Below are 140,074 nucleotides of genomic sequence, written 5' to 3'. Positions count from 1 at the left end.
AGCCCACGCCACCTGTTGTCCATTCAAGAGGGCCAGCCTCCAGTAGATTCCAGCCCCAGATTCAAGTTGCCCCCAGCCTCAGCACCTCCCCCACTGAATTGCAAAGAGCAGAGACAAGCCCTCCCTGGGACCTGCTTCAACTGTAGATCTGTGAGGAAAACACATGATATTTGAGGCTTCAAGCCTCTATGTTTGGGGGAGTTTGTTCATAGCAATGGACACCTGGAACAGAAAAGTCTGCAGGAAGGCTAAGGAGTCAAGTGGGGATGTCCATTCGAAAACTGAATACACAAATCTAGAGGTCATGGAGGGTGGTGCTGGAGATCCAGGTGTGGGAACTGGCTGTGTGGGAGCCTCAGGAAAGCAGGCAGGCAGGAAGAGAAGAGACCTTTTCAAAACACTGGCTTGAAAGGATGTGGAATTCATTCATTCAAAAGGTATTTCTGAGCACCTGTCATATTCCAGCACTGCTCTAGGCACTGGCAGGACTGCCGTGAATAAGACAAGAAGTTCTGCTCTAGGAAAGCTTAGATAGACTCCGGAGGAGAGAGGCAGGACGAGAAACAGAAAATAAATGATGATGTGATGGTAGATGGTGCCAAGTGCTTACAGGCAGCAGGACAGACCACGGAGGTGAGGGCGGCCGGGGAGCTGTTTCAGGTGGGGGAGTTGGGGGAAGCCTCTCTGGGTAGTCTGGTGAGCTGAAACCAGAAGGACAGAATGAGCCAGGCAAGCAGCTGCAGTGAGAGTGTCCTTAACAGGAAGAAGAGCCTCGGGTAAGGAGCCCCCGAGCAAGAGTGAGTCTGACGGGTCCAGGGAGGTGAGAGACCTCCGTGGACAAAGGCGTGTGTCCAGCAAGACAGGGAGGCAGTGATGGCTGAGGTCGGGGTGGGTGACACCTCAGATTTCTGCACGAGGACTGGGGTTTTCTCCAAGGGCAATGGGAAGACTCAGGAGAGCGCGAGCAGTGTATTAATATATGTGGTTTTTAAAAAATGACTCTGGCTGCCATGTGGAGAGTAGATTACAGAGGGGCAAGAAATGAGAAGTTCAGTGAGGAAGCAATTCCAAGTTCCAAGAAGAAGTGATGGTGACTTGAACAAGGTCAAGGTTGTGGTGGGGGTAGGGTTTGGGGGGGGGGAGACAGATTAGAGACATAACCTAGAAGCACGAAGCACAGCTGACAAGTTCTCACTGATAGATTGGCTTTGTGAGCTGGAGGGGGCCAGGGGGTGAAAGGAAAATAAAATCAAGGATAAGTCCTTGCACTTGAGGAACTAGATAAAGGATGATGCCCTTCACCGGGATGGAGAATGCCAGGTGTCAAGAGATGTCCGATCAGTTTGTGTTTGAGATGCCCGCTAGGTGATGCTCAAGCGGAAAGGTCAGGGGGCAACCGCAGATGCGACTCGGAGCTTAGGACGGGGGGGTCACAATGGGGCTGCTGTTTCTGCAGCGGTGTCTCAGGGCATGGAGCCAAATGCTTAACACACGAGAAGCCAGACAGGAGAAGGCTGGGCTCAGAGCCCGAGGGAGGAGAAGGGGCGTAAACCCCAAGGACGCTGCTTGTGCAGGGGCGGCTCCCTGCTTTCCTCTGCCTTTCTGATGCTTTGAACCTCAGAAGCAGCTGACTCACGTGGCCCCATGTCAGCTGGTGACGAGTATTTCTCCCTCTGCCCACCGACCCAGGAATTCCCCCTCCTGCACCCAGTGTCATAAGAGGGACCCCTTTATGTCTGTCTGTCTTGAAATCTTTTTTCAGACTTTTCACGTGTATTTTCAATACTTCCCAAGAACCCCCTTCTTAGCAATCAATGATTCTAATTTTAAAGTATCAGAAAATATTGATTTGAAACTATCTGATTTTACCTGAAGGAAAACTTTTTATTTCATATGTCTAATACAACTTCTTTGGTTTAAAATGAAAGCAAAAGCCAAACTTGCATAACCTGCTAGTGGGAGTACGAATTGATAGGATCTTTCTGGAGGAGAATTGACAAAATTTTCTACTTCCATTTAGGAAATAGAAAGTCACAGAGACTGTCATTCTGACCCCAGCAAAGAGAACAAGGAGGATAAATTAAGATAAAAGAGAGAGAGAGAGAGAAGAGTTTGAAACCCATCAAAGAACTCAGGATGCAAAGAAACTGAACTCCAGAAAGGACCAGCCACTCCTTGGACAGAAAGCACCCAGGACTCCTTTCCTCCTCGCAAAGTCTTGGGAAGAGAAGCAGATTCATTCTAGACCGGGGCATAGAGAACACCACCAATGTGAAGCATGTAGTAGCCATGTGGACCGATCCCTGGACTTGTATCACGAGAGCCTCAGGCACACAGCGAGTCTGCACCCATCCACATGGGCCTTCCCACAAGGCAGTGGCAGCACCTGAAGCTGGGAGCACGGCAGGGGGCTGTGAGCTATGCCCCAAGACGCGGGGGGTCTTCCCTAAGTGTCAGGCGCTGCTCACCACGGCTGAGCACAGGCCAGGGGCAAGCCCCTCGGAAGCCTATGGGGCCTTCCCCAAGTGCCCCTTGGCGGCCCGCTGCAGACTGGAGGCCGGGGGGCAAGGCTGAGGGGGACCCCCTGAGGTGCACAGAGCTGGGGGCTGAGCTGGAGGAACCCTCCTCCAATTGTGGCAGGAGCGTTGGAAGCAGAGAGCCCCCCAGGACACCAGGCTGGCAGCTGGACCAAAGCAGAGATGGCTGGAGTGTCTATGCTGCTCAGATCGCAGGGTCTGCTGAAGGGAAGGGTTTGAAACAAGCGGTCACCTGAATTTAACCACCACTGACACCAAGTCCAGACACGGCTCAACCAAGAAATAAACTGAGCCAGTCCACCTCATCAGAAGCCTGAGCGGAAGGGCATTCCTTTGGCTGGTGGTAACTATGATTTACTTCTGTCTCTACTTTTTTGGGGGGCTTCCCTGGTAGCTCAAACGGTAAAGCGTCTGCCTGCAATATGGAAGACCTGGGTTCAATCCCTGGGTCAGGAAGATCCCCTGGAGAAGGAAATGGCAACCCACTCCAGCACTTTTGCCTGGAAAATCCCATGGATGGAGGAGCCTGGTAGGCTACAGTCCATGGGGTCACAAAGAGTCGGACATGACTGAGCGACTTCACTTCCCTACTCTTTCCGGGGGCTTCCCTGATGGCTCAGTGGTAAAGAACCCGCCTGCTAATGCAGGAGACGTGGATTCAATCCCTGGGTGGGGAAGATCCCCTGAAGAAGGAAGTGGCAACCCACTCCAGTGTTCTTGCCTGGGAAATCCCATGGACAGAGGAGCCTGGCGGGCTACAGTCCGTGAGGTCGCAAAGAATTGGACATGACTGAGCATGTATACACTACTTTTTTTACACAGGTGTCTGTTGTTAAATCTTTTTTAAATTGTAAGACAAGTGAAATAAGAAAAGATGACCTGATGTGAAGCAAAACCAGTCATCAGAAGACCCACAGAGAGAACAGATGAGGAGATGATCGGGTATTTAAACTAAGAATGACAAATATGTTAAAGAGATTAAGGGAAAACTGACAACATGCTGAACATGCAGGGGATTTCAGCAGAGAAGCAGAAACTTTTTTTTAAAGCACATGAAAAAGCTAGAAATGAAAAATACAATATCAAAGTGGAGAGTTCATTTAATTTGCTTAACAGCAGACCGTCCACACAGCAGAAGAAAGGGCTCATGAGTATAGAGTCAGGTCGACAGAAACTATTCAAACTGAAACATAAAGCGAAAAACATCTTAAAAGGAAACAGGGTGTCCAGTATCTGCAGCTCACAGATTTACCCATGAATTGTGCTTATTTAATACGAGTTATGTAATTACGTATCTACACGTGTGTGTGCATGAGTGATGTGCAATCACTGGACAGCCAAACACTCGATGGCGACCAACTCTGGAGAGGAAAGGGGTGCTAGGGGACATTATATACATATGTAAATAGCTTTTATTTAAGTGCATTTATTTTAAATATATAACTTTTATTTAGAAAAGGAAAAATAATTCAGTACCTTTTAAAAACCTTCAATAAAAATAAAAGGCAAATGACAGATGAAAAAAGACACTAATGGCACATAAAGCATTCATATTTTTAACACAGAGCGCTCACACAAATAACTAAAAAGACCCACCCACAGTGGGTGAATGGGCAAAGGACATGAAGAGGCAGCTCGTCAAAGGAAGACAGGAACCTGATGAACTTGACAATCGAAGATAACCTCGCCATTAGGGAAATGCAGGTTAACATCACAACAGGATGTTGTTTTATGCATATCAAATGGACAAGAAGTCAAAGACAATATTCTGTGTTAGGATGCGCAGAAACAAGTAGTTTTAATTGTTATCTGTGGGGATGTGCAGCGACAAGCTTCCTAAAGGGGATTCCTAAAGGGGCGCCTTTACGAGTGTGAACGCCCCTTAATCCGGTAATCCTGCTTCACTCCATTCTTCTTCGTGCGGTCAGAAAGCTAGTTAATGAGGATACATCCGCAGAACACTGCGGGCGTGGAGCAGATTTGTTAGTGACGATAAATGTCTGTAGTGGAGACTGCCGGTCACCCCGACATCCATTCTCCCCTCCTGCCAGAGAACTGGCAGACACACGCCCATCAGAAATCGTCTGGGCTTCCTTCCAGCTCTCCGGCAGGTGCCTGTGGCCTCCCGCAGATGGCAGGTGAGCACAGGTGGCCAGCGTGACTTCTGACTGGATCGCCTTTCCTCAGGTCCGTCCTTTCATTGTGCTGCTCTGAGCCCTTCCGGTTCCTCGGGCTGTGGGTCCACGGCGCTTGGTACGCATGTCTGGTCCAGCCCTCGTCTCTCTTGGCTGGGACTCCTCATCTCCCCTTCAAGACCGTGGGCTCCTCCAGGGCAGACCCTCTACAGGACCTGCTCTTTATCCTCAGTCCCTAGGACAGTTCTTGTTACATATTAGGGCTCAGAAAATGTGTGCAAAGAAAGAGAGGGAGGAAGGAAGGAACAAATGAAAAGACGCATACTTTGGGGAAATTATAATGTCAAATTTTATTGCTTTAAAACTGGGTGATCCAAACAAGTTAGGATTTTAGGTCCACTCAAAAACCTGCATGCAAATGTTTATACCAACTTTATTTGTAATTGCCAAGGCATGACAGCAACCAAGATGTCCTTGAGGAGTGAATAAATGGTTAATTGCCAAGACATGAGAGCAACCAAGATGTCCTTGAGTAGTGAATAAATGGTTATACATCCATAAAAGAGAATATTATTCAGAGGAAAAAAAAGAAATGAACTGTCACATCATGAAAAGACATGAAGGAGCCTTAAGTGCCTATTGCTAAGTGAAAGAAGCCAATCTGAAAACGCTACAGACTGTATGATTCCAACTAAATGACATTCTGAAAAAGGCAAAACTACGGAGACAGTAGGAAGCCCAGTGGTTGCCTGCAATTAGGGGGAGGGAGGGATGAACAGGCAGAGCACGGAGGAGTTTTTGGGCAGTGAAACTATTCTGAGATGCGGGTAACAGTGGACACATGTCATCATACATTTGTCAGAACCCAGAGAATGTACAAAACAAAGAGTGTGAACTCTAGTAATGTATCAATAATGGTGTGTCAGTTGTAATGACTGTACCACACTACTGCAAATGCTGGTAATAAGGGAACCTGGGATGGGAGTGAAGAAGTGAACGGGAACTCTCTGCACAATAGCTCAGTTTCTCTGTAAACCTAAAATTACTCAGAGCGTCCCTGGTAGTACAGGGGTTAAGGCTTGGTCGGTGTTTTCACTGCCGTGGCCCAGGTTTAATCCCTGGGAGAGGAACTAAGATCTTGTGAGCTGCATGGCATAGCATAAAAAAAAAAAAAAAAGGCTACTCAAAAATTATAGTTTATTAACTAAGAAAAAACCTGAGTGAGGCAGTATACTAGATAATATAGTAGTTTAATTCCATGTATCCTGTAATGTCTGGGTTCAAATCCCAGCCACCTAAAAACTATGTAACTTTTGGGCAAGCGGCTTGATAAACCTGGGTCTCAGATTCCCCACACAGAAGACAGGTATAGTAACAGAATCTATTTCACAGTTTTATTGGACTGACAACATATCATGTGAGGCCTCTGGGCAGAGTCCAGCATGTACTGAACACACACAGTGATATCTACTATCAGTATCATTTGCTTAGGAATACTCACATGAAGAAGGTCTGAACATATTTTGGAAAACACTCCTTGAATACACCCTGCATGGTGAAGAGTGAGGTCTTGAATGTGTGAATTTCCGTGTGTAAGGACACATAATACGCCAATCCGGTACAACCGCCATTTTGCACATTAAATCCCTGTGAAATAAACGAAAACAGGTCACATGACCCGCAAGCGCACCCCACAATGTGGCCAACCTCCAGTCTACTCCTTTTCTGAAAGGGCAGCCGGGGACTGTAAAAATGCAGCTGGCCAGGACTGTGCCAATGTTTCAGAGACCCCCTCTAAAGTGAACACAAAGTTGTGGTTTTTAGACTCACTTTTATAGCAGACCCAATAATCTTCAAAGATGGGAAAACAAAGAGGCGTTTGGACAGGACACCTGCACCTCAACTACTAGTGACTCATTCTTGGCGGGCGGGGTGGTAGGGGTGGAACGTTTAGGTCCTCTGAGCTCATCCAACACACAGTCAGGAGCGTAGCTGGGGGAAACAGCACCAAAAATGGTAGTGTGAAGGCCTCTGAAAACTTCTCCAAACGAGTAATGAGAACACTGGCAAGAACTGTCAGAATCAGCTGTTTCGGAACTCTGGAAACTAACAAAGCTTGCAGCAATCTGGGGGGTGCTCACTTGTGAGAGAGCCAGAATCTGGGAATGAACCCCCATTTTATGGCATTTTGACTTCCCCTGTTCCCATCTCCCCTCATCCCCAAATCTGTAGTAGCCGTGAAACCAACACCCTGCCATCACAGGGAAAACCCAGCGGCCCGCCAAACCCTGGAAGGGGAAGAACAGTGTGGAAGTGCCTTCAAAGCCCCATTAGCAGAAACTTCATTCTATGACTTACCTGAGGGCTCCTTGAAAGAGCCCCACAAGCAAGGCTGTCTTTATTTGAACTGATTCAGAGCTTTCCCAGGGAGGACCAGCTATTGTCAAAAGGCATTTGATTGGAAAAAAAAAAAAATTCAGGGGCAATTGTTGCTTAAAATTCCAGCTGCCCGAGGCGGGTGGATAACAGATGGAACAAATAACAGACTAACCCAAATGGCTTAAATGGGAAAGCTGGGGAACAAGACGTCTGGAGGGGCTCTGAGAAGCTCCCACATATTCCTGGGGACTGAGAAGGCAGTGCGTGTGTCCGGGGCTGTGTGCTTGCCCAGGAAGAGCTGAGAAGGCCCTCAGCGCTGGCTGACTCGGGAGGCTCTGCACGAGCAGAAGGTGAAGGCTCCTATAAATCGCCTGCCTGAGTGTGGACAGAGTGCTCAACACACACCAGAGCCCTCAGCAAAGACTATCAGGCTGCTGTGTCCAGGCATTTAAAGAAAGTTCTGTCCCAGCTGCTGACCAGTGAGGGACACTTCGGTGGCCGTACATGACAAACGATACAGAACTTGCCAAGTTAGTTTAGAAGAGCCTCTAAACAAACAAACAGAAAGGAGGAGGGAGAAGATGATTTAGAATTGCCATGTTCTTAAAATGCCCAGTTTTCAACAAAAATTTTATGACACTTGCAACAACAAAAAAAAGTATGGCCTACACATACTTGTCTTCAGAAACCATGCAAACAAGAAAAGAGTGGAATGAAATATTTCAAGTGTCAAAAGGAAAAAAAAAAAAAAAGTCCACCAACATAGAATTCTGTATCCAGCAAAACATCCTTCAGATTTAAAGACAAAGACCTGATCATATAAACAAAAACTGAGGAAATGTCACCAGTAGACCTGCTTGTGAGAATTATTAAAATAAATGCTTCAGAAAGATGAAAAAGCTCACGTGCAGCAGAACTCAGACCTTGTCAGGAAGAGCACTAAAGAAAGGGTAAAGGAGGGTAAAATCAACACACGTGCAGAGCGATAACAGAGCTCCAATACACCCCAAGTAAAACCTGGTAAACTCAAAGGAGAGACAGACACTGCAACGGCGACTTCAATACTTCCAGCACGGACACAACTGGCCAGAAGATTAACAAGGAGACAGGACACCTGAACAGCAGCACTTTAAACCCACAGGACCTAACAGGCAACTGCAGGACGGCTCACCCGCAGCGACAGAGCACACGTCCGCCCCAGGCAGACGGGGGACGCTGCCCGGAACAGACACCACACGCCAGGCCACAACACAAGCCTCGGCAGATCCAAGAGGACTGAAACCATCAACGTGTGTTCTCCAATCACATGGGAATGAAATCAGAAGTAAGTAACAAAAAATTAGGTAATTCACAAATATGTGGAAATTACACAACACACCCTTAAATAACCAATAAGTCAAAGAAAAAAAAATCATGATAGAAATCAGCAAATACTTCCAGATAAGTGAAAATGAAGGCGCAACACACCAGAATAAAATGGGGGATCTGGAAACGAACCCTTAGATGTAGCATTAATTGATTTTTGACAAGGGCAACAGATCATTCGATGTAGAAAGAATAGTCTTTTCAACAAATGGTGCTGGAACAACTAGATATCCACAGCCGAAAGAATGAAACTGGACCTCCATTTCATACCATGTACAAAAATTAATGAAAAATCAACCAAAGACCTATATTTAAGTGCTGAAAATACAAAATTCTTAGGAGAAAACATAGGTGTAAATCTTTGTGACTTGGAATTATGTGATGATATCTTAGATATGCGGAGAAGGCAATGGCACCCCACTCCAGTACTCTTGCCTGGAAAATCCCATGGACGGAGGAGCCTGGTCAGCTGCAGTCCATGGGGTCGCTAAGAGTCAGACACGACTGAGCGACTTCACTTTCACTTTTCACTTTCACACATTGGAGAAGGAAATGGCAACCCACTCCAGTGTTTTTGCCTGGAGAATCCCAGGGACGGGGGAGCCTGGTGGGCTGCCGTCTATGGGGTCGCACAGAGTTGGACACGACTGAAATGACTTAGCAGCAGCAGCATCTTAGATATGACATGAAAAATGCAAGCAACCAAAGAAGAAATGCTAACTGGACTTCACTAAAATTAAAAATTTTTGTGCTTCAAAGGACACTATCAAGAAACTGAAAAGACAACCCAGAGAATGGAGTCAATTATCTGTCAATCATATATCCGATAAGAATTTAGTATGTAAAATATATCAAGAATTCTTTCAACTCAATAATAAAAAGGCAAATAACCCAGTTTAACAGTGGGCAAAGAATCTGAACAGACACTCCTCCCAAGAAGATACACAAGTATATGAAAAATGCTCAATATCACGAGTCATTAGGAAAATACAAGTCAGCACCACAAGAAGGCATCACTTAACACCCGCTGGGAGCTTCCCTGGGGGCTCAGTCAGTAAAGAATCCGCCTGCAAGGAGGGAGACCTGGGTTTGATCCCTGGGTTGGGAAGATCCCCTGGAGGAGGGCATGGCAACCCACTCCAGTATTCTTGCCTGGAGAATCCCCACGGACAGAGGAGCCTGGTGGGCTGCAGTCCATGGGGGTCACAACGAGTTGGACACAACTGAGCGATTAAGCACACAGCTCACACGGGATGGAATAATCAAAGAAACAAACAGTACCACGTACTGGTGAGGAGTTGAAAACCTAACGTCCACAGGAAAACTGCACACAAATGTTTATAGCAGTATGCCCACAGCAGCCAAAAAGTGGGAACGATCCAAAGGTCCATCAGCGAGTAAACAGATCAATGAAAAGTGGCCTCTTCATCCAGCGGACTATACAGAATCCTGGAGGAGGAAAGGGCGACCCACTCCAGTACTCTTGCCTGGAGAATCCCACGGACAGAGGAGCCTGGCGGGCTACAGACCATGGCGTCGCAAGAGTCGGACACGACTTAGCGACTAAACCACCACATACAAAATTCAGCCATAAAAGGGAATGAAATGCTGATTCATGCTACAACACAAATGAGCCTTGAAAATGTTACGCTGAGGCCAACCACATACTGTATAATCCAACTGGTACAAAACATGCAGAATGAATCAATCTATAGAAATGGAGAGCAGATTAGGTAGCTGCCAGGGTCTAAAGGAAGGGGGATAGGGAACAGCTGGTGAGTTGGGGTTTCTTTGGAGGTGACAAAGGTTAGACAGTGGTGACGGTCACACCATCAGGGAACACACTAAAAGCCACAGAATTATATGCTTTAAAAGGATTAATTTTATGGTATGCGAATTATATCAGAATAGGACAGAAAAAGGAGGGGAAGGAGGAGAGGGAGGGGAGGAGGTGGAGGAAAACAGTAGGAGACAAAGAGAGCAGCTGCTGCCCTGGGCACCTTTGACACCGGGGATGTCCTGTTTATCTGGGGCACTGTGGGGAAGCGCCCACCCAGGCTCACGGCCCACAGTTAGGGCAAAACTGGCTGTGCTCCCTACACCCGCCAGCAGAAGGCACTAGCCCTCACTGGTCACCATGCTATTACATGCATTGAGGAATTTGCAACTCATAGACTCTGCCAGTCTGTGGCTTATTGGCATTTCAGAAGTCAGGGCAAATTTTTGAGTCATGCCTTTCTGGCCACTCTCGGCATAAGAGTAAGAGACAAAACTCTCCCTTGCCTCAAGTGAAGCAAGAGGCCTAAGTTCAAGCGCTACAAGGAAGTTTTACAGCCATCACCTGTCTGAGGCTCCGAACTTGTCTATCCTTTTCAGAAAAAAAAAAAAAAAAAGGTTTTCTCAGGCTTCCCTGGTGGCTCAGTGGTAAAGAATCCGCCTGCCAATGCAGGAGACACGGCTTTGATCCTTGATCCGGGAGCTGGGGCTTCCCTGGTGGCTCAGTGGTAAAGAATCTGCCTGCCTGGAGGAGGAAATGGCAACCCACTCCAGTATTCTTGCCTGGAAAGTTCCATGGGCAAAGGAGCCTGGTGGACTACAATCCACGCGGCCGCCAAGAGTTGGACATGACTGAGCGACTGGGCACATTTTGAAAGCTTTGTCAGAAGGACCTGGATGTGTGAATTTCTGCTTTCAGCCCGTGATGTCCGGGAAGATCATTAACCACCAGTAAACAGCTAAGTGCTAAAAAAAAAAAAAAAAAAAGAATCTGCCTGCCAAAGCAGAAGCGAGTTTGATCCCTGGTCCAGGAAGATCCTACACGTGGTGGAGCAACTATGCCCCTGTGCCACCACTACTGAGCCTGTGCCTTAGAGCCTGGGAGCCGCAACTACTGAGCCCATGGGCAGCAACTATTGAAGCCCTCTCGCCGTAGAGCCGGGGCTCAGCAACAAGAGAAGCCACTGCAATGAGAAGCCTGTGCACCCCAACAAGAGGGTAGCCCCTGCTGCCTGCAACTAGAGAAAACCTCCCATAGCAATGAAGATCCAGCACAGCCAAAAAAGCAAACAGTTTTCCCTACTGGGCTTCACACTGAATCATAAGTGCATAATTAATAATAGTCAAACCAAGGTGGATGTGCACGGCACTATTTGAGTACAGAGAATCAGGCTAGGCAGCACCTCCAAAGCACTGGATCTGAAGAATCTCAAGCTTACAGGGTTGAAGAAATGGATCGGAACTTCCTCACGTACAGGAAATACACATCGGCCAGCGCTTGGCTTCCCTCTCTTCAGGCAGCCCTGACTGCCCCGCACGGCGTCAGTCTGCACCTGTCCTATCTGCCACCAACCATCGGCAGGTCCTTGCAGGCCGGGACCACCCCAGGGCTAACGCTGGGTGAGGCTGAGAGCTTCCGTCACTCTCCCACATATCTCCTTCTTCCACCAGACTCACTGAACTGAACTGAAACCTAGAACCACAGCTCTGGTAAACTTCCAGAAGAACATGGCTCGGTACACGCTCAGTCAAAAGGTGTTTATTACGCTCCTTCTAGACCGAAGCCTGGGGGTGGGGGGGAGGGTCAGTGAACAAAACTGGCAAAATCATGGCCCTCAGGGACCTTAGATTCTAGTAATGGAAGACATACAACAAATAAAATAAGTAAATTAAACAGGTGGTGCTAGTGGTAAAGAACCTGCCTGCCAATGCCAGAGACTTAAGAAATGCAGGTTCCATCCCTGGGTCGGGAAGATCTCCTGGAGAAGGGGATCCACTCCAGTCTCCTTGCCTGGAGAATTCCATGGACGGAGGAGCCTGGGGGGCTGTGGTCCATGGGATTGAAGAGAGTCGGGACACGACTGAAGCGACTTAGCACTAGCACTATACACATGCGTAACTGCTGTGGGGACAAAAGGAGCAGAGGGGGAAACAGGTGTCACTGAGCAAAGGTCTGCAGGAAACCAGACCGGAACAAAGCCAGCGGGAGGGCCAAGGGGCAGCGGGCAGCAGATGGAGGAAAAGCACCCGGGCCCCGTGAGCCTTAGGCTATGCAGACGCTGAGCGGCTGGAGGCTTAGACACAGGATTACGCTCTGGCCTCTGTATTTAAAGGATCCCTCTGGTTGCATGTCGAGAATAGATCAACAGAGGCAGAGGAAGAAACAGGAAGACCAGTCACAAGTCTCCTGCCATCGTCCATGCAAGAGAAGCTGTGGCGGGGAGCAGGGTCCTTCTGGGGAAAGTAATTGAGGAATGATCAGACTCCAGGCACATACTGGAAGAGCCAGTGTACTTCCTTACACATCTGATCTGGTGTGCAAGAGAAAGGCTGGATCGAGTGTATGAACTGAGATGGGAAAGACAGCAGGTAGACCGTGTCTGGAGGGGAAGATCAGGAATTCCTTCTGGACAGGTTACATCTGAGATGCTTACTAGATAGCCCGGTGGAGATACTGAAATAGGCGGCTGGATGCATGAGGTTTGATAAAGACAGAAGTTTGGGGATTGTCAGCATACAATGCACGTAAAGGCATGCTATCGGACCAGCACACCAGGAAAGGGGGTGTAAGAAAGAAGAGCCGCCAGGGCCAAGCCTTGGGGTACACGGACTTTCAGAGCTCAGGGACATGAGGAGGAATTGGCAAAGGAGGCTGAGGAAGAGCAACCAGTTGGGAGAAGAGAAAAACCAGGGGACCGGAGTGTCCAGGGACCCAAGTGAACAAAGTGTGTCAAGGAGGAGGGGGTGATGCTGTGTGTCAAAGTTCCAGGGATAATCACGTAAGATGAGGGCCAAGAACGGCCCCAGGACTAAGCCAGGCAGGAGCCACTGGTAGTCCGAACAGTAGCCACGCTGGTGGAACTGGGTGGTTGGCAGGAAGCTTGTCTGAGTCCAGATGAACTCAGAGAAGACTCAGTGGCAGCAGACAGACACCTGCTTCCAGGAACTTGGCTGTAAAGCAGCAGCGGGGGGTGGGGGGCGGGGGGCGGGCACCAGAGGAGAGACGGGCCTCCACAGAGAACCGTCTTTATCACAGGAGAACCGGCAGTGGGCCTGAATACTCGTGATTGCGACCAGCCCTGTGGGCCAAGAGGGATGACGCAGGAGAGAAGGGAGGAAACGGGTGGTTCCCATGGGTTTGCCAGTGGAGACAGGATCTCCTGGGGTGCAGAGATGGCTCCTGACAACCAGCACGGCAGAGCGTGTGGGCAGACAGAGCGCAAGGCACGCGGCAGCCCCCTCCTGCCAGCTCTCTCTTCTCAGGGAAGGGAAGTCGGGTCAGCAGCAGCACATGAGGATGGGCACAGGCGTCTCAGGACTGAGGGGGAGGAAGAGCGGGCTGGACGGGAAGGCGAGCAGGAGGGCGGGAGGAGCAGCACGCACGCCTGGCAGGGGGCTGAGAGAGCCCGCCCGAGGCCCGTGGACAGGAGCCTGAGGGCCAGGGCAGGCGGGGGCGGCCTTTCTCCAGCCACGGTCAGCTGCAGCACGGGGTGGCCACCGAGCTGGGTGTCATCTGGGTCCGTGTTGTGGACAGCGGACTCCCCTGGTTGCTCAGACGGCAAAGCGTCTGCCCACGATGCGGGAGACCCGGGTCTGATCCCTGGGGGGGGAAGATCTCCTGGAGAAGGAAATGGCAACCCACTCCAGTACTCTTGCCTGGAGAATCCCATGGACGGAGGAGCCTGGGGGTCGTGAAGAGTCGGACATGACTGAGCGACTCCCCTTTCTTTCTTTTCTTTTTGGATAGCACATGTGGAGCGGCAAGAGGAGGGCGTGGCCTCAGGAAGGAACACCGAGGGTGGCGGGGACGATCACACACATGAGAGCCAAACCCGGACCGCTGTGAGCGCGGAGCCTGGCTGGGTGTCCCACCTAAGCATCCTTGGTGGAAGCACAGGCTGGAGAAGAGACACGGAAGCTCCAGCTTATGAAGAATTTTAAGGGGGAAAAAAAAAATTATTCTAATCCTATTAGCATTTAATAGGGATTCCTTTGAGCCGGGAAATGAGCTTAAGATTTATGAAAAAAAAAAACCTCATCATTTAACCCTTCCCAGCCCAACCACCTACGGCTCTTCCCATTTCATAGGTGAGGACACAGGAGCACAGAGCGGGAAGCGATTGACCCAGGCACACAATGCAAAGCCCGGAGCTGGTGCCTGAGACGGGCCCCTCCCAGGTATCAAGTCAACAGCCAAGGCTTTCCTGCTGCTTTTTTGCAAAATAAACAACAAGCCCCTTGAAGGCAGTGGGGCACCTCTGCCTGCCCCCCACCACCACCTGCACGGTTAAGGTACTGGGCTCCTGCCTGCCCTGCGCTCCAAGCACAGGGGTGGGGGGGATCAGTCGTGACTGCACTCCTCGTTGTGGTTATCACTGATGCAAACAGCCACTTTCTTTATTTTGTCCATAAATTCCCTTCCTAATAACAATAAGGCATGCCAGGGCTCTGGCCTCATGCCTTATTACACCACCTGAGGAGTGAGATAATCACCCAGAAATGGACTGCCTGTTGTGCATTTTATTACTTGAATGCAAAGTGATTCAATTCAAGAAACACTTAGTTGAAGACAGAATGAGAAACAAAAAAAATAGTAATCATATGAAAAGTAATTCCTCCTAATGCTGCTGAGTGCACTGCAGGGAATAAGCCTTTTCCCATGGGAGAATGGTCTGGATGACCTGTTGAGTCTTCTCCAATCCTCATTTCTACCGACTGCAGGACCGTGAAAGCTAGTGAGACTTCAATTATGGCATGAATATTCCAGAGGGCCAAATCTGGACCACTCTGAACACGGAGCCTCCCGTCTGGGTGTCCCACCTAAACATCCTTGGTGGAAGCACTTGCCAACCAACTCTGCTCTCGACCATTCATTCTCCAGCCAGTGCTGCAGGCGCGAGGGGAGGACCAGAGAGAAGAGTATGACCCACCCGGCGCCCCCAGGAGCTCGAGACCTAACTCAGGATTTGAAGAAAATGGCACGTGTTTTCAAAGAGCAGGAATGAGGTACTTCCGTAGCACGTTCGATTACCCTGACGGCGCATGTAGAGACGCAGTGATGCCTGTCTTCCTGACCTGCATCTCCCCGGCTCAGGGGCTGGCTTCAAGACTTTGCCCAAGAGATGTCCTCAGGGTCCATCTCAACAGGACTGGAGCTATTTTTCCATTTCTAGATTCCTCAAGCAGACAGAACATGGTTTTCCGTTGTTACTGATACTATTATTTTCTCTGTGCATTTCTTTTCCATCAAAAAAAAAAAAAATTAGTTTTAAAAGGCTATTGAAGGAGATATAAAGCTTTCAAACAGTGGTTCTTCAAATGTGGTCCGTGAACAGCCATATCGACATCACCTAGGGCTTTTTCAGAAACGCAAATTCTCAGGCTCCACCCAGACCGACCAACCTGAAACTCTGGGGTCGGGGGGACCCAGCCATCTGTGTTTTAATAACAAGCTGGGACCACTGCTTCACAAGAATCTGAAGCTTATTTACAAGGATGAGTCTATAGTTTTTAAGGAGGCTCATGAGTCAAGTTCCTGGCTTGACATCAAAATGGAGTTAAAAGACCAGCACATGCTGTACTTAGGGGATTCAGCCACCATCACCTCGCAAGAGCCCATTTTTCTGGCCACTGGTTAATCATCAACCTTGTGAGTTAGATTCCGCTATCCACATTTTTAGCTTCCCCAGTGGCTCAGATGACAAAGCATCTGCCTGCAATGCAGGAGACCCAGATTCAATCCCTGGGTCGGGAAGATCCTCTGGAGAAGGGAATGGCAACCCACCCCAGTATTCTTGCCTGGAAAATCCCATGGACGGAGGAGCCTGGCAGGCTACAGTCCATGGGGTCACAAAGAGCTGGACACAACTGAGCAACAAATGTTTCATTTCATTTTTAATCAGTATTTTTAGAGGCAGAGAAATGAAACACTAGTAGGAAAAGCCAGATTTACTCATGAGGCCAAGACCCAGAGTCACCGAGCTTTTTGCCCAGCTGCGCCAGGGGTGTGGACTGGCCCAGGTGCCTGTGAGTGGTCTGCAGGCAAGCTCACACAAGCACGGGGATAAGAACCATGAAGTCTGTACATATCAGTAGAGCCATAAGAAGACCTATCGTCAAGAAAGGATACCCTGCATCTGCAAAACAGTCTAACAATTCTGCAGCCTACTCAAAAGAACATGCAGAAAATTAAAAGTGAGCCATCTACATAATGGAGAAGGCAATGGCAACCCATTCCTGTATTCTTGCCTGGAAAATCCCATGGACAGAGCAGCCTGGCGGGCTACAGTCCCTGGGATCGCAAAAGAATCTGACACAACTTAGCGAATAAGGAGCAACAACATCTACATAAACAGCAGCCAACCCTTGAGATCCCGGGCTCAGGGCGCTAACGCTGAAGCCTGGCCTGCTTGCCTCATCTGGGTCCCATACTCCCTTAGGATCTCAGAGCTGGCTGGCAGCCCCTCACTGCTCTGAACACAGGCATGACAAGAAGGCAAGTTGATTTACAAACATATTTCAAATGATAGGGTATCATAAAAAACAATTTAGCCAGTCATCTGAATTCAATTTAGTGGAAAATCCCCTGGTTATAAACTGACCTCCTCCCCAGCCGGCAGCCTGGACAGTCTGAGTGTCTCAGCCTTCCTCCATCCAGCGTCCCCTCCCCTGCTAGACCAGGGTCTCCTCAGACCCCCACGTGGGCTTTCACCTTCCTCCCAAACCTCATTTTCACAAATACGCTCTCTTGCAGCGTAAATTTCATGCCTACCCGTATACACCACAAGACCCACCATTGCCAGCTCAGAAATTAACTCAAAATAAAACACAAGGGACGCCCCCGGTGGTCCAGCGGTTGAGAATCCGCCTTGCAATGTAGAGGACGTGGGTTCAATCCCTGGTCGGGGAACTAAGATCCCACAGTGCCTCAGCACAACTAAGCCTCAGCCGCCACGGAAGACCCCCCTCCCCACCGTGTGACATGATGGTCCCGTGGGCCGCAACTGAGACCCAACACAGCCAAATAAATCACAAATAAATATTTCAAAACTACATATAATACAAGGCTCGCAAAGTCTGAGCAGGTGATTATTTACCACTATTATAAATAATATATAACACGTGGGAATGGAAAAACATGTTTAGGACAAGTACCTTAAGAGGAAAAGGTACACTACACACACACGGTATAAAAATGTTATTTCCAAGGGTGGACAGGGTCTATTTTGTTGACAAAAATAGCTATGTTGGGATGATGCCAACATCAGTCTTTAAACATTCTCTAATAAACATGCATCGAATTAACAGACATGAGTTTGAGCAAGCCCCAGGAGACAGTGAAGGACAGGGAAGCCACAGACAGGCGCGCCACAGTCCACGGGGTCGCGGGGGGTCGGACACGGCTTAGTGAACAGAACCACAACAAGCGTACGTCAGACACACGACACAGCGGGCCTGCTGGGGCCCACCGGGCGGCACAGGGCCCGGCGCCCGCCTCTGTCACCGTCCCCACCTGCTTCCCGTGGCCCCACGGGGCCCTCTGCCCAGATCCACCCCTCACTGCGCCAACTCCTCTCTCCTCCAGATCCCAGCGTGCCCACCACCTCCTTGGAGACGTCCCCTGCTCGCCTCGTCCACATTCTCCTGGTAGAGTCGCTCATCACAGCCTGTCCTTCCCCTGAGCTGCACGCATCTCAGTAGGTAATTATGCTTTCACTTTGGAAGTTATACACTTCATTATAGACTGCATGAAATAAAACAGTGGTTCGATGCTACGGTACCCGCTGCCCCAGTGTACCCAGCACACCTCTGCGGCTCCAAAAGTGTTTGTCAATGAGGGAGGATTTTCACAGCCCGGGCATCCAAACAGCATTCACCTCCCAAAATGCACACACACGCACACACACACAGACACACACACTCTCTCACGCCCCACCACTCCTGGATTTTGTTCCAGATCTTCACTCTCTCCCGTCAGCGGAGGTCCAAATCTTGACACCACCTGTGATTTCTCACACTCATGCCCTATGCTGAGAACCAGTGACCTGGGAGAAAGGTTTTCTTAATTCACACTCATGACCCTTACGATCGTTTGATGCCTATGTTACCTATTAAGAACCCATCAATGCCACGGGAGCAGGAACCACATCTGCTGACAGCGTTCCAAAAATAATGCTCCCTGAGTTTAACTGAGTTGAGTGTTGTGGGTTCGGGATCATTTATATCATCATGAATGCCTTGCTGGCCCAAAACACAAAGCCTTAAAGAAAAAGAAAAAGCTTCTCACAATTTTGTTTCTAATTTGCTTTCTCTACCATGGACACAAACACCTAATCTCAGAAAGTGCCTCAGAAAGTCACTCTTACCTAACGAACATTTCCAGACTCACCACCACACCTAATGTGATGACAGATACAGCCACAGACGACAGAAAACAAGTTGTGTCGGAGGAACTGACAAACGGCTGTTCCCGGCTCAAACACAGTCTCCCTGGACAGCTTTTAAAATGTAATTGCTGGAACCACTGGGTCCTCCCCGCTCCTGTGAGCAGACCAGGAGTATTGATCGCGTCCTGTTTTTATCGCAGCCGGCTCAGCAAGTCCTCGGACGCTGGCAAAGGGGACAGGCGATGGATTCCTGGCTTGAGCTCTGTACTGGGAAGCCGGGCAGCTGCTGCCACCTACAGTAGACACATGGACCTGCGCCGTCCAGAGGGCTCTGCCGGCCGCGGGAAGGCATTTGCCGAGCTCACCGTGGCTGTCTAACGGCTGGGGTCACATGGAACGCCCAACGAAGGACCCCTGGCTTTAAAATGTATGGGCCGATGCTTGCTGATATGATATGTAAGTTTCCCAGACAATTCTGGCCCAAGAACCAGCATTTTGCGCACGCCTGCTGGGCAAACAACAAACCAGACAAAAGTGATCATGGTATCACCACCAACTTTCTGAGCCCGGCACCGTCCAGGGAACCCACTGCGCTCCTCCAACCCGTCAGCAGACAGACCTTCAGGCAAGAGCAGCGGCTCGCTGGCTTTGAGACTCCGTGCAGTACTGGGGACGGTGGAGGTGTTTGTTTTGGTGCTATTTTGTTTCATTTCCTTCAAGAAAAACTATTTCTGAATTGGTAAATTCTGGAAATTAAGAAAGCAGCGGGGTTAGGCAGATTTTCTTGTTTAGCTCACCAAACCACAGGGACAGAGCCCTCGGGTCTGCAGAGCAATCCAGCGGTTTTGCAGGTTACTGGAGAACTGCCCACCGCCCCAGGCAGGTCTTGTACATGAATTTCAGGGTAAATTTTGGGTTTCTCACATAGAGATATTTTATGCCATCACCATGAGCACCACTTCTCTTCCCATAACTCGAACTCACACACACTATACATACACACCACAAACATGTACCCACATACCACACACACAACACAAGCACACACACACCAAAACCATACACACACTCACACACACTATACATACACACCACAAACATGTACCCACATACCACACACACAACACAAGCACACATACACCAAAACCATACACACACTCACACACACTATACATACACACCACAAACATGCACCCACATGCCACACACACAGCACAAGCACACACACACCAAAACCATATACACACACTCACACACACTATATATACACACCACAAACATGTACCCACATACCACACACACAACACAAGCACACACACACCAAAACCATACACACACTCACACACACTATACATACACACCACAAACATGCACCCACATGCCACACACACAGCACAAGCACACACACACCAAAACCATATACACACACTCACACACACTATACACACACACCACAAACATGTACCCACATACCACACACACAACACAAGCACACACACACCAAAACCATATACACACACTCACACACACACAGACTACCACCACAGTTTAAAACGCTGATCTTTTGTTACTTCCTTGCTTTAAGAACTCCAATTGCTTGCTACTGCCCTTAGAAAACTGACCACGGTCCGTAATGACAGCTGAGGCCTGCTTCTTTCTCCACGACTGGGATCTGGCCCTCTTTCTAAGCGGCGGCAGGGACTGTCCGCGGTACCTGGAGAACATCTGTGACATCGGTCCCCCCGCCCTCTCCATCCCTCCCTTCACTACCCAAGCTCATCCTCATTCATGTGGATTCCAGAAACAGCCCCTTAGATCGCATCCAGGTCTCCAGGTCCCTTCTAATCCATCCTCCTCTGTGGCCAGGATCTCTCTTGCTAAAGCACACAGTTACGTTGGTCCCTGGCTTAAAAAACGTGCAAGGTAAAACTACACATGTGCTAAAATTTCACAGAACTATGCACCGAGAGAAAAAAGACTGAGTCCTGTCAAGACGGGTAAAATCTGAATAAAGTCTCTATTGGTTACTAGGACTGCAGCAGGGACAGCACCCTGGTTTTGCTAAGTGTATCATGGTTACTCTGTAAGATGGAACCATGGGGGAAGCTGGGGGCACATGGGAAATCTCTGTACTAATTCTGCAACTCTTCTGTGAATCTACATTTTTAGATTAAAAAAAAACCCCACAACATGCATTTGTATGACTACTCCAGGTATACAAACTGAAGTCAGACTCCTAATTGTGGGGTATAAGGTTATTCGCATCATTAATAACCTGGCCGCAGGAAACTTCCAGACACTGCAGCTTCATGCCCGCTGCATTTTACACAAAATCCAAATGAATATACCATGCAGTTCCTCACCTCTGTGTACTGGGTCACACTCCTGCTGGAATTTCCTTTTCTACCACACTTCATCTTTCTAGACTGAGGGTGGAGCCCCCACTTTCAGGAGGCCTTCCTATCTTCCTTAAAACTAATCATGCCTTATCTAATCCAGAAAAGAAGAAAACTCTTTAATTCAAAAAGATGTATATACCCCAATGATCATAGCAGCACAACCTAAGTGTCCGTTCACAGATGAATGGATAAAGAAGTTGTGAGATATGTATATTTTATACATATATATATAATATATATATAATACCCTATATTACTCAGCCATAAAAAGGAATGAAATAATGCCATTTGGGGCAACATGGGTGGAGCTAGAGACTGTCATACTAAGTGAAGAAAGTCAGAGAAAAAGCATCATATGATACCTTTTATACATGTAACCTTTAAAACAAATTATAGAAATTAACTCATTCACAAAACAGAAATAGACTCACAGACATAGAAAATAAACTTATGGTTAGTAGATGGGAAAGGGGGAGGGATGAATTAGGATTTGGGGATTAACAGATATACTCTACTATATAAAAAATAGGTAAACAACAAGGACCCACTGAATAGCAGAAGGAATGAACTATATTCAATATCTTGTACACATAAATGAGGGACTTCCATGGTGGTCTAGTGTATAAGACTTTGTGCTCCCAATGCAAGGTAGGGGAACTAGATCCCACACGTGACAACTAAGAGTTCATATGCCACAACTAAAGACCCGCGTGCCGCAACTACGATTTGGTACAGCCAAATAAATTTAAAAAAAAAACCTACAATGGAAAAGAATCTGAAGAAAGATAGGTAGGTGTATAATCGAATCACTTTGTTGTACACCTGAAACTAACACAACATTGGTTTCTGTCTGTCTGTTTTTAATTTTATTTTTGGCCATAATGAACAGCATACAGGATCTTAGTTCCCCAACCAGGGATCAAACCCATGCCTCCTGTGGTGGAAGCACAGAGTCTTAACCACTCAGCTACCAGGGAAGTACCAATTCAACATTGTTAATCAACTGTGTGTGTGTGTGTGTGTGTGTGTGTGTGTGTGTGTGTGTGTGTGTGTGTGTGTGTGTGTGTGTGTGTGTGTGTGTGTGTGTGTGTGTGTGTGTGTGTGTGTGTGTGTGTGTGTGTGTGTGTGTGTGTGTGTGTGTGTGTACCCAGTCACTTAGTCATGTCTGACTCTTTGCAACCCCATGGACTGTAGCCTGCCAGACTCCGCTGTCCATGACATTTCAAGAGTACTGGAGTGGGGTGCCATTTCCTCTAGCCCTACATCTACCTTCACTTTGGTTCTCTGCTTCCAGGCTTTCCTCTTGGCTGTTTGTCTGTGGCCCCTACTGGTCAGGGAGCCCCTCCCATGCAGAGAGTCAACCACACTCAACATCTTTACTCAGCACCTACCACAGGGCCGGGTATGCAGGAAGCACCCTGCTCATCTCTGTTCCTGATGGCCCACGGCTAGTAACAACTAACACTGCCAGGGTAAGGAGCTTGGCTACTTTTACCCTCGACCTTGAAAGCTAAACAGTGTTCTTAGCATGGGCGAGGCACTGTGATGAGTTCTTTAGGTCACCCCCGGCCTGACGTCATCCTCAGTTCAGGTTTTCTAAATAAAGAGAATTCTACGACATTCATGAATATGAGTCTATCAAAACATACAGTAAGGTCGAAATTAGCAAGGAAAATAAAACCAGTGCCCCCCAAGCAAGCACCGAGTCACAGACCATCAAATACACTTATTAACCACTGGCAGAACCACGACTAGAAGGCTATCCTACTGATGTATTTGTTTGTCAGATAAGCACGGATGTCCAGTTTTTAACAGATGCTATTTATATCAGAATCATAACAAAAGTGCCATCCATCTGCCTTGGCATCCAGAGAAAACATAATTCAACACGAGAGTAAGAAATGGGCACAGCCCAACAGAAATGGCATTAGAAGCAAAAACTGTTGGAACTGGAATCATGGGGGGAAATTATCACTTGACAAAACTGGGAAAAAGTTGCAAGCAGCACAAAGGATTTTGGCAGCTAAATCCAAATACTTGAGAAAAATCTTCTCCCTGTCTATTCTGATATCAAATGATGTTCTGTCGTATTCGGGGCATATTCAGTTTAAAGCTCCCTTCTGGACCTTCTACACACTCACTCCCGTATTTACTGAGCACCTACATGTTTGGACAGTGGGAAAAATTAAGGGTTTAGAGTCGAGAAGACGTGGAGTCAAAATCAGTTCCATTATCTGCCATGCAAACTTGCAAGTTAATTAACCTCCTCCTCACCCAGTTTTCTCATTTGCAAAATGGAGATAATATCTCTCTTTAAAGCAAGTATTCTTACCAGGTGGCTCAGTGGTAAAGAATCCACCTGCTAATCAAGACACAGGTTCGATCCCTGGGTCATGAAGATCCCCTGGAGAAGGAAATGGCAACCCACTCCAGTATTCTTGCCTGGAGATTCCCCATGGACAGAGGAGCCTGACGGGCTACAGTTCATGGCCTGGGGTCGCAAAGAGTTGGACATGGCTGAGTGACACCATGCATGCACATTCTTAACCTGGGATCTAGGGACAAGGTTCACGTGTGCGCACTTCTGGACTTTCAAACTCTCTGAGATTAAATTCAAAAGGGTGTGAGAGATGATTTTTCTAGAGGGAGGATACATGGCTTCCACCAGGTCCTCAAGGGGCAAGTGACCTGCGATGGTTCAGTGAAACCCTCTACAGGCTGACGCTAGGACTTCCCTGGTGGTCCAGTTGTTAAGACTTTGCCCTCCAATGCCGGGCGTGTGGGTTTGATCCCTGGTTGGAGAACTAAGATCCCACACGCCACGGGGCATGGCCAAAAGCAACCAAACAAACAAAAAAGGCTGTCACGGGACCCAGAAAACGTATCCAAAGAGACTGACGCGCAGTAGTCTGTGCTCACTCCTAGACGGCTGTCACAGACTTTAGGTCCTGGGAAGGCAGAGAAAGAAAAATCAGAGCCCAGGTGGAAGGCAGGGAGACCGTTATGGTGCAAGCTGCTGAGTATGGTCTTGGGTTTTACAGGAAGGACAACAAAGGGTGGCAAACCAAAGTCAGTCCAGGAAGGGTCCAGCAGGAGAAAACGGCAGGGTGGAGACCCCAGGCAAAGGAGGGTGGTGATCTGACCGTCTCTGCAGTGTCCTCACTGCCTAGACCGGGGCCTGGCATGTGACAGGTGCTCAACATGTAACTGTTAAACAAACAAACAAATGACTGGAACCAACCCCGGGAACCAGATAACACCACTTGCCGAAAAACAAAATTCAGAAGGTGTTCCCAAAAATTTCTATTTTGCTGGCTATTGTTTAATCTTATTTTGTTATGTATTTTGTAAATTTTAACTCTGATTTGTGCCTTGTACTACTCAAAAATTCTATACAAATGCAACAGTCTACATTTTCTTCCCTTAATGGCTAGGACACTGAGCCTACACCCTGGGCACTCTGTGTTAAACTGGATCATCTGGGGCTTGCTGACGAGCCCCAGGAAAAATTTCCTTTAGATGGAGGCATTAGAAACACTTTCCTTTTTGGAGAGAAATTAAAATGCCTTATTTGCCTGGACAAAATGAATTCAACTTCTTTCTTTTTTTGGTTGTTTTGTTTTTAATTTTCTTTTTCCTGAGTTCAGGAAGTTCATAGCTAATAAAACAAAAGAGAGGCAGACTCACAAATATAGAGAACAAACCAGTGGTTACCAGTGGAGAGAGAGAAGGGGGGACGGGCAAGATGGAGGTGACGAGGAAAACAGGGTTGTTATGGGATTATGTGAAATCATGTGTGTGAAAATTTTGAAAATTATAAACCACTATAAAATTTAAAGAATCTTTCATTCGATTAAAAACAAACAAAAAAAGAAGCTCACAGCCACATTTGCAGCCCGACTATATTAACCATTACGAATTATCTGAGTATTCTCTTCTTGAAGTTACTTTCCTATTTACCATATTGTACTCCTCCGTCCATGGGATTCTCCAGGCAAGAATACTGGAGTGGGCTGCCATTTCCTCCTCCATGTATTGTTACAAGTCCCCTCAAAGCCCAGTGGGATGTGCAGAGCACACACATCTCTGAGAGCGAGAGGGGACTGTCTGAGAAAGCAGGCCCTGTCACCAGGCAGTCCTGGAGCAGAGGTCACATGCCACCACCTAGCTTCTCTGCATCCTTGCTACCTCATCTGTAAAATGGGAATAATAACTGTACTGTTTCATAGGCAAGAAGCACTAAATTTAAAAAAAGTAATGAGAGGTTCCAAACTGTGCCTGGAACACAGTGAGTGCTTAGTATTAGCCAGGAGGAGCAATGGTAATAGAAATAGTCAAACTGCAGAAAAACAGGTGAAAGGATAACGGTGGCGTCTGAAACAAATTAAACAATATAGCAGTAAAAGATTGAAACCAAGAGAAAAGAGTAAAAAACGAAGCTCTTTCATACTGGAAGTGTATCATGTTCATATGTTATCTCCATTCACAGAGTTTCCCCAAACATTCCTTCCCTTTACATCTCCTCTTTTAAATGGCGTGGATGTCCTGGGCAGCACTGTGTGGAAAGTGAATCAACAGTTAACTAGTACAAGGATCCAATCTGTATAACTGCACAAACCTAGATTTGGGGTGGAACTCGCTCAGTCGTGTCCGACTCTTTGCAACCCCATGGACTATACAGTCCATGGAATTCTCCAGGCCAGAATACTGGAGTGGGTAGCCTTTCTCTTCCCCAGGAGATCTTCCCAACCCAGGGATCAAACCCAGGTCTCCTGCATTGCAGGTGGATTCTTTACCAGCTGAGCTAGAGGGGAAGCCAGATCTGGGGTAATTTTAGGTATATACACTTCACAAAAAGGTTAGCTCTCTTGTGATATTTAAAGGAATAAAGTGACTTTAGCTTCTTGCCTCATCACACTTTCTCATCTATATTAAACAGCTTATTTTCCAACCCTGGCAGGGGAAGGAATCATCCAAGAAAAACTTCAGTGACTCTCCTCATCTACTAACCTTAAACATTCACTTGATACCAGTCAAGAGGCTTTACGAAAACAACTGTCTTGTTAACAGCCAGTGGGCTCCCAGTGGATTCCTGCTCCAGGCGGGCCCCAGACTCCTGAGCATCCTGCTAGAGCTGGTTCTGTCTCCATGTGCCAGTCAGCTGGAGGGGTCACAGCAAGGGCGATGCAGAGATCTCTGCACAGGAGAGGTGGACAGCTGCAAAAGGGTAGGGACACGGAAGACAAAGTGGACAGCAGATTTAATGTCTCAGGTAAGCAATTCTTGACAAATATCTACAAGCACAAGCACCTGCCATGAGCCAGGCCCTAAACTCACGGTGTTGTTCCCATGAGCACAGGTGACTGAAATAAGTCCTTGCCCTCCTGAAGCTTGCAGTAAGACTGAGTAGGAGACAAACATGTTCACAGATAATCAAAGGGCCCTTGCCTGATTCACTTTCAGTTCCCCAGACTTAGCCAAGTAAATACATCTGTTGAAGACAATGGATAAAAGAGAAGGAACAGCAGTATGTGAAAGTCGAAAAAAAATTTTTTTTTTACAGCATTTCTGTAGGTCCACTCATTTGGCGGCACACACAATTTAACAAATATTATTAAATTACTCCTCTTGAAAAGGAAATAAGAGTCTTTTTAACAGGGGCAAGGCATCCTGAAAGGCAAAGATTTTCAGGACAGAAGGAAAAGGAAGTATGGGGTAATTCAGCCAATGGTCTTAAATAACCTCTGAGCATTTCAGAGAGTGCTTCCAAACAGAGTTCTGAGGGAGGCAGGAATCATTCCTGCGGTTTGAGAAAGAGGAATGTTCCAGAAAGCCTGAAGATTCTGACATGAGACAAGAGTGCTCAGTTTGAATTCTGGCTCTGCAACATCTAGTGGTGTGATTCTCGGGGACAGCCCCCTTCACCCTGCGGGGTTCAAGCCACCATCTACAAGGTGGAACTTAAAATATTCGAAAGGCTGCTGTGGGAACAAATGGAAGAAGAAAACATGAGACATTTTGTAAGTCGGAGTGATGTGACCCTCAGAGAGACTGGGAGGCAGATTCACCACCTTCTACGTTGTTTATAGTCGGTCTTTATAGAAATATAAAAAGGATGGGTCTATTCACTGCAGGAGAATATTCACTCTGGGAGACAGTGAAGGACAGGAAAGACTGGCCAGCCGCAGTCCATGGGGTCGCAGAGTCAGATGTGACTGAGCGACTGAAAAACAACAACGAATTCACTGCAGGAGCCCCCAGACCCGACAACGGCTCCTGGCACAGGCAGGCGCGCCACATACACACGTGCGTGAAACGAGTAAACGGGTCACTACCGCCCCCTGGTCACAGACAAGGACGGGATGCGACGTGTCCCGGGGCTGTGGCACCCCAGAGCTATCCTCCCGGGCCCTCCTCAGCGCCCCCCACACTCCCCGCTCCGGGCTCGTGCGCTCTTGCCGAGGCCGCTCCGCCTTACCCCGGCCCCTTTCTCAATCCTCCGACTCATGGAGGCCAACTCGGCGCGCGGACCCCAGGGAACTCTGGCCACAGAGGCTCAGCCCACGCGGTGTCTCTAGGACGCTGTTGCCCGAGCGACGACGGCGCTCGCTGACTGGAGAACATGTTTCCCCACCCGGCAAGAAACGGAGCTCCGATTGGCCAAGACGGCTAGGAAGTTGGCGCGCAGGGGCGTGGCCATGCCTGCCCGGTGGCTCCGCCCCCCGCCCCGCGGGAGGAGCTTCCGCCGGAGGTCTTGTACTCCCGGCGTGGGTACCCCAGCCAGAGTCAGGGTGGCTGGTGTCGTGGGAGCGCGTTTCTGTTAACCTGGCCGTCGCGCGAGCTGTCGGACGGGTCGCAGAGTACCGCTTCGAGCCGCGTGGCCGGGGGAGGTTAGTCTCATCCTGCGAAGCAGACTCCTCACCTGTTTAAAAAACCAAGCGTACCCACCCAGAGCCTGGGGTCAGGATGACGAAAGTCTAAGTGAAAGTCGTTCAGTCGTGTCTGACTCTTTGCAACCCCATGGACTATGCAGTCCATGGAGTTTTCAAACCAGAATACTGGAGCGGGTAGCCTTTCCCTTCGCCAGGGCATCTTCCCAACCCAGGGACCGAACCCAAGTCTGCCCGCCACTGTAGGCGGATTCTTTACCAGCTGAGCCACAAGGGAAGGCCTCAGGCTGAAGGCAGGTGTCTAAGCCCCGACCACGTCTGCGCCCTTCCTGCATGTTAGCACTTAGCGATTCCGATTGTTGCCCGCTGTGTCTAGTTCTGTCCTGCTGGCCTCCTCCCGGTGATCTGGGGAAAAGGCAGGACAAGGTTGCTTTGCCCAGCCTGGTATCCTCAGCACTCACATCCCGGTCTTCCTCCAACTCCAGTAGATAGGTAAATAAAGAGTCATCCGATGAGCCAGTTTTTTACGATGCTCACAGGCTGAGTAGAAACTTATTAAGTCATGTGGATAGTGGTGTGGTGTGGTTTAGTCGCTCCCGTCCGACTCTTAGGACCCCATGGACTGTAGCCCAGCAGCCCCTCTGTCCATGGGATTTCCCATTGGAAATACTGGAGTGGGTTGCATTCCCTCTTCCAGGGGATCTTCCTGGACCCAGGGATCAAACCTAGGTCTTCTGCATTTCAGGCAGATTCTTGACTGCCTGACACACCAGAAAAGCCCAGTAATAGTAGCAATAATGTGGCTGACTCTTTGGAGCACTGCCCTTGCGAGGCACCCATCTAAATACTTTATGTGCAATTCCTCTTCATTTATCTTCATAACAACCCTAGGACGTAGATACTAGGAGTAATTATTCCCGTTTTACAGATAGGACACTAAGGTACAGAGAGGCACAGTGAGTCAGTGGCAAAAGCAGGATTAGAACCCAGGCAGGCTAAGCCCCGAGCTTCCCTGGCGGCTCAGCGGTAAAGAATCTGCCTGCAATGCAAGAGACCCAGCTTTGATCCCTGGGTTGGGAAGTTCCCCTGGAAGAGGGCATGGAAACTCACTCTAGTATTCTTACCTGGAGAAATCCCAAGGACAGAGGAGCCCGGCAGGCTATAGTCCATAGGGTTGCACAAAGTCAGACACAATTAAAGCGACTACGCAGCAGCAGGCTGAGTCCCAGGTCCTGCTATGCATCACCTTGTTCCTCACTGTGTTAACTCACAGGTGAGAGAGAAGCAACGGCCCCGGAGGTGCAGCCTTACTGAGGAATCCCAGCCATGTGGTTCTATCAGTTGGTAAGTTACAGGGTGACCTGCCGAGAGCCCCAGAGAAGGATGTTTTATGATTCCTCTTGTCAATATGACTATCCATCACTGGTTAGCTAGGTTTCCTACTCACTGAGAGTCAATTCATGTCTTCTCTCTGCTCAGACCTCCCACACCCTTTAACCCATTACCCTGAGTGAGTGACCTCACCTCAGGTCCCACTGAGAAAACCAGTCCATAAGAAGGGAACGTACGTTTGCCTTACCATCACTGTGGCCCCCATCCCTTCTGCTGTTGTTCCAAAAGAGGCTTTGGAACTTTGGAACCAAAAGGGTGCTTTCCACAGAGGCCACTTCTGCCCCTAGTGTCCTAACCCCCATCGCCATTCACCAGCTCTTGGACTGAACTGTTCAGGTCAGCAGTTCTCCAAGGGTGGTCTGGGGACCCCTGAGTGTCCTGAGACCCCCTTCAGAGAGTCCATAATTGTCAAAACTATCTTTGTAGTAAGATGTTGTTTGTGTGTTCACTCTCACTTTCTCATAAGTGTACAGTAGGGTTTTCCAGACACTACATGATGTATGACTTTGCGACAGAATGAGAACAAAAATAGGAGAATCCAGCTGTCTTCTGTTAAGGCAGATATTAAAGAATTCATAAAAATATAAAATGGCCTTTCTTCACTCGTTCTTTTTGTTTTGGAAAATACAATTGTTTCATAAAATGTTACTATATGACGGGTTTATTGTTATTTTAAATGAATTGGTAAACAAATGTTTAAACTTTTGATCACTTTTACTGTCTAGTATGATAAATAGTGACAGATAGAACTCACAAAAAACAAAAGCTTTGGGGGATCCTCAGTACTTTTCAAGAGTGTAGGACTTCCCTGGCCATCCAGTGGTTAAGACTCCACGCTCTGGGCTTTCCTGGTGGCTCAGGGGTAAAGCACCCGCCTGCCAGTGCAGGGGACACAAGCTCCATCCCTGGTCTGAGACGATCCCACTGGCCGTGGAAAAAACTAAGCTCCTGCCCCACAACTATTAAGCCTGTGCTCTAGAGCCCGAGAACCGGAACTGCTGAGCCCAAGGGCCATAACTACTGAAGCTCCAACACCCCAGAGCCTAAACTCTGAAACAAGAGAAGCCACATGAGAGGCCCAAGCACCACAACCAGAGGGAAGCCCGCGCAGCAGTGATGACCCAGCACAGCCAAAAATAAATAAAATTTTAAAACGCCAGGTGGTGCTAGTGGTAAAGAACCTGCCTGCCAGTGCAGGAGAGGTGAGAGCCTTGGGTTCAATCCCTGGGTCGGGAAGATCCCCTGGAGGAGGGCATGGAAACCCACCCCAGTATTCTTGCCTGGGAAATCCCATGGACAGAGGAGCCTGGTGGGCTACAGTCGATGGGGTCGCAAAAGAGTTGGGGCACGACTGAAACAATCCAGCCCAGACACACGCAGGTTTGATCCCTGGTCAGGGAAGATCCCAAATGCCACGTGGCATAGCCGAAATGAAAAAAAGATACCTTTCAGTACCACTGAAACCACTTACATTCCCTGCTCAAGAAATTGCTACAGCCTCTAACTACGCAACCATTGTAAGACTTTGCCTCTGGAAACCTTTGATGAAATCTGGAGACGCAAACCATGGAAAGGTGAGGGAGGTATGTTTACACCTGTGGTAATCCAGCAGCTGGCTCATCTCTCAGTGATCCAGAAGAAACTCGGGGTGCTGGAGAGCTACGTGTGCCCTCCAGGTGCCGAATACTCACAGCTACATTTTCACCACACTTCAGTACCTCTAGGAGACCAGGCTGTGAGATCAAGGCTGTAATCATCTCATGGTTAATCAACAGCGATGTTATAAATGGAAGTTATGCTTTCATGTAGAGTAATAAGTAGCAGGAACCGATTAACCCCTCAGAAGTTAAGTGCTGTTTTCCACCTCGTCTATTAATAAAGGATGGACGAGCTGGCACGTGCCACGAATGCATGGTCCATCGAAAGGGAAGCGGGGGACGTCCCTGGGAAGCCTACTTGAGATTTCTCTGGCGGTTGTGCTTTTGGTGGCCTCGCAGGATGGAGACCAGACTCTCCTAAGCTGTCCTTAGGCGAAAATAAAATTAAATGAAAAGAAATGAGGTACAGACATCTCTTTTGGAAGAACCACCGTGGTTATTTTTTTCTTTGCTAAAATAGGTGCTTCCTCTCTGGGCGGGATATGTACCTTGACAGATGACGCAGCTGCTCATTTTAGTTCAATCAGCCAGAAACTAAATTGCACATTTTAAACATTGTCGCTACAAATAATTGATTATCGTCTGTAAACAGGGGACCATTTTAGGATCGTCTGTGGAGAGACAGGTAGCAGCTCCTGGGTTTCTTTCCCTTTTCGTGCGCCAGTAGACGGGGACGCCTTTCATTTCCCTTAACAGTTACTGCCTGTCTCTGCTCGTGAAGACAGGAATCAAAATCCACTTATCTTACCCCTGAACAAGATTCCATGGTGAAGAATACCAGTGTTTAGAATTTTAATGAATTCTGCCCTCCGAATGTCTTATTGCAGCAATCTGAGAGGAACGGCCCACCCTCCGGAACAAAGAGGCAGTTAGAAAATAACAATTTCATGTTTCCTACACCTGGGCAACTAGCAAACCCCTGACAATCACAAGCAATTCTCTCTGCTGAGAGCCAGGATCTCGCGACAGCTTGTAATTAGTGCTGTTTAGCATTTAATTTGCCTTTAGTTAGGTAACAAGCATTTATTGATTACCTGATAGGAATGGAGCGCTGTGCTAAACACAGGCTGGGGACAGAGTGATGAATGAGGCACAGTCTCTACTTATAGTCTACTTGGGGCTGAAAACACATCCTTAGGAAAGGAAACTTGAAAACAGGAACAAAATGTTTTCTTAACAAATGTAAACCAATATCCCATTATAGAGAGTTATTAACCTTAGAGAATTCAAGGCACACTCCTGGCACACTCCATTCTAAGGAGAAAAGTACTTGCTGCCATGGCTTGTCTCATGGTGAGAGTGGGGACACCCGAGTCACTCCTGCTCTGGACTAAGGAAGGTTCTGGCCTTTTCTGCTGCAGAGTCCCAAGTGTGATAGGGACCCAGGAGAGAGAGAGAACCACCAGCCCCTGACAATCTGTCTGCCACAATCTGCAACCCCTCTGACATCTTTGGTAAAAATGGAAGCCTGGGTACCCACAGGACGGCAGCGTCAGAGAGCTAAGTTAATTCATGATGACCTCCTGGAGACCGTTTTTTGAGGCCAGCTTGCGGCAGGTGGTGGACATAAATTGGCAACACTTAGAAATAGCAGCGAAGAAACAATGGCAACCCACTCCAGTGTTCTTGCCTGGAGAATCCCAGGGATGGGGGAGCCTGGTGGGCTGCCGTCTATGGGGTCGCACAGAGTCGGACACGACTGAAGCGACTTAGCAGTAGCAGCAGAAATAGCAGGGAGGGCTTTTCAAAAGGGCAAAATGGTCCAGCCGAGTTGAGGAAGAGCTTGTGAGGGGTGTAAGAGTGAGCTGTGAGGCCAGACCAGAGAGGGCCCAGGCGGTGAGTCACAGATGACATGCTTGCAAAGTCCGAGGCTGTTGAGACGACCAGGGTAGGTTGAATTCAGTGGCCAGTAGGGACGCTCCAGACATCAACATGTCTTTTCTGAGCTCTTCTCAGCACCAAGGAGAGTGAGACATGGTTGACTCTCAAGAAGCAGATGGTTGCTGGGTTCGGGGTCTGTTAGGAGGGGTGTGGCAGTGGTCCCCACCCCTTGGAGGAGGTGCAGTGGGAGAGTCCAGGGGTTTCTCGGAGTAGACCATGCCCGAGCTGAGCTTCAAGCTTAAGTCAGTGTCGTCTGGGTGGAGTCCAGGCAGAGGGGACAGGCTGAGTTGGGCAGAGGGGACCAAACAGCCAGGGGTTCTTGGGCAGACTGAGATGGGTGCCAAGGTACCAGCTGCATTTGAGTTAAAAAAAAAAAGTTTTTTCTAGAAATCACATGTACTGTGGACGCTAAAGGGGAGAAATAAGAGACAAGAAAAATAGGGTGGGGGGAGATTTTTAACCAAATCACTTAAGTTTTTTTGAGGATGCAAAAGACTGGAGAAGAGTCTTATTGGCTTTGGGAGTTTTTCCTTCTGCAGAGATGGCCTTGCTCACGATATTTTAAGACTTCTGTTCCCAGCTGGTGCCCGACACCACAGATACATGTAAAGATGACAACTCTCAAGAGGGGAAAATGCATTTTCTGGTTGATTTCTTTTTTCATATTTTAAACACATTTCGCATTCTCTGGTTTTTAAAGAAGGCTTTTAATAGAGCACAGATGCCTTCCGTCAATGGTGAGGGGGACAGATTTAAAGACTGCAGCTCAGACATCCAGTGCCAACTAGCTTACAGGGATCCAAGTGTGAGAATCAGACTGTCATTTGATGTGTAGACTTGGCAAAGGCTCAGCACGCCTTGGAGAAGGCGGTGGTAGGCCCAAGCTGTGTGCCGGGTGCTCCCGTAACCAATTCTCTCTGCCCTCTCCGGCAAAGTCCATCCCCGGCTAAAAACGTCATGATCTCCCCCATGGATCAGCTCCTCTGGGGTTGGATGGATAGGCGGTTTGACCACTTAAGAATCACAGCATGCGTGGACAGGGTAGGATTTCAAAACACCTGATATGAGACCTCCTCGTTATGAGATGAAAAGGGGCTGTCCCCTCGGTCCCACCAGTGGAGGCAGAGTGGGTTAGAATCGAATGCCTGACTCTAGTGCGTCCTATTTCTTCCCACCTGGCATGCCCATCTCTGGCGCCTGCCCGACTCACATACCACCTGTTTACAGACCCACTCTCGCCCTGTCTCTTCCATCCAGCCGTCTTCCTGCTGTCACTGAAGTCGCCTCTCTTGCTCGCCATCGTCGGAGGGCTGGCTCTCTGCACCGCTCCTTCTGTTCCTGACTGCGGAGGAGGCAGGGCACCAGCCTAGGTCTTACTTGGGAAGTTATGGCCCCCGAGGGCAGGACCAGGAGCAGTGCGTAGAAGGGGCAGGGCAGATGGTGTTCAGAAAAAATGAAACCCACTCCAATAGTGCAAGATGCCCCTCAGCAAATATTAGGTGCTAATTATATGCCATATTCTGACCTAGGAAAATACAGCCCAGTCCTGTTTTCAGGGTGTTGCTGTCCACACGGGAAGACCAGTGCAGAGCAGTAGGCGGGGGTGGGATGGGAGGAAGGCAGGGAACACCTGGGAGCGGAGGGGCGACATTCACCAGGTTGGGCAGGGCTGGGCATCTCAGGCAGGCCAGAGAGGAGGGAGGCCGAGAGGCGGGAGAGGACCACCAGCAATGGAATGACCGTCCCAGCCTGTGGGGACTGGACGTCCAGGGATGTCAGAGGGCATTCCTCGCTGGGGGAGGCTGGACCGCCTGGCCAACGTGCCACTCCAGTCTGAAAGCACTTGTTCAACAGCGAGGGATGGAAGGTGATGCCTTGTGGGCAGGGCTGGGACCAGGCTCTGCGGGAGGACCGGATCCACAGGGCGGAGTTCTCCGGGACACACAAGGACCCCCTCCACCATTGCAAACAGCAGCCACCCCACTCAGAAAGGCAACAAAGCTGTGCCACACGTGGGGCCTCCCACGTGTAGGCGGGGACAGGGACTGCGCACCCACCTGCATCCACAGGCCTGCAGGGCCTCGCTGTGGACTGAGGAAGTCAGCTGGCACCTGTGACTTGGCCACTAGGGGGCGCTCACCTGCAAGGCCAGGCACAGACCAGCGATTCTGTGACCATCCCAGGAAGTTAGCGTGATGCAGTTGTATATAAATTGTGACACTGGATTGGAGAAGTTAAGTGGCTCACCTTCTTGGGCCTTTCAGATGAAGGGACTGGGTGCATGGTGGGTGGGGGATGGATGAGCCCTGGATGGCCGTGTCAGAGCCTGGAGGGCACCGGGATGGGTCCAGCTGGTGGGGCGCTGTGGCTGAATTCAGCTGCTTGCGAGTTAAAGCCTATGCAGGTCCCCCAAGTGCCTTTTGGAATCTTTTTAGTTTGCAAAGTCAAAAGGCCAAGCAACCCGGGACTTCCCTGGAGACGGGGACGTGCAGGAACCCCGTGGTGGGATCCGTAAGGTCAGCCCACTGCCCAGGCCTCTCTGGCCCTGTCCGTCTGACCAGATGTTCCTCGCCTCGGTCCCTCAAGCCCCACCCACCCCCAGAGACTACTACCCACAGAGGCCACTACCCCTGGGTCACTCTGCTGTCCAACCTGGCTTCACTCGTAGGGTCCACGGCACCTTTGGCCTTGAGTCATTTTGCCCTTGACTTGGCTCCAAATGCCAGAGGCAGCGACGGCTCCCAGCACACACGCCGCCCCCTGAGGGCTCTCAGAGCCAGGGCCTGGGGCGGAGGGTACCTCGGGGATGTTCAAACACAGCCGGCCACCCCCTCGTTCTGTGGACCCGGTGAACCATGAGGCCGGTGCTGGCCCCTCACCCTCTCTACCCGCAGCAGGGTTGAGGGTGAGGGGCACGCCCAGGCAGCATTGCTTCAGTTAAGCCTTCTTGAGCCTTCATTTCTTCTTACAAAATCCAACTCTCGTGATCCCTGAGACTTTCTGGGAGCTGGGCTCCTGGCCGCGCCGGCCACCAGCCTCTGAGCACTGCCCAGCACACGCCCCCTCCCCCAGGCGGCGCCCAGCCCCGGGCCCCTCACCTCCCCCTGGTCTCCGCTCAGGGGGCCACTCCTTGTCGAACTCCCTGGTCCTTCAGGAGCGCACGGGTCCCCAATAGCCCACTTGGGCCTGAACACACCGTGGGTTTTATGACATCACTGCCCCACCAGAGCTGGCAGGCCACACAGGCCGGAGACCCCAGTGCCGCCAGCAGCGCCCGCGGCCGTCAGACATGTGTCCTGAGTGGATCCAGGGACTGTGGTAAAAGATCCACAGGGCAGAGCTCCGTGAAGGCGCGCCCCGCCCTGCCTCTCGATTCAGCGGCTCCACCTTTATTATAATCTGCCTGATTTTAGGTGATCTGTAGGTGATTTAGGAGCAGACCCCCCACCCCAGAACATTGCAGACTGGATGTGGGCCCAAGGGGGGGTCTAGGTCATCCCAAACACCAAAATAAATTCTGGGACTTCACCTGAGACCTAAAGGAACTAGTTCATTTGAAAATCAGCATGACTTTTCAAAGAGCCCAGGCTTTTTATCCAATAAAAGAATGTCTTGGACTTCCTTCCCACACGGCATCAGTTAGATGGGCTCTGGAATTCACGGGGGCAAAGGACAGTCAGCAGGTCGGTCTCGACACCACCGTCTGCCTTGTTGAAAGGGACCTTCCCAGACTGAGGCAGAAAGCCCTGGACCCCACGTGCGGCAAAACCTCTTCCCACTTCTCTCCTTCTCCCCCACCCTCCCTCTCACTTCAGCTGCAAAGAGATACCAAAAGGTGATGGGACCAACAGCCAGGGAGAGTCAGCCCTTGGAATGTTGAGTCCTGGTGACCCAGCCCACCTGACTTGGGCCGAGATCCTCACCCCAGGGGCAGCGGACACCTCAGTGGGCTCTCTCTTACCGCCCTGAAATCCACAGGGGACCACAGCGGGGTGCGGGGGGCCCCCAACTCCCCCTACCCCCGTCAGCACAGGCAGGACACGAGGCATGGGATATGTCTTTATTAAAGATGCAAGCAAGCACAGAGAAGTCTCACGTGTGGTGCTCAGTAACACCCATACAGTACTAAAAATAGAAAAATAGAAAACAAATTTCACAGAAAGCAGCCGCCCTCGCAGATACACAGAAAGAAGGTGCTGCCAAGCCCACCGCGCAGTGCCGCGGACCCCTGCCCTGGCCAAGCTGCTCTTCTCGCCAAAACGACTGAAGCACGCACACCCGCCCGTTTCCGGATGGCGCACGGCACAGACCCTCCCGCAGAGGAGGCGACTCCTCTGGCCCCACCACCCCGGGCACATCCCAGCCACGGACAGCGGGACAGCCCGGTGCACAGGGGCCGCGACACACGTGCACGTCGGTGGCCGGCCCTGCGGCTCTCCCGCCGCCTCTTGTCGGTCCTCCGGCCAGGCGTGGGCCGGCTAACGAAGGGGAGGCGGGGCAGGGCGGCCCCCGCCTCCGGTTCCTGGAGCAGCACCGAGGTGACCCTGCCAGCCTATGCGGGCCAAGACAGGGCGCCACACGCACTCAGCGGGTCTCCAGAGCTGAGAGCCGCAGGCCCAGACGCAACAATGAACGGTAGGTATAGACCCAGGAGTTCTAGAAAGTACTATCAAGCCATCTATTTGCCAACATAAGCAGGTATCTGCTTCGGGGAATCAAAGACCCTAGAACGAAAAGTCAGGTTGTGAGCAGGTTCTGTCTCTGCTGGGGAGGGGCGGGGGGGGGGGGCAGTTCTTGGGTCGCTGCGTTGCATGCCCGTCCCGCCGGGTCCTCTGTGTCGGCCTTGGGGTGCTGGCCCGAAGGCAGCCTCTGAAACCCCACCCCGCGAACAGCTCCTGCTGCAACTCAGGGCAGCTGCTGACAACTGAGCGCCACCGGGGAAACTCGGGCCCCCCACCCCAGCCTCACCCCAGACCTCACCAGGGGAGGACAGAATGGCTGTGCGTGTGAACGACAAAAAAAAAAAAGTCAACCCTGAGCACTTCCTACCACCTGGGTGTGGCTCTCCTGAGCCCCTCGGAAATGAACTTTTATTTGGTTTACTAACATTTATTTAGGTTTCCAGTGAAAAGCTCTATAAAATACAATACGTAGTGTGGGTTGTAATAAAGGTAGACACTCTAGTTGCATATGTTAACGGACGTGACACGTGTGGTCCACCAGAACCGCCATCTTTGTGGGCAGACGTTTAGACTTCAAAGGCGAGACAGCTGCTCTGGATCAGAACTCAAACCCGCTTTATCCAACTTCTCGGCCATGTCCCCTCCCTCCCCCGGGGTCTCACTTCCAGAGTCTGTCCAGCAAGAAACAAATGAGCAAACGGGACTCTGAGCTATAGTGTCTGGTACTGTGAGCATGCAAGTGTGCGGTTGCTGATATTACAAATAAAAGTCGAAAGTGAGGTCGCACTTCCCCATCTTCTGCTTGTACACCAGGTCGAACTTCTCGTTCATGGAGACGGTGAAGATGTCTTTCCACAGCCCGACCCTTCCTGCAACACAGACAAGGGCGGGGCGTGCTGAGTTCACTCGCGGTCAGGCCAGCTGCCAAACCACAAGGAGCTGGGGAGAGGGACCTGGAAGGTTCCAGACCTATTCCCGGAGCCCTCTGAACCTGTCCCGTGGGGATCACGACAGCCATGTGAACTACCGGCTAGCTGAGCCCGCTTCCCTGAGTCTGGCCATCCCAGTGTGCTTTCCACTCAGGACCACAGACGTGCAGAGCTGAGGCCCTGGGGAGGGTCGTGGCCGTCCACTGCTGGCCCCCAGCAGCAGGCAGAGTGGGCACCAAGTCCCAGCACCCCCGAGGACAGTGTCCGTGGAGCGGGTCTGCGGTTCAGGTGCCACGCGGGATCTGTGTGCTCCGTGACACCACTACTCACGCAGTTCAACAGCTCCACCAAGGCAGCTGCTGCTGCTGGAAAATTTTAAAAGGGAAATAGAAAGTCATCCCCGAAAAGGCAGAGCGTGTTAGGGTGGGCAGGGAGCTGCCAGGGCCAGGTCAAGGGTGGAGATTTCGAGAAGCCTGCCCATGTGACGTCAGGGGAGAAGTGACAGGGAATAAAACCATCAGAGCTCCCAACTCCACACCAAAACCAGTCCCACCCAGGCCCCCGTGGATGCTCCATCACAGCAACAGGCCTGTGAGGCTTGGTCAGACCCCCTCTACCCGCCCCCTGCAGGACATGAGGGGCCTGGAGCCAACAGATTGATGGGCCGGCACGGGCCTTCCCCTTCTTCGTGAAGGGAGAGAGCTCAAAATGACAAAAACTGCTGAACCCACTTTCCTTAACTACAAGATCTTCGGTTCTGGTCACTATGAATATGTGAAGGAGTCAGGAGCAGGTCCCTGTCCTCCTGTCTGCAGTAAGTGCATCACCCCGAGCACCAAGGCCGCGCTTTTTACACACTGGCCTCGGGGCACTGAGATGCTCGTCTAGAATTCTGTTCACCGTCGGCATCTCTGACAGCAGAGCTCTGACTGTCCCAGCAAGCATCTCTCATTAAGCTGCGCTATTAACAGTCACCCGTCCTGGCAGGACCTGATGTATGAAACTGCAATCCTGCAAACGCTGAGCTAACAAATCCAAAGTGACATGGATTTTCTCTTCGGTGATGAAAAATTATGTCAGTGATGGAGAGGAAAAAATGCAAGAGACTGTTCTTGCTACCCTCTAAGGACAGCTTGGGTCAGAATTAGCAAGCTCTAGACCCACACCACCATATTTTTTTTTCCACGATTATTTTTCTCAGCTGAGGCAGCCAAGAGCTCGTCAGAGGAGTCACCCACCTGGTTTATGATTTGGACTCAAGACAGTGCAATTTATGCTGTGACATGAACCAAATCTAAGCAATGCAGCTGGCTACAAGCCCCTGCATTCTCACCAACGCAAGGAGGTCTTCTGAGCAAAGAGGCAATGTGCTAAAAGAAAACAAAACCAAAGAACTGAAATAAAGTAAAACCAAGGTAAACGATGATAAAAGCAAACACAGCGGAAGGAGCATATGTGCATGCAGTATGTTCTTGACACTTCTTAACCACACGAGTGAACCGAAAGGGGGGCTTCTGGAGAAGGTCACACCCAAGGGTAACAAAACACAGCAAAAGCAAAACTAAAAAAGAGCAAATAAATTTTAAATTATAAACATTCATGAAGATGCAGCCAGGAAATAAACGGCAGGGTGATGTGGCTCGTTAACTAACGTCTTCCCGGAGAGTAGCCCGTCTGCCTTGACAGGAAGGTGCCCAACCGCCTGACCTTCAGGACAACCTGGGAGCCACACGGGTTGGCAACCCGACTGGCCCTCCATACGGGGAGGACGAAGGGCCAGAGCAGCCTGGCCAGGCTACCTCGGGGCTCCTGTCTCCCCTCTGGGCGGCTGCCCGTGGAGTCCGGCGTCATTACCGAGCCCTCCCATCCAACCCGGGAGCTGGGAACGAGCCTCGGCCACGGATGTGAGGTGCCACGGACGTGAACGCCTGAGCCCTTTACCATGAAGCAGCTGCAAACAGCACGAGCCCTGGGGGCACAAACAGCGGCCCCCCGCAGACCGGGGGAGGGCTCCTGCAGGAACGCCTGCCCCGCCTCAGATGGCTCCACCCCAGCACCCCGCTCTCAGGCCAGGAGGACACCCTGGCCTCCGTGACAGCTGCCCGGCCAGCCCTGGAGAGGTCTGCACTTCCTGCTTGCTGTCACTCTCTCACATGCACACACACACACAGACCGTGCGCACACACACACCCCTCACACATACACACAGCACATACACCACAGACCCACAGACCCACACACACACCCCTTCCCCGGGATGCACTGTACCTCACCTATGTGGCTACCTCCCCCGCTCACACGGACCCCCTCGAGCCAGCTGGAGCTCGAGGACGTCGTGTGCACGCTCCGTGCTCCTCAACTCCACAGCCCCAAACCCATCGCCAGGGTGGGGGTCGTCTGAGGAGGCATCTGCCTGAAAACCTCTTGCCCACAGAGCCTGAGACATCCCTCCCCCCGCCCGTGAACTCCGCACCCTCTGCAGGGTCACAGGCCGACTCCAGCGGGGGATCCTCAGTGGCCCTTTTTGGGTTACCTTCTTGCCCCCCACCCCAGGGAGCGGAAGGCTCTGGAGATGTGAGGCTGAACCCTGACTCGGGGCCGGGGGGGAGGACAGGGGTCTGGGAAGCGTGAGGACGCCGGCAGGGCGGGGGCGGGGCCCAGGGCCAGGCGGCGCGTACCCCGGCCCACGGGCAGGGCCTCGGCGTTGCAGCCCTGGTCCACCAGCTGGTGGCAGTGCTCGATCAGCGACTCCAGCTGGGCCTTGTCGCAGGGCACCCCCAGGAACCTGGCCAGCTGCTCCACCATGGTCACCAGGTCCTGGAAGACAAGAGCGGAGACGCGGGAGCCTGTCAGAGGCGGCGCCTTTGCGGAACACCACTCTGGGGACCTCTTATCCGCGGCCTGACTCGAGACAAGTCCTCGAGACAAGCCGGACGCCGGTATCTTCAGGAAATAACGATCCGGGTTAAGTAACTGCCCGAGGGCGCTCAGCTCCCGAGGGGCAGACCTGGTTTCCAGCCCCGGTCCTCCGGGAATCTGGACGCAGACGTGAGGCCCTGACGTAGCGGCGGCCCTGTCCAACAGCAACAAGCGGTAACAAAAAGTGCTGGGGCGCTCTGCCAGGGCAGGACCAGCTCGCTCTCCCCTTCCTTCCACATCATCAGCTGGAACCCAGATGGCACTTAGGAGAGCCTTGAGGAGGTCCCGGGGGACCCCAGACAGGCCCCAGGGCCAGCCCACCTCGCGGGGCAGGAACCTGGCTCACTGAAGATTCGGTGATGCTCGGCACACTGACGGGAAGCCGGCTCTGGGCCCCGGAGCCCCAGCAGTCCCGACGGCACAGCTGCCGCCACCTCACCGTCTCCGAGGGGCCCTGCCCACCTGCTCGCCACACAGCCCCGCCCCTGCAGCCACGTCCTGCCCCGGGAAACACCAAAGCCCCTCACCGTCTCCACCCCAGCAATGCCAAGCCAAGCGTCCTGCCCAGAGCCTGGGCTGTCAGCAGGCCAAACGCGGGCAGTGGCTTGGTCACTTGAGGAGAATGCTAGAGGCTGTCTCCTCCCCCACAGGCCTGCAAGGCAGACGCAGCCTCCCAGCGGGTCTGGAGAAGCAGGGCACAGGGCTGTGCTTCAGCTCTGACATTTCCTGTAAGCTTCGTGCCCTGCTCCCTCGGGATGAAATACTAAGTGACTCAGAAAAGCGAGGCGCTGGGAGGAACCTGCCAGCCAGCACCGGGCCTTGCAGGTGCGTCCACAGCTGGACGGAAGGGCTCCTCCTCACCCCGCCCAGCACAGGGGTGGAGGGAAAAAAGATGAAAAGACAACTCGTGTCTTCTGAGACATGGGAACACCCACAGCACTCTGCTCACAGTCACCCAGAACTGCAACAGCCCAAATGCCCGAAGCCCTGAGTGGATGGACAAATGTGCGATGGTGGACACACTGCCCAGAACATGCTCCAGGGAGCAAGGGAGCTCACCAACGGGAGCAGAGGCCAGACACCAGCACACACCCGCTGGGTGGTCAGCAGCCTGCAAACCACGCCCGCGCCCCCCCCTCCAAGACAGACAGACAGACAGACAGCCTGGACGAGAAACGCATACTCCGCCGCCTCGGCCTTTGCCCTGAGCTGGTCCCCTCACTTCTGACAGGGTGCTGGGTGGTGCTCCACCACCGTCGAAGCAGAAAAATAAACAGGCCTTTCAGAAGCACTGCAGGCCACCCCTAACTCGGGAGCTGCGCACAGCCCGGGCCAGGGCAGGGACCTGGGGGCCTGCACAGGCTGGAGGCGAAGCCCTGTCAGGGGCTCTGGGCCCACCTGGAACCCCGGGGTCCCAGCCGCACCCAACACCCAGGCTCCGCCCTCCCTGAGGGCTCTGCTGTGGGACCGAGGGTGTGGACTCTGGAGCCTTCACCTCACTCCTGCCCCTTAGCACTCACCTGGAGGCACCCACCCCTCAGGACACGCCCCCGAGGCACCCACCCCTCAGGACACGCCCCCGAGGCACCCATCCCTAAGGACACGCCCCCGAGGCACTCACCCCCTCAGGACACTCCCCCGAGGCACTCATCCCCTCAGGACATGCCCCCGAGGCACTCACCCCCTCAGGACACGCCCCCGAGGCACCCACCCCTCAGGACACGCCCCCGAGGCACGGACACGCCCCCGAGGCACTACCCCCTCAGGACACGCCCCCGAGGCACCCATCCCTAAGGACACGCCCCCGAGGCACTCACCCCCTCAGGACACCCCCGAGGCACTCATCCCCTCAGGACACGCCCCCGAGGCACCCACCCCCTCAGGACACGCCCCGAGGCACCCACCCCAGGACACGCCCCCAGGCACTCACCCCCTAAGGACACGCCCCGAGCACTCACCCCTCAGGACACGCCCCCGAAGCACTCACCCCCTCAGGACACTCCCGAGGCACTCACCCCCTCAGGACACGCCCCCCGAGGCACTCACCCTCAGGGAACTCCCGAGGCACTTCATCCCCTCAGGACACGCCCCCGAGGCACCCACCCCCTCAGGACACGCCCCCGAGGCACCCACCCCCTCAGGACACGCCCCCAAGGCACTCACCCCTAAGGACACGCCCCCGAAGCACTCACCCCCTCAGGACACGCCCCCGAGGCACTCACCCCCTCAGGACACTCCCCCGAGGCACTCATCCCCTCAGGACACTCCCCCGAGCACTCATCCCCTCAGGACACGCCCCCGGAGGCACCCACCCCCTCAGGGACACAGCCCCCGAGGCACCCCACCCCCCAGGACACGCCCCCAAGGCACTCACCCCTAAGGACACGCCCCCGAAGCACTCACCCCCTCAGGACACGCCCCCGAGGCACTCACCCCCAGGACACTCCCCCGAGGCCACTCACCCCCCCTCAGGACACGGCCCCCGAGGCACTCACCCCCTCAGGACTCACCCCCTCAGGACCCGCCCCCGAGGCACTCACCCCCTCCGGACACGCCCCCGAGGCACTCACCCCCTCCGGACACGCCCCCAGGCACTCACCCCCTCGGGACACGCCCCTGAGGCACTCACCCCCTCGGGACACGCCCCTGAGGCACTCACCCCCCTCAGGACACAACCCCAACCCTCAGGACACACCCCCGAGGCACTCACCCCTCAGGACACGCCCCCGAGGCGCTCACCCCTCAGGACACGCCCCCGATGCACCCACCCCCAGGCACTCACCCGGTGCATGTCTTCGTACTTGAGGAAAAGCACGTTCGAATCCATGTGGTGCTCCCAGAACTCCTGCACGTGCTCAAACCAGGAGCCATAGCCCACTGTGGACACAAGGGGACAGGAGAGGTCGCAGGGAGGGACGGGGCGGTGGATGGCGGCTCTCTCCTCTGCCCAGCAGCTGTGACGCAGCTCCGGCTCCTCGGACAGCCGCACGTCCCCTGGCCGCCTGCGCCACCGCTCCCTCCCGCCGGCCTCCGCCCCACCTCCCAGACGCCCAAGGCGGGGCCCCACCCGGTGGGGCCTCGGGAAGCAGGACCCTGAGCAGGAAGGCCTCCGTTCCCCGGATGCACAGGCGCAGACTCCAGGAGCTTCTCTGACATGCGGTGACCACAAGAGAGGGCCGACCAGAGGGGCTGGGGCCCAGGGCCAGTCAGCCTGCAGTGGGGGAGGATGGAGCTCGGGGCGGGGGGAGGGGGGCGTGGCTCCAGACAGAGCTGACACGGGGCATCGGGGCATCGCAGACACAGGGAGACCAGCAGCCGCGGCGGGAAGAGGGGCAGCAGGCCGTCCTGACACGCGAGCTCACACCCACACCTCAGCTGGCGCGCCCCACAACCCTCCGGGCTGTGGCCTGGGGCTGGGGTTCCACGGCCACAGGGGACCCATGTACCAGTGTGGCCAGGCCGCTTCACAGCGTTCTTCATAGAAACTACGGATTCTCACCGCCGGTTCACACTGAGACCCCTCACTGTGAGGGCATCTTCCAAGGGGGCTTCCAAGGGATCAGAGGGAGGTCTTGGTCAGAGAACATGGGCCCCCTGAGCCAGTGGGGCCTCGGGGAGCAGGTCTGGCTGGATAATAGGAGCCAGCCAGGAGGGATGGCCACACTGCCGGGGCCCTCACTCAGCTGAGCGCCCATCCGCCTCCCGAACCCCAGGACACGAAGGCCCAAGGCCAGAGGAGCTCCCGGCCTGATGGCAAACAGCAAGGACACTGGTGATGGCCACATGGGAGTGACCAGCACTGGGAGGGAGCCCCAAGGCCTGGGGCGGGTGCCTCCCACGCCGGGCAAGCTTGGAGCAATCCGTGAGGACTGGGCGGGCAGTGCACAGAGGCGGGGGCTGCAAAGGGGCCTCAGAGAAGTGGGGGGGGGCGCGGGTAGAGGGGATCAGAGGCAGACGGCACCATCAGATGGTGGCCAGGCAGGAGGGCAGAGGACGAGGACTTGGATCAGAGGCAGCCGGCCTCTCACACCCTCACTGGCCGTGAGACGGAGCAGGCCCTGAACCTGTCTGCGCCTCCTCCTCCATGAACGGGTTGACAACAGAACCTGCACCCCTCCACCTCCCTACCACTGGGTTGTGGCCCCGAGAGAAGCAGGTACAGGTCTTGGGCACCAGCGGGGGCATTGCTGTGCGTCCTCTCTGGTGGGGGGCACTGGGGGGTCCCACGTGCACCTGCTGAAACCCACCAAGTGGCAGAGCCATGTGTACACACATGACCAAGGCTGGGCAACGGGGACCCCCGACACCAGCCAGCCCGAGCCATCGGCAGTCTGCCATCCTGGCGGCAGGGCGCAGTGCAGCAGCAGCCTAGGCCCGCAGGCCGAGGGGCGTCCTGGGAGTGGAGGTATTGGTTAGGGGGGCGGTGAGCAGAGTAGAAGGCCCTCTTCAGGCCATTTATGGATAAGGAAGGGGGCGCTCTGGAAGGGGAGGTGGGGTGAGTGGGCAGAAATGAATCAACACAGCACAGGCTGCAACCAAAGGCCTTGCTGGGCCCACTGCTGGGTGAACCCTGGCCCCTGCGGGTTTCTGACTCCAGATCTCGCACCCTCCCACCGGCCCAGCACATCCCTGCTCCTCCCACACCTGGAGGAGACCCACACACAGAGGGCCAGGCCAGCCTTCCCGATCTTCAGCATGGGGGGTGAGTCCAGAGAAGGAAGGGACCTGACCAACTCACTGGCAGGCTGGTGACCCTGGGGGCCCTGAGCAGACCCTCCCAAGTCCAGGCCCACAGCTGGCACGCAGATTGGCACCCTGGGACTGAGTGGTCCAGTGGGCATGGACTTGGAGACCAGAACACCCGCACTCTCCCAGAGAACATTTGCAGACAGATAACCAGGGCCTGAGGATAGGGCGGTGGGGGGTGGGGGAGACTTGGGGACAGGGAGGCCGAGAGGACAGGGGACACAGGTACTCCTCCACCCTGCTCCTGTCCCCTGGCACTTGGGCCCAGGCCCCCCCCCACCCCCGCCCTGCAGTGTGTGTGTCACGACCCCTGACACAGGCCTCGGGGCACTGCGCCCCGGCTGGCAGCGGGCAGTGAGTTTCACTGCCTCTTCTGCACGGCACTCAAGCTCTTCAGCACCTTGGACAGAGAAGGCAATAAGGCAGGGAATAAGCGGGACCAGGTGCTCGGGTGCAGGGGCTTTGGGGGAACACAGCAAGCGTGCGCAGCCTTGAACATCAGTGCTGGGCAGCGCCGTGACCTTCAGGAGATGGAGGAGCCTGCAGTGGACGACTTATAACTGCTCCAGCCTGAGCAGGGAGCTCTAAGGCCTGCACCGCGGGGCAGTGTGAACACGGTGGACACCCACTGTTTCCAATGGTGGTGCTCCCGTGCCGGCGGCTGCTTTAAAGGCAGGAATGCAAACCAGGACTTAAGACACAGCTTTGGGAACCAAATGCCTGACAGACCAGGAGGGGCCTGAGCCAGCTGATGGGCTGGGGGGACGGGAGGCTGAACAGAGGCCTTCAGCAGGTTCCCAGGGCCTTAAGGCACAACTGCTGGGGCCACCTACACTTGTCCCTTCCCATCCGGGGTCCCTCCTCCCCAGGCCGGGCTGAAGCAGAGACGCAAGGGCAGGGACAAGAGGGCCTCAGGCACTGTGGGGAGCTCACTCAGGAGGTCTGGTCTTTACCCAGGCTCCAGTTCAGCCGCCCCAGGTCCCATGTAAATTTGGGGCGCTGAGCTCTTGGACTGCCTCTATGCGCTTTATCATGCTCCTGCCACATTATCTCACTGCAGAACCCCTGCCCTGCCTGGGCTGGACAAATGGACAAGCAGGCTGAGGGTTCCCCAAGGGGAATAAGACAGGAAGTGTATTTGCAGGAGTCTCCGGACAGACTTAGTTACTCTCCTGGGCACAAAGGCTGAGGCAGCAGGGTGTGCAGAGAAGCCAGGGTTGGCAGGTGGGGGAACAGAACCAACTCCATGGCCAAGGGGACAGCTCCCGCCCTGGTCCACTCCTCCCTAGGGCGGGCAGACACGGATGGAGGGGCCCTGGCATGCTCCGCCCGGGCCCAGGCCTCTCCCCAGGAACATGCTTCCTGCCCAGAGCACTGTCCCGCCCCTCCCTCGGAGTGAACCCCACCTGCCACACCGGCCTGGGGCTGGTGGCCACGCCTGACCCTCAAGTCCAGCTGAAGGCTAGGGGCCCTCACACGAAGTCCCGGCCTCGGGTACCAGTAACAGAGGAATCTAGGCCACTATTCCCACAGCTTGGAATCCAGGCAAGGATACAGATGCTTTAACCAGGGGACTTCTCAGAACCCCAAGGGTGTGGGGAGAGAGATGGGCTTTGGCGTCAGAGGCCCGGTCGGCCTGGCACAAGCTTCCTGAGCCCCCTCAGCCCGAGCTCCATGGCCCACCAGCAGGGAAGCAGGCCGGCCCCATGGTTATCACAGTACTAGGGTGATGGGAAGCACCCCCGCAGGAGCATCACACACAGACACTCACACTTGTCATTCATGAACCTCCGGCAGAACTCCTGGAACGTGCCTCGGTAGCTCATGGTCCGCAGAGAGCGGTGGAACTGGTAATAGGACACCACCAGATCCTTGGGGTTCCGGGCCATATATATGACCTGCAGTGGCGGGACGGGGGGTGGCAGTTAGGGGGAGGAAGGATGGACAGGGGGACAGACAGACAAGGTTAGTCTGCGATCCTCCATTCCAGGCAGGCCACCCAGAGCAGGTTCCACTGACCTACAAACTACTCTTCTACCCCATTACCCAGTGAGGTCAGCCCTTCACACACCAGGACCAAACACCTTCTCACTGTTGATCTGTTTCAGCAGAGATGTACTCCTGTCCACAGGACAGCATCAGCTAGGACAATTACTTGCCTGTTTGATCACATTTCTCTCCTCTAGCACTAGTTTTTTTTTTAATTAAACTATAGTTGACACTTTAGAGAAGACTCTTGAGAGTCCCTTGAACTGCAAGGAGATCAAACCAGTCAATCATTAAGGAAATCAGTTCTGAATATTCATTGGAAGGACTGATGCTGAAGCTGAAGCTCCAATACCTTGGCCACCTGATGCAAAGAACTGACTCATGGGAAAAGACCCTGATGCTGGGAAAGACTGAAGGCAGGAGGAGAAGGGGACGACAGGGGATGAGATGGTTGGATGGCATCATCACCGACTCAATGGACGTGAGTTTGAGCAGGCTCTGGGAGTTGGTGATGGACAGGGAGGCCTGGCGTGCTGCAGTCATGGGGTCATAAAGAGTCGGACACAACCGAGTGACTGAACTGAGAGTTGATATACAGTATTATACATGTCACATGTATAAAATACAGTGACTCAAAATTCGTAGAGTATACTCCTTTCACATAAAGTATTTGCTATGTTCCTCATGTTGTACAATATACTCTTGTAGCTCATTTTATACACGGTGTTGCTGTTGCTCACTTGCTCAGCGGTGTCCGACTCTGCGACACCACGGACGGCAGCAGGCCAGGCCTCCCTGTCCATCACCATCTCCTGGAGTCTGCCCAAGTTCGTGTCCATTTTATGCAATAGTCTGTATCTCTTAATCCCCATTCCTATTTTGCCCTGCCCTCTTCCCTCTCCCCACTGGTAACCACTGGTTTTCTTTTTATCTGTGAGTCTGGTTGTTTTTATTACATTCACTGGTTTGTTGCAGTTTTTCAGATTCCACTGAAAAAATATAAAGTGATACCAAACAGTATTTGTCCTTCTCTGTCTGACTTAGCATAACGTCTCCCAAGTCCAGCCCCACTGTTGCAAATGGCAGAATCCCCTTCTCTTTTTACGGCTGAATGGTTTTCCACTGTATGTATCTACCAAACCCTCCATATCCATTCATCTGATGACGGGCACTGAGGGTGCTTCCGCAGCTTGGCTATTGGACACTGGGCTGCTATGAATGCTGCAGTGTCTCTAGGACTACTTTAAAATCAGCAGAAGACAGAAAAATTATGGTCCTGACCCTCCTGGTGATGAGAACTACAGACCTCAAACATCTCATGCAGTTGAGAGAACAGAAAAAAGCAGAGGCAATGAAAGCAGTCTTGAGTCCTTAGGTCTTAAACAGGCAGAGGCTGAGCCCTGGCTGGTCAAGTTCAACTGTGAGGAAGAACCTAGATAAGCAACATGGATATAAAACACTAATGACAAGGCTCAAGGACATCTCTCCGGGGGTCCCACCCCACCAAGGTTCTCTGGGAACTCATGCCTGTGACAGACCACCATTTGGACTGGCACACAGGCCCCTGGTTCCAGGAGTGGGGAGCCGCTGGGAGCAGCGGGGAGCCAGGGGTTACCTTGGAATCGCCGTTGTGGAGGTCGGAGGGCAGGAAGCGGTAGGGGAGGTGGCTTTTGATGAGGCGGGGAGATGTCAGTTCCTGCGGCAGGCAGAGAGGGGAGGCGGTCAGAGGAGGACACCCAGACTTCCTGACTGGCCCGGGCCGGTGGGGCCTCGGATGAGTCAGGACCAGCACCCCCACCCAGAACCTTCTCCCTGAGATACGACCCCCAGCCCTGCCCAGGCTGGACCCTGGGGGACAGACACGAGTCAGACATGGGCACCCACAGCCTGAGTCTAAGTGTACCAGCAGGGGTCGGCTCAGGGGACTGCTCAGAGAGCGGGCTGCAGCCAAGAGCGGCCGCAGGACGGTCCATGACGGGCCACGGAGGAAACAGAAGCACAGGGCGGGGGGCCGCTGGGCTCTGCAGTGGTCTCAGTGCAGGGCTCCCCGCTGCTCCTGGCCGCGCCCGGCCCCTCCATCGGCAGCGCTCCACCCCAGGCCCTGACTCGGGGGTTCGCGCCAATAGGCCCCAGCCCGTCCACGTCACTCCTGTCTGGTGGAGCCGCCCTTCGACCCCTGGGACCCTCGGTTGTCCTCTCCTGTGGGCTCTAACTGCTGCGAGGGCTCTGACGTCACACGGTCAGCTCAGTTCTGGGCGGGACCCCAAGGCCAGGAGCAGGGCAGCAGCGGCACCCACCCAGCTCCACCGGGAGGGTCGGCAGGCGGCAACATGAACGCTGACCTGGGGAAGGGTGCTCTCAGAGCTTCAGAATGCCCATCTCACGGGAGAATGGAGCGGGGCTGGGGGGGGCACACGGGAAGTGAGGCCTGAACTGAGAGGTGGCGGAGGGGAGGGTACAGGGCAAAAAGCCCAGATAACATCTGAGGGGTAGACCGGACGGGACTCGGGGATGTTTGTTTCACTCTTGGTACCAAGTATTTATGATGCAGACACATCCTACCCAGTCCCCGCCAGGCAGGATGAACCACAGCAGGAGGCCCCTCCCACCCCCCCTCCCCCCGCCCCCCCTTACTGCCAGCAGCTGCCTCTTTTCCTCCTTGAAGTCACCCCCATCACCCACTGGTTCAGGTCCAGGGTCACCTGGCAGGTCAGGCCAGCAGTCTCTCCCCGCCGGCCACCGGGGTCCCAGGAGCTCGCTGCTCTCCTTCCAACCACAGGGGCCTCAGGAACCCCTCGGAAGCAACCACAGGAAGGCCCCACGGGGGTCACATGGGCTGTGACGCCTGCCCCGAGCCCACCTTGATGATGTCCAGGCCTGGCTGAGGGTACTCCAGGACCGGGAGCTGCTCATCGATGTTCATCAAGCCGATCTCGTCAGGGTCAGCCCCCTGGCTCACCAAGTAGACCACTTCCTGCAGCAAGCTGGTGCCTGGAGGGAGAGAAGCTGGTGAGGGGGTGCTTAGAAGGAAGCCCGCGGGCCAGCCCTGCTCTCGGGGGAGCACCGACCACCCCAGAAAAGGGCTGAAGGGCTGCAGGTTTTGCAGGGAGGTCTCGGCAGTGTCTTGAGTCAAGTGCGGGAACACTGGCCTCAGCACAAGACCCTGGCCTTAATGAGACCTCTCGGGGTGACTGGCTGAGCTGGCCTTTCTGGGCTCCTGTCTTCTCAGCACCAAGTGCAGACAGGAGATTTCGCAAGGCCACCATGACGGGTGAACAGGACGCACGGTGCCTGCCTCCCCCAGGGACTCGAGGACTGTGATGAGTGCGTGATTTCAGTCCTGGGCTTCCAGAAGCTGAATTTCCATTTACCCAGGAGTGATGAGGGTCCAGGGGAATGACTGGCCCATCAATTACTATTTACAGTGAAAACCACGTCTCCGGGTATCTACTAAAGTGTAACACGTGTCTGACCTATAACTAGAGAGATGTACCAGGACAACTCCGAGAGACAAGGGCCAGAAGAGCCCCGCAGAGTTATTCAGAAGAGCAAAACATGGAAGCAGTGACAGATTTCCTCTTCTTGGGCTCCAAAATCACCACGGATGGTGACTGCAGCCATGAAATCAGAAGACATTTGCTTCTCGGCAGGGAAACTACGACAAACCTAGACAGTGTGCTGAAAAAACAAGAGATATTACTCTGCCGACAAAGATCCCTAGTCGAAGCGATGGTCTTCCCAGTGGTCACATACGATTATGAGAGATGGACTGTAAAGAAGGCAGAGCACTGAAGTATTGATGCCTTCGAACTATGGTGCTGGAGAAGACTCTTGAGAGTCCCTTGGACAGCAAGAAGATGAAACCAGTTAATCTTAAGGGAAATCAACCCTGGATACTCATTGGAAGGACTGATGCTGAAGTTGAAACTCCAGTATTTTGGCCACCTGATGTGAACAGCTGGCTCACTGGAAAAGTTCCGGATGCTGGGAAAGATTGAGGGCAGAAGAAGAGGGCATCAGAGGATGAAATGGCATCACCGACACGATGGACATGAACTTGGGCAACCTCTGGCAGATGGTGAGGGACAGAGAGGCTTGGCATGCTGCAGTCCATGGGGTTGCAAAGAGTCGGACACGGCTGAGCGACTGAAGAACAACCACCAGGACCACGCTGAAAGACACGGCCCAGGACAGCCCTGCAGGTTCCTCAGAAGAGCAGACCTTGGGGACGACGGACACGCCGGTGAGCAGCAGGGGGAGCGAACCGGCCCTGAGACTCGGACAATGGGAACCAGGCAGCAGGGGGAGCCGCAAAGGGCCGCAGTGCCCGGCAGGGCTGGGTCCAGACACGACGCTGAGCACAGCGAGTGAGATGCCAAGGGGAGTCTGCTCTGCGGCTGTGGTCGCCCACCAACCTGAGACGTGGGGACCATCACCCCCATTTAGAGGTGAGGTTCCTGAGGCCTAACGGTGCCCAAGGTGGCAGTGCCGGTGTATGGCTCCCATCTGCCCGCTCCTCCTGGCGAGGCCCATCCATCCAGCAGCTCAGGGCAGCTACACTTGGGTGGGGGTGGGGGCAAGGGAGGGAGAGGTGGGAACCTTAGAAATCAGACCGTGGGCAGTTTTCTACTAACATAGGCCTCCCCCAGGGAGGTCTTCAGGCTTCCCTGGTGGTTTAATGGTAAAGAATCTGACTACAGTGCAGGAGACGTGAGTTTGATCGCTGGGTTGGGAATATTCCCTGGAGGAAGAAATGGCAACCCACTCCAGTATTCGTGCCTGGGAAATCTCATGGACAGAGGAGTCTGGCGGGCTACAGTCCGAGACTGAGTGACTACACTACCACCACCAAGGAGTTCTTCAGGATCTACGTTTAGTGCTGCCAACCCCCACCCCTGTAGCCCCCACAGGCAATGACCCAGACAGCCATTCCTGCACATTAGTACATCTAACATCAATATCGACACAGCAATTTCACAAGCTCCATCTGTGCCTCCATTAAGGATCTGCGCCAAAAAGCCAGCCTCATTAGAGCCTGCAGGAAGGTCTCTGTGGCCTGGCCCTCGCAGCCCCCTCTCCAGGGGAGCCCTGTAAGTCCACTTCCTGGTGGAGCACCACTTGGCCCTCCGGCCTCCAGCACAGGAGGGTGCACCATGCCCCTGCCGGGCACCAGGGAGGACGGAGAGTGGGGGACCTGGGACCAACTCGGGCAACGGGCCCTGGTGTCCCCAGGCCAGCCGGATGTGACCAAACCACCACAGAAAAGAAAGACCGGGGATGAGGACTCTACCAGGCAGTCACTACCCGGCTCCAGACAAAGCCCCTCAACCGAAGTCCAAACGCACGCCCTGCAGGCAGACTGCCCTGGCTCGGCAAGCTCTCCACCAGGCGCCGCCCCCTGCCCACTGGCGCCTCCAAGTCCCGCCGCCAAGGTGTCCCCCCGCCGCTTAGCAAGGGCCCTGCCCAGCCCATCCACCCACTCTCCTGACTACTGTGGCCTGGGCCCTGCCTGCCGTTCTCACATCCAGGGACGCAGTCCTGCTCAGCCTGCGGCCTCCTCTCCCCTGCTCCGGCCCTCTGCGCCATGGCCAGCCTTCTCCACCACCCCCTGCACCCAGCACCCAGGGCCCAGGCCTGCCACGGGCTGCCCTTCTGCCTGGTCACCTTGGACTTGCACTTTGGGCCACCACTCAGAGGCCTCCCTGGACCCTCCCAAGTCTCCCCAGCCCCGGGGGCACTGGGCGCCCTGGGCTTCCTGTCCACCTGCACGCAGCGCTCCGGGCGCCGCTGGGGCGCTGACGGGGGGTAGCTCATGTGCGCGGGGGGCAAGGCTGGGGCGTGTTACTAGTTTCTGCAGGGGCTGTGACGAATTACCACCAACTCAGTGGCCCAGAACAACGCAGGTACTACTCATCATTCCGGGGGTCCAGGAGGCCAGCACAGGTCCCACGGCGCTAACATCAAGTGGTCGGCGAGGCTGCACCCTGTTCTGGGCTCCAGAAAGAAGCTGGTCCCCTGCCTCCTGCTGCCCCAGGTCACATTCCCTAACACCTGCGGGCACCACTCACCCGGATCACTCACATCGGAAACACACCCCAGCCCCTCACACCCCAACCCCCTCACACCCCAAGCCAGGCCACCTTCCCTCAAAGATGGGCTGACAGGTGACGCCTGGGGCAGGGCCCGACACGGCCAAGGCAGGGTTGACAAGCACCCCCATGGTGGATAAAGAAGCTCAGAGTTCAAGCTCCAGGCCAAGGTCACAGAGCTGAGGAGGGGAGAGTGACCCCTGGAGAGGTGGAGACCACATCCCTACATGGACGGCCTCCCCAGCACCCCTGGGGGAGCCGGGGGTGGGGGGCACAGCCAGCCACCGGGACAGGATGGACAAAAGCAGGTGGGGGTGAAGCCGGGCCTCAGCCCCCTCCCCACCACCCCTCTGCATCTGATCCTCCTGGGGAGAGGCGCCCAGGAGGCCAGCCTGCCGGCCAGCAAATTCAAGGGGAGGTGGAGGAGAGCCAGGCTTTCAACCCAGGAACACTAGGGACTGGCCAGGCGGGGGCCTCGCGGGAAGTAACACGAGCCACGCGCTTTCTGGCAGCTCGTTTTCAAGTCAACACATGCGATGGATGGCTCACAGGCGTGCTTCTGCTGACGGTAGGAAAACTGCTCCTGGGAGGCTCCAAAGCGGCAGTGATTCTGACACCTGGCCTCTGGGGCAGAGACCTGGCGGAGAATGCTGAGGTTTCAGGTGGAACTCCCTGGGGATGGCTGGGGTGGAGCCTGTCAAGATTCCCACCAGAACTCTTGGGGACAGGACAGAACAGCACATCACGGTCGGAACCAGTCGGACCTGGACCCCCAGCTGCCAGGATCCTGGGGCTGGGACACTTTGGAATTCTGTTCATTTCTAAACTTTACCAAAGATCACACGTGTATACCGGCTTAACAGTCAGGAAAGGATTTCCCTGGTGGTCCAGTGGTTAAGAATCCGCCTGCCGACGCAGGGGACACAGGTTCGATCTCTGGTCCGGGAAGATTCCACAAGCAGAGGAGCAACTAAGTCTATGAGCCACAAGGAAGAGGAGACCCCCACACTCGCCATACTCGAGAAAACCCGTATTCAAGAAAGCCCGCACACAGCAGGGGTGATCAGCACAGTCAAAAATAAATTAAAAAAAAAAAAGTCAAAAGCCTGAGGTAAAAAAATCTCACGCCCCTCCCCACCCGACTCCCGCGAACATAGCAAAGCCCTGCTGATTCTTCTCTTACCCTCCAGTTTCCGACGCGCTTACACCGTTATTTCACATCTGTCCCTTCTGATGGGTCCCTGACTGCTGACTGAGGCGCCTTCCCTCCTGCAGGCTTCTCTCCCCAACACGGTCTTGGCACAATTCTCGGTCTAATCCAAAGTACAGCGTGTAGTGATAACCCTTCCTTTCTCCTACGAGACTATTTCCTTTGCTTGCTTGCTCAGTATTTTATGTGCCTATTAATAATTCCTTGCCCGACTCTAGATAATAATTCCTTGCAAACCCTCCCCACACAGCCAAATGCAAGGGCTGTGCTCGAACCCCATGAATCTCTGAGGGTCATGCCCTGCCCCCTGGCACCCCATGAATGTCTCCCTGCATCTCCTTGGGGCTGGAGGGACCCAGTCTTCTAGCCATGTGCCCCTCGGTATACGCATGCACGGCGGCAGAGCCCACCCTCTGTGAGCTGGAGCCTGACGACAAGCGCCTGCTTCTACCACGCTCGGGACGGCTGGCTGAGCTGGGTGTGGGGTTCCAGGCTGGAGACCCTGAACCCACTGTTCCCATCCTCCAGCTGCCAGCGTTGTGCTAAGAACTCTGAGGTCCTGGTTCCCCATCCCTTGAACGTGGCCCATTCTTGTCTCTGGAAGCTTTGCGATCTTCTCTGAAATTTCAGTTAAGTGCTTCAGCAGGGTCTCTCATTCATGATGCCTGGAGGCACATTCAGGCAGGAGGGGGCCTTTAACTAAAGCCCCAGAGTTCTGGAAACCCTGATTTCCAGTAACTTTCTCTCTCCCTTTCTTGCTGTTCCCTCTTTCTGGAACTCTTGAGACCTTCTACTTTTCTTATCTCTTTGCTCCTACTTGTCATCAATTTGTAACAATTTTTGTCCCACTTTCCCCCGGACATTTCCTCTGCTTCACCATCCAAACCTCACAGCTGAGTTTTCAAAATTTCAACTACAATGTTTTTAATTCCAAGAGTTCTTTCAGGATCCTTACTTGCTCATTCCCGTTGTGACTGCTTTCTTCACCAAGAGCGCACCTGCCTTCACTCTCTCAGTGGAACAGAGTCCAGAGTGCCAGGGGTGGTTCTTTTTTCTAGGTTTTCTTCTGCTCTGCATTGTGTTGGATTCCGCTGAGTGCCTTTTGCTGCTTTTTGTCTTCTTTTGGCAGGTCTGTCCTTCCTGTTGGAGATGCTAAGAACTGGAGACCTTGAGTCCACCCACAGGTGAGAACAAGCCCCAGGACGCCGCTGTCCACGGTGGACACGCTGCTGACCGCAGGGCCCCCCATCTGTGAGTGCAGCCCAGCCGGGCACCCTCAAAACTATGACAGCAGATGCCCGCGGCGGAGCACTTCTAAGTCTTCACTTTGGGGCCAGTTTCTCCAGAGGAGACACCTCCACTCTCTGCCCTGGGGGACCACAGGCATCCCAGGAGCCGAGCAGGAGGGTGGGGCTAGGAACCTCCCTGTAGAGGGTGTGGTCTTCACCTGATCTCCATTTCCGACTCAGCACTGTATCCCAGCCTGTTGCTGTGTTTGACAGTCCCAACTCCACGGCCTCTCTGGACCCACGTGCCCCAAAGAAACCTGCCTGTCTTGGCAACAGCCTGCTGCCTTCAAACTCCTCCAAGGGGAGCAGTGTACGCCTCCTGCACCCTGCAGTGAACGGGTCCATGTACCTGCTGCCCTCCCCTCTTCTGGCATTAGGTTCTCTAGCTGCCAAGTCAGCTAACACTGAGACTCAGAAATCCACCGTCAGCGTGCTCCACCCCCCGGGGGCTCGGAGTGTTCTGCTTGCAATCATCACGTGGTGAGGTCTGAGGAGGATACCTGCACTCAGTCCTCCCGTGGGTGCTCTGCAAGCCCGGGACACAAAGGCGCCACAGCTGGGGTCAGGCCAGCTCCCCCAGGAGAACAGAAAACCTCCTGGAACCCTTCTCCTCTATGGCAAGAATGCGTTAAGCCACTGGAGGAGGGGCAGCAAAACCTGCTGCCCACCCCCACCCCGGGTGCCGGTGAAGACCCAACATGGCTGGAGACTGGGTGAAAGAAAAGAACCCTGGCCCTATGGGCAGGGCAGGAGCCCGTCCCTGGGATCTGAAGACCCCAAATGCAGAAAGAGGGATGTGAGTTTCCCACACAAAACCCACCATCAAGGCAGAGTTGGTAGCCACTAGGGGGCATCACTGAGAAAGTTCCATCAAGACCAAGAAACCCAAAGCCTACCTAAGGCTGCAGCTGGGCCAGGAAACGGAGGACCTCCCCCTCAAAACCCTCCTCCCTCAGCCAGTAACAGAGCATCAAGGACCAGCCGTCCACCCTTGAGGGAGGGGACAGGGTGTGGGGAGAAACCCTTCTTAAGATTCAGACCAAATGCTGAAGGTAGGGCCGGGAAAGACTGCAGGCAAAAGGAGATGGGGGCAGCAGAAGATGAGATGGTTAGAGAGCATCACTGACTCAATGGACATGAGTCTGAGTAAACTCCAGGAGCCAGTGGAGGAAGCCCAGTGTGCTACAGTCCGTAAGTCCAAACATAACTTAGCAACTGAATGACAACAGTAGGACAGGAACACTGAGGGAAGACGCTCTGAATACTCAGCAACCGCCCCCCGTCACGCGAAGCATAATGTGACGCAACAGGCATTAACACCAGGGGTCACTCAAGTGACCAGAGTGATAACAGGATTCAAACACAGCCCAGTTCCTACCAGACGGACCCACGGCCTACACTGATGGCCTGCCAAGAAGGGACAGGCTGACTTCAAAGCACCGATACAAATGATTCCAGTCTCTAATGCTGGCACAGTGTCCAGCATTCAATCAAAAAGTAGTACACATCAAAAAAAAAAAAGACCAAAAAAAAATCCCAGTCAGGAGACAAAACAATCAACAGAATCAGACTCAAGAGAATAAAGTATTCTGTCTTAAATGCTGAAGGATTTCATGGAGAAGATGGACAACAAGCATAAACAGATGAATGTTTCAGCAGAGAGACAGAAACCACAACGGAAATGCTAGAGAAAAAATAAAAACACAGTAAGGGAAATACAGAATGCTTTCAGCGGGCTCCTCAGTGTACCTGACACTGTGGGAGGATCAGTCGACCTGAAGATTGACCAGCAGAAGTTACCCAAACTGAGACACAAAGAGAAAAATAGGGTCAAAAAACATAATGTCCCAGAGCTATAGGACAGTATCAAACTGTCTAATACATATGTAATTGGCATCTGAAAAGAAGAAGAGCGAACAGACGGCAGAAATAATTGCAGTGATGACGGAGAATTCTTCTAAAATAAGGAAAGGTATCAAACCACAGCGATGAGAAGCTCAGAGAACCCCAAGCAGAATAAGCATCCTCCTCCACTAAAAAATATATATGTATCTGGACACCTAATATCCAAGCGCTGAAAATCAAAGATAAAGAGGACATCTTGAAGGCCACCAAAAGGGAAAAAAAAGATCCATTCCAAAAGGAACAAAGAATCACAGCTGACTTTTCAACAGAAGCAATGCAAACCAGCAGACAACGGCATGGCACCTCTGAAGTCCTGAAAGATGGGAGGCGGGAGGCACAGGAGGACGCTCAGTCCCTCAGTGAACAGACGAGATAGGTTCTGAAGGCCGATGTCCACATCAGGTAACCGGAGGGAAGGAAAAGGAGAGGAAGGGAAGGAGGGCAGGGCAGGAGCACACCACACAGAGGGAGCCAGGCTGAGGGGAGGGAGAGCCAGGCGTGCTCACAGCGCTGGGAGGAAGGGGCAGGACAGCTGAGAGCCGACCACAGGGCGACGGCTACGGGGCGGGCTTCACCGCCGCCCGAAGGCCATGGCGGAGTCGGGGAAGAGAGCGAACCCTCGGGGGCGTGCTCTTGTGTTCCTAAGAGGTCACTTTCACTGCAGAGTAAAAGGTGAACCCAGGGCGTAGGACGCACAACAGTCCAGGTGAGAGAGGAAGGCTGCCAAGGCTGCAGCAGGCCGAGAGGGGTGGGCCGGTCTGAGCACTTTCTGGGTGGAGGAGCCACAGAAGCAAAGCAGCGAGGTGCACGTGAGGGCGGGGGGTGGCAGAGCAGTCCTCACTGCCTCGGAGGAAGGCCAGGTGAGGAGCCCCATGAGACCCTGGCGCTCAGAGCGAGCTCGGGGCCTCCTCCTAATTCCTCGGGCGTCAGCAGATGCTCCTCCCGGGGGCCCTGCTCCCGTCTTCCTCCAGAACCTTGTGGGTTCCTCTGGAGGCCTTCTCTCCAGGTCTCATGCGGTGACAAGAAGCATGCTCCCCCGGCCAACCCCGGCTCTTGGGACCAGCCACTTCCTTCCCCAAAGCCAAGCCCTCTCGAGCACGGGCGAACAGCTGGAGTCAGAGCAAAGGGCAGGAAGAGGGAGGAGGCGAGGGAGAGGGAGGGGAAGGACAGAGGAAGGCGACAAGTCATCTGGAGCCAAACCTCCGGGGACATCTTCAGGTAGGCGGGTAAGCAGGTGCTAGTTGGGGAGCACTCATCACCCTGCAGCTGGAAGGCAGGGACGCTGTCTTTGATCTTGGCACAAACGTGAGCTCAGGGTGGGTGGCGAGCTCCTCCCCAAAACTTCCTAGCCCGCTTCCAGATCTGGATTTGAGGTCAGTCTCCTCCCCAGGCTGGGGGAACATGATAACCATCCCTGGAAACCTGGGAGCGTCCAGCCCAGAACCAAGGCCCGGCCACCACTGGTTTCCATCCCCGCTGTCCCTCTGTCCAGCTCTCCTGGGGCTGGCTCCTCCCTACCGTCTGCAAGTCAAACCTGCACCCTTGGGCGCTGACACCGCCCTTGCCCCTCACAGGGCCTGTTTCTATCCAAGAGAGGCAACCACGAAGAACCCAAGGCTGTTCCGAGGCTCAAACACGATGGACGGGGAGGCCCCACCAACTCTCATGGCCAGGTCCCGCCACCTCCTCCATGCAGCCCCCCTACGACCCTCCTCCTCGGAGCACCCCTTCCTGACCCCTGAGAATAAGCACTCTGGCCTGCTGGGCAGCCGTCAGCATTAGGAGCCCGGCTTCCCAGTGTCCGCATGAGCTCCTTGAGGCATGCGTTCACGACACTCCCTGCATCATCTCCCGGGCCTGGGGACACTCTCAGCCAAAGATCATCCAGCCTGGGGCCTATGGGCCTCCCCGCCCCACAGGGGTCTTAATGCTTAAGACTGATGTGAACCCATCAGGTCCAACCCTCTCATTTTTCAACAGCAAACTGACAGGGCTGGAGTTGGGCCAGGGTCTCCCCACCCCCCCGGCAGTGACTCACTGCCCCCCCATCAGTGACCAGAGAACGGGGGGAGGGGTACACTTCAAGATGGGTGGGAGCCAAAGGAAAGAAAAACCGGGAGCGGGGATGCTCAGGCCGAGCCAAGGAGCACATTGTAGAGACTACGTGGTCTCCACCGCCTCGGGGACAGACATTTCCCGGACACCATCGGATCTAACACCCAACACCCTGGGCTTCCCTCATGGCTCAGTCGGTAAAGAATCCGCCTGCAATGAAGCAAACCCCGGTTCAATCCCTGGGTTGGGGAGGATCTCCTGGAGAAGGAAATGGCAACCCACTCCAGTATTCTTGCTTGGAGAATCCCACACACAGAGGAGGAGCCTGTCGGGCTGCAGTCCATGGGGTCGCAAGAGTCGGACATGACTTAGCGACTAAAGAGAGAGAGAGAGACCCTGGGGCCAGAGGCTGTAAGAAAGAAGGACCGTCAACACTGGACAACGAGGAGGGTCAGGGTCCCTGGACACTGAAGGTACCACGGGCTCCCACCGTGGGGTCACAGCGTGAACTGGCGCCGTCCTGCAGGACCTCCGTGGCGATGGAAACAGCTGAAGCCCTGCGGTCCAGCGCAGTGACGACTAGCCATGTGCAGCTCCTGAGCTCACGGAGCGTGGCCAGTGCTACTGAGGAACCGAATCGCTGTAATTTTATTTCAATTCACTAAACTTCGATACCCCCCTGGGTACTAGAGGCTCCCGCATTAAGACAGTACAGTCCTAACCTGTCACCTGAGCTCAAATGTCGAAAACGCAGAAAGGTTCTAGAAGCACTGGAGTACCGTGGAGAAAAGCAGGATACGATTGCTACGACCTCTCCCAACAGACGCCCCCCACACTGTGAGCCTCCGTTCCCCACCAGAGGGGGTGGGGTGGCCAAGGGCCCTGGGGCACCTGCAAGTTCACTACGATGCCCTAGACTTGGGCGCTGGAAACCCTACGGGTCCCGTGGGTCCACGCTGGAGGGGTCTGTCCCCCAGCAGACTGAGCGCCCACTGAGGACGGGCACCCCACGGGACTTTTCTCTGAATGCCCAGCCCCGAGGCAAGGTCTGGGCGCCATGGGTGCTCAGGGAGTGAAAGCTGGCATCGAGACACCTTGCCCGCTGCTTCTGGCGCATCTGGTCCAGGCAGGAGCCCTGGCTCCTCATCCCACTCATCCTCACAGCCGCCCAGCAAGGCACCGAGGGGGCCTCTCCCACCCTCGAGGGCAGCGCAGCTCAGACGGGTGGTCTCAGCTGCCCAGGGCCCGCCAGCAGATGTGCAGCACAGCCACGCTCACACACAGGCCTTTCGGCTCCAAAGCCAGGCTCCCAATCTCCAAGCCAGAGCCTCCTGCAGACCCACTCCTGGCGGGAGGAGGAAGCAGGGAGGAGGGGACAGGAAGGGAATGGAATCGTGAAGTGGGCCGCCTGAAGTCCACGTGGCCCAGGACTCAGAACTCTGACAAAACCCCTAAAACCCCGAAGCGTCCTGAGACTTCCACCCCAGAGCACAGTGGAGAAGGTGGGATCCTCCCTCCTCCTTGGGGCCTGAGTCCAGCTCCCTCCTCCAGAGGGGCAGGGGCGAAACTGGCTGTGGACCAAAGGATGGACTAGACCTGACTGTCCCTCAGCTGCCGTGTGACTCTGAGCAAGTCCCTGCCTTCTCTGATCCTCTGGATTAATATGGCAGAGCGCCGGGCACACGGGACTCGCCAAGGGGCCACTTCACCACTCCGAGGGCCCACGGCAAACTACAAAACTACACTGGCCTGCATTCAAAGTAACAGCCCCTCCAAGGATCCCAGAGCAGAAGCCGCCTCTGTGACCGCACAGTTCACCATGTGGGTGTCACAGCAGCGGAATCGCCTGAGGGCAACTGCCCAGGGTGGGGGGGAGGGCGAGGGGAGACCCAGATCCTGCCCCCCAGGCAGCTCCTCCTGCCACACCAGCTGCCACTAGAGACGACCTCCAGGGCGCACCGTCTCTGGTTGAGTGAAAACCAGATTTTGGGGACTGATTCTTCAGTCCCCTCCGTGCTCATTTTGAGTAACGAACTTTACAGGCAGTGGGGGCTGGGAGGACATGGGACTTCCAGAAGCACCAGGCTCAGCAAGTACAGGTCATCCTTCCTGAGAAACCGCCTCACTGTTCCTGTCACCATCCCAAGAAATGGGCAAGAAGGATGGACTGGGTGAAGGTTGAGAATCAGGAAGAACAGAAAAAAGGAACAGCAGACACAGGCCTACACAAAACCATGACGCTCTGCTTCTCCTTCACTCCCGGGCTCGCCGTCAACTCAAACAAGCCTCGTACCAGGCACTGGAGCTTGGGTGAGTCACGTCACCTCCCAGAGTTTCTGTGCCGGACTTCTGAAATGGAAGACCACCTCTGGTCAGAGCTCCGCGGACGGTTTACTGCGATGATGGACACAGGCCTTTGTGAGTGACAAAGCACGGAGCATGGCAGGGAGTCAGCTGTGCGGGCGCGCTCAGTCGCTCCGTCGTGTCCAACTCTTTGCGACCGTGTGGACTGTAGCCCACCAGGCTCTCTGTCCATGGGATTCTCCAGGGAAGAATACTGGAGTGGGTTGCCATTTCCTTCTCCGGCGGGCGAGGGGGCGGTGTTCCCTACCCAGGGATCGAATCCGAGTCTCCTGCATTGACAGGTGGATTCTTTGCCATTGAGCCACCAGGGAAGCCCTTAAAATGGGTTTGTGTTGTTCAGTTGTGTCCGATTCTTTGCAACTCCATGAACTGTAGCCCGGTGGGCTCCTCTGTCCATGGGATTCTCCAGGCAAGAATACTGGAGGGGGCTGCCATGCCTTTCTCCAAAGGATCTTCCTGACCCAGGATCGAGTCCACATCTCTTATGTCTCCTGCATTGGCAGACAGGTTTTTTCTACCACTAGCACCATCTCAGCCTGCCGGGTCCACAGGCAAAAAGAGCCGGCAAGGGGCAGATGGAGAAACAGTAAGGGCCTGGAAAGACCATAAGGGCTGTGGGAAAAATAATTTTAAGCTTTGAAAAGGAGGCTCTCTTGGGCTGTGTGCAAACGGACCCCACACCAGGATCTCTGGCCAAGCTGGGTTCTCTGTCTCCGAAGGGAAGAGCCAATGTTTGCTCTCCTTCTGAAAAGCTCTAGGACGTGTGTTTGTCTTTGAAAGATGCAAGTTACAAACAAGATGTGAGATTTGGTTATCTAGAAAACTTCCTTAAACTAACACCTCATTCCCATCAAGGTGCCCAGCCAGGTTCTGCAAAACCCCAGCAGGCCCCCAGTGCTGGGCCCCTCTAAAGCCTCCCCCATAAGCGTCAAGGCCATGCTTTTCAAGCAAGCTCTACGCCCAGGCCTCCCCCAGCCTGCCAGCAACCCAACTTTTTAGCCACCATCTCCTGCTCACGAAATGGAGGGGGGTAACAGAGAACCACAACTGCCCATCTGCCACTCCGAAATCCTTAAGAATGCCCACATTTTTCACAATTCAGAGGTAGGCAGACCCTGCCCTAAACTGACAGGAGGCCATTTTCAGCCTTCAGTGATCCCACATAACAGGAGGGAAGTGAAGTGCTATCCCGCCCACACCCAGCTGGGGGTCATATATATATATGAATGATATCCCTGGCTCTAAAATCTGACCAATTTTGAATCCCCACACTTCCTTTCCTTCTTCCCAAGGACAGCCCAGCAGTGCCTCCAGACTTCCCTCCACCCCTCCACTCACAAGCCCACTCCTCGGCCTTCCCGGGAGGACCAGGCCTACCCACTAGGCATCTGGGACCCTGCACAGCAAGGGCAGCAAAGCCTACGGGCTCTCCCAGCAACCTGCCGGCCTGCTCCTCTGACCACGCGACCTCAAGGCCGCCACCCTGGACATCAGGCCAAAGACGCACTGCACTGCCTGGATTCAGAGCAGCCAATCCCTCTCTCTCCAGGACAGCAGCAACAACGGAAACCCGCAGGAATGTTCAAACAGGAAAGTTGCCCCTTTCCCCTACAAACCTCAGAAGAGGCACTACATCAAAAATCTCTTACATCAGGTCCTGGGCACATGCACACCCGCCAGGCCTTAAATCTCAGCTCCGCCTGCTCATCCGCTGTGTGACCTTGGGCAAGCAACCTCCCCTCTCTGAGTCTCGGTGCCCACCATACAGTGGAAGTGGGAACGATCACCTGGACTTCACACAGCGGTCATGAAAGTGACATCCTAATGCTAGGAAATGTGACTGCCCTGGGTCCCGGAAACCAGGATATACCAGGGTAAATGAGGCGGCCCTGAATCAAGGGGGACACATCGGACACTGCACTCTGGGCACGGGCCAGTCCCATCCCCCAGCCAGTGCCCACGCAGGAAATGAGGGACGCACACAGCCCTGACGCCCCGTTTCACCCCCTCCCCAAGATCATCACCAGGACTTGGCGCTCATCAAAGGGCTGAACCGGACCCAAGAACAGAGAGGTTGAGTGACTGTCCAAGGTCACACAGCCAGCTGGACATCGGGAGGGGAGGCAGGGAAGGCTGGCGGGCCTGGGCCTATCGCCTGGCAGCTGCCGCCGCCAAACAAGGCTCCATCCCCACAGGACGCCACCTGGCCACGGACACCGGGGGCTCAACCTCCAAACACCTGGTTTCCCGCAAACCCCCGGCCGACCACCCCCACCCCGCCCTATCGGGCTCCAGGCATCGTGCCCCGGGCCCCGGCCCCCGTCCCCCCAGTCAGCCCCCCGCCTCCCCGGGCGCGGGCCGCAGCGTCCACGCCGGCGCGCCGCAGAGCCGGCCGGGGCGGGGTCCGCGCAGGGCTCACCGGACTTGGGGTAGGTGACGATCCATACGTCGCTGGGCCGCACCGGGAAGTTGGCGATCTCCTCCATCTTCCCGCGGCAGAAGGGCGGCAGCCGCACGCCGTGGAACTCGAAGTACTTGCTCTCGAACTCGCCCGGCGTGCTGGGGGTCTCCGCCTCGCTCTCCGCCATGCCGCTGCCCGGCCCCGCAGCCCCGCAGCCCCGCAGCCCCGCCGCCGCCGCTGCCGCCCCGCGCCCTAGCCCGCCTCCCCGCAGCCGCCGCGCGGCGCTCCTCCGCAGGCGTGACGTCACGGCGCTCCTCCGCAGGCGTGACGTCACGGCGCCGCCCGGCCCGTGCCCCGCCCCAGCCAGGGCGGGAGGGCGCGGGGAGGGGGTGGAAAAACGCTCCGTGTCGTGACGTCACGACGCCGGCGTGGCCGCGGGCATGACGTCATGGCCCGAGCCCCGCCCCGCCACCCCTCGCCCACCCTCCCTGAGGGCAGTCCAAGATCCCTCCCCCACCCTCCTCCTGGCCCACAATCCGCATCACCTTCATCACGCACATGTTAACCAACCCAGGGATTCCAGCTTTTCTGCCCTTCAGCAAAGCTTCAACACAAACTCAAGAAACACTGCAACTAGCAGTGACCCGAAAGATTCATTCATCATTCATTCAACAAATATTTAGGGAGCATCTGATCTGTACCCGCCACGGGTCGAGGGTCCAGACCAGTGATACTGGCAAGAGCCCAGCCCTCTCGGAGCTTACATTTGTGAATAACCAAGACAATTTCAGATCAGAATAGGACCTGTGAATAACACGCTTACAATATCCTGAGAGCAGGAAAGGGTTAAATCTGTTAATTGAAAATTTCCAGGGCCCACCCCAGAACTCAGGATACCCAAGACCCTTGGGGTAGTGCTCCACAAGTCTGTATTTAAAACGTACTTCCTAGGCAGACTACAATTCGAGAACAACAGAATTCTATAGAGGTTTTAGTACAACCCCTCATCCATTCACTCAAGAAACACACACAGGCAAAGCTCATTTTATTGTGCTTTGCAGATGCTGTGTTGTTTACAAATTGAACATTTGTGACAACCCTGCATTGTCAAATGATGGTTAGCAATTTTTGGCAATAAAACATTTGTTAATTAAGTCATGTACGTTCGTGACTTTTTTTTTAAAGAAACAGTGCTATTGCACAGGTTCAGTGTCCCTGACTGTGAAAAGGGAATGATACTCTCTACTTCTAGGTACTGTAGTTGAGAGGACAGAGATAATTACACCAGCAAGAATTCAGAGTGGTGGGACTTTCCTGGTGGTCCAGTGGCTGAGACTCTGCACTCAATGCAGGAGACCCAGGTTCGATCCCTGGCCAGGGAACTAGATCTTCCATGCCATACAAAGACCAAAGATCCCGCAAGCTACAACTAAGACCCAGCATAGCCAAATTAATTAATTAATTAATTAAAAAAAGAATCCAGAGCAGTGCAGGTGGATAAGACCTACCTTCTCTCTCTCTCCTTCTTCCACAGAATTGAGACACTCACAGTCTGGCAAGGGGGACATTGGCCACATGTACATGGTGGATGGAAAGTGCAAAGAGAGCATTAACTCTAATTCAGGGGGCTTGAGGATGTCTTTACAAAAATGCAAGAGAAGATTCCAAATACCAAGACATCATTAAGAATGATTAGGTAATGTCACAAAGACAGGTAGTCAAAGACTGGAGGAACTGAGCGAATAAATGAGCTGGTGTTTCAGATGAGGGTCTCACTATGGAAGAGCAAGGAAAAACCCTGTCCTTTTAGATTAGACTCTAAGGTATTTCATGAATTTATTATTTATTTTAAAAATCTATTTCTTATCTTTGCTGAAAAGGCCTTTAAGCACTGTATTCCAGCAAACCTAGGCATAGCCAGTGCCCAGATCTTGGTTTCTAAATACTTCCCCACCAAAAGGAACCAGAGTTTCTCAGAGAAAAGGCCACTTCCAGGGCTGGGCAAAGAAAGTACAAGATGAGCCTAAAATATTTGGGGGGCAGAAGAATAAACCACTAAAAATGATGGGGCTAGGTCAAAAGAACACAGGAGCTAGCTTGAAATTAGGAACAAATTAACACTTTGTACCTGTTAGACAAGAATTAGAAACAACTCAAATGTCCATCAACATTAGACTGGATAAATTGTGATATATTCATACAATGGAATTCTTATTAAACAGTGATTAAAAAAAGAATGATTGGTGTAGGCAATAGGTGAATTTCACAGTCAAAATGATGAACAAAAGAAGCTAAACAAAAGGCAGTATGTTGGGTGATTCTATTCATATACAATTCAAGGACAAAAAAAAACTAATCTATGGTCAGAGTTAAGAAAAGTGTTTAATTTGAGGCAGCAGAGGGTTGGCTGGGCAAAGACACAAAAGTACCCTCTAGAGTATTAGAAACATTCTGTTAATGTCTTTCTTTCAGTGATGGTCACACAATGATATAAGCATAAATACAGATGAATACAGATGTGGATATAAATTTAGATGCGGACTCCATACCACAGTTAAAGATCCCAAATCACTTACATGGTTTTCCCACCAAAAATTCATATCCTGGATCTAATAAATGGGGACAGAATACAAAACCTAAGGAAAGGAACCAATTGTGTAACAACTGACCTGTACTCTTCAAAAATGCCAATGTCATGAAAGACAAAAAAAAAAAGTTGAAAGAACTTGTTCTAGATAAAAGGAGACTAAAGATAATTGACAAGGACATTCTTGGGGCAATTTGCAACATATGAATATGGACTCTTTATGAGCTGGTAATATTGTATTATTGTAATATAATATTGACAGAATTTCCTGGTGGCTCAGCAGTGCGTGTGTGCATACTCAGTCACTTTAGTTGTGTCCAACTCTTTGCCAACCCATGGACTGTAACCCACCAGGCTCCTCTGTCCATTGGATTCTCCCATGGACAAGAATACTGGAGTGGGTTGCCATGCCCCCCTCCTCCAGGGGATCTTCCTGACCCAGGGATCGAACTGACGTCTCCTGCATCGAAGGTGGATTCTTTACCACTGAGCCACCAGGGAAGCCCTCACCTGCAGTGCAAGAGACGTGAATTTGATCCCTGGGTTGGGAAGATGCGCTGGGGAAGGAAATGGCAACCCACTCCAGTATTCTTGTCTAAGAAATCCCATGGACAGAGGAGCCTGGCGGGTTACAGTCCGTGGGGTCACAAAAGAGTCAGACATAGCCTGGCAACTAGACAACAGCAACATTGTATTAATTTTAAATTTCATGAACTTTAAAACTGTACTGTGGATATGTAAGAGAATGTTCTTTTTCTTAGCGGGGAGATGCTGAAATATTTGGGAGTGTAGAATTCTGTCTGCAACTTATTTTCAAATAGTTCTACAAAACAACACAATTATAACACTAACGTGTATACATACATTGAAAGAGAAGAAAATGTGGCAAATGCTACAGTTGGTGAATGTAGGTGAAGATGTATATTCAGTGTTGTATTCTTTTTCTATCACCGCTATAGTGAATTACCACAAACTCGGAGGCTTTAAGACAACACATATTTATTATCTTACGGTTCTGTAGGTCATACGTCTAATGTGCGTGTCGCTACGCTAAAATCAAGGTGTTGGCAAAACTCTATTCCTTTCTGGAGGTTAAGGACGAAGCCAGTGTTCTGCCTTTTCCAGCCACTAGAGGCCACCCGCACTCCTTGGCTCGTGGTCCCTTCCTCCCTCTTCAAAGTCAACAATGCCGGGCTTACTATTTCTCATATCTTATTACTCTGATATTGACTCTTCTTCTATCTCCCTCTTCAACTTTTAAGATCCCTTATAATTACATTAGATCATCCCAATAAATAATCCAGGGTGATCTATTTTAAGGTCAGCCGATTAGCAAGCTTAATTCCATCGGCAACCTTAATTACCTTTGACAGATAACATAGTCACAGGTTCTGGGAAGACATGGACATTTTGTGAGGGGGTGGGGAGGTGTTATTCTTGCCTACCACAGTTGTATTACTTCTTGCAACTTTCCTCTTGACTTAATTTTTAGAATAGAAATCTAAAGAAAAATCTCTGTTAATATAAAAGAGCCTGAGTAACCCACCAAAAAAGCTACTAGACTGAATAAATGAGTTTAGCAAGCTCATAAGACACAGGACCAGCAAACAAAAATCAAATACTAGCAATAAACAACTAAAAATTGAAATTTGAAAAATACCCTTTGCAGTATCATCAAAAAACATTAAATGCTTGGGAATAAATCTAAGAAAACATATGCAAGATTCATATAACAAAAGCTACAAAACATTGATAAGATAAATTTGTAAAATTAAAGAAATGGTGACACATACCCTGGTCATCAATTGGAAGACTCAACATTGTTGAGACACCTGTTCCTTTCAAAATTCATCTATAGAGCCTATGCAATCCCAAGTGAAGTCCCAATGGGCCCTTTTGTAGAAATTAACAAGCTGGCTCTAAAACCTATATAGAAAAGCAAGGTCACTAGACTAGTCAAAACTATTTTGAAAAAGAATAGCAAAGCTGGAATGCTCACACTACTTGATTTCAAGACTTACTATAAATCTATTTACCTTAAAGCTACAAATCAAAAGTGTGGGATTGGTGTAAGCAGAGACATATAGATAAATGGAACAGGACAGAGTCTAGAAACAGACACACATATGATTGATTCATTTTTGACAAAGGTATCTCTAAAGAGCAGGAAACAGAAGATTCTTAGGAGTCGAAACTACCCACTAAGTCCTGGTCTTCCCCATGGGTAGTGAACGCCTCTTCTCTGGGGATTGGTAAGAGGCTGGATAGTCTTTTGTCCTGAAGAGAGTCTTCCTAAGCAAGTTCTCTGCCCTGAGAGATCCCCAAGACTGCAGAGAGACTGAGGAGCGGCCGCCGGTCGCTGTCCGCGGTGCTGAAAGCGCACAGCTCATCAGATCCTCATGACCACCCAATGCCAGACTCTGGGTAGACACGGCACCCAGTGGCTCTGGTTTCGCTTTGTTTTATGTTCTGTCTTGATGTATATTTTCCTACTTGTACGTACTATCAAATCTTTAAGACTATGCTGTCTTTTATTAGGGAAATGTCAAGCATATGCAAAAATAAAAAGAATAGTAGAATGAATTTCTATGTACCCATCACCCACTGTCAACTGTTACCAACTCAGGTTTCATCAACTCTCACCCACCCCTCCCCTTCTAAACTAATCCCTTCAGATTAGTTTGAAGCAACTAATGTGTTATGCCATTACCTTAACATAGATCTCTAAGAGATAAGAACTCTTTGAAATCACATTCCCAATACATTAACACAACTAAAAAGTAATGATTATTCCTTAACAACACCAAATATCCAGTTAGTGTACAGTCTCAGACTTGTGGGTGGGATGCTAAGCTCAGAGGGGTTGAGGTATCTGAGGATACCTGATGAAGCCAAGATTTAGTGCTGGGGCAGAGGTCACCCAATAGCATCCCATGACCCCAGACATAGATGGGCACATGCCAACCTGTTGCCAAAGATGACCTTAAGAAAGTCTGAGCCCAGGGTGCTGGCTCAGGCAAGTGGTCACACCCACAGAGTGGCCCCTGAGGACACTAGTGCCCAAGAACTACAGGTTTTAATCACATTCCTGCCTAGACAGGTCTAATTCAATACCAGAATTTCTGCAGAAAATCCTGAGCTTCAATATTTATACCCAAGATTCTAGTGGGCAGACAGAATGGAACCACAGCCTGAGATAGTCTTTTTTTTAATGATCCTATTTATTTTAGTTTATTTACTGCTAATGTTTTTATTTATTTATTTGGCTCCCCTGAGTCTTAGCTGCAGCATGTGGGACCCAGTTCCCTGACCAGGGGTTGAACCCAGGCCTCCTGCATCAGAACCTGGAGTCTTAGCCACTGGGCCACCAAGGAAGTCCCCTGACCTAGTCTTGAATGCTAACTCCATCAATGATTTGCTGCGGGATCGGTGCTTCACATATCTGAGCCTCAGACTCCTTGTCTCTTTAACTTACCAGGGGACACTCCAAACCTGTTTTTACATCTGCAACCCCACTCCTGGAATGACTTTCTGCCAACCTAGAATCTAGGCTTTCGTAAACACCCAGTTCAAAAACCTATCCCCCTGTGGCTAATCCCCTCCTGGAATCATCTCTCCTCCCTCTGAGCATGGTGATATTAATTGTCTCTGTTGTGGGCTCAGAGCAGAGCTGGAGGCCCTTTAGAAACCAACTAGTCCTCTGAAAGGAAAGGAAATGAAGAACTGATCGAGGAAAGAACTTGCTCAGCATTGCACAGCAGGTACGCAGTGAAGCTGTGATTTTTCTGGAGATCCTTCCATTGCCTGGAGCACAACACGTGGGCACTTCCAGCCCTACCGCTTACCCCAACACACAGATCGACTCTGTGCCTTGGTTTCCTCACCCATAACGTGGGGCAGAATAACCTTCACCTCCCAGAGTTGCTGTGAGAATTAAGTGAGATGACTGGCTTTGAAAACTGTAAGTGGTGGGCGCTCATGAAGGTCAGACTCCCTTTTACCTTCATAGAAATAGCAATAGAGGAACGTGAGCTTCCTGAGGCAGGGATGTGCCTCAGGCTCAGTTCACACTCAGCAGACAGTTGGCGCTCAGAAAGCCAGGACTGGGAGCTGGAGAGCCACTCCCTTTTCTGCCCCACCCTCATCCCCAGACCCTCCTGGATTCTACTCACTGTTCAGTCACCTTTTGCTTCTCTGCTTTGACCGCCCGGCCGCCGCGCCCCCCGCCACCACCGCCAATGACTGCCCAATCCAAACAGTGCCCTTCACGCCCCAACCTCTGCCTACCCCACAATTGCCTTGCTGGCCACAGTGCACCCCATCACCCCCCTCTTCACTCTCAACTCCAGGCCTTTGCAAGTGCTGGTCCCTCTTTGCACGTGCTGTTCCCCCTGCTCGCAAACTCTCCGCTGGCTCTCACCTCTCATCTCAGACCTCACGTCCGGTACCACCTCCTCAGAGAGGCCCTCCAAGACCACCTGATCCCAGGTTGCTCCCCACCCCTGATAAACTACCCCACCCCCCATCAGTCTCACCCTCCTGTCTCCTCACAGAACTGCCATCCCTGGAGATGGTCTTATTTTCACCTTTTCCTATTTCCTGTTTAGCATCTGTTCTCGTACCCCCACTAGAATATAACTTTTGTTCACAGCTGTGTCCCCAGAGCCTATAACTCGTTAAGTCAGATGAATGAATGAATATGTCTTTTGTTCACACATTTATTCCTTTGTTTCTTTTTCTCTCACACCTGCCTCCATGTCTCCACCCTTCCCAGTCCTCCTGGGGCTGAGTGTCTCTTAAGGGCCTGGCCAGGGCTCAGTGTGGGCTCTGCTTTCAGGATGGGAAGAGGAGCGACTGCTGAGAGAGGCTGGAGGAGGTCTGGTGTCCCAGCAACTTCTGCGCCCGAGAGAGGGAGAGGCCAGGCTGGAGGCTCTGCTCATCAAAAATCTTTTTAAGGAACACACTGGGGAGACCTGTGGTGGTGGCAGCCAGGGGCCTTTGGGAACCCCAACAGAAGCACACGTAGCTGAGATTCTGAGATTTTAATCCCTCTCTCTCCTCCCACCCTCCCATCTCCTTCGGGGGGGTTCCCTGGGGAAGAGACCCAAAGGAAGTCAGAGGTCAAGGTTTCTAGAGTGATGCAGAGCATGGGGATTACCCCCCGAGGGCTAGTGCAGGACAGAGAAAGTCAGAAAGGATCAGAGAGGCAGCACTCCTCACCCTGACACTTCCATTTGTTCCCTGATCAGTGCAAGTGAAAGTATCAGTCACTCCGGGGTGTCTGACTCTGTGTTACCCCATGTAGCCTGCCAGGCTCCTCTGTCCATGGAATTCTCCTGGCAAAGATCCTGGAGTAGGTTGCCATTTCCTTCTCCAGGGGATCTTCTTGACCCAGGGATCGAACCTAGGTCTCTTGCATTGCAGGCAGATTCTTTACCGTTTGAGCCTCCAGGGAAGCCAGGGATCTGATATGAGCCTGTAGCATTTTTCTCCACCTTCCCTGAAGTACCTTGCACACTGCTCTATGACACACCCAAACCCTTATTCCCCGAGGTGCTGCCCCAAGTCCTCCAAATGGAAATTCTAGAACCAGACATGTGTCTCAGCCCCTGCCTTCCTTTCTCCCTGTGATGAGACAGGATGACCCGGGCACACAGTGACCTGGAGGTGTACTAACAGGCTGCGTCTCACTAAGAAAAGAAGAACCCGAAGCCCCAGGAGCGCGGTGGGGGGAGGGGTGCAGAGAGACTCAGGAGGGCCTCTTCTCACTCCTGGGGGCCACCTGCCCACGTGGCCTGTGACAGAGTCTCTGTCCTCTCCACCCTCCACGTGGCTGACAATTCCAGTGCCCACCCTGGGCTAGGGGTCTGGCTCTGAGCTCCGGGAGATGGGTCAGGACTCAAGGACTGGGGGCAGGTGTGGGCACAGAACAAGGGCCACGATGGGAGGCAGGGGAGGCCAGTCACTGGGTTGGGCTGGCACGGTCCCCTCAGGCCTGATGGGTGGGTCTGGGCTCCTTGGCCAGGTCCTTGGGAGGATCGGCTTTAGGCTGGAGGGGGCTGGCGACAAGCAGGCTGTGGAAGAAGCAGAAGCCAGCAAAGGCAAATTTTCAGAGCCTAGGATTGGATGAAGCCCTGGGTTGCTCTTCTCCCAAATTCAGCAATAAACCCTTATCCTGGCCAAGCAGGGGTAGCAGGAAGGTTCCAGGGTAGCCGCTGCCTGGGAACACGGTGCCGACTTCCTTGTTTAGCAAATGGTGCCATGTGGGTGTAAGGGGCGGGGTGGGAGCGGGGAAGGCTGGGGTCTCCAGTGAGGAGGGAGGGCAGGCTGGGGAGACCCCACACCAGGCCCGGGGGACATCTGGAAGGATGGCAGGAGGACTGGTGGGGATCTGGCAGAGCAGAGAGACCCACTCCTGCCCCGTGACCTCAGGCCGTCCCTGGGGATGAAGGGGGCAGGGTGACCCTCCCCAAGACTGATGGATGTGACTGGCCAGCTCCTGCCTCGAGGCCACCATGGGTCTGGCCCACAGCAGGGACCCAGCACGTGTTCCGGGGCTGCACGAATGGGTGGATGGGGACACAGATGATGCGACTGCCCGCCCAGGGTCCAGGGAACCAGCGAGCACCTCCCCTCCCCCAGCGCAGCCACCTACCCTGCCCTAGGCCCGCCTGCCCGTCTCACCCGACCAACCTAAGGAGCTGGTCCTTCGTCCTGGAATAGACCTCGAGGGCCAAGCTCCTCAGCAAGCCTTGCATCCACCACAAGTCGGCCGGCACATCCGGCAGCCACGCCACCAACCTGGAGAAGAGGCAGCAACAGCGGCCCTGGTCTGTGCCCAGCCGAGTGTGCAGCCTGGCAGAGCCCACCCTCCCCACGGGGCCGGAGCAGAGCTAGGGTCCCCCGCACCCAAGCACCAGGGCTAAAGGAAGGAGGAAGCGGGATACAGAGCTCCAGGCGCATTGACTGCACTGCGGAGCACATCGGCACCTGCAGAGGCACCAGGGGGCGGGGAATGATCCCCACAGACCATGAACTTGATGGAGACCGCCAGGCCCTCGGGGTCATCGACTCCAAAGGGCACAAGTGGGAAGCCCTGGGGTGGAAAGGCCAGGGCTTTGGGGTCAGGCTGGCTTGCGCTGCAGCCCTGCTGCCCTGTTCATCCGCTGTGTGGTCTCAGCAGGTCAGGGAACCTTTGGGGGCCTCAGTTTCTCTCCAAGCAAGTGAGGACCATCACCGCACGGCCTCCGTGTTTCTGTCCCACCCTCTCCCTGAACAGCCCCTGCCCTCCACCCTTCACACCCCTTCATCCACACTCCTTTAGGCTGCCGGTGGCTTCCTGAACACATCTGACCTCCTGCCCAGCATCCTCCTGGGGCTCCCCACATAGACCACACAGGATCAGCAGAGGGCAGCATCACCCAACTACAGCTGAGAGGACGCCTGGCCAGGCACTTTCTGAGACTCAGACGGCCCACCGGGTGTACTGCGACGAGCCAAACGTGAATTGAACCGTCCCCTCCCTTGTTTCTGGACCTTCTGCCCCTATCATTGTAACCTATATGTTGAGTATGTGTATGCTCAGTCGCTCAACTTTGTCTGTTTGTGACCCCATGGACAGTAGCTTGCCAGGCTCCTCTGTCCATGAGGTTTTCCAGGCAAGAATACTGGAGCAGATTGCCATTTCCTGCTCCAGGAGATCTTCCTGACCCAGGGATCGAACCTGCATCTCCGGCTTTGCAGGCAGATTCTTTATCGTCTGAGCCACCAGGGACGCCCCAAACTTAAAGTTATGTTCTGCCCCATGGTGTTTTTGAGGGTGCTGTTGTTGCTGTTTAGTTGCTAAGTTGTGTCCGATTCTTTTGGGACCCCATGGACTGTATCCTACCAGGCTCCTTTGTCCATGGGACCTTTCAGGCAAGAATACTAGAGTGGGTTGCCATTTCATTCTCCAGGTCTCTTCTGACCCAGGGATCAAACTCGCTTCTCCCTGCATTAGCAGGCAGATTCTTTACGACTGAGTTACCAGAGAAGCCTCAAAACATCACCCTGCTTTGGCCAGTAACCGAACCCGGGCCTCCCATGTGGCAGGCGAGAATTCTACCACTGAATCACCAGTGCTGTGGTTGAGCATGTAGGTTACAGAGAAGACCCCTGTGGTCTGGGCAGGTGGCTCCATCAATGTTCTTACAATGATCTTCTTTTTGTAACTGAAATGGCTATAACTTGCATTTATCTTTTTTGATTTCAACTTGTGGTTGCAGTCTAAAAGCTCCACATAAGGAAAAGTCCACATCAGCAGAAAGCTGTCTCCCAGCTTTGGGTCACCAGCAGTTCAGACAGCAGGGCTGACCCAGTCATGGACTCTGCATAGAGCAAGACAGAGACACATGACTCGCTGTCACAGACCTTCTTCCGGGGACTGGGGAACTTTTAAAAAAATACAGATCAATACATGACACTTTCCCTGCTAGAATCCTCCTTGGCCTTCCTGTAACCATCAGGATAAAGACCACACCCCTCACCTGGCCACAGACCCCTGTGTGTCTAGCCCCTGCCGGCTTCCTCAGCTCCATCTTGTACACGTTCCAGATTTTGGCTTCAGTCACACTAGCCTCCCTTTCTGCTCCTCAGATGAGCTTTACTCCCTCTGCCTTCTGCCCCAGGACCTTTGCACATGCTGCTCCATCCTTCTTGGCCTAGTGGACTCTTACTCATCCTTCAGGTTATAGCTCCAAAGTTATCTACTCTAAGCAGCCTTTCCTGATCACATAGCCTGTCTTGTGAGTTGCCCCAGTTCCCAGCCACTGTACACCTCTCCTAGGAATCCATAGCCACTGTTGATCTCTCTAGGTATCCGTAGGCACAGCTGGATCACACAGATAAATATGTGACGATCGGTGGGCTGTGATCCCCAAAAGGTCAGGGCTGGGGCTCGGTCAGTCCTGCCTCCTGGCCCCCAGTCAAGGCTTGACCCTTGATGGGCCCTCAATAACTGTTGGTGGAATGAATGAACAAACAACAGGGATTGATCCATTAACCAGCAAAGTTAGACAGTTAGTGAGGGCCTAGTCTGCTAGTCTGCTCTAGAGAGGCTTCATTTTACAAAAGAGGAATCTGGGGCCCAGAGAGGTCAAGATACCTGGCCTGGGCCACACAGTTAATCTGAGGCAGACCACCCCCTAGAGCTACCCTCAGAAAGAACTCATTCCCTCTGAGGCTCTGACAGGTGGAGCAATGGACCAAAGATCCTAGAGATGGGAGGGTCCAGGCTGACCACGAGACCCCGTTTTCAGTGGACTAAAGTCACAGCTGTTACCCAACCACCCCATCAGTCCCGTCTCCCAGAGGAGACCAAGACTCCTCAGGGCCTGCAGCCAGCGTCAGGCGGTGTGGGGACACCAGCCCTGCTCTGCCCCCCGCCCCAGTGTGCCAGCTGCCCTTCCTGCCACAGGCACCTGTCTCAACAGGTCAGACCCTTCCCAGGACCCCTGGCCATACCTCACCTTCTGCTCCGGAAATAGACGTACTCAAAGGGCAGCGTGCAAGGCAGCAGCAGGTACGTCAGCGCCTGCCCGGGCCCCGAGCGGCAGAAAGAGGCCCAGGCACCGGGGTCCCGCATGCAGGCTTTCTTCAGTGCTATGAGAGAGGCCATGGTTTCCCCCCCACCCCTCCAGCCGCCCCCTCAAGGTCACCCTTAGGGAAGAGAGCCCGAGCCCCTCTCCACCTCCCACGGCCCACAGAGGACACCCCCACTCCCAGCCAGTCTGCAGGGGAAGCAGCTGCTTTGATGGAGCCCCGCCCAGGCTCCCTCATTAGTCCTGAAATGGCAGAGTGTGCCCCTTTCACAGATGAGTGGACTGAGGCTCAGAGCGGAGCAGTGACTCAGCCAAGCCCATTGCCAGGAAGTGGTGGGGCCAGGATGGAACATGTCAGGCTCCCTGCATTCCTTCCACCTCTCCTGCCCCTCTGGAAAGTCTGCTGCAGCCCCTGGGGGGACAAGTGCCCACCATACCTCCTTCCCATAACATCGGCGCTATTGATGACAGCAGCTGTGACCACACGACCACTTCCTAAGCCCCCAGCCCCTTAACTGATCAGAGTGCAAGGGCCCAGCATCCTGGCTGGGAGACAGCCAGAACCCAAATCCTGACCTCCAGACTATGGCTTGGCCATGCACACACCACCAGCCTCAACTCCAGGTTCCTGAAAAACACAGTCCCAAGACCTGGCTCCCTGTAACCTGCCGTGTGGCCCAGGATGGGTCCCTTCCTGTCCCTGAACCAGGGCATCGCCTCTGAAAAATGGGATACGGGTGGGATCTCCATCAGTAGAGGCGGCCAGGATTAGGAGATACTGTAAAGGCCTTCAGAGGCGCTCTCTGGTGCCCCCTTGTGGCGGCAGGGCCACCGCCGGGGTTCCAGAGCCCCAGGCTTGGACCTCAGGGGCTCAGCCCAGATGCAGACCTGCGTCTTTGTGCCCTCTGTGGTCTTCCAGGCAGAAAGAGGGGCTCGCCTCATTTCCTCACCCACCCCCTTGCCCCTGCTCTGGCCTTGACCACCATCACCTCTCCTCCCAGCTTCCCATCTCTTCAGCCTGTCTCCTCTCAGCTAGGTGCAGTCAACACTGGGACCCAGAGTTCAGAGCAGCCGTGAACTCTGAAAGTGAGGGGTCGCCCCCACCCCAGCAGCTCCCAGTCTCCTCCTGCAGCATTTGAGGCCATCTGCCCCACCCTCCAATCCTCCCCAAGCTGATCGCTGCTAACCCACCTCTCCCTCAGCTGCAGGGGCCCCCGCCCCTCCCCACCAACCCCAGGACATTTGCACAGGCCACGCCCACCGCCTGGATGCTCATCTGGCCCCTCTTTTGCTTGGCCAGCTCCTCCATTCACACCTCACTGAGATGCTGCTCAGACTCCCACTCCCATGGCCACGACATGTGCCTGTCCTTTCCTGTTGGGGCCTTTGTGACATTTAGGTAACTGAGCAGGAGGGCTGACTAATTGCTTTGCCAGCTGGGTGACCTTGGGCAGGTCACTTAAGCTTTCTGTGCTATGGTTTCCTCAACTGTCCAGGGGGGACCATTCAGTACCATCCTCAGAGTATTTGGGGCAGGGGATAAAATGAGTCTGTCTCCACCTGGAAAGCCTGTGTGTGCCTCTCCTTTGCCCCTCGGCACCTTCTGCCCTTCCCTGGGCAGTGGGCAAAGACCTGGCTTTCTCAGGCACAGACTTGGGTTAGAATCCCCCTGTTGTGGGTCCTGAGACCTTGGTGAGCCCCTTCCCTTCTCTGAGCTTCAGTTTCCTCATCAGCGAAATAGGTGATGAAAAACACTCGGGCCCGCTCGGGTTGTGGTGAGGAGTGAAGGGGGCAAGGTGGAAGAGGCCCTGGGCATCATGCCTGGCACGCCTGAGTCCTCTTGCAGACCACGAGCACCTTCAAGGCGGGGTCCCCGGCCCCGGGCCCCCCCACGTGCAGGGCACCTGGAAGGTGAGCCCAGATGGGACGGGAGGGGCAGTACCAGCCTCCAGCTCCGGGGAGAGCTGCTCAAAGTCGGGCACGTCCTTGACCAGCACGTTGGGCACCGCCCAGTTGAGCGACAGGCCCGCCTCCTGGCCTCCGTCGTGGGCAGCGCCTGGGGCCCCATCAGCTGGGGCTGGGGGCTCCTTAGACACCAAGCTCCACAGTACTGGCTCCTTGGTGAGTCCTGGGTGGGGGGAGAGGGGGGACGCCACAGCTGGAGCCTCCCGGTGACACTGACCTCCCCAGCGCCCCATGCGGCCCTCCCTACCCGCGCCCCTCGGCACCCAAAGCCAGCTCTGGGGACCCGTTGGCTGCAGGATGGGCGGGCCCTCAGCGGGTCCTGAATGACTTCGTCCTGCGCTCCCTGGCCCCACACTGTCTGCCGTCTGATTCCTGTGTGCTTTCTAGGGGTTCACAGGCCCCAGGCCCAGAAGACCCAGCCTAAGACTCGGATCCTGGGGTCACCACCACCAGCTCCGTGATCTAACAGCTCCGCACGTGGCTTCCCTCCCTAGAAAATGGGGGGGAAACTTAGGACCTGCTGTGTATGGTTGTTCAGATGCAATGAATACACAAGGCTCGAGCCCAGGTTGGAGCTTTCTATGTCTGAACATGTTATGTGCTCAGTGAGTGCTTCCTGCTGCCGAGGGTTTGGGGCCATAGAGTGGGGGTCAAGGGTCATGGGCTCTGGAGCCAGACGGCCTGAGTTCAAGTCTCAGCTCTACCATGTTGAAGAGCACGGCCCTGTGGGATGACAGCCAAGCTCTCCAGCTAAGAAGACCTCTCTGACCGGCCCAGTGCTCCGTCTCACACACACACACACACACACACACACCCCTATGGCCCCACTGAGGTATGCACCCTCGAAGTGCCAAGTTCTGTGCCTTTGCTCTTGCCCTTCTTCTCCCTGCCTAGAGTGCCCTCTTCCTTCCCATTGTCAATATTTCTGTAGCCTTCATGACTAATTAAAACCCAGCATATCAGTCACCACCTCCAAGAAGTCCTCGTTGCCCACCCCACCCACCAGACTGGGTCAGGTGCCCCCGCTGGGCTCCCGTGATCCTGAGCATCCCTCCATCATCCTGGGGGATGTCTCTCTCTTGATCTGTCCCCCTTGCACCAGGCAGCAGGCAGCTGGAGACTACGAGACATATGCGATTCCTCCCTGGGTCCCCAGCATCCGGCACAGAGCAGACGCTGAGGAAGAGAATGAATGAGCCAAGGTCCCTGAGAACTCAAATAGCTGAGAGGTGGGATCTACCTGGCACTCACATGGGGGGGGGGGCGATGCCCAGCTCCTGTGGGGGGCTGACACCTACCGCGTCTCTCCAGGAACCTCAGGGCATCCAAGTAGCCTTGTCTGCAGCTGTCGGCCATTACCTGCCAACACACGGGTGAGGCTGGGGTGCAGCAGGCCTGTGCCGCCCCTCGAGCCAGTAGCCACAGGCCAGAGACTCATCTTCAACTGGATCCCAGGGCAGCCTGGGCTTCCCGAGACCCCCTCTCAGCAGGACTCGAGGACCCCGAGTGTCCCTGGCCAGCACTGAATGGGGAGAGTCCCAGGACCTCAGGGGGGAGGCATCTTCTCCAGCAACTCGCTCCCGACAGCTTCATTCACCTTCCCACTCCGAGACACCCTGGGGGCTGGGGGCTTTTGCTCCAGACTCTCCTTTTCTGGCCTCAGTTTCCCCCTCTGGAAAATGGGATCACAAGGCCTGGCCAGGAATGTCTGAGCCCTACAGATCAATACATGGCAGTGCCCTTTGCCCTTGGGTGTTCATGGCCAGGACCACCCTCAGATGGCCAAGGCTCTCAATCAGAGCCCTACCAGAAGCAGAGTCACCTGCAGGCCTCGCCTTCCTCAGCTGTAAAATCGGGCTGAGATTTTCTGTCCACTCCATGGGTGTAGGGAGGATCAGCTTAAATGAACAGGACTTTGTTTCATGAATTACAAAATACTACACAACCATAAAAGAAGTGGAGGACTAGGGGAGGGCCAGAGTGTGACTGGCATGAAGGAGCTTGTTAGGATGACAAACGGTTATCAAATCACCCACGTCCCAGAAATTCCCAAAGAGCAAAAAGCAGGAAACGGGGGTCTATTGTCCACCTTTTTCTGTGCTTGTACCTTGCTGCCTTACAGAGAGTCAGTCTGGCCACAGTCTAGGGCAGCCATTAAGACTGATCATGGGTTCGGGCTAGCTGAGGATCTGAAGTCTGGCTTTGCTGTTTCCAGGCTGTGTGACTTTGAAGAAGTTGCTTACCCTCTCTGAGCCTCAGTGTCCTTCCCTGAGGAATGGAGATGGCCGCAGTACCTTGTCACCGAGCCTAACCCTGAATAGCACCCGCAGAGGCCTGGCTTAAACCCCATTTCAGCAGAGGTGGCCTTGGGGTGCTGCCCTGATGTGAAGCATGAGTCAGGACACATCGGGAGCCCAGGCTGTGTTTAAGGGCTTGACCATGAGGCTCAGGACACACACCCTAACTGCCCCGAGCTTGTGGGGAGGGCTCCCGGGCACAGAGTCTGACTCACGGGGCACTAGCTCACGGCCAAGCCTCTAACACCTTCAAGGCTGGTAACGGGGAGTGGGGGGGCCAGACCTACCTCGGGGCTGCAGGGGATGAGGGAGGTGATGCCCAGGAAGAAGTTCTCGGTGGAGATCTGGAAGCTGGCGTTGAAGGCATTCAGCTCGTGTATGCTAGCCGAGCAGCTCTGGGGACAGATGTCCACCGTCCCGTGGAAGGGCGACACGGTGATGGCGGAGGGCGAGTCCGCGAAGGGCAGGTTGTTGCTTAGAGCACCGTCAATGTAGCGCTGCAATTCAGGGGGCCTGGCTGCCCTGGGGGTGCTCTCCACCCACACGGCCACGAAGCCACCCCCGGAAACTGGCTGCAGCAGGTCACCTCCAGCTGCCCCGAACCACTAGGCCAGCCCCTAACCTGGGCTGCTCTGAGCACCCCTGGGACCAGGGTGTGGGGGCAGCTGACACACCCAATAAGTGCTCCAGGAGCCTTGGTTCCTCCACCCACACACCCCTCGGTAGGGCTGGGGCAGCCCCCGAAGTGCACTCACCTTCCCTCTGAACGTGGGAGGAATCGTCCCACAGTAGAAAGGGAAGTACACGGAGCAGACCAAGGCCTGGGGAGATAAGCCAGTGATAACACAATCGCTTACGTTCCCAGAGTTCAGGACCCACTCTGGGCGTGCAGACTAACCCAGAACAGCCCACACTGGAGTCAGGAGAGCCGTGTCCAGGGAGGGGAGGTATCACCTCGTCCCAGCCTAGTTCTCAGAGTTAAGAAGGGATTTGAGGGTTTGGTGCTTAGGGCTCAGCGCTTCCACTGCAGGGGCAAGGGTTCAATCCCTGGTCAGGGAACTAAAATCCTGCAGGCTGTGGAGTGCAGCCAAAAAACAGAAACGTAGGAGGCGATTTGAACAGGAGTCCATCGTGACACCTGCCCTCCTCTTCCTGCTAGGTCCCTTGCTGACTCAGGACTGTTGCTGGGACTTTTCCCTCAAGGATAGACAGACACCAAGTGTCATTACTCCTTTATCCAACTGCCAGGAATTCTCCACCGAGAATCTAGGTATGTCTCCTAAAGTGTGTTCCCTGGACCAGGGGTCATCCTACCAGGGGCATCTCTGACAAGAATCCCTGATTCTCTCCCCATTTGGAAAACACTGTCTACCCCTCCCAGTAGAGGCTCTGACAAGTCCTGCAGTGAAAACAGAGACCCTGATACGAGTGACGTTTGGGGGCTGGAGAAGTCTCCGTTGGCGGGAGGGCGGCTGTCCTGTGCATTGCAGGATGTTTAACAACATCCCCAGCTTGTACCCTGTAGCTGTCAGTAATTTGTGCTCGCAAGCGCGCGTACACACACACACACACACACACACACAAACTCACATAGAGCTGTCACAGCCAAAAATGTCTCCAATGTTGCTAAATGTCTCCAGGTGGGAAAATCACCCTTAGTTGAAAGCCGCTGACCTAGGGCCTACCAGACTCATCGAGCATAGAACCTGTCTCTTGGGACTCGACTTCTGGAAACATCCCTCCAGCACTTTCTGGGAGATGCAGAACCCATCCCACCTCTGACAGGGTAGAGGTGCAGCTGAGAGCTTTGTTCCCATGGATTCGTCATCAGAGCACCAGCGGCTAGCGTTTACTGAGCACCTGCTGAGTGCCAGGCCCTGCGCTATGTGCCATCCAGACCCGGATCTGGGACACTCATACTATGTGCCATCCAGGCTCGGATCTGGGACACTCATTGGAGTCCCAGGAGCCCATGGACTTGAACTCGCAGCAAAGGACTGGCGCCTCTCTTGCACACACTGGGCTTCCCGCCTGCCGATGCGGGAGACACGGAGACGCAGGTTTGACCTCTGGGTCAGGAAGATCCCGTCGAGGAGGGCATGGCAACCCACCCCAGTATTCCCTCCTGGAGAATCCCATGGACAGAGGAGACTGGTGAGCTACAGTCCATCGGGTCGCAAAGAACTGGACACGATTGGAGTGACTTATCACAGCACTGCATACACCGGTCAGCACCCAGAGATGGTCCCCGTGTGGGGCGATGGGGCACCATGGTGAAGAGGATTCTGTTGCAGGGACCCGGGTGGCAAGGCTGAGCAGAGCTGTGCCCGACACTTCTCTGAGCTCCCCAGGGACCCTGACCCTCCTTGATTCAGGGGCTCCCTGTTGTATCCCCCGATTTTATTCCAACACTGGATTGTTTCTTATTTCCTTACATGAGCTTGTGGCCATTATCTGTACCCTCACAGGTTTGAATAGGAGCCCCCAGAAGACAACGATTTTTGTCTGTGTCATTCTGCTGTCCCCACTTGGGGTGGTGACTGGCACATAATAGAGAATCGATGCTTCCCTGCTGCGTCAAAAAGCACCTTGGGGACCAGGTTGGGGTGGACAGGCACCCCCCCTCCAGGAAGAGCAGACCCAGGGGTCCCCGACTGAAGAAGCCTGAGTTGACCCCTCTACCCCAGACATACCCTCCGTGTACAGCTGAGAGGCCTCCGAACAGCAGGCTTGGGAGCCATACTCACGTGGCCGCCCCCCTGTGCAACTCAACTCCCTCACTAGTAAACAAAATGAGGTCTATCTCCTGCTTGATCCGCGCCCCCTTCCCAGGGCCCCACAGCAGAGTCTGCCCTGGAAGGCGCCTGCAGGCCACTGGGGTAGGAGATGGCACTCACGCACCTGCTGCCAGGCCCTGCGTCCTGCCCCCTGCTCACCTCGATGACCTCATCGCGGGTGGCGAAGTCGGTGACAATGACGTTCTCGCCGTTGGGACAGTGGGTCAGTGAGATGCCCAGCCGCTGGGAGGCCAGGATGTGAACGTCGGCGGGCATCCAGTCTTGCAGGTCCTGCCTGATGGTCTCGATGGGCGTGAAGGCAGGGTGGAAGACGCCTAGGCTCAGCTGCTCCACTTGCTTGACCACGGCCATAAGGCGGGAGCAGCACAAGTCTGCAGGGTGGCGGAGGGAGGGGGTCCTCAGCCCCTGACCTCCCTCCCGGGTGCCATGGGAATGAATGGTCTCCCCCCTCCACTCCAGCTCAGAATTTGTGTCCAGTGCTGCTTCCAAACGCTCTGTGCAGGGGGCTTCCCTGGTGGTCCAGTGGCTAAGACTCTGGGCTCCCAAAGCAAGGGGCCTGGGTTCCATCCCTGGTCAGGGATCCCCAGATCCCACATGCTGCAACTAAAAGATCCTGCATGCCACAACTAAGGGACCAGGCACAGCCAAATAAATAAATATTAAAATAAATAAATAAGTGCTCTGTGCAGTCTCTTGACCTTGGGAACAGTCTTCCAGGCTCTAAACCTCAGATCTATCCTCTGGAAAATGGGGATGCCGGTGGTCCCACGTCCTTGGGGTTCTCATAAGGATTAAGTGGGAAGGGGCTGGCTGTAGGGAGCGCAGGGCACCGCGCCAGGCTCCCTGAGACACCCCTCTCCGAGCCCACCCTCGCGGGTTGGAATCAGCGTCGACTCGGGCAGGCAAGCCGATGCTTCCTGCGCTCCTGGTCCACGCAGTCAGTCGCCGGACTCACCGACAGACAAGCCGCTGACGACGCTGACGGCTACGAGCGCCCCAGAGGAGGAGCCATAGAAGCGGCTGGCGCCGCGGAGGAGGCGCGGGGCGCGCTGCCTCAGGCAGTGGACCACCCCCACGTGGTAGAGGCCCAGGAAACCTGCGCCCGCGAAGGACAGGCTCCAGCTGCCCTCCTTCTCGAAGCAGCTCATGGCGACGGGGCCGGACCCAGGGATGCGGCCGGAACAGGGTCGGAAGCGGGTGATCGCTGGCGGACGGGGCAGAGAGGGGTGCTGCGGAAGGAAGCTTCACCGGTTGAGTGCAAAGTAGGACTTGTGGCCAAGAGGTGAAGCTCAGGCGGGAGCCCAAGCCCCGCCCCCTGGCTGCATCACCCGCCCCACCAGCCAATGAGATCCCTCGAGCCGAGACCCCGCCCCCATCCCCCTCCCCGGGTGCGCACCAGGTGTGCCCTGGAAGCGTCAGCACGGTGTGAGCACCTTAACGCACCCACACACACACGCCCTTGGTCCGGAGCACAGTCCCAGATTTCTGGGTGATGGGGCCTCAGGTGAGCGGGACCAGCTCTTCTGCCATGTCTCTGGCAGTCGTGAAGGGAGGGCTGTTCTGGCCCCCATTTCACAGATGAGGAAACAGAGTGCAAGGGAACCTGGTAGCCAGGAAGTGGGGGAGCTGGACACACAATATCCATCGGGTCTTGGGGGTCAAGTCAGACTTAATTCTGCAGCTGTGTTGAATCAGGGACCTGGGAGAGCCCTTGGAGGGGGAGTCAGGGTTCTAAACTCAGCCCCCCCCCAACCTGTGCGTGGGACTTTGCTCAGGTTTCTCACTCTATCTGGGCTGCAGTTTTCCAGGATAATGTGAGGGCTTGGATGAGGACCTACAGAGCTCTTTCTGCTCTGATTGCTGTTCCCTCAAACACAGACCTGTTAATGGACGTTGCGGTTGCTTCCATTTCTTGGTTGTTGTAAATAGTGCTGCTATGAACATTGGCGTGTATGGGAGAAAGAGAATTCCAGAAAAACATCTACTTCTGCTTCATCGAGTATGCTAAAGCCTTTGACTGTGTGGATCACAACAAACTGTGGAAAATTCTTAAAGAGATGGGAGTATCCGACCAACTTACCTGCCTCCTGAGAAATCTGTATGCAGGTCAAGAAGCAACAGTTAGAACCAGACAAGGAACAAACTAGTTCAAAATTGGGAAAGGAGTACATTGAGTCTGTACCTCAACACCTTGCTTATTTAACTTGCATACAGAGTACAAGTTATGCTCATACAAAATTCCAGACTGGATGAATAACAGGGTGGAATCAAGATTGCCAAGAGAAACATCAACAACCTCAAATATGCAGATGTCATCACCCTTATGGCAGAAATCAAAGAAGAACTAAAGAGCCTCTTGATGAAAGTGAAAGAGGAGAGTGAAAAAGCTGGCTTAAAACTCAACATTCAAAAAACTAAGATCATGGCATCCAGTCCCATCAATTCATGGCAAAGAGAAAGGGGAAATGTGGAAACAGTGACAGATTTTATTTTGGGGGGGCTCCAAAATCACTGTAGAAGGTGACTGCAGCCGTGAAATTAAAAGACTCTTGTTCCTTGGAAGGAAAGCTATGACAAACCTAGACTATGTACTGAATAGAAGAGACATCACTTTGCCAACAAACATCCGTAGAGTCAAAGCTGTGGTTTTTCCAGTAGTCATGTACAAATGTGAGAGCTGGACCATAAAGAAAGCTGAGTGTTGAAGAGTTGATGTTTTTGAATTGTGGTGCTGGAGAAGACTCTTGAGTGTCCCTTGGACTGCAAGAAGATGAAACTAGTCAATCCTAAAAGAAATCAATCCTTAATATTCATTGGAAGGCCTGATACTGAACTTGAAGCTCCAATACTTTGGTCACCTGATGCAAAGAGCTGACTCATTAGAAAAGACCCTGATGCTGGGAAAGATTGAAGGCAGGAGGAGAAGGGGATGACAGAAGATGAGATGGTTGGATGGCATCACCAACTCGATAGACATGAGTTTGAGCAAATTTGGGAGATAGTGGAGGACAGGGGAGCCTGGTGTTCTGCAGTCCATGGGGGTCACAAAGAGTCAGACCCAACTTAGTGACTGAATAACAACAACAACAAAATACTTTTCTGCTGTGTATTTTTAAAATAAGGCATTGGTGGCACCTTTTTGCCAGAGCAGGAGTGGAGTGGAGGGGCTGTTGTTGCTGACCCTTCCCTCTTCCTCACCATCCAGTTATCGGGTTGATTAGGCCATCGGTCCTCAAGCCGAGACCTGTCTCTTATTTAGTTCTGGAGAGTGCCTGGCTGGCACGAGTGATGTAGAGGAGAACAACTTTGAGGCAGAGAGACGATCTCGAAGTAGGTCAGGTGCATCAGGATACCGGCGTCAAAGGAGCCGACGTCACTCTCCAGTCTCTAACCAGAGGAGACATGCAGGCAGCCGGGTGAACCCCTCAGCCTGTACACTCAATGGTACGACCACTGAGTGGCGTCAATGTGGTTTATGACCCGCGAACTGGATGATCCCGAGGGTATGCTTTTGTTTATTTCGAGAGAGTAGATGACTCAAAGGGCAAATGGGCCGGAACTGGGTGGTAGGAGAGTTTGTGTGGATTGTTCTATCACCCAGGGGGCCCAGGTGTAGACACTGGCAGACCGCCCTGTGGCGGTGGCGGGAGTGTGGAGGCGGAGGATGAGGCAGAACCGAGTCTCTTACTCTGATAGAGGGTACGATCGTGGGTACGACAGATATGAAGACTGTGATCACCGGTACAGAAGATCCCTTCTAACTGTGGTCGATACAGATCATGATCCAGCGCTCCGTCCTACAGCCAAGACGCTACTGATAAACAGAGGGGTCGCAGTTGAGGACATCTTTTTCTCTTTCCTTTTTTTTTTTTTTCAAATTCTGGATTTCCCCAAGCTCCTAATCCTTCCTCCCTTAAAAAATCTTTCGTTTATTTAACATCTACACTTTGTCAATTGTATTGCTGTTTTCCACCCGTTTTATTATATTCTTAAAGATGTAATTGTTGTCATTTTGAGTAGCAAACATCTTGAGTGAGAAAGGAACCCTCAGTGTTACAACTTGTAAATTTTTTTTTTTTTTTTTGCTTTTACAGAAAATTAACTCCTGGCAAATCAAATGAGGAAAGAAATGATCTTTTTAAATCTTCTTTTGTGTTAGATTTTGCATTAAACATTGTATTAGAGATTTGCATTGACTACAAACTCCTTTTTTAACTTTCTTTTGGGAAAGTTAGTAACACATAAAGCAGTTCAGTCAAGTCAGGTCTGTCTGGGGTAGCACAGAGCAGTCAACTAGTTGAGTGTAGAAAGATTGAAACTATAGAAGAAAACACTTAGTCATTTCTTTTGAAGAACAGAATTTTTGAACCCTAAAAATTATGTCGTTTTTTTAGAGATGTAAAACTTGTGGACTCCTGAAAAGCGTTTTGTATTTAAAATACATTTGTTAGAAGTTAAAAAAAATAATGTATTAACTGCCTGGAAGATGGGTTGGAAAGTCAGATATTGCATATATCTTCAGGTGTGACTACAAGGAGTGGATGACAAGAGAAACAGAAATGGGGAGGGGCAGGCAATGAATAAAATAGTAAAATAAAGCAGAGAATGTGCCTCTGAGGACCTAAAAAGAAGGGATGGGACGGTTAGGAGAGGACTGAAGAAACACCCTGCAGGTGTCTGCCTCCTACCTGGCACTGGGTCAAGCCCTTTTCCTAGGTCATCTATTTTATCATCACAACTGCCCAGTGAGATATTGCCAGCCCCATTATACAGATGAAGGAGCTGAGGCATAAACCAGGAACCAGGGCAGGGCAGGAAGCAGATGGGAAAGTGTGACTTTCAGGTTGGAGGACTCCAGAGGGGCTGGCTGGAGGGCAAGGGGCTTCAGAATTTACGGAGCAGAAGCTTCTCTATAGGAATCGGGGTAGAGAAGTGCTTCTCAGGGAATCCTGGAAGTCTGAGCCCAGGACATCTTATGCCAGAAAGCAAGCAAGTGTTCAAGAAATGACCGGATGCTGGCTTGTCCACATCCCAATACTCAGAACCTGCGAATATGTTGTCTTACATGTCAAAAGAGTCTTTGCAGATGTGATTAAAGGAAGGATCTTAAATCAGGGAGATTATTCTGGATTATCTGGGTGGATTCATTGTAATCACAAGGGTCCTTAAAAGACAGAAGAGGGTGGCAGAAGAGTCAGAGAGAGATTTAAACATGATGTAGTGCTGACTTTGAAGGTGGAGGAAGGGGTCATGAGCCACAGATTGTGTGGCTCTAAAAGGCAAAGAAACCAATTGTCCTCTAGAACTTCCAAAAGGAACAGAGTCTGCTAACACTTTGATTTTAACCCAGTGAAACCCCTTGTGGACTTCCAAACTTCAACTAAAATATTCCATACCATCTTATGGATAAACCTGAATGGACTTTTTTGCCAACCCGATAATAAAATTGTGCTTTTGTAAGCCACTAAGCCGGAGAAGGCAATGGCAACCCACTCCAGTACTCTTGCCTGGAAAATCCCATGGACAAAGGAGTCTGGTAGGCTGCAGTCCATGGGGTCGCTAAGAGTCGGACACGACTGAGCGACTTCACTTTCATGCATTGGAGAAGGAAACGGCAACCCACTCCAATGTTCTTGCCTGGAGAATCCCAGGGACAGGGGAGCCTGGTGGGCTGCCATCTATGGGGTCGCACAGAGTCGGACACGACTGAAGCGACTTAGCAGCAGCAGCAGCAGCAAGCCACTAAGCTTGTGGTAACATGTTATAGCAGCAATGAGATACTAACACACTTCGCCCCTGTAGCCTTCTGGGTTCAATCCCTAGGTTGGGAAGATCCTCTGGAGAAGGGATAGGCTACCCACTCCAGTGTTGTTGGGCTTCCCTGGTGGCTCAGCTGGTAAAGAATCCGCCCGCAATGCAGGAGACCTGGGTTCGATCCCTGGGTTAGGAAGATCCCCTGGAGAAGGGAAAGGCTACCCACTCCAGTATTCTGGCCTGGAGAATTCCATGGACTCCATAGGGACTCAAAGAGTCGGACAGATTAAAGGAGACCCGAGACATCTGAGCAACACACAGCTCTGGATTTGATTCTGGCCTGGAGGGAAAACAGCCCTAAATGACGTTGTGGGGACGATTGGCAAAGTGTACATGTAAGCCATGAATGAAGTCACAGAGCTGCACTGATGTTACATGGGCAATTTTGAAAACTGTACTGTGGATACATAAGAGAAAGTCTGTTCTTGGGGAATACATCGAGATATTTAGGACTGAAGAGCCACAGTGTCTGCAACCTAATTTCCAGCAGTTACCAAAAAAAAAAAAAAAATCACTCTCTTTCTATATCTTATAACTACATCTATTTGTCTATGTCTATTGTCTAGAGAGAGAAGGCAAACATGCTAAATGTTACTGATCCCAGAACCTGAGTTACAGGGACATGAGAATTTTTTTTTGGCCCAATTCTTGCAACTCCTCTGCAAGAAAACATGAGATCGTATCAAAAGGAAAATGACAGGAGACAGTTATCCCTTTCTGGTCTGGCTCAGGGGACTTGAGATGGGGGAATCTATCTTCAACCTGGTGAGTTCTGTTCAGCATCAGTGTTTGGATAGGGGTTTTAGACTCACCAGAGATCACAGGCTAACTGAGGGTAGAGCGGTGACTTTTTCAGAGGTTCTGAAGAGCTGGTTGCGGAAGCACTGAACAACCCAGGCAGGAGGCCAAAAGAGGAAGAAGGAGACCCTTCCAGCGGCTCCCTAACTGAGCAAGGAGGAAAAGATGAGGAGGAGAAAAAGGAGGGGAAAAGGAGGAGAAAAAAGGAGGGAGCAGGAGGGGAGAAGGCCAATGCTGCCTGTGAGAGCAGGGGCAAACTGAGAGGTGAGGGCAGGGAGACCCCGAAAAAGAAGGGAGGACAGAAGTGGGGAAGTGGTTTCTGAGCCTTGAAGATGGCTTTAAGCCGTGTGTCTGTTACAGGGAAGGACATGATCTGACTCCTTGTTGGGTCTGTATCTCTCACTTTGACCTTGGCTTCGCGTGGCTTTTGTTCGCTAAAAGGACAGTGTCTATACATAACGGCCTGCCTTGGGGAGCCCTGCCCCTCTGCCTGAATGTTGAACCAAACTGCCTTTGTTCAGGAAGTCATCCTGACCCTGTCCACCCATGAACGATTGCAAGAAAGAAGAAATAGACTCATCCCCTCTCTGACACTGGCCATTACAGGAGGTATTTGCAAGATTGATGGCCTTTTTATTTCACTTCCTCTCCTCTTCCTCCTCTGTGTTCTATAAAAGAGACTGGACTGATAAGACCCGGTAAGATGGTTATTATGAGATGCTAGGCTTCCATCTTCTCGATTTGCTGGTTATTCCTTACCTTAACACCTTGTCACCCGATTCTTTGGCCTGTTTTGTGGCTAGCAGAGTGAGCAGGGACTCAGTAACTTGCCCTCTACTCGAAGGAACGGGACTCAGGTCTGGAAAAGGCACGGGGCGGCTTCTCCCTGAGCCTCAGGGAGTGTCGCGTATTGTCCAGGACAGGGATCTAAAGATCACTGCTCACGCCTCCCCCGCCCTGGGATTCATCAGAGTTCCTCTTCCCTGCCCCCACACCCTTGGGACTGCCCCTGACTCCTCCAACCTCTGGATCTCTCTTTAAACTAATTTAAAAAAAAATGTATTTGTTTGTCTGTGTAGCATCTTAGCTGTGGTACTTGAATCTTCCATCTTTTGTTGTGGCATGTGGGATCTAGTTCCCTGACCAGGGATTGATCCTAGGACCCCTGTATTGGGAGCTCAGAGTCTTGGCCACTGGACCACCAGGAAGTCCCTCGCTGCCTCTTTTTATAAGGGTTGATATTGATCGGTCAGGCCTTCCTGAGGCTCAGAACTGCACATTCTTTTCTCTTTTTAACATTAAAAGGGGAACAAGTAAACTTTAATAAGTTATTGTATTCTCCTCCCAGCATTGAGTGATCTCATCCTTTAGAATGGGAGAGGGTCACCACCTGAGCTACAGAACGGTCTGACTTCTGGCTGGACCACAAGCCTCCAGATGGACTTAGGTGATGGAGGCGGCTGGCACAGGCTGTTGGAAGTGAAGAGGGGCTGCCAGGCCTCAGGGCACCGTGAGCACCAGGAGGTCCTTGCCAGGTCTGCACCCACTGAAGAAGACGGGGTGATCCCAGAACAGACCAGTGGAGCCCGTCCAGCGAGCACTGTGATTGGGTGGCTGTGTTTCACAGAGTAGACTTCATTTCTACAAGCCTTGAAAACTGGGCATGCTGGGGTGTGGGGGGCAAACCAAGGAGGTTGGGGGATGTTGAAATGGCCTGTGGACGGAGGCTGGGCAGTGCTGGGTGGGAAGGCGAGGCTTTCTGACATAAACAGGCACAGGAGTCAGATGGCATCAAATCTGCCTCCTTCACTGCCCATATTCCTGAAATGGGAGAAGATGGGCTGCTTGACTGGCGGCATGAAGGACCGCGTGGGGGCAGGGAGAGCAGAGTTGTGAAGGCTGTGGAAGGCTGTGAACACACAGCGCCAGTAAGTCATGTGGTCCAGGCCACCGGCAAAAGGGGAGAAGGAGGCAGAGAAGGTTGCCGGGCCACAGGCAGAACCTGTTCCCCACCCACCATCAGGCCTGCCTCCATCCTGACCGTTGCATCCCGTCCCTGGGGTTGTGCTGGGATCTTCCAAGAGCATTTTACCCAGTACCCAAGACCCAGAGGTGAGAAGCGACCACCCGCCCACGTGGGTTCTGGAGTGGACTCTTACTGGGGCTTGAGACAAGTAATTGCCTCTCTCTGCCTCTCTCTTCCCACCTGTGAATTGGGGAAATCATTACATCATAGCCTCCAACCTTTTCCAGAACGAGAGTGTCACTTCACAGACAAGCACACCTGGAGAGTCACCTGTCAATTGACCTTTTAGCATCCACTGATGCAGAAAATCCCAAACCACCGAGAGCTGCCCTGAAATCAGCAACACTTGGGAAAAGGTGAGTAGAGGATCGGTCACGACAAGTACTGGAAAACGCTTGTCCCTGTGTGTGCAAAGTCATCCATTTACCTCCAAACCAGGCTCACATGGTGTGGACCCAGGTCCAGGGCCTCCGCCAGCTCCCTTCTGCCCAACACGGAGGCTGGACGCAGTCGGTCCTGACTAAGTCCAGGGGCAACACGGGTGAGTCCAGCTCCAAGGGAGGTGGGCGTTGGGATCAGAGAGTCATCCAAGTCCCTCTTGAAGAAATCCAGGAGAATGATTTCCATGGAGTACTTATCAAAAGACTTCAGGCCATCAGCACTGACAAGGCTTTGCCCGTGGGACGTTGGGAGTCGGAGCTATTCCAGACAGACGGGACTTGAGAGGCCGGCAGACCTGTCCACAGGCCCCGCCATCAGTGTGTTCAGGGCAGAGAGACCGGCAGAGACCCAGCAGAGGTCCATGGAGGATGGCGAGGGGCTGGGAAGGCCCCGAGGCCTCCTTCAGGACACAGCATCCAACAGGAGACCAAGGATGGAGGTTCCCCTTTCCGGGGCCAGGCACAAAGCCCTTCCTAGGCAGCCCCCGTCTGATTTCATGAAGTGGGGTTATTTAGCCCCTTTTCACAGATGAAGGGACTGGAGCTCAGAGACGCCAAAGGACTTGCCTGAGTCACACAGCGGGTTAGGGTCCTGCTAGGACCAGGTTGCTGGGCCTCCAGACCCACCTGCTCCCGAAATGCTGCCTCAATTCTGCCAGGGAAGAGGGGCCAACTCTTCACAGGGTCACCAAGGCCTGGCCCTGGAAAGGGGAGTGTGCAGCCCTGGGGGTGACCTGCTAACAGGACAGTCTCCGTATAGCAAGGTGCCCGTGGGGGGCCTGGGACTGTCCGGGTTAGTGGCTCTCCACTGGACGGCCCTGGGGTGGGGAGGACTTCTGAGTGCGGTGACTCAGAGCTTCAGCCTTTGCTCCCATCCCCACCCCAGCCCACTCCTAGGGCGCCAGGTGCAGGGCGCTGACCTGAGTTCCATGCCCCAGCCCAAGCCCTGGGGAGAGGCCAGGGACCACGACCTGCCCCTGCCCCCGCCCCCACCCAAGATGGGACAAAGGGGCCCCTCAGCTGAGGACACCCCCCAAGATGACAGCTGGAGCTCTGAGGGAACAGGAACTGTCTTACAGATCTAAACACCAAGCCGATCTTCCTTCCTTTTCTCATCTCTTTAGTTCACCTCCATCCACAAAGGACTTACGGAGGACTTCTCTGGAAGTCCAGTGTTTAGGACCCTGCACCCTCACTGCTGAGGGACCAGGGTTCAATTCCTGGCCCGGGAACTAAGACCCAGCAGGCCGCATAGTGAAGCCAAAACGGAAACAGAGGTGTGAACACTGAGCCACTCCAGTCTCTTGGGGTCTCTTGGGGAAGCCCAGGCGGGCCCAGAGCCAGTGCCCTTTTCCCTACAAGCTTCTCTTCCCTCTCTGTGTTCACCCTTGAAAGGGGACCAATCAGGGAAGGCTGCTTGGAGGAGGGGTTTGGGCAGAGCCTGGAAGGGAGGAGCGGGGAGGGAGGGAGGGAGGTAGAGAGATTCAATCAGGGCATTCTAGAGCAAAAGCACAGAGGTGGGAGAGCTCGGGGTGTGCCTGGGGATGGACCGGAAGGAAGAGCTTCCAGATGAGGCTGGTGAGGCATGTGGGGCTCTAGTGGGTGGGCAAGGCCGGGCAGGGGTCCGGGCAGGAAGTACCCTGTTAGCAGCTGGGCCCAGGCTGTGGGGAACAGATGAGAGTCGGGCCTCCCTCCCCCAGCAGGCGTGCCCCTTTGGATCCAAGGGCCCAAGGCTCCAGGAGGGGGAGCAGGGAGGTGTCTGGGCAGCTGGGCCTGGCTTCCTGGGCCTCCTCAAGGCTCCAGCCTCCCTCGTAGGGGTGGGGGCACCGGGGGGGCGGGACGCTGGGCCCAGCAGGGCTGAAGCACATCCCCACCCTCTGTGAGCTTATCTCTGTCCCTGTGAAAAGGGAAGAGCCATGCTGCCACCAAATGGCAAGCGTTTTGCAAAAGATGCACGTGTATGAAAGATGGTGACTGGGCTTGGGTCTCCGCCACCACCGTCCCCTCCCTGTGGTCAGGGAGCTGGGCTCAGGAGGCCTTCGGGGTACGAGAGGAAGAAGGGCCACGACAGAGCTCTGCAGACTCACCGGCCGTCAAGGTCAAGGGCAGCCTGCTGGTAAGGAGAAGGCTGGCTGCGGCTGGGCCACCTTTGTGGGCTGGGGCGACGCGGCGGGGGGACGGGTGGGCAGAGCCCACTGGGGGGCAGCACAGACCACTGGGAAAGGCACCCCCCCACCCCGAGAGTGGGCAACTGAAGACCCCTGTCCTTGTGCCCTGCCAGATGCCCAGCCAGCTCCGGATGAACAGGCTGCCGGGTGGGGCGGCTGGGGGCACGTGCGTGTTCCCCGCACACGACCAGGCAAAGTGAGCCTCCCCACCTCCAGACAGGCGTGCCCTTCTCCTGCCCCCAGGTCATCACCCAGGTCCTTTCCCCACCTGTCTCCCTGGAGGAGGCACCGTCGCTCAGCCCACCCCCATCTCTCTCTTTTTATTTTTGGCTGTGCCGCATGGCATGTGGGATCTTCGGTTCCCAGCCAGGGTTTGAATCTGCGTCCTACCCCCCACCCTGCTCCGCCCCCCATCCCCGGGCCAGGATTTGAATCTGCACCCCCTGCAGTGGAAGCACATTGTCTTAACCCCTTGACCACAGGAAAATCCCCACCCCATCTCTTTTGGAGATGCTCCCCCAGCCTCGAATTTTCCATCCCCTAGAGCAGTCTGCCCTATCACTTCACTCCTTCTCAACCTCTCCCAGGGCCTCTCTCCAGATGCTGGAAATCCAGCATCATCGCTGGTCCTCCCCCTCCCCGCCGGCCCCTGCCCTCAGCCTCGCTGCTGGGTTCCCTAAGCATCTCACCTCTTCCCTCCCCCGTGCCCGGAAGGCCACGCTTCATCGCCTCTCACCCCGTCACCTGCAGCTGCCTCCCACTGCCTCCCACAGTCTCCAAGGTGTCTCACAAACCTCCCCCGGCCCCTCGCCGACCTAGTCACGCAGGTGTCAGCCCAACCCTTCCAAGGCAGAACACTCCCACGTGCTTCCGGATCCTGCCATAATGGCTGAACCCCCCACCCCACTCCTGGCAGGCAGGTCTTGCTGCTGTCTCCATAAAGAGCCTTGTGGAGAAGGCGCTGCTTGGCGCCTGGGGCTGCACATCCGCGCTGGGTCCTGGCTCACACCTCCCAGGCTGGGCCACCTCAGGCAGGTCACTGCCCCTCTCTGAGCCTGGTTCCTCCCCAGATCAGGGTTGATAGCGCCTCTCTGCCTCACTGCCGGCCGACCATGGGCCTTCCAAATGATCAGAAAGAACACGCACGTACACACAGCAGAGAACAACTCACACCATAGAGGGAAAGATTTCAAAAGACGCACCACAACCCAAAAGGGGGCCCAAGAAGGAACCGAATTTGTCCAGAGGCAAACACCAGCATCGGAGCATCTCTGGCTTGAGAGAGGAGCACAGGTACGTGAAGCAACAAAGGCACACCCCGAGAGGAAGTACGCCGGCAGGGTACCCCAGTGTGCATCGGGTTCCACTGCCTGGATCCTGTTCTGGGTGGGTTGCTGCCTGCAGGCTTTCTCTAGCTGCAGCGAGTGGAGACTTCTCTCGTTGCCAGGCACGGACTTTGGAGCGAGGGCTCAGAGGTCGTGACACGCAGACTCTAGAGCATGCAGGCTTCAGTAGTTGGGGCATACAAGCTGAGTTGCTCTGGCATATGGAATCTTCCCAGACCAGGGATCGAAACCATTTCCCCTTAACTACTGGACCACCAGGGAAATCCAGGTGATTTCTTTTTTTTTTTTTAAGGAGAATTATACAGAATATAAACACATGAGAATATAAGGGTAAAATATCTCTGGGAAGACCCCCAAAGAACTATAATGCTGATGCTCCTGGGAAGCAGAGATGAGGGATTTATCAGGGGAGACACACGTTCCTGCTCTCTCCTTCTATCCTGGGTATGCATGAATCATCTTTAAAGAATTAGAACATGGGAGAACAGCCCCCTTTCCCTAGGAGTATGGGTTACCTGGGATTCATATAGACCTGTGGAGAGAATGCAGAGACCAATAAATACACCCCAAAGTGCTTTTTTTCAGCAGTCCACCCTGGCTGGCTTGACGATGATTCACACTGCCTGGATTCCAGTTCTGCCCCGAGCGCTTCTTGGCTGGTGACCTTGGATAATTTAGCTGATACACATCTCAGTCTCCTCACTCACTGTTGTTGTTCACTTGATCGGTTGTGTCAGACTGGGACCCCATGGACTACAGCACGCCGGGCTTCCCTGTCCTTCACCATCTCCCCGAGTTTGCTCAGACTCATGTCCATCGAGTTGGTGATGCCATCCAACCATCGCCTCCTCTGTCGCCCCCTTTTCCTCCTGCCCTGAATCTTTGCCAGCATCAGGAGCTTTTCCAATGAGTCCGCTAAACCCCGCCAATGCTGTAGGACTGCGGTGGGGATTGAATGAGTCAGAGCAGGGGAGGTGTCGCTCCTCACACGTGCTCAGCATGTAATCCACCGTTGCCATCGTGTGATTATTTTAATCACGTGACGCACGCTGCATGCTGTCAGGGACTGTGAGCCCCTTGAGGGAGGGGCCACGTCACCATCGGTGCCTGGAGGAAGTGCGACTCAGAGAAGGTGGATGGGATGCTTGACCTGCAGCCTGGAAGGGTCATGTTCACAGGAAGAGGAAGAAGGTTACGATTCCTGGGGCAGTGAAGCTGCCCTGCAGGTGCTGGGCACAGCAGGTGCCAGTCCGGACGCCAGCTCGGCCTTACCACTCCTCCCCACCTTGGCAGAGCTAGGTGGTCCCCGCTTTGCCGATCCCACGCCGGGCACCACATCTGGAGCCGAACCCCTCCTTCCTGGTGCTGAGCCCAGCGTGACAGGGAGCCCAACCGCCTCCCCCAGGGAGTAGTTCTGGCAATGGCAGGGGCTCTCTGGCGCTGCCCCAGGCCAAGTGTCAGCCAGCAGAAATGCGGCTGGCTCACCCCCAATTCTGGAGGAGCCTCCAAGGGAGCAGGGGAAGAGGGCTGGCTGGGACGCCGCTGGGCACGTGTCCAGTGTGTGGCATCTGTGCGGATCCCCAGGTCTCCGGGGGTGCCAGTGAGCAGCAAGACGCTGCCCTAGCCTGCCCTGACCGACCCCGGGCCTTCCCATCCCTGATGGACAGAGGGCCTGGCATGCATGTTTGGCCCATATAGACAGACACATGGGAGCCCCCTATTAGAAGCCACATGGAAGGTAAGAAAAGGTGGGGGGCCGAGAAAGACCTCTGCAGCAAGTCCTCTGAGCGGACCTGGCACCCGGGCCTGAGTGCCAGCAGGCAGTCCTGGAAAGGATGGGGCGAGGGGATTAAAGGACTGCATCCCTTATGCCTTAAAGGAATGTATCGTTTGCAGAAGGCAGCTTGCCCCTGGGGGCCAGGGGGCAAGGGGCACCTGCTGGCGCTCTCGTCAGCTGACACGGTCCCACAGGGGTGTGAGGGCGGTGGGGACATAGCAGAGGCGCCCCCGAGGGAGCCACCGGCCAGAGAGATGTTGGAGGAAGCCTTGGAAAAGACGTGGCCGCCAGCTGACCTGTGAGCTGGCCCCGAGCAGCGGGAGGCTCCCAGCCCCTCCCCTGTCCTTACCATGTGCCTTCCACTAGCCCTCCCTGCTCTCAAAAGCTGCTTTTAATTTTTCTGTGCTTTCTTTGAGATATAGTTAATTTTCAATACTACATAAATATAGGTGTGCAGTGGGGTGATTCACAAGTTTTCAAGGTTAGTGGGTAAGCACAAGAATGATACTCCACTTATAGTTATTATGAAATATTGGCTATACTCCCTGGGCTATATGATAGATCCTTCTAGCTTACTTATTTTATATATAGTAGTTCGTACCTCTCAACCCCCTACCCCTATCTTGTCCCTTCTCCTTCCCCTCTCCCCACTGGTAACCACCAGTTTGCTCTCTACATCTGTGTCTGCTTATTCTTTGTTATACTCTCTAGTTTACTGTAGTTTTTAGATTCCACATGTAAGTGATATCATACAGCATTTGTCTTTCCCTGTCTGACTTATTTCACTTGGCATAATGCCCTCCAAGTCCATCCACGTGACTACAAATGGCAAAATTTCATTCCTTTTTATGGCTGAGAAATATATGTACCACATCTTCCTTATCCATTCATCTATTGATGGACACTTCAATTGCTTAGCTTCCAAGATCAGACACAATCAAGTACATTCAGGCTGGTATGGCCGTAGACTCCCCTTGGGTCTGTATTTGAAAATGTCCATAACAAGAGTTCCATCTGGATGTGTCTTATGCATGAACCAGTGATGCCCTCTGTAGGCCCTGCTCTCTGGGGTTGGACTCTGAATTTCTTGGGCTCATTGTCCTTCTGTCCGGCTTGGGAACTGAACTGCTTTGGGAAGCCTGCATTAGCAGCATCTGCGATTTAGAGACTGTGGGCTGAGTGTTCACACTGTCTGTCCTTAACTAACTTACCTGGCCTGGTGGCAAATAACCCAAGGCTGTCTCTAGAATGGGCTCCAGCTGGGGGTCAGTCAGAGGCCCCAGCAGATTCTGGCCCTTGGGGAGGAATCTGACCACATCAAACAAAGCCCAGGACCACCCACAACCACACACACACACACACACACACACACACACACACACAGAGGCATAGCTGAGCTGGGCCCCGGAGAAGCTCTGTCCTAAGGACTCTGAGATCTAGGGACCCAGCCCATGCTCAAGTCCCCTTAACATTATCCCAGTGGTCATCCAGCCTTGCCTGAATACCTCTGCTGATGGGGATCTTCCTGGTTGGTAATGGAACCTTCTTTCTCAGGAGAAAGATCTATTAGCGCCCACCTCCCCAGAGCAGAGTCAGACTCCCTCTGCCCGAGGACAACCTTGCCTAGCCAGGCACCCAGGTACCTGGTGTCTCAGTCCCTGTCTGGGCGGGTCTCCCGAGCCTGCTCCGGGTGGTCAGTGCCCCTCCAGGATGCAGGACCCAGCACAGAAACTCCTATTCCTGGGACAGCCACAGGGCCGACTTTCACCTCCTTCATTACGGACACTCTGCTTCTGCTAATGTGGCCCAGGGTCTCACTAGCCTTTTGGCAAACCTTATCGTGTTGATATTTCACAGGCAGTTTCCAGTCATTTAAATGCCAGATCCTTGTCGGGAAGGCTGCTCTGTACTGTGCCTCTTTCATCTCCTACTTGGGCAGCTTTTTCCCCCTTAAAGTGTAGAATTCCTGTTCCGGTGGCTAGATGGTAAAGAAGCTGCCTGCAATGCAGGAGACCCAGATTCGATCCCTGGGTCAGAAAGATCCCCTGGAGAAGGGAACGGCTACCCACTCCAGTATGCTTGCCTGGAGAATCCCATGGACAGAGGAGCCTGGTGGGCTACAGTCCACAGGGTTGCAAAGAGTTGGACACGACCGAGTGACTAACACACACAGAGTCAAGAACATTATGGTCCCAGAAAAAATATAATACAAGCTTGCTATGTTACTTCTAATTTTCTGGCCATATTGAAAAAGTAAAAAGAAAGAGGAAAGATTGTTTTAATAATGTATTTTATTTAACACAATATAGCTAAAATATGATCACTTCAACTTGCAATCAATATAAACAAGTACGCATAAGAGATTTTATTCTTTCCCTAAGCTTTCTAAACCTTTTTCTATTAAAAAAAAAAAAAACTCAATTAGGATATTAAATTTTCAGCAAAATACAATCCTACCAAAGCAACAAAGGGATGCTTAATGAGGAAATAGTTTCCACTGCTTTGCACTAGCTGGATTTTCAGTGCTCAGAAGCACAAGTGGCTGGTGGCAATCACATAAGGGAATGCAGGTCTAGAATCCAAAGTAGAAATTGACATCTCCCAGCAGGCACTGCCTCCCAGACCCCTGGTGTCTCTAAGAGGCATGAGCAGGTGGCTGCCCCCAGGGAGCCCACCGTCCAAGGAGGAAAACACATGCAGGAGTGACAGGCTGGAGGAGGGTCGAGGTGGGCCGGGGCGGGGGGCGGCAGCTAGGGCAGCCAGTGTGGGTTTAGAAGGAGGGGGGTCACAGGCCAGCCATCCCGGGGCTTAGAGGCCGAGAGTGACACAGAAGCAAGAAAGGAGGTGGAAAGGAGGGTAGGGAAAGGAGGCGGACACAGAAGCAAGAATAGGAGCAAAGGCCCTGGGGCAGGGGGGAGAAGTGAGGGTGAGACTCCAGTGCAGCCCGTGTGAGCTGGAGAGCGGACAGGGCAGCCACAGGCCTGGACAGCAGGTTGAGTGTCTGTGTATCTGGGCTTCAGGAATTGGATCCTGCAAACCGCGGGTGTGGCTGCCCGGGGTCCCCCGGAGGCGGTCACCCCGAGCCGGTCTTGCACAGAAACACGTCCACGGAACGGCGGGGGCTGGTCACCACACCCCTCAGCCCTCCCTTCTCCACCTGGATCACGCCTCTTTACTCCCCAGCCCAGCCACCCTCTCTCCAGAGTCTGCTGCTATTGGAGCCCCGCAGTGGGTCTGCCCCATCCTCACCCACCACCCTGGTGAATTACTTGGGGAGTGACCTTTAGCTTCTGTGTTGTTCCAAATTCTTGGCAGAGGTCAAGAGTCCTTTGCATTGACTCCGCGTGCTCCTTATGGCCCCAAATTTTGGCTCCTGCTTTGAAGAGGTAAACTCATCTGGTGATGACCACTGGGCCCTGAGGCCACCCAGATATCGGCGCCAATCCCAGGCTGGTCCCACCTAGCCTGAGGGACCCAGCAAGCCCCAGCCCTGCTCTGTCCTCCTGCAAGTTTAAAATCTCAGGCACGAAGGAGGAGGCCGTGCCGGTAGCTCCTGTCCCCCACCCCCAGAGTCTCTGGGTAACTGGGCAGGCCCGCCCTGTCAAGGGCTGTTTCTAGCGACAGAGTCCTGCCAGAAACTCTGAGGCTCTTCACGTGGGGGCAGCTACCTGGTGTCTCAGATGGCTGCATCCTCCACCTCCGTGCCCTGCCAACTGGGACAGTCCAGGTGCTTCTGGTTCCACTCAGCTGCCTTTTCTTCCAGAAAGCGGGCTGGCTATTCCAAAGGCCCGTCTGGGAAGGCCTTCCTCCCTCCAAAGTCCACGGCCGGCGCAACCAGCGTTTAGAGTTACTCTGCGTCTGCAGTGGCATGCCTCCTTGTTGCATGTTCTAGAAGCAGGTGTGTGTTCTCAAGGCTGGCCTTGCCCCTCCCTTCCCTCTGCAGCTCTCCTTGGAGTTCCTTCAAGGGGAACCTGTTGCCAGGATCAAAAATGCCCTCCGATCACTTTAAATAGATATGAGGGCTTTTTAAAAGTAAAATTAAGTGTATCTGTGGGCCAACCTCCACTTAGAAACACACGTTCCAGTTCACCATAGACTGTCCTTGGAAGGAAAGCCACAGCAAATCTGGATGGCATAGTGAACAGCAGAGACACCATTCTGCCAACAATGATCTATATAATCAAAGTCATGTACAGACTGTGGTTTTCATTCTGTCTGCCCTCTGATGGCTGGGGAAAAGAGGCTTTTGGAAGCCTCCTGATGGGAGGGACTGGCTGTGGGGAAAACTGGGTCTTGTTCTGATGGGTGGGGCCATGCTCAGTAAATCTTTAATCCAATTTTTTGCTGATGGGCGGGGCTGTGTTCCCCTTCCCCCAGTGAGGGGTAACAGCGACCTCCTTCAAAAGGACTTACTTCAGCATGCCACGGCTGCCAGGACTGTTGTAGCCAGTCCCCCTGACCCCACAGCAGGCCACTGTCAACCCAAGCTTCCGCCGGAGCCTCCAGGTCACTCACGGGCGGGTCTGGCTCAGTCTCGTGTGGGGTCACTGCTCCTATCTCCTGGGTCCCGGTGCACACCAGGTTTTGTTTGTACCCTCTGAGAGTCTGTTTCTCCCAGTCCTGTGGAAGTTCAGTAATCGAATCCCACTGGCCTTCAAAGTCAAATTCCCTGGGGTTCTCGGTCCCTTTGCTGGATCTCCAGGTTGGGGAATCTGTTGTGGGCTCTAGAACTTTTGCAGCAGTGCGAAATATATTTAATTTAATTGGTATAATTGTTCTCCGGTTTGTGGGTCATCTGCTCAGTGGCTCCACAGTGAGGCCAATGGAGACCTCCTCCAAGAGGACTTAAGCCATATGCTGCACCTACCAGGTCTGCTGCAGCCAGAACCCTGCTCCCACAGCAGGCCACTGCTGCCCCATGCTTATGCAGGAGACACTCAAACACTCAAAGGCAGGTCTGACCCAGTCTCTTGTGGAGGTCACTACTCCTTTCCCTGGGCCCTGGTGTGCACAAGGTTTTGTTTGCATCCTCCAAGCATCTCTGTGGTTCTGGAGAAGACTCTTGAGAGTCCCTTGGACTGCAAGGAAATCCAACCAAGCCATCCTAAAGGAAATCAATCCTGAATATTCATTGGAAGGACTGATGCTGAAGCTGAAGCTCCAATACTTTGGCCACCTGATGCAAAGAGCTGACTCATCGGAAAAGACCCTGATGCTGAGAAAGATTGAAGGTGGGAGGAGAGGGGATGACAGAGGATGAGATGGTCAGATAGCATTACTGACTCAGTGACATGAGTGTGAGCAGGCTCTGGGAGATGGGGAAGAACAGAGAAGCCTGGCGTGTTGCAGTTCATGAGGTTGCAAAGAGTTGGAGATGACTTAGCGACTGAACAACAGCAACAGACTGTCACAATTTTTAAAGTGGATTCCCTGCTGAGCGGGGTGCATCAGAAACATTTAGGGTCCTTTCTCCAAGCCACATGGCCCCTCAACACACAGTTTCTGAGATGTCTGTGCCCTCCTCAATCTAGGCCCTGCCCCTGTCACCTGTGGGCTGATGGCTGGCACCAAGGTGAGCTCTGTAGTCACACACAGGAAGAAGGTTAGGGGCCAGCATTTGCAGAGATTCACGAAGATTCATGGGGAAAGGAAAGGGCCAGTGATAATGGTGGTGGGGGTGGGGAGTAGGGCTGATCTGAGGGTCTGTGGGAGGTGGGCTTGGCTGAAGGCTCTGGGGACTGGAGCCAGCTGGGGTGGCAGCTGGATGTGGGGTCCTCGCTTCACAAGCCAGACCCTCCTGTTGTGAACATCAGCCTGAGGGAAGCGGCCACCCCCAGCACGGTCCTATCCTCACCTTGCTGCTCCACCCTCTGCCTGGTCCCTGAGGAGCTGGCCCTGCCATGGGGCTGGTGCCTGGTGTTCCAGAGCAAGGCTGGTAGTGTGTTGTCCTAGTGGGCAAGAAAGTCTGGCAACGAGGCCCAGGGTGAGGCCACGACTGGGGCCAGAGTGAATGCCCCTTACGCATTCCTTCATCAAAGTCACCGAGTCCCCTTGACCTGCGCCAGGGCCTGCGCTGGGCACTGGGGACAAGATGTGGGCCAGCTGGCCTGTGTCCCTGCTTCCGGGGGGGAAGCGGGGTTGCTGAGATGTGCATGTGTGAATAATCACGGTCACCTCCTCTCAGAAGCCCTCTCTGACTCCCTCTCCTCCTCCCCAACAGAGGTGCCCTTTGTCTCAGTGAGGAAGGAATTTCATTGCTGAGGTTCAAGCCCTGACTCCACCTCCTGCTGGCTGTGGGCTCTGGACCAGTTACTCCACCTCTGAGCCTCGATTTCCTCATCTGTAAGAGAAGGTGACAATGTTACCCCACAGAGTGATTGCACGCATGAAACCAAATCCAGGTACAACTCCTAGCACAGGGGCCATCATAGAGCATGTTCTCGATGGTACTAGCTACTATTATTGTCGCTGTCATTAAAATCACTGATGCCCTGTATTTCTCTCTGCTATAGGACTTCCTATCTTTGATTATTCATGTGCATGTCTTGGTGTCTAAGCTTCCAGAGAGCAGGGACCATGAATCATTCATTTCTGCATTCTCAGAAAATTTCCTGACAAACAATAAACAGATTGTTTATTGACAGATATTGACAGATATACACTACTAAGGATAAAGTAGATAACCAAGGAGAACCTACCACACGGCACAGGGAACTCTCCTCAGGGCTCTGTGATGACCTAAATGGGAAGGAAATCCAAAAAAGATAGGACATGTGTATGCACAGAGCTGATTCACTTTGCTGTAGAGTAGAAACTAACGGGGGACAATGGAAAGCAACTACGCATGTGCTCATTCACTCAGCCGTGTCTGACCCTTTTCGACCACACAGACTGTACCCCACCAGGCTCCTCTGTCCATGGGATTTTTCCCAGCAAAGATACTGGAGTAGGTTGCCATTTCCTCCTCCAGGGGATCTTCTTGACTCAGGGATAGAACCCAAGTCTCTTGCATCTCCTGCATTGGCAGGCAGAGTCTTTACCACTGAGCCACCTGGGGAAGCATCTATACTCCAGTAAAAACTAATCGAAAAAAATTTTAAAGATAATCAAAATAAGTTAAAAAATAAAATGATTCTTTACAATGCTGAAAAAAGAAAGCAACCCAGCAGCAGTAATGATGACCGTCACACCAGTTACCATTTCTTGAGCATTTACTCCCTCCCAGACACTGTTTCGGGTGCTCCCAGTGGACTTGCATTCATCTCGGTGACCCTCCTAGGGAGGGTCTGTTTCTCAGCCCTGACCCAGGTACTTACGAGCCCTGTGCCATCTACAAACCACAGGGGGCCTGTGAGGAAGCCTGGGTCCTGATCAGCCCCTGTGCACCCCCAAGAGATGACGGGACCCTGCCCCTCTGGGTGCCGCCCCGTCCGGGTGTCAGGGCCTTTGCTGACCCAGAGGGCACAGGGTGGTACAGTGGGCCTGTCCTGCTGAACCCCCTCCCTTCCTTCTTCACAGGTCCCAGCTCTGCAGCCTCACTTCCTGGATGACATTTGGGGCCCATGGGGGCCCCCTCCACGCCCGAACCTGGAAACGGCCACTTGCACGTGGGAGGCGGTGAGGCGCCACCAGGCCCAGCCTCGAATTTCCTGATGGGGAGGGGCTGTGGCCCAAAGTGGCCGAGGGGCTGGCCGCAGTCACAGAGCAAAAACCCAAACAGCCTCTGATCCTGCCTGAAGGGGGGCCTCGGGTTGGGGGAGGGGGCTTCGGGAAGCCCTTGGAGAAGGCGCTGGGGTGGGGCAAGGGCCAGCCGGGCCGGCCTCTCTGCTCCTGCCCTTGGCAGACTTCGCCTCATGTCAGCCTCCAGGCACAGACGGGGCAGTGGGGTCTTCACCCTCTTGGGATCTCAGACGCTTGATAAGAGTGTAAGAAAGCCCCGAGCCCTGTGCACCGACTCACCCGCGAGGCACAGTGTCAGGGACCCTGAGGCCCACCTCCAGAGTCAGCTCATCTGTCTGTGGCCGGTCAGCAGGCTCTCACCCAGAAACGCGCTCCCACGGGTGGGAGCAAAATTACCGGTGCCTCCTCGGCGTGTGTGTAAAGACCAGCCAAGACCTCCTGGTCTCCAGACAGTCGTCTCTCTGCCTGAGGTACGTGGACAGAGAGATCTTTTGAAGAGGGAAACTTCCAGAACGGTTGAATTGAGGGTGCTCCCCTTTCCCCGCTGAACGTGCTGCACTAGTTCCTGAGAAGAACAAGCAGGGGTTCACTCCTCAGGGGACTGGGGGGCACCAACGAGCTGGTGTCTCTCGTTCAACACAAAGCTGAGGTACCTCATGAGCCACAGACTGCTTCCCACCAAATTCCAGATTCGGGGCGTCTTACGTCTCTGAGCTTTGCGCTGAGTGGAACACTGAGCCTTCAGGTGCTGAGCACACGTCCATTTTACAGACGAAGAAACTGAGGCTCAGCAAGGGTATGTGACTTGCCAAGGTCAGAGCAAGTGGTGGAATCCAAATTCCAGCTGGAAAGTGCCTGGCTCCCCCTGGCTTGGCGAGGGGAGTGGGAGAGGGCAGGGAAAAGGCCCCGGAGAGAGGACCAAGGCTGACCTTGGCCCGAAAGCACAGGTTGGGGGTGAAGGTACAGTGTGACTGGCCCACAGCCCCAGGCGGTGGGTTTTTGTTTTGTTTTCTTGTCGGTGGTGGGTCGCCGCTGCTGCGCCAGTTTTTCTCTAGCTGTGGCAATGGGAACTGTTCTTCACTGTGATGCGTGGGCTTCTCATTACGGCGGCTTCTCTTGTTGCAGAGCGTGGGCTCTAGACTCGCTGGCTTCTGGGGAGCCTGTGAGGAAGGGGCCTGTGAGGAAGGGGCCTGTGAGGAAGGGGCCTGTGAGGAAGCTGTGGCCCACGGGCTCAAGAGCTGTGGCTCACGGACTGTAGTGCATGGGCTTAGTTGTCCCACAGCACGTGGGACCTGCCCAGACCAGGAATCACACCAGTAGCCCCTGCATTGCAAGGCGGATTCTTAACCATCGGACCCCCAGGGAAGTCCCCGGGCCATGTCTGAAGCTCTCCACCATGTACAGGCTGGACCTTGGCAGCCTTTCTGCATTCCGAGGCCAGGCAGACCTGGGCTGGATCTTTGGGCTCCGTCATCTCTCCTCACTCACTGTGAAAGGCTCTCTGTCAGGACAAAGACCTCGGAGGCTGCTTGAAGGAAGGCCTGCAGGCAGGACAGAATCCAGTGAGAGCCAGGGTCACGGTGACACCAGTCTGGATGTGTGGAAAGAGTCTGAGCTTCTGAAACCCTAGGTTCTGCACTTGGCTGCCAAGGAAGGTATGATTCTATGGCTCAGGCATAGATGGTGAGTTGTGTCTGACTCTGCGATCCCATGGACTGTAGCCCAACAGGCCTCTCTGTCCATGGACTTCTCCAGGCAAGAATACGGGAGTGGGTTGCCATCTCCTTCTCCAGGGGATCTTCCCCACCCAGGAATTGAACCTATGTCTTTCTGCACTGAAGGCAGATTCTTCAGCCAACAGGGAAGCACCTGTGGCTCAGGCATTGTCTTGTAAAGACCAGCGAGGACGGTGGATGATGGGGGAGTGAGGGGAGGCGTGCACACCCCTGCCCTCCTTGCTCCTAAACCCACACCTCTTCCCATGGCAAAAGTCACATCCTCCCTAAAGCTCCTGACTTATGAAACAGCAGTCAGGACAGCAGGCGGTTCCTCCTCTTTGGGAAACAGATGGGGTCGCTGCCAGCTAAGTCTTACTGGGCCCCAGTCTGTGGGCCGCTCTCCAAGGACAGCTGTCACACTGCTACTTTTGGTTGAACATGTAGCACACATTTTTAGGGAGAAGCCCTCGTCTCAGAGTCGTAGCGGCGTGTGCCTGGCTGGAACCTCTTAGCTCAAGTGGCCCCGTGGTGGACAGTCAGCAGGGCCCAGCCTGGGCCCTCTCCCCGGGTCTATTTCATGCCTCCCCACCAGAAGAGCTGGGGGTGCCCCAGGGTCTCAGATGCACTTTAAAAAGCAGACTGCTTGCAGGGCAGGAATGGAGATGCAGACGTAGAGAATGGACTTGTCACAGGGAAAGAAGCAGGAGGGTTGGCTCAATCGGGAGAATAGCATTGACATATATACACTTGTTGATCAGTCGCCAAGTCATGTCCAACCCTTTGCGACCCTATGGAGGGCAGCGTGCTAGGCTCTTCTGTCCATCTACTATCTCCCAGAGTTTGCTTAAACTCATGTCCATCGACTCTGTGATGCCATCCAACCATCTCATCCTCTGTTGTCCCCTTCTCCTCCTACCTTCAATCTTTCCCAGCATCAGAGTCTTTTCCAATGAGTCAGTTCCTTGCATCAGGTGGTCAAAGTACTGGAGCTTCAGCATCATATATACCCTATGAAAGTGAAAGTTGCTCAGTTGTGTCCAACTCTTTGCAACCCCATGGACTATATGGTCCATGGAATTCTCCAGGCCAGAATGCTGGAGTTGGGGGAGCCTTTCCCTTCTCCAGGGGATCTTCCCAACCCAGGGATCAAACCCAGGCCTCCCACGCAGATTCTTTACCAGCTGAGCCACAAGGGAAGCCCAGGAATACTGGAGTGGATAGCGTATCCCTTCTCCAGGGGATCTTCCCGACCCAGGAATCAAACCAGGGTCTCCTGCATTGCAGGTGGATTTACCAACTGTGCTATGAGGAAAGCCCAAGTCAGCTGTGGCGAGTGTGGTATATATACCCTACCACGTGTAAAATAGACAACTAGCAGCAAGCTGACGTACAGCACAGGGGGCTCTGCTCTGTGATGACCTCGAGGGTGAGAGAGAGACTTAAGAGGGAGGGGATGTATGAACACATACAGCTGATTCACTTTGTTAAACAGCAGAAACTAACGCAACAACGCAAAGCAATCATACTCCATTAACAAAATAAATTTAAAAAGCAGTGTTAGCCAACACCGTGCAGAGGTCGCCGAGCCATGGACAGAACTGGGGGCAGGTCGGTCATCCTTTGATAGGTCCTGGGGCTCCTAGCCTCTGAATCACGGCCTCTGTTCAAAGAAGGAGAATGAGGTCTCTGGAACTCACACCTAATTTTCACAAACTCTGATCCACCTGCCTCAGCCCCTGCCCCTGAGCTGGTGACCTGGGCTCCTCCCTCCAAAACCAATCTCTGAGTCAGGGTGTCCCCCTGCTTTGTGTTCTGACATCTAGAAAACTGCAGCCAAACCTTGCCCCTCTCCCAGGAGGGGTATCATCCTCTTCCCACTCCAGCGGCTCCCCTACTCCAGCGAGGCTCCAGCCTCACGACCCCCACCCAGACTCCAACCCTACAGCCTTGCCACGACCCACAACTCCTCTCAGGTCCCCACGTTCCACCTTCCTCAGCTTATATTCTGTGGTGCTCTGATGGCTAAGTGACAGAGAATCTGCTGGCCATGCAGGAGACACAAAAGATGTGAGTTCGATTCCTGGGTTGGGAAGATTTTCTGGAGGAGGAAATGGCAACCCATTCCAGTATTTTGTCCGGACAATCCCATGGACTGAGGGCCCTGGAGGGCTACAGTCCACGGGGTCACAAAAAATCAGCATGGACACACACCCTTAATCTGGGATCTAGGGACAATGTCCACATGTGTGCAGAAGACACCGCCCTTATGGCAGGGAGTGAAGAGGAGCTGAAGCGCCGCTTGATGAAGGTGAAAGGGGAGAGGGGAAAACCTGGCTTAAAACTCAACATTAAAAAAACTGAGATCATGGCATCTGGTCCCCTCACTCCGTGCCAAATAGGTGACGAAACAATGGAAACAGTAAGGGACTTTTTATTTTCTTGGGCTCCCAAATCACTGCAGATGGTGACTGCAGCCATGAAATTAAAAGACGCTTTCTCTTTGGAAGAAAAGCTATGACCAGCCTAGACAGCATATTAAAAAGCAGAGACATTATTTTGCCGACAAAGGTCTGTCTTGTCAAAGCTCTGGTTTTTCCAGTGGTCATGTATGGCTGTGAGAGTTGGACTATAAAGAAAGCTGAGCACCGAAGAATTGATGCTTTTGAACTGTGGTGTTGGAGAAGACTCTTGAGAGTCCCTTGGACTGCAAGGAGATCCAGCCAGGCCATCCTAAAGGAAGTCAGTCCTGATATTCATTGGAAGGACTGATGTTGAAGCTGAAGCTGCAATACTTTGACCACCTGATGTGAAGAACTGACTCATCAGAAAAGACCCTGATGCTGGGAAAGATGGAAGGCAGGAGGAGAAGGGGAAGACAGAGGATGAGATGGTTGGATGGCATCACCGACTCCATGCACATGAGCTTGAGCAAGCTCTGGGAGTTGGTAGATGGACAGGGAAACCTGGCTTGCTGAAGTCCATGGGGTCGCAAAGAGTCGGACATGACTGAACGACTAAGCATGTGCTCATTAAAAAGATAAACTGAAGAATATCAAAAATGTTGAGTTTTTTGAGCAAAAATCAATGCAACTTGGGCAGTGCCAAATGGGAAGTGGTTAGGAGCACGCCACAACAGGAGAGAGGGAGGCAAAGCCTCACCCACAGGAGAGCCCTGGGTGGGCTGCGTCCCGGGTGATGCTTATGTGGGGAGCCCCCGGGTGCTGTGGGGTTGGTTGTCCTCAGACTGCCGTCTCTTCACCTAGAGGTCTCTCCAGCTTAGGTCTGGGTTTAGATGCAGCTGCTAAATCTAATCTAAGTGAACCTGCCGGCTCCCTTTCAACGAGGAGGCGTGGGTCTCCGAGCTCAGCACGGCCAGACAGAACCTGCACCCCGTGTCTCACCTCTGACCTCAGTCCCCACAACCCACCCGCCCCTCCTCACACTCATCGGTGACCTGGCTCTTGTCGCTTCCCATGCTGACAACACTCACGCTTGTCCCCACGGTGCCCAACCCCAACACAGAGGTTGAGGGCCTCTCGGCAATTGCCCATTTCAAAGGCAATCGCTCCCTTGGGACCTTCCACCTCCTACCGGGTCCTCTTCTGTAAGCACTGGCTCCAGCCTACTCCCTGGCAGCTTCTGCAACATCCTCACCTCTCTGCTTGAGCTCCTGGCAGGCAACTCCCTCCCCTACCCCCTGCTCTCTCTTCCAGTCTGGTGAGATTTGTGTGGACTTGAATTTGCCAGACTTTCTAATGCAGCTGGACTGCGTCTCCCTCTGGCTCCTTCCCTCCCAGTCTCTCAAGGCTCATCCTTCTTATTAGACATGTTGTTAAAGCGCTGATGTTCCAAGAAGTTTCCCCTGGTCACCCCCACAACTCCCCCTGACACTGTGTAGTTTATTTATTGTAAGGACAGCTTCTTTTCTGTTTAACTTATTTGATGGAAATATAGTTGATATACCATGCTGTGTTAATTTCCTCTGTACAGCCAAGTGATTCAGTTATCCATATGTATACATTCTCTTTCATATTCTTTTCCAGCTGTGGTTTGTCACAGGACATTGACTATAGTTCCCCGTGCTATACAGTAGAACCTTGAGGTTTATCTATTTTATGATAGTTAATATACAGTTTATATAGTTGGAGAAGGAAATGGCAACCCATTTCAGTATTCTAGTCTGGGAAAGCCTATGGACAGAGGAGCCTGGCAGGCTATAATTGATGGGGTCACAAAGAGTCAGACACAACTTAGTGACTGAAAAAGAAGAATCCCAAACTCTTAATTTAGCCCTCTCATACCCCCTTTCCCCTTTGGAAAATTTGTCTTCTATGTCTGTGAGTCTGTTACTGTTTTGTACATAAGTTCACGTGTATCATATTTTAGATTCCATGTATAAGTGACATCATATAGGATTTGTCTTTCTTTGTCTTACTTCACTTAGTATGGTAATCTCTAGGTCCATCAGTGTTGCTACAAATGGCATTGTTTCATTCTTTTTGTTTGTTTTTTTAGTTTCATTCTTTTTTAATGGTTGAGCAATATTCCATTGCATATATATACACCACATCTGTATCCATTCATCTGTTGATGGACATTAAGTTGGTTCCATGTCTTGCATAAGCAAAGTCTCTGTCTGCCTTCCCCCCTAGAGACTAACTGTGGGAACATACAATAGCCAGACCACGTATAAAAAGAGAAAGAGAATTCTGACACAGAGTGTGTAGCAACCAGCCCAGGAAACCAACCCACCATCTGGAGTAACCGGCCCGGGACACCCGCCACAAGCTGAGTCAGACTTGTAGGCGGTCAGATCACTATCTCTAGCAACCGGGCCAGGAAGCCAAACAATAACCCGGTGACGATCATCCTCACAAGACCAGGATCTGACTGCAAGCAGATTCTTTGCCATCTGAGCCACAGGGAAGCCCTAATCACTGACAGCTTCCCCAATTTTTGTGTTGCTTCCAACTTAGTACCAGAGAAAGTCAAATACTCTTCAGTTCTGTTCAATTCAGTCACTCAGTTGTGTCCAACTCTTTTCGACCCCATGGACTGCAGCACACCAGGTCTCCCTGTCCATCACGAACTCCCGGAGTTTACTCAAACTCATGTGCATTGAGTCGGTGATGTCATCCAACCATCTCATTCTCTGTTGTCCCCTTCTCCTCCCACTTTTGATCTTTCCCAGACTCAGGGTCTTTTCCAATGAGTCAGTTTTTCGAATCACGTGGCCAAATTATTGGAACTTCAGCTTCAGCATCAGTCCTTCCAATGAATATTCAGGACTGATTTCCTTTAGGATTGACTGGATCTTAAAACTGGTTGAAATAGGAAATTTTACATTCTGTGTATTTTACCATGATTGAAAGAAAAAAAGAAGGACTTCCCTGATGGTCCAGTGGCTAAGACTCTGCCCTCCCAATGCAGGGTGCTGAGGTTCAGGGAACTGTATCCCACAGGCTATAAATACAACTTAGAGTTCAAGTGCCACAGCTCAGGATCCCTCATGCTGCGACAAAGACTGAAGATCTCATGTGCTGGAGTGAAGACCCAGCGCAGCCAAATAAATAAGTTGAAAAAAAAAATAGAGTGATTTTCAGCCAGGCCCGGGAAGCTGGGGGAAGGATGGAGCTGAGGGATGAAGTTGGGGGAGGGACACTGGGTGGTCAGCGTGGTTAAGAAACCTCAGGCCAGGTGGGGGGATGGAAGGGCCACCAAGGGCAAGATGGTGATGGGACCACTGCCTCCAGCAGGCTGACTCCCACAGGCTCAGCTTCAGACTCCGGGATCTGGTGACGGGCGGAGGGAGGTCTGCCTTCAGTCTGCCCAGCACTGTAGGGAGGGCTGAGTGGAGCCAACAGCCAGAGCGGGCGGGGGTGGGCAGGGTTCTGCGTGTCCAGCCCCACGGGGGACTCCAACCCCAGGCTTCGCCACACCTCCCCGGTCCCTTCCCTCGTCGTGTCAGTTACCTTCAGGAAGTTTGCCAGTTAGTGAATTCCAATCGCTGCTCCCAGAGGAAATGCAAGGTGGGGTTTCTGCGAGCCTCCGGTCACAACACGCTCATCAACCTTGGGATTCCCTGGTGGTCCAGTGGCTGGGACTCCAGGCTCCCAATGCAGGGGACCTGGGTCTGATCCCTGGTTGGGGAACTAGATGCCACATGCTTCAACTAAGCGTCCACACACTGCAGCTAACAATCCCTTTGATACTGCATCCAAGACCAGGTGCTACAAAATGAATAAATAAATATTTAGAAAAAAAAAAACGCAACCGTGTGTGATGGGTGCTTCTCTTTAAAGATACCTTGTGTGATGCACATATGATTCATTAATCTGGAACTGTCACTGGTGCCATTCCTAAGCTCACCTGACACATCCATTGTCTCCATAAGGCCGTCACAGCCTTCTAGAGATTCGCTGCACCAGATGGCCCTCAGCTCTTCTCTTGGGCACCATTTTAAGCTGCAGAATCGCCACCAAAAGGCACCAAAATGTGAAACAAATAAGTAAACCGATGACAGTAAGGACCCTTGTTTACAGCAGAGACTGAAACAAGAAGGCACAGCTGTCCAACCACAGCTGGGAACGGCAGGTGTGGGTCGACGTGAACGTTTTGGCTGCTCTGCAGATGTCCGTGAAAGGCCAAAAAAAGAGCTGTGAGCATTAATCTGGATTTATAAATATGCTCTAGTGAGTTCTAGGTGAGTTCGTGAATACAGAACCATAAACAGTGAGGATGGCTGAGTGTCTCTTTCCTTTCTGAGCTGGTCTCTCTGTGACTTTCTCACTTGTCTCCCAACCAGTGGTTTGGCTGTTTCCTGCCCAATAAGATGAACAATCCTAGGACTGTTCCTACTGAAGATTTATAGGACAAGCAGACCTACCTCTGACATTTGCAAGTGGCATGGGTCTGACCCACCATCTCAGTTTGTCTGGGACCGAAAGTTTTCCCAGGATGTAGGACTTCCAAGTACCTAAACCAGGGAAGTCTCCGGCAAGCTGAGCTGAGTTGGACACTTTATATAAATATGTGATAAAGATCTAAAGTTTTAAAATCTAAATTATTTAATATGGCTGAAAGTTGAAACCTTATTCAATACTTTTATCAAGATAAATCTATTTGCAACTCTACCGTCCCACTCTCACCCAGCTGCCAAAGTAAAGAGTAATAGGTTTCATGCCTTACAGTCAGGCCAGTGAACTAACCAGCTTAGTAGCAACAGGAGTTTCTTAATACTGCAAAATGTTCCTCAGCCTTTGGGTACAGCTACTGCCAAAACAGCCCACATTTTATCATGATACCATGACGTTTAGAACATGAAGTTCAGCAGGGAACGGACACTTGCTATTTCTGGGTAACGCCGCTGTGCGTCATGTATCTTAATTGGCCCTAGACTACCAGACAGAGCTTTGACCTGGTCGTTCCTAAATGCTTTGGCTGGCAGTCAAATTCTTGTTCTGTGAGCTCTGCTAGCAAGTCCTAAGCAGGGGTGGTGGGACCCCGGGGACCCCCTGTGCCACTCGCATCTGTAGTGGGGCCAGTCTTGTGGACTGAGCCCTTCACCCATGGGGACCGTGTTAACTCTGGGTAAGCAGTTCCGTTCAGAACTGAACGGACTGTTGGACACCCAGCTGGTGCTTCTGAGAGTTGTTGAAGTGGTGTTGGAAAAGTTGTCAACATGATTGATGTCAGAAGCTTGGTGGGGAAAAACAGCATGAAAGTGTTATTCAGTCAGTTGTGTCTGACTCTTTGCAACCCCGTGGAATGTAACCCACCAGGCTCCTCTGACAATGGCATTCTCCAGGCAAGAACACTGGAGTGGGTAGCCATTCCCATCTCCAGGAGATCTTCCTGATCCAGTAATCAAAAGCAGGTTTTCTGCCTTGGCAGGCAGGTTCCTTATGGTGGAGCCCATAAAAACAGCCTAACCTCAGAACTTCCCACGGAGTGTTAACACAGGTTAACACTTCACGCCTCCACTGCAGGGTGCACGGGTTCAGTCCCTGGTTTAGGAACTAATATTTGGCAAACCTTGCAGTGTGGCCAAAAAACCCCCCAAAATCAAAACTGCCTACCCTCACATGGTTAAGGAAACTGAGCTAAGAGGTAAAAGATGCCTGCAAAAATCTAACTCTACTAAGGAGTGGCGAAGCCTGCTTTTGGGCTCAGTCATCCCTCGTGGCTCAAATGGTAACGAGTCTGCCTGCAGTGCGGGAGACCTGGGTTCGATCCCTGGCTTGGGAAGATTCCCTGGAGAAGGAAATGGCCACCCACTTCAGTATTCTTGCCTGGAAATTTCCACGGACGGAGGAGCCGAGCGGGCTAGAGTCCATGGTGCCGCAAAGAGTGGGGCACGGCTGAAGCGACTAACCCAACAGCACTGATCCCATTTCAAAGCTCACAGCCTGCCCTGCGGAGCACTGGGCAAAGGGCTGAGAGAGCTGGGACCGGGGCCCCTGCTCAGACCTTTCTTCTCTTTGTTTGGGCACAAGGGTGTCCGCTTGCTGTCCATGTGAAGAAGAGGTCACTCTCAGCCCTGCTCCTTTCCTACCTTCATCCGGGTCACGCTAGGGAGCACAGATGTCCCTGGCAGCTGCCATGAATGTGCATCCATGGATTGGAAGAGAACGCAAAGGCCAGTGGCTGTTGGCAGGGCGACTCATCTGGAACCTGCATTCACAGCCTCGAATTTTAGTCCTAAGAGCAGCTACGCAACACAGCAGGGCTGGCGGGGGCCGGAGTGCCCGGTAAGGGGCAGGAGTCGTCGAGAGATTGTGGACCCAGCGGACCCTGCCAACAGCCTCCGTTTTCCCACCCAGAAATTTCATTTCTGTCCCAGCCCTGAGTGTAGGGCGGGTGTGGAGGGCAGTCAGTCGGGGCAGGCCAACATGGTCCGGGACAGACAGAGGGACCACCCCTTTCCTTGCGTTGGACCTCCATCAGTGAAGTATCTGTGTGAGGCTCTGATGGTCCAGGTGGTACTCGGGTATGCAGCTCCCACATCCCGGGGTCTGGTCCACAGAGACGAGACAGAATGGCTCACGCTGGGGGTCTGCAGTCCCTGAAGCAGCCCAGCCTCAGCCTCTGCCCAGATCCTGGCACGGCCCTCCCCCATACCTCCAGGCCAGGCTCACCTGGAACAGGGGATGTCTCAGACTTGGGAAACTCTGTGGGTGGGGGTCATGCATAACCAATGTGGTCAGGCCACAGGTGACATTCGGAATCCTGGCAGCGTCTCCACCGGTGGTTTTACAGATGAGGATTACAGAGAGGGGGCGGCCGATCCCAAGGCCCACACTCTGCACCCCATGTGGGCTTGGTGGAGGGGGGAGAGGCGTTTCTGTCCACAAAACAGGGGGTGTGATGGCCCAGTGACCTGGTTGCTGGCTGTGCCACTCTGGGCAAGAGCCTAACCTGCCTTTGCGGGCTGCTATGGAAATTCTCTGTGCAGTGCTGTCCCAGAGTCCATGGGGATCCCAGGCACTTCCTAAGGGCCCGAGCCTCCAGAACCCCAAACCCTGCACCACCCACGCCACCCCCCAAGCACCTGTTATGTACAATTTTGACTTAGAAGTGAATTTTTGAAAGGGATCTTCGTGTCATTATCATTCAATGAAAAATCTCCACCATTTGCCATGGACCGAAGACATCATGCAACACCTTGCAGGAAGTCAAAGACATGAAATTCTATTTAGATGCTGGTGCCTACTGCAAGCTTGCTTCCTCCTGTAAAAAGGTAAATGAATACACTGTCAGAAGCATATTAAGAACCTAAGTGGCGGACTCCCTCGGTGGCTCAGTGGATAAGAATCTGCCCGCTAACACAGGCCACAGGAGTTCTATCCCTGGTCCAGGAAGATTCCACCGGCTGCGGAGAACTAAGCCCCTGAACCCCAGCTACTGAAGCCCACGCGTCCTAAAGGCCCACGCACTGCAACTCCTGAGCCCAAGTGTTGCAACTGCTGAAGCCGGTGTGCCTGGGGCCTGCGCTCGGCCACAAGAGAACGCACTGCAAGAACCCAGGCACTGCAGTGAAGAGGAGGTCCCCTGGCGCAGAAAAGAAGACACAGGACTACGGAAAATTTAAAAATAAATAAATAAATAAAAATTTAAACAAAGAACGTTAAGTAGGCAGCTGTAAAGTTCTAACTGGTTTAAGGGATGAAAAGGAACCGGCAAGGGAGCTCTCCATCTCCACTGTCTACGGAGCTGCGGGAACTTCCCTCTCCACCCTCACCTGGCACAGGTCTTCTGCTCTCCTCTCCTCCGCGGGGTCCAGACCCCTCCCAGCCTTCCGCCTCCGGGGAGGGCGGGGTGGCCGCGCTGTCCGCATTGGGCCGCCCAGAGGCTCACTCACGTGGTCCGAGCGGGGCGGGGACGGGGCCGGTGACGTCGCGCCGGGAATAACCCGGGCTGCAGCGCCCAGACCGGCGGAGAGCCAGGGTGGGCGCCGGACGGAGCCTGGGCGCGCTCGGAACCCGGGCCCGCCGCCCCAACCTGCCGCCGCTATGTACGACCCTGAGCGCGGCTGGAGCCTGTCCTTCGCCGGCTGCGGCTTCTTGGGCTTCTACTACGTCGGGGTGACCAGCTGCCTGAGCGAGCGCGCCCCGCACCTCCTTCGCCACGCGCGCAAGTTCTTCGGCGCCTCGTCGGGCACGCTGCACTGCGCCTTCTACCTCGCCGGGATCCCGCTGGGTAAGTCCCGGGCTCCGCGCCGGGATGGGGCGTGCGCTGGGAGCCGGGGCTGGAAGCGGGCCCTGCGCGGGTAAACCCGGGGTCTCCCCCCAAACAGTTGCGTCCTCCAGTGCATCTTTTTCGCCCGGCGCCGGGGAGCCCTGAAAGCGGGCCAGGAAACCCGGAGCACATCCTCGCCTCACCTCCCTTTTGCTGCCCAGTCTTGGAGGAAGCCCCCCACCCCACTCCGAGACTAGAGCCAGGTGGTCTAAGCGACGGGGAAGAGGGGGCATGACGGATCGCGGGAGCGGAATTCCCATTTGCCCTAAGTGAGGCCCGGAGGGAGGTTTCTGGCTGTGTCCCAGGCAGGGGTGGGTACCTTCTTCCCTCTGGAGACTCGAGGGTCTTAGACAGCCCCCTCCCCGCCGCCCCCGGGGGCCTTTGAACTCCGCCCAACCCTGGGGCGGGAGGCGGGCGCCTGGGTGCCTCTCAGGTAGAAGGCAGCTAGCTGGTTTGGGGTGAAAGGGTGTTGAGGAGAGATGTTTTGGGGAGAGGAGAGGAATTAGGAAAGTTGTCTCCTCTCCTCCTTTCCTGGTGTTTGAGACCCTTTGGGGGACTGGACATTCACATCCCATCTTCCCCACCACGTCCCTGCACAGTGCCCTGGAAACAGGTCCTGGGTGTTTCAATCTTGTCCTAGTGAAGGTCTCCGTCCACGTGGAAACCGGAGGGAGGGGAGGACCGAGGCTGGTGGCCAGCGGGCCTGAATTACTAGGGTCTGGCATCCTTGGCCTATGGTTTTGCCAGGGAGCAGAGCCTGGAGCGAGTGCGGCTGTTGGCGCCCACACAGGGCGATAGAGCTTCTTTTCACTGGCCCACTGGCCCCTGTTTTTCTGGGCTTCCTCAACTGTTTACTTTTTGCTCTACCCAGGGACGGCTGTGTTGGGCACTGCCAGCAGGGAATGACTGTTCCTGGAGGCCAGGAATCCCTTGCCAATACTCGCAGCCCTGCCATTGGATAGGATCAGTGAGCAGACCCTGGGCTGATTGCGAGGTGGGGATTGGAAGAGGCCATGCTGGCAACCGTCTCCATCGAGAGGGAGAGGGGCAAAGAGCAGGAAATGTGACCTCGGGGGCGACTAGACTGGACACACGGGCAGTCCGCACAGCTTGGACTTGAGCTGTGATAAAAGCCAACCCTTGTGTCTCGGCTTGTGACCTGGAGACATCCAGACAGTCAAATGTTTCATTGATTCAAATGCACAGACCCCAGCACAGGAACTCAGCCAACTCCAGCCCAGCGGGGGCTCACAGGTAGAGGACAGGTGCAGCGGGGGGCTGGGCTTGCAGGGGGAGGCTCAGGACCACCAAGTCCCCCGAAAGGGTCTGGAGGTTTTGGCAAGAACTGCTCCCCAGAGTCTAAGAGCCCCGGTTTCCTGCTTTAACTGCCTGTCTGACTTTGGGGAGCTCCGGGGAGCATTCCCAGGGCCTGTGGCTTGGGCAGGGTTCCTGAGCGCACCTCTCAAGCAGGGCTGACCTGGAAGGAGAGCCTGGCAGAACCAAGCAGCTCTGTGCAGTCATGCGCCTTCTGTCTGGGCTCAAGGGGGCCACATGTGCAGGGAGAGCCCAGTGGAGTCAGAAGTGGGTCACGGCCTGCTGGCGTGTCCGGGCCCTCTGCATCCCCACATCTGTGGATGACCAGGGCTCGGACTGGGACAGGGGTAGCCCTGCCTGCCAGGGCAGTGCAGACCACCAGAGGGGACCAGGCCAGTGAGTGAGGTCAAATGGAGCGTGAATGGGCCCTGTGTCCACTAGACGGTTTGACAATTGTAGCATTAGAGGTTAAAAGTGTCCTTGGTGGCTCAGATGGTAAAGAATCTGCCTGCACTGCAGGACACCCAGGTTCGATCCCTGGGTGGGGAAGATCCCCTGGAGGAGGGCATGAGAACCCACTCCAGTATTCTTGCCTGGAGAATCCCCATGGACAGAGGAGCCTGGCGGGCTATGGTCCACAGGGCTGAGTGACTCTTTCCCTTTCCAGAGGTTAAAAGTTAAGTCTAGGGACCTCCTTGGTGGTCCAGTAGCTAGGACTGCATGCTCCCAATGCAGGGGACCCGGGTTCCATCCCTGGTTGGGGAACTAGATCCCACATGTCACAACGAAGAGTTCTCATGCTGCAACTGGGAATTTGCATGCTGCAATGGAAGCGCTAGCCTGCCACAATGAAGATCAAAGATCCTGTGTGCCCCAACTAAGACCTGGTACAGACAAGTAAATAAGAAAATATGTTTTTATGTTATTCTTAAATAAATAAGAAAATATGAGGTGCTTCCTCTGCGTTGACCGTGTACAGATTTCAGTGTACCTAACCTTTTCTGTCTCCAAAATGTAGGTGAGTGTTGTCCCATGTTCAAAACATACTGTCTGAGGCTCAGAAGCAGGGATGTAACGTGTTGAAGTTGCTCAGCTAGTAAGCAAGAGACAGGATTCAAAGTCAGGTCCCAGCCTGCACTTGCTGTCTGCTCCCTGCAGGGTTAGGTCCATCCATGCTCAAGCTCTGATGCTGTGGGTTCATGGCATCTGGCCTTGATGCAGGGATGAAGACAAAGAGAGGGCTCCCTGGGCCTCTGGAGGCCCGTTCCTCTGGCCTGGGTGGGTCAGGAACGGCTCCGACCAACAGGAATATGTAAATCTCATGTTTCCTAGTTGTTGTGGTTCAGTCGCTAAATCGTGTCTGACTCCTTGTGACCCCATGAACTGCAGCACACCAGGCTTCCCTGTCCTTCAGTATCTCCCAGAATTTTCTGAAATTCATGTCCATTGAATCACATGGAAGAAGTAAAAGACATCAGTGAAATGTGTTTTCTTGATCCCAGTATAGCCAAAATATTACCATTTTCACATCTAATCAATACAAAACATCATCTGTGAGAGAGTCAACGTTTTTGTTGTTATTGTCGTTCTAAGCCCTTGCGATCCGGTGTGTCTTTTACCCATCAGTGTGGACTAACCACTGGCCGGATCAGGCAGCCCAGGCTTAGACAAAGGGGAGGGTCGGCAGCTTCCTTGCCATCAGGTTCCTGGTCCCACCACAAAGCAATTCCCGCCTCCAGGGTGGTACATTCCTTTGCATATTTCTCTCTCCACCCCCACACCTCCCTTCTCCCCCACCTCATCCCGCACCCAGAGCAGAGATTGCGGATCCTCGTGGACGTTGTCCGGACTGTCAGGAGCCGGAACTTGGGGATCCTCCACCCAGCCTTCAGCTTGAGCAAGTATGTCCGAGACATTCTCCACAGACACCTCCCCGACAACGTCCACCAGCTGCTCTCTGGCAAGATGGTCATGTCACTTACCAGGGTGTCCGACGGAGAAAACGTGCTGGTGTCGGATTTTCATTCCAAAGCTGAAGTCGTGGACGTAAGCGGTTTGTTTATCTGGTACTGTCTAGTCGGAAGGGCCATTTTGTTTTGGAAGCAACACAGGGAGGGGCTGTTGTAGGCCAATCGGCCCCAGTTTTTACTTAAGATGCAAGAGAACCTGGTTGCCCGTGATGCTGGTTGGCTTCACTGTACCAGAGTGATGTAAGCTGTGTGCCTGCAGCGGTCCGGTCCACAGCATGTGCAACCCTGGGGTGTCCCAGACGGTGTCAGGTTCAGACAGTGTCTCCCCCCCCTTCCCGACTTGGATCATAAGCTCCTGCTCCAGGGACCTTATGTGTGTGGCCCTCCTCCCAACGATGCCTGTTCCTTAATGAGGACTTGTCCACTGAAGCCCCACACGGGTGGGAGCGTGTCTCGGTTACCTCTGTCCTCTGGCTGTAGCACAGAGAAGATCATTGGTGACATCAAAATACCGTTTGGTTTGGCTGATGTCTTTTGTGAGAATGCCTTGGGTGTCATTTCACTTAACACGGGCCCGGACGAGCAAGCTGCCTGGCATAGGTAACCAGCTGCTTCCCAGCAGCCAGTGTCGTCTTCCGCCTAAGCTGTTTCCAGGAGCATTTTCTAGGCACCCAGCACCTGCGCATCCCCACGGGAGCTCTTTTCTCTCGTTGCACCAGTGTTACATCATGCTTATGCTCGCTAGCCGGTGAGGCGCAGAGCGTGGTCCCTGGGCGACCAGGCAGCAGTATCTCAGGCTCTCAGGCCCCGCCTCCAACTTGCCTCATCAGAATCTTAGGGGTGGGGCCCCGAGTCTGTGGTTGGCCAAGCTTTCCAGGAGATTCTGATGAATGGCAGTAATTGCAAAGCCCTCATCTAATCTCCTTGCCAGGCAATCAGCTAGTCAGCAACTAGTTGGTCCTGTCTGTGATGGCCCAGTGGGACCCTCGTGGGGAGCAGAGACGGGAGGTTTAAGTCTGAAGTTACACTTGGACCCTGAGCTTCCCAGGTGGCGCAGTGGTAAAAACCTGCCTGTGGTGCCGATAGGTGCAGGAGATGCAGGTTCGATCCCTGGGTCAGGAAGATCCCCTGGAGGAGGAGATGGCTCCCTGGTCCAGCATTCTTGCCTGGAAAACCCCATAGACAGAGGACCCTGGCGGGCTACAGTCCATCAGGGTCACAGAGAGTCAGATGTGTATGGGCGGGCTCATTTTCATTCAACCATTTAGTAAAGCAGCGGCTCTGCCAACAGCGCTTTCAGGCTCATTGCTCTCCTTGCTTGGAGAAGGCTTGTAAAGGCCCAGGGGTAAAAGGCTGCCTGCTCTGGGCTGTGCTGTGGTTTCACTCTCTTTTGTCTTCTCAGGCCTTGTATTGTTCCTGCTACATCCCTGTCGTCTTTGGCTTGATCCCCCCTTCCTTCAGAGGCGTGGTAAGTCCACTTTTAAACTGTGTTCCTGGGAATTCCCTGGTGGTCCAGTGGTTAGGAGTCTGCACTTTCACTGCCAGGGGCCTGGGTCCATCCCTGGTCCAGGAAACAAGATCCCATAAGCATCTTTGAAAAAACAAGGAGGACAAGGCAGTGGGTTCAGGCACCCTGGGCCTCTGAGACCTGTCCCTAAATGAAGAAAGCCTTTTGCCCCTCAGCCTTCAGACAGAGATTCCATAGCTGAACCCCTTCCAAGCTCTCTTGAAGCAAAACTGACTTCATGTGGGATAATTAACTGCTTACCTGTAACATAAGCTGTTTGTGTAATCTCCACTTGAGCACCGAAAGAGGTGCCCAGTGGCCTGCTTAGAGTATAAGATGCTTAAGAGTCAGTTTACTCACTTAAGGTTTTATTCTGAGGAGCTGAGAGTTTCAATCCTCTCTGCCTCTGACTCTGTCCTCTTCAGCCCATGGCTTTGGGCAGAGGCTGCCGACAGGGCTGTGAGTCAACACCTGTGTGGACACATGTCGCTGTCCCTGAGCACAGGCCCAGGAGGAAGAGCAGACGCCGAGCGCTGGTCCTGCGGACTGTGGGCCGGATGCCGGACCACCTGGCAGCCTCCCTCTAGGGCCGTAGTTGCTGGATAATTCTGTCCCCCTGTCCCGGGACACCCGGCGATGTCTGGAGCCCGTTTAGGTTGTCACAGCTGTGGGAGAGAAGACGAGACATCCCCATGTCTCAGCAGTAAGGCACTTCAGAAGCCCTTTTGGTTCACGCTTTAACAGCAGTGCGGGCCTCACGTTGCAAAGGCAGGTCATGAACAGCCTCATTCATGCCCCGGAGCTTCCACAGGACAGACACATGCGGGCCCTATTTACAGATGAGAAGACTGAGTCCTGGAGCCATGAGATGGTTCCCTGCGGTTCTCACAGCCCCTGCCTGGCAGACAAACCTAGAATCGAGTGTCTGCTTTAGCCCACGTTAGCTGGGCCACGTTGACACGTTCCTATCTTTCTTTCTAACGTCTATGTGTTGATTTGGCTGTGCCAGCTCTTAGTTGCGGTACTCTGGATCTTCAGTTGTAGCATGCAAACTCTTAGCTGTGGTGTCCCGGGTCTAGTTCCCTGACCAGCCACTGAACCCGGCCCCCTGTATTGGGAGTGTGGAATCTTAGCCACTGAGCCTCCAGGGACGTCGCTGGACACATGTCTTAACTCTTAGATTGAATTGCAACCTGGGAGTCAATAACACTGGGCAGTTGTTCCACCGTCGTGGAAATTACCTGGCAATAGCACAGCGAAGTCCCCAGCACAGAGCCTGGCTCTCTTAAGTACCAGGTAAATATGGGCGGTTTTGTCGTTGCTGTTATTGTCATCTTTGCACTCCCCTTGGCTGCTCCCGCCGTGGTGCACACTCAGTCACACCCTCAGTGTCCTCAGATGAAACCTGCTGACAATCAGAACGGAGCCTTCTTGAGATGCCACTGAGCAAACCCGGAACATTCCTCTAGGAAAGTTCAGGCTGGAGGAAAGATTCCAGACGACAGAAGAGTCATTGGACTTTAGAATAGACCTTGAGGGGCAAAAGAGAGGATATATGTGTATGTAGAACAGAGTCACTCTGCTCTACAGCAGAGACGTAAGACAGCATTGTGAAGCACCTAGACTCCAATAAACATGAATTTAAAAAAATAAAACATCATTGAAAAAACAGTCACTTGCTTCCTCCCTTCTCAATCTTAACTCAAGTTTCCTGACGTTAGGTTCCGAGTCCCTTTCTGCCAGTGAGGGTTTTGACGCTGACAAACAGCAAGAATATAGAAACTACCGCTGTGTATGCACACCTAATCACTTTGGCCTCAAGAGAGGACGCTCTTGATAGCTAAGGCTTGCGTGAACATGCCTGATTCTCTCCCGGACTCGTTTTAGGCCAAAGCGTGCCCTGACATTTCTCCCTTTGGAAGGATGGGCTGGGGTATTTGCTATTTGTGATAGTTGTGATATTTGAAGGCCCCCCACCCCCACGGTGGGCACTGACAGCTGGGCTGGGATGGTTTTAGCTTTGGGAATCATTCAAGAGGTTGGTTTCACAGGTCCAGACTCTATCCAAACTGTAGCAAAACCTGTCTGCCCCAGCCTGGCCTTGGGCACTAGGGTTGTTCAAGGCTATGAATATTTTTTTTTCCTCTCTGTAATTCTTCATTGAGGCTATGAATATATTAATAGGAGGACTTCCCAGGTGGCTCAGTGACAAAGAACCCACCTGCCAATGCAGGAGACGCAAGAGTTTGGGTTTGATTCCTGGATTGGGAAGATCCCCTGGAGTAGGAAATGGCACCCCCACTCCAGGTATTCTTGCCTGGAGAATCCCATGGGCAGAGGAGCCTGGTGGGCTACAGTCCATGGGGTCGTAAAGAGTTGGACACAACAGAGCGCTTACCATGGAATATAGGAAAATGGATTCTCACAGTACTTACCCCAAATGCACCGTAGCTGTGGGATAAGATGCCATTTTTTAAGAGCTCAGGTCCCAGGTTCACCACGTCATTTAAGTCTCCAGTGCTGGTCCTCATTGCCCAGGTGTGGGCAGAGAGTCAGGACCGCAGGTTAAGTGTCTTGTCCGAGATTGCTCCAGCAGCTGGGGGCCTCTGGAATTGAACCCATGACATCTGTCTCCCTTTCAGCCTGATCTACATCACACTCTGCCCTGAGTGCACACAGCGCCCCTAGTGGAGGCAAGTTGCATGGACTCGCCTGGGGGCGCTCCCGGCTGGGCGGGCACCGCGGGCCAGACGCCGGCCTCCGTGCCCCTGGACCTGGCGCCGCTCTGCTGCAGCGCGCAGCACACAGCAGCATGTGGCAGTCCTGAGTGCCAGCCTGCAGCCTGCTGGCGCAGAAATGCTCACTAGGGGTTTGCTGCGAGTTGTTCCAAGCTCCCTGTTCTCTCACTAGGTCTGCCTGCGGCTCTGAGAAGTCTCTGTCCCTAATCTGAAACACACAGAAAACTCCAGCCCAGAGCTTCTGACAGTGTGTGCTTTTTTCCTTTTTCCTTCTCCCTTAAAAGCGATATGTGGATGGAGGAATAACTGATAACTTACCCTTCATTGATTCCAAAACAACCATCACCGTGTCCCCCTACTATGGGGAGAGCGACATCAGCCCCAGAGTCAAGTCCACGTTCTTACTTCACGAAGGCTTCACCACGCTCAACATGCACTTCTGCACAGAGAACCTCTGCCTGATGTTCCAGTCGCTCTTCCCCCCGGATGTCAAGGTGAGGGGGGCTCTGAGTTCTGGGGGTGCTGCTCTCCCCTTTGCATCCCTCTTTGCCAGGGGACCCAGCAGCTCTTCAGGCTTCCCTGATGGCTCACTGGGTAAAGAATCTGCCTGCAATGCAGGAGACGCGGGAGAAGTGGGTTCAATCCCTGAGTCGGGGGAAGGGAATGGCAAGGCACTCCAGTATTCTTGCCTGAAACATCCCAGGGACAGAGGAGCCTGGCGGGCTACAGCCCAAAGGGTCACAAAGAGTCGGACCCGACTGAGCGAGCAGAGCAGCAGCTGTCCTCCACACTGACTGACCAGCAGCAACAAACCCCAGCCTGGAAAAGGGACTCAGCCCAGTGCTGCCTCCTGCTGGTCACCAGAATCCCCCAGGGCCACTGAAAGGGAGGGCTGGGGGTCGCCACTGAGATCCCACTTCCAGGGGCTAAGGCTTAAGTATCCACAGCCTGAATCCATCTGCCAATGCACGAGATGCAAGAGACTCAGGTTGGGTCCCTGGGTCGGGAAGATCCCCTGGAGGAGGAAATGGCAACCCACTCCAGTATTCTTGCCTGGGAAATCCCATGGACAGAGGAGGCTGGCGGGCTACAGTCCATGGGGTTGGCAAAGAGTTGGACACGACTGGTCATAGCACATCACAGCTTGGGCAGTAGGGTGTCTTTTTTTTTTTTTAATTATCCCAATGATTCTCTTTTTAAATTAATTAATTAATTTGGCTACACTGGGTCTTAGTTGTGGCACAAGATCTAGCTCCCTGACCAGAGATTAAAAGCCCCTGGCTCGGGAGTGCAGAGCCTCAGCCACCGGGCCACCAGGGAAGTCCCCCAGTGATTCTTGGCAGCCATGGTCAGGAATTACACTGCATGTGGTGGCTGAATCTCCCCCACCCCCAGCTCTGCCTTGAGACTTGTAGGATCTTAAGGGATTGAACTTGGGTTCTTGGCAGTGAAAGCGTGGAGTCTTAACTGCTGGACCACATGGGAAACTCGTTTAATCTTTTCTTGGTTGTCGCTATAGTGTGGTGGACCTTACCACCCTAATAGAGTGAGAAAGTTGGTAGAATCTGCACAGTGACAGCTCTCTGGGGAGAAAGAAGGCCATGCCATATGGCGTACCTGGCGGTGTGTGCTCACAAGTGGAGAGAAGGCTGGGCCACAGCATCGGGTGCCCGTGTGGTTTGAGTGCAGAGGAGGCAGCCCAATGTCCCACGACAAGCAGATCAGGCCCCTCTATTTGTGAGGATGGAGGCTTGTCCAGGGACCAAAGGAGACCAGAGGAACCAGCTCCCGTCATGCTGGGGCGCCAGCCTGGGCTGTGCGCGGAGCGGGTGTCGTTCGAGCCGAGTCCTGCCAGGAAGCGGGGCTGCCTTCTCCCGGTAGCACAGAGCCCCGTCCACACATGGCATCGACTCGGAGCTCGGAGGATTCTTTCTCTGAGCCTGCCATCTTCAGGTGATGCTGAAAGGAATGGCGCGTGGTGACTCCGCCTGCGGTTAACTTCACGTGGTTTGTTCACAGGTGCTTGGAGAGATGTGCCTTCAAGGATATTTAGACGCGCTCAGGTTCTTGGAGAAGAATGGTGCGTATGGTGGGGGCGACAGCCATGCCCTTTGAGCCAGCTTTCTGTTCACAGTCTTGGTCACCAGGGAACCGTGCTGGATCCACCACCCAATGCTCAGCACATTCACCTGCCATCTGGCTCGGCCCTGAGAGATAGGAAATCGTTGCCCCCATTTTACAGATGGGGAGATGGAGGCAGCCATGGCCCGCATTCCGGGGAGCAGAGCTGGGATCAGCGCTGCTGACCCTGCAGAGGTCACAGCCCCGGCTTCCTCTCCCACTGAAGGGTCTGCCTGCCTGGAGCTTAGTCTTGAGACTGGGGAGGAGGGCAGGTACGTACATAGAAGGCTGACAGAGTGCTCAGTGCCCTACAGGATATGTAGATTCAGATGGGGTTCAGTTGGTGGGCGGGGGGTGGGTTCTGCAAGGAAAGGGAAAGCAGGGCTCCTGGGAGGATGCGAATCTGCAGTGATGCTTTGAGGGTGAACAGGAATGTTTTAGGCATGGGGGTATGTGAGTATGAGGCCTGCAGACAGTCTTCGAGGTGGAAAGAAGGCGTGTGTCACTGGAGTGGTGGGGGTGGGGGACAGAGGAACAGATTCGGGGAGGCAGGAATGGGGGTGAATGGAAAGAGGGGCAAGGCTGGGCCTCGTGGAGGTGGTGAGGGGCTTGGATCTCACAGCCATGGGGAGCCATGGCGGGCTGCTGACGCTGGAGTGGGGGCAGGCAGAGGGAGCTTTGCCAGGGCCCATGGCCGCGCTACAGAGGGTTAGGCCAACATCCCCGGTCAAGGTGGCCGCCGTGGGCTTGGGGAGGTGGAAGGGGCCTGAGGGGACAGGACTGGGAGACGACCAACCAGAGGTCCCCAAGGAGGAGGACTTGGGGATTAAGCTCTGCCCTTGGCTTCTGTGGTCAGGACTGGAGCAGAGGGCGGTGCTCTCGGTTTGGGCCCTTGGGAGGGCACGGGTCCTGCAGGAAAGCTCGAGAGCCCCATGGGTGGTGCCCTGGGACAGATTTGGGTGGTTGGGCAGGCGGCATTGGGCCTTGCCAGGTGGCGCTCGTGGTAAAGAACCCACTTGCCAATGCGAGAGTTGCGGGAGATGCAGCTTCGTTCCCTGGGTCGGGAAGACCCCCTGGAGGAGGGCCTGGCAACCCACTCCAGTATTCTTGCCCGGAGAATCTCCATGGACAGAGGAGCCTGGCGGGCTACAGTCCATGGGGTCTCAGAGTCGGACACGAGTGAAGCAACTTAGCAGGCATGCACCCAGGCATAGTGGGCATAGTGATGTCAGAATTCGGGGTTCTAGACAGCAGGCCTGGACTGGGATTGAAATTTGGAAGCCAGCTGGGAATAAAAGACAATGAGGGACCCTATAGAAGTCGCTAGGTGACTTTGGGCAAGCCACTCCTCTCTCTGGGCCTCTGTTTCCACATCCGTAGCAAAAGGACTTTGGAGTAAATGATGCCAGCTGATCTTAGTAATTCTAAATCCTGGCGTGGGGCTGGGCGCTTGCAGCATTGGTGCTGGGTTTGGGTTTAAGGATCTAAGCAAGGTTCTGCCTCGGTCAACCTGGCTTCCTTGGGGTTCACTAGAGGATGCGTGGGGGCAGGGCAGGTGTTCCCTGGAAACAGATTCTCTGAAACATTCCTAAGAGAGAAAACCTCTCCAGAGGCTGAGTTGTGCGTCTGTCAGAGGCTGGAAAGATCCAAGGGAGTCGAAGTGGGAGGTGTAGCTTGGGAGTGAGGTGGGGGGCATGCAGGGACAGCCCCTGGGCTTTTAACCCCGAGGTTGGAAGCAAGAGGTGAGCCAGGGAAGGCGTGGGCATCCAAGTCTACCCGTCCTCCCGTCCCCACCCAGCGTGAGAGCAGGAACCACCCACTGGGATCAGCCCCTGAGCCCTGGCACCCAGGGCAGGGCCAGCACAGACTCCCTGACCTGTGGCTTCTTTCCGAGGTCGTGTGATGGAAGGGTGCCATCGTTGATGTCAGACCTGGGTTCGAATCTCGCTCTGACGCTTGTCGGCTGTGTGACTTTAGGCAAATCGCTTCACCTCTCTGGGCTTCTGATTCCTCAGCACTCAGCTGGGAGCAGTTGCATGGCTGCTGCAGGGTCTGGAACATTGGGCTTCACCAGTGGTGCAGTTGTCATAAATCAGTTATCATCCTTCCCTTGAACCTCCTGGGTCCACATGTGGCTCTAGAGCCCACAGGCTGGTGAGTGACCGAGCCAGCTGCCCGCCTCCTCCATCCAGCTTCAAAGGCCCACACTGCGCTTTCCGTGTTAGGAAAAGGGAGGTGGAGCAGGGTGGATCCCAGGCAGATTATTCCCAGGTGGATCCCCGCCGTGTCCTAACAGGCCTGTTAGCTTCCCTCTAACTGGGTGGGCAGGGTAGCTGGGCGAGTAGTGACCCCTTGCCCGAAATCGCCTGATGGGTTTTGTTTCCGTGCCCTTCGCAGGCATCCGCGACGGGCCCCATCTGTGCCTGAGTGTGTCCCCAGCAGAGTTGGAGCCAGAGGCGGAGCCGGAGGCGGAGCCTGAGAGCCTGGAGCCTTTTCTGGGCGTGGCCACCTGGGAGGCGTGGCCTGAGCGAGAGGAGCTGCTGGAACAAGTGCGCCTTGGGGTGCTCTCCTGGGACGAGAGCGTCCTGGAGACCCTGTCGCCCAAGCTCACCATGGGTACTGGCTCTGGGGGTGGGGAGGGGGCGCACAGAGGAGGCGGTGGTCGGTGACCCTTTCAGAGCAGGAAGGGCGGCCTCCCCGTGAGCTGTGGAGGAAGGGCGAGCTGCTGCTTGGGAAGAAGCAGGGCAGAGTGACCAGCGCAGGTTGGTGGGGCCCCCGCCTCCCCTCATGGATCTCCCATCCCCCTGAGTCCTTGCTCTGTCTCCCTTCCCATGCGGTCATGGCCAGAGGAAAACAAGCTCCAGCTGAGTTTGTATTTTATTTACTTATTTAACACCAAAGACATTTTACACTGGGCAGAACCGATTAACAGTGGCGGGATAGTTTCAGGTGAGCAGTGAAGAAACTCAGCCATACAGGTATCTATTCGCCCCCAAACCCTCCTCCCATCCAGGCTGGCACATAACATTGCAGCTGGGTTTGTTTGTTTGTTTGTTTAAATTTATTTTCAGTTGCACTGGGTCTTCGTTCCATCTGGTCAAAGCTGTGGGTTTTCCAGCAGTCGTGTATGGATGTGAGAGTTGGAGTATAAAGAAAGCTGAGCGCGCAAGCATAGATGCTTTTGAACTGTGGTGCTGGAGAAGACTCTTGAGAGTCTCTTGGATGCAAGGAGATCCAAGCAGTCCATCCTGAAGGAGATCAGTCCTGAATATTCACTGGAAGGACTGATGCTGAAGCGGAAACTCCAATACTTTGGCCACCTGATGCAAAGAACTGACTCATCAGAAAAAACCCTGATGCTGGGAAAGATTGAGGGCAGGAGAAGAAGGGGTCAACAGAGGATGAGATGGTTGGATGGCATCACCGACACGATGGGCATGGGTTTGAGCAAGCTCCAGGAGATAGTGAATGACAGGGCGGCCTGGCGTGCTGCAGTCTTCAGACACGACTGAGGCTGAACAGCAGCAAAGATGAAAGGGCCGCTGTTTCTTGCCTCAGGCACTAATGCCCTAGGAGTTGCAGTATCCTACAGCTGCTCCGGTTGTTGTGATCTGCGGCATCGTGAGGTCATCACAACGGGAAAACAGACGGCTAGCGGGTCCGGGTGGAAGAGGGGAATCCAACTGCAGATGCAAAGAAAAGGTCATGAAGCCTGGGCTGGGGAGATTTGAGATGTTTGTGTCCGCCTCCAAAAGGAATTTAAAGTGAAGTGGGATTTCCATTCTGGAAGACTCAATGCAGTGACTAAGACTCAATGCAGGGGGCCAAGTTTTGATCCCTGGCCCAGGACCTGGATACCACATGCCACAACTAAGACTCAGCACAGCCAAATAAATTCAATAAATAAATTTAAAAATGAAGTAGTAATGAATGCTGCTCAGTTGTGTCCAGCTGTTTGCGACACCATGGATTGTAGCCCAGGAGACTCCTCTGTCCATGAAATTCTCCAGGCAAGAATACTGGAGTGGGCTGCCATTCCCTTCTCCAGGGAGTCCGTTAAAAAGAAACTCTTTAAAAGGGACCCTGTGTCCTGTCGGCGATCCAAGGGCTGTGTAGGCACATCCCACATCTGATCTCATTTGTGCTAGCTTCTGATTCCTTCCCTGGTGACTCAGATGGTGAAGGACCCACCTGCAATGTGGGAGACCTGGGTTCGATCCCTGGCTTGGGAAGATCCCCTGGAGAAGGGAAGCTATCCATTCCAGTATTCTGGCCTGGAGAATCCCATGAACAGAGGAGCCTGGCAGGCTACAGGCCATGGGGTCACAAAGACTGGGACATGATGAGAAATTTTCACTTTCAGTTTTCCACTTTCTGATTGCATAGCTGCCAGGATTGGTAGGATTTATAGAAATTCCCGGCACCAGCTGGGGAAGGTGGTTTGGTTTTTACGCTGGTGGGAAACAGACCTCTGACTTGTGTTTTTTAGCACTGAGGAATGCAATGAGAAGCCGAGACGGGTGCATAAACAAGATTTTCAGCTTCTTCCCAGTTAAGATCATGTCCTACGTGATGCTGCCCTGCACACTGCCCGTGGAGTCTGCCATCGCTGTGGTCCAGAGGTGAACACTGCCCGTGGCTTTGTGGCTTCCTCTCGGGGCTGGGGGGTCGGGTGAGGATTCAGCTCAGAGCCTGGCTCCTTACACATCCGGGTGGAGCTCACAGTCTGCGTGGAACACCCTGGAAAGGCGCCTGGTTGGCGAGCCCCTGGCCACCCCGACACCTAGGTTTGTCACTTCTTGCAGGTCTACATTTTTGGGAGGGAGGGGGATTTACTCCTGGTGTGTCGGAAGGATCCCGAGGCCTAAGCTGTGTGGCTGCTAGGTTCCTGGGCATTTGTTTTCCCTCCATTTTCTTCACGTCTACTTTACTGTTTATTTTCTTTTTAGCAACGTAGTCAGCATGTCTTTCCGTCTGTCTTTTTAAAAGTCCCAAAGTGAAAGTGAAGCTCACTCAGTCATGCCCGACTCTTTGCGACCCCATGGACTATCCAGTCCATGGAATTCCCCAGGCCAAGAGTATTGGAGTGGGGAGCCTTTCCCTTCTCCAGGGGATCTTCCCAACCCAGGGATCGAACCAGGGTCTCCTGCATTGCAGGCGGATTCTTTGCCAGCTGAACCACAGGGGAAGCCCAAGAATCCTGGACTGGGTAGCCTATCCCTTCTCCAGCAGATCTTCCCCAGCCAGGAATAGAAGCAGAGTCTCCTGCATTGCTAACAGATTCTTTACCAGCTGAGCTGTGAAGGAAGCCCTTAAAAGTCCCAGCCGTCCTTCAAACTCCAGCTCAGTTCTCTGGCTCTGCTGGACCTCCCAGATCACTCCCCAGCCCCACCACTCAGCCACCTGCCTCGCCCTGGGAGGAGGGCGGGCTGCTCTGGCATATTTTTTCCTTCCTTTTGTTTAAAAAAAAAATAGTTTGATAAGTTCTTTTATTTATTTGTTGTGGTTGTGCTTGGTTTTCAGACCAAGAAGCGCGCGGGCTTCGTTAGTTGTGACAAGCCGGCTTAGTTGCCCTGTGGCATGTGTGATCTTAGTCCCCTGACCAGGGATCAAACCCTCATCCCCTGCAATGGAGGGCAAGTTCTTTACCACGGCACCACCAGGGAAGTCCCTTGACATTTCTTTTTTTGTTTTAATCTTAATTTTTTTTAACACCAAATCATTTTGCATTGGGCTATAGTCAATTAACAATGTTGTGATAGTTTCGGGAGAACACTGAAGGAACTCAGCCATACGTATACACACATCCATTCTCCCCCAAACCCCCCTCCCAACCAGGCTGGCACATAAGATTGAGTGGAGTTCCATGTGCTATATAGTAGGTCTTTCTTTCTTTTTTTTTTTAAGTGCAGGAGACCCAGATTTGATCCCTGGGTTGGGAGGATCCCCTGCAGAAGGGAATGGCAACCCACTCCAGTATTCTTGCTTGGGGAACCCCAGGGACAGAGGTTCCAGTCCATGGGGTTGCACAGAGTCGGACATGACTGAGCAGCTAACACTTTCACAAAATGTTTCTTTGTTTGTGGCCGTGCTGAGTCTTCCTTGCCGCATGGGCTTTTCTCTAGTTGCGTTGAGTGGGGGCTGCTCTCTAGTTGCAGTGCATGGCTTCTCATTGCAGTGACTTCCCTTGTTGCTGAGCACTGGCTCCAGGGCACGTGGGCTTCAGTAGTTGCGGCTCCCGGGCTTGAGAGCAGAGGCTCAGGAGCTGTGGTGCACGGGCTTAGCTGCTCCGAGGCGGGTAGGATCTCCCTGGAGCAGGGCTGGAACTCACGCCTCCTGCGTTGGCAGGCGCGCTCCACCACTGAGCCGCCAGGGGAGTCCTCTGCTGGCATTTCCTAAAGCCCGAGACATGGGGTCCTTTTCGTGTCTGGGGTGTTGGAGGCCTGGAGGGCAGAGGTCAGGCCTCCTTGGCAGCTTCGTCTGTGGGCGTGCATGTGGCCGAGCACCTTCCATGTGGGTGCAGGGCTGGTGTTTCAACCAGAAGATGCTGTGTGTCAGGGTCCATGCTGCCCCGGAGGAGCGGGGTCTTGGAAGACCCAGGCCTTTTATCTCCATGTAAGTCCATTGAGCTCTCCTGAATCCAAAGTGGCCCCATTTTGCTTTAGGGCTTTTAGGTGGGCTTGCCTTGCAGAATTTATCAGCTTGGGGTGAGAAGTGACCCTGGCCGTTTACCTGGATGATGGCACTGTCGTCAGATGTCTGCCTTCGGGCGGGGTTTCTTCTTGTCCTTTTGCTGTGGCTTGTCTTCACCTGCATACAAGGGGTGTGTCTCTGCATTTCCCTCCTGCAGACTGGTGACGTGGCTTCCGGACATGCCCAGTGACATCCAGTGGCTGTGGTGGGCCACCTCCCACCTGTGTTCTCAGGCCATGGTGCATCTGCTCCCCGCGTCCAGGTAGGTGATTTGGCTGTGGGTCTGGGGGTCCACCAGGCACCCTCTCATCTGCTCAGGCCTCACGCACCATCCTAGGAATGTCATCGGGCCCTGAAGAGATGGCAGGGAGCATGTCCCCTGGTGCCTGAGGCCCTGCCTTACAGGAGGCAGCTGAGCCCATCAGCGGTCCCAGTGAACCTGCTGGGAGCCAGTGACCAAGACTCAGCTGCAGAGGGTGTGCGGACGCCCGGGGAGGTGTGTCCGCGGAGCGTCATTTTTTAAAAGTTATTTATTTAGCTGGGCCAGGTCCTAGTTTCAGCACGTGGGATCTTGAGTTGTGGCATGTGGGGTCTAGTTCCCTGGCCAGAGGTCAAACTCTGGCCCCCTGCACTGGGATCACAGAGTCTTAGCTACTGGACTGCCAGGGAAGTCCCCCACTGAGCCCATCCTGATGGCAGAGAGGAGAGAGCTGGCTGATGCAGCAGGGGCGGGGCCAATGGACAGGTAGCACTGGTTTGCCTAAAGGGAGTGGCTCTGGGTACCTGTAGCACCGGGAGGGGGTGGGGCAGGGAGAGGGGTCAGGGCCCCTTTCCGTGTGTGTGTGTGTGTGTGTGTGTGTGTGTGTGTGTGTGTGTGTGTGTGTTGTCGTTTGGGGCGGGGTGAGGGGGGCTGCCGCCTGTTACTGCAGATTCCCGTCTGACCTCAGACTCCCTGAATCCCGGTCTCTTGGGTTAGAACCCGGCCATCCGCATTGTTAACATGACCCAAGTCCTAATGCTTCCTGAATTCTGAAAACTAATGAGCAAGAAGGGCCTGGTTCCAGTAATGACTCTGGGATTTTGTCCTGAAAGTCGTGGACCTCGGCTTTCTCCCCTGTTCCCTGGGGTGATCCTCTTCTCATTAGGTGTCTGTGAGGCTTTGGGGAGCCCCCGGCTCAGTCCTGAAACATGGCAGGTGCTCGGGAGAGAGCCCTCCAGTGTTTCTATTAACAGACAGGGAAGGTTTGAAGTAGGGATGGAGGGGTCTGGCTTGTGCTGGGAAAATAGCAGTAGTGGCCTTGTGGAGGACAGATCCCCAGAGACGGCAGTAGACCTGGCCCAGCGAGGGGAAGGGCTTGCTCTCCAGCGAAACTGGAGGACGGAGCGCTGTTTGTAGGCTCCAGGTCAGAAGGAAGATAGCAGTTTTGAGGCCTTGCTGAGCTCCAGGCTGGTCGGCAGGCAGGAGCAGAGGGCGGGGGGATGGCGGTGTGGCTGCAGAGAGCCACCCTGGTGGGTGAGCTGGTGTGTGTGGGGGTGACCGATGGGCTCCTCCGGGCCTGTGCATGTCCAGTGGGGGGTGTCCGGGTGGCTGGGAGGGCCACAGGTTTGGAGGCCTGGGATGGAGTGATGTCAGCCCAGCACAGGGATGGGGGACCTGAAGCAGTGGACTTGGGCTGGGCCACCCTGCAGACCCCAGACCGTGTGACAGCGTCCCCCCTCCCACATCCCCACTGACACCACAGACCAGAGCGGCAGGTCGGCGGCTGAGTCAGAATTCATCGTTTGTTTCAGATCCCAAATCCCAGCAAGCGGCCAACGGCCTTCCTCCACAAACCGGAGCACCGTGGGCGCCGCCAGGCTCCCTGCTCCTCCGTGGACCCACAGAGGCCAGAGCTGACATCTGTGATGTACGCAGAATGACCTCCGTGCTGAGTTTGTAGTGTCCTGAAACCAAAGGCAATCTTTCTGTCTTACAAAAAGCTAGGAAGCGACTCTTGGTGTGTGCAGTGGGTGCGGAGCTCAAGGATACCCAGGATATGAGTCTCTAAGTATCGGGGACCTTGCGGCGGGGGGCTGGGCTGCCCTTTGTGTGGTCTCGGGGGTTGCGGGGGAGGACGGTGGTCCCATCTCTCCATACAGGAAGCAGTAAGTGTGGGGCGAGGCGGGCTGCCATCCTCCCAAGGACATCCCTGGTTAGGGGCTACATTATGAGGTGGTAACTAACTTGCACTCTGGTACATCTTTCTGACCTATTCTAAATATTTGGTGGAGTTATATTAGACATAACTCTCGGTTGGCACTGAGAGAGGGCATCAGAGGGCAGACACACTGACACCATAATCACAGAAAACTAGCCAATCTGATCACAGGAACACAGCCTTGTCTAACTCAATGAACCTAAGCCATCCCGTGTGGGGCCACCCAAGATGGATGGGTCATGGTGGAGAGGTCTGATGGAATGTGGTCCACTGGAGAAGGCAATGGCAAACCACTTCACTATTCTTGCCTTGAGAACCCCATGAACAGTATGAAAAGACAAAAAGATAGGACCCTGAAGGATGAACTCCCCAGGTCGGTAGGTGCCCAACATGCTACTGGAGATCAGTGGAGAAATAAGTCCAGAAGGAATGAGGGATGGAGCCAAAACAAAAACAACACCCAGTTGTGGATGTGACTGGTGATAGAAGCAAGGTCCGATGCTGGAAAGAGCAATATTGCATAGGAACCTGGAATGTTAGGTCCATGAATCAAGGCAAACTGAAAGTGGTCAAACAGGAGATGGCAAGAGTGAACGTCAACATTCTAGGAATCAGCGAACTAAGATGGACTGGAATGGCTGAATTTAACTCAGATGACCATTATATCTACTACTGTGGGCAGGAATCCTTTAGAAAAAATGGAGTAGCCATCCATCGTGGTCAACAAAAGAGTCCAAAATGCAGTACATGGATGCAATCTCAAAAATGACAGAATGATCTCTGTTCTTTTCCAAGGCAAACCATTCAATATCACGGTAATCCAAGGCTATGCCCTGACTAGTAATGCCGAAGAAGCTGAAGTTGAACTGTTCTATAAAGACCTACAAGACCTTCTAGAACTAACACCCAAAAAAGATGTCCTTTTCATTATAGGGCACTGGAATGCAAAAGTAGGAAGTCAAGAAACACCTGGAGTAACAGGTAAATTTGGCCTTGGAGTACAGAATGAAGCAGGGCAAAGGCTCATAGAGTTCTGCCAAGAGAACGCACTGGTCATAGTAATCACCCTCTTCCAACGACACAAGAAAAGACTCTACACATGGACATCACCAGATGGTCGACACCCAAATCAGACTGATTATATTCTCTGCAGCCAAAGATGGAGACGCTGTATACAGTCAGCAAAAACAAGACCGGGAGCTGACTGGCTCAGAACATGAACTCCTTATTGCCAAATTCAGACTGAAATTGAAGCAAGTGGAGAAAACCACTAGACCATTCAGGTATGACCTAAATCAAATCCCTTATGACTATACAGTGGAAGTGAGAAATAGATTTAAGGGACTAAATCTGATAGACAGAGTGCCTGATGAACTATGGACGGAGGTTCGTGACATTGTACAGGAGACAGGAATCAAGACCATCCCCAAGAAAAAGAAATGCGAAAAAGCAAATTGGCTGTCTGAGGAGGCCTTACAAGTAGCTGTGAAAAGAAGGGGAAGGAAAGCAAAGGAGAAAAGGAGAGATATTCCCATCTGAATGCAGAGTTCCAAAGAATAGCCAGGAGAGATAAGAAAGCCTTCCTCAGTGATCAATGCAAAGAAATAGAGGAAAACAATAGAACGGGAAAGACTAGAGATTTCTTCAAGAAAATTAGAGATACCAAGGAAATATTGTATTCGAAGATGGGCTCAATAAAGGACAGAAATGGTATGGACCTAACAGAAGCAGAAGATATTAAGAAGAGGTGGCAAGTACACACAGAAGAACTGTACCAAAAAAGATCTTCACGGCCCAGGTAATCACGATGGTGTGATCACTCACCTAGACACAGACATCCTGGAATGTGAAGTCAAGTGGGCCTTAGGAAGCATCACTACAAACAAAGCCAGTGGAGGTGATGGAATTCCAGTTGAGCTATTTCAAATCCTGAAAGATGATGCTGTGAAAGTGCTGCACTCAATATGCCAGCACATTTGGAAAACTCAGCTGTGGCCACAGGACTGGAAAAGGTCAGTTTTCATTCCAATCCCAAAGAAAGGCAATGCCAAAGAATGCTCAGTCTACCACACCATTGCACTCATATCACGCGCTAGTAAAGTAATGCTCAAAATTCTCCAAGCCAGGCTTCAGCAATACGTGAACCATGAACTTCCAGATGTTCAAACTGGTTTTAGAAAAGGCAGAGGAACCAGAGATCAAATTGCC

The 140,074-nt window shown here is 53.4% G+C and overlaps 5 protein-coding genes and 1 long non-coding RNA gene across 23 annotated transcripts in view; 2 read left to right on the top strand and 4 right to left on the bottom strand.

The window, feature by feature from the left end:
- The window catches only part of EFCAB6 (EF-hand calcium binding domain 6), a 251,019-nt gene extending 223,234 nt beyond the window's left edge, over positions 1 to 27,785 (bottom strand). Inside the window, exons 1-3 of the mRNA XM_043441591.1 lie at positions 27,676 to 27,785; positions 26,208 to 26,414; positions 6,174 to 6,319 (exon numbers count right to left, since the gene is read on the bottom strand). Coding sequence (XP_043297526.1) covers positions 6,174 to 6,312 — 139 coding nt within the window. The 5' untranslated portion in view covers positions 6,313 to 6,319; positions 26,208 to 26,414; positions 27,676 to 27,785. The remainder of the gene's footprint in view (positions 1 to 6,173; positions 6,320 to 26,207; positions 26,415 to 27,675) is intronic.
- A 9,279-nt stretch (positions 27,786 to 37,064) lies between these two features.
- Positions 37,065 to 65,888, bottom strand: SULT4A1 (sulfotransferase family 4A member 1). The gene is made up of 7 exons (XM_043441489.1): positions 65,615 to 65,888; positions 51,144 to 51,274; positions 49,899 to 49,979; positions 48,066 to 48,192; positions 44,331 to 44,425; positions 41,308 to 41,446; positions 37,065 to 38,569 (listed from the first exon to the last, which is right to left on the bottom strand). Exons 1-7 carry the CDS (start codon positions 65,781 to 65,783, stop codon positions 38,457 to 38,459), a joined length of 855 nt encoding a protein of 284 aa, XP_043297424.1. The 5' UTR covers positions 65,784 to 65,888; the 3' UTR covers positions 37,065 to 38,456.
- Positions 65,889 to 72,331: 6,443 nt separating this feature from the next.
- On the bottom strand, positions 72,332 to 86,054 carry PNPLA5 (patatin like phospholipase domain containing 5). Of its 7 annotated transcripts, none has more exons than XR_006264257.1 (10): positions 85,777 to 86,054; positions 84,960 to 85,192; positions 82,779 to 82,844; positions 82,311 to 82,520; positions 81,025 to 81,085; positions 79,704 to 79,889; positions 77,685 to 77,822; positions 75,907 to 76,549; positions 74,877 to 74,984; positions 74,227 to 74,257 (listed from the first exon to the last, which is right to left on the bottom strand). XR_006264257.1 is itself a non-coding variant. In XM_043441519.1 (9 exons), the coding sequence occupies exons 1-9, from the start codon at positions 85,967 to 85,969 to the stop codon at positions 74,173 to 74,175; spliced, it is 1,284 nt and encodes a 427-aa protein (XP_043297454.1). In that variant the 5' UTR covers positions 85,970 to 86,054; the 3' UTR covers positions 72,333 to 74,172. The 7 variants fall into 7 exon arrangements, 4 of the variants coding, with proteins under 4 accessions (XP_043297456.1, XP_043297454.1, XP_043297457.1 ...); XR_006264255.1 differs by having other exon boundaries at positions 77,690 to 77,822; XM_043441519.1 differs by lacking the exon at positions 75,907 to 76,549 and having other exon boundaries at positions 72,333 to 74,257; positions 74,868 to 74,984; positions 77,690 to 77,822.
- Positions 86,055 to 95,395: 9,341 nt separating this feature from the next.
- On the top strand, positions 95,396 to 105,527 carry LOC122423983. 11 transcript variants are annotated; one of them, XM_043441565.1, is made up of 6 exons: positions 95,427 to 95,477; positions 95,807 to 96,015; positions 96,181 to 96,263; positions 97,138 to 97,360; positions 97,515 to 97,681; positions 97,999 to 101,461. In XM_043441565.1, exons 1-6 carry the CDS (start codon positions 95,444 to 95,446, stop codon positions 98,018 to 98,020), a joined length of 738 nt encoding a protein of 245 aa, XP_043297500.1. In that variant the 5' UTR covers positions 95,427 to 95,443; the 3' UTR covers positions 98,021 to 101,461. The 11 variants fall into 11 exon arrangements, 8 of the variants coding, with proteins under 8 accessions (XP_043297499.1, XP_043297500.1, XP_043297498.1 ...); XM_043441563.1 differs by having other exon boundaries at positions 97,986 to 101,461; XM_043441564.1 differs by lacking the exon at positions 97,515 to 97,681 and having other exon boundaries at positions 95,410 to 95,477; positions 95,918 to 96,015; positions 97,986 to 101,461.
- A 1,903-nt stretch (positions 105,528 to 107,430) lies between these two features.
- LOC122423985 lies at positions 107,431 to 115,574 on the bottom strand. 2 transcript variants are annotated; one of them, XR_006264265.1, is made up of 3 exons: positions 115,475 to 115,574; positions 114,561 to 114,818; positions 107,431 to 108,030 (listed from the first exon to the last, which is right to left on the bottom strand). It is a non-coding gene; the product is annotated as an uncharacterized LOC122423985 (long non-coding RNA). The 2 variants fall into 2 exon arrangements; XR_006264264.1 differs by lacking the exon at positions 107,431 to 108,030 and adding an exon at positions 109,549 to 109,596.
- A 3,404-nt stretch (positions 115,575 to 118,978) lies between these two features.
- On the top strand, positions 118,979 to 138,082 carry LOC122423623 (1-acylglycerol-3-phosphate O-acyltransferase PNPLA3-like). Its single transcript, XM_043440857.1, has 9 exons — positions 118,979 to 119,286; positions 122,453 to 122,685; positions 124,012 to 124,077; positions 127,139 to 127,348; positions 128,874 to 128,934; positions 131,373 to 131,591; positions 133,465 to 133,597; positions 135,826 to 135,930; positions 137,460 to 138,082. The coding sequence occupies exons 1-9, from the start codon at positions 119,100 to 119,102 to the stop codon at positions 137,563 to 137,565; spliced, it is 1,320 nt and encodes a 439-aa protein (XP_043296792.1). The 5' UTR covers positions 118,979 to 119,099; the 3' UTR covers positions 137,566 to 138,082.
- Positions 138,083 to 140,074: the final 1,992 nt, after the last annotated feature.

Source organism: Cervus canadensis, chromosome 21 (genome assembly GCF_019320065.1).
Source record: "Cervus canadensis isolate Bull #8, Minnesota chromosome 21, ASM1932006v1, whole genome shotgun sequence".
Lineage (NCBI taxonomy): Eukaryota > Metazoa > Chordata > Mammalia > Artiodactyla > Cervidae > Cervus > Cervus canadensis.
This window is presented reverse-complemented; position numbering and strand designations above follow the sequence as displayed.

Coding starts and splice junctions, on each gene's coding strand:
- LOC122423983 (XM_043441562.1), top strand. CDS start 95,444: ATGGACCGGAAGGAAGAGCTTCCAGATGAGGCTG. Junction 95,478..95,806: donor AGAGCTTCCAGATGAGGCTG/GTGAGGCATGTG, acceptor CCCTGTGAAAAG/GGAAGAGCCATGCTGCCACC. Junction 97,361..97,985: donor GGCTTGAGAGAGGAGCACAG/GTACGTGAAGCA, acceptor TACACCCCAAAG/TGCTTTTTTTCAGCAGTCCA.
- LOC122423623 (XM_043440857.1), top strand. CDS start 119,100: ATGTACGACCCTGAGCGCGGCTGGAGCCTGTCCTTCGCCGGCTGCGGC. Junction 128,935..131,372: donor CAGGTTCTTGGAGAAGAATG/GTGCGTATGGTG, acceptor TGCCCTTCGCAG/GCATCCGCGACGGGCCCCAT. Junction 133,598..135,825: donor GCCATCGCTGTGGTCCAGAG/GTGAACACTGCC, acceptor TCCCTCCTGCAG/ACTGGTGACGTGGCTTCCGG.
- PNPLA5 (XM_043441519.1), bottom strand. CDS start 85,969: ATGAGCTGCTTCGAGAAGGAGGGCAGCTGGAGCCTGTCCTTCGCGGGC. Junction 82,521..82,778: donor CTCCCACGTTCAGAGGGAAG/GTGAGTGCACTT, acceptor CCTGAATTGCAG/CGCTACATTGACGGTGCTCT. Junction 74,985..77,689: donor GTCTATTTCCGGAGCAGAAG/GTGAGGTATGGC, acceptor CCTCTTCTCCAG/GTTGGTGGCGTGGCTGCCGG.
- SULT4A1 (XM_043441489.1), bottom strand. CDS start 65,783: ATGGCGGAGAGCGAGGCGGAGACCCCCAGCACGCCGGGCGAGTTCGAG. Junction 49,980..51,143: donor CAGGCCTGGACATCATCAAG/GTGGGCTCGGGG, acceptor TGCCTGCCGCAG/GAACTGACATCTCCCCGCCT. Junction 44,426..48,065: donor GAGGTTCATGAATGACAAGT/GTGAGTGTCTGT, acceptor TTGTGTCCACAG/TGGGCTATGGCTCCTGGTTT.